This window comes from Ostrea edulis, chromosome 10 (genome assembly GCF_947568905.1).
Source record: "Ostrea edulis chromosome 10, xbOstEdul1.1, whole genome shotgun sequence".
In the NCBI taxonomy this organism is placed as follows: Eukaryota; Metazoa; Mollusca; class Bivalvia; order Ostreida; family Ostreidae; genus Ostrea; species Ostrea edulis.
Genome location: NC_079173.1, coordinates 9,794,076 through 9,906,694, shown reverse-complemented (window position 1 = coordinate 9,906,694; position 112,619 = coordinate 9,794,076). Strand labels below are relative to the sequence as shown.

Sequence of the window (112,619 nt, the reverse complement as noted above, 5' to 3'; positions counted from 1 at the left end):
CGACTAGTGTAAATCGACCTCGGCACCTCGTGCACCTCAAGACTATATAATAAATGGCATAGCCAAGAGGAAAATGAATATCAATATAAACAAAAATGATTTAACGATTTGCATTTCATTTGCTTCTGTTCATATACGCTATCGATTATTAAATTTTTTAATTGCTATATGAAATCATTTTTAAATCTAGATGCATTAGATAATGAAAGCAACACACACACACACACACACACACACACACACACACACAGAGAGAGAGAGAGAGAGAGAGAGAGAGCATTGGTAATCATTGATTATGATATATATGAATGTATGCAGATACGGAAAGTTTAAAACGTTCAGTATAATCTTGAAAGTACAATTTCTTTCTGATTAATTATCCATCCCCTTTCATTCTGATATATATATTTTTTTATTCCCCATATTGTTTACTTTACGTGTTAAATTTTTCGTCTGGTCCTGGTTAGGACTAATGAATGAGTGCCCCCCTTCTAAAACGATGTCACATGCATACATGTAGCTGTCTATCTCCCTCCCAGTCAAAAATAAAATAAATACAAGCTATACTACAGCATCATTGGATTTACTAGATAATTCTTCGATTTAACCTTCATAATACATGTATATGCATGTAAGCGGACTATCTAGGCATTTTTTTCCATCTTCGCTATTCAAGATTATTCGTCCATGAAGGCACAATTGACCCAAAACCCATTGCTAGCGGAGATGAGATGAATTTTACCCCCGTATTATGTTATAACTGACCAAAACCTAGTACGTTTGTATTACAGCTTTCATTCAGAAGACGGGCAAGTTTGTGAGTGACTGAATTTAAACGAGAAAACGTCTGCATTTTTATTTCAATCGTTGTCAACTGTATACTTTGTGATAGTTCAAGACGACATGAACTCAATTCAATTTATTGGGTCTCATCACCATTATGCAATGGTATACAGAGATATAAAGACAAAAAGCTGGTATATATACATTTAGTAAATAATACATGCGTGTAATAAAGTATTTATCAAGTTAGAAAAAAAAAACCTTGTTATTATTAATGTGAAGTATGAGCATTCTAGGTAGGGGAGCACATTTTATTTATTTCCTTAATGAAAGTACAGAGTTTTCTTTAAAAAAAAAGAGAGAGAGAGAGAGAGAGAGAGAGAGAGAGAGAGAGAGAGAGAGAGAGCGTATTTATTGTTATACATGGTTTGTTTAAAAGTAGAGGTATTTTTAATTTTTATTTGTTTAGATGATAAAAATTTCATTCTTTGTTTACATTGCATCACAGTTGAGTACATGTATATATAGCAGATCATCTTAATCACCTATTCCTAATTACAATGGAAACCTTACCTTAAAAAAACCCACTGCTTATGGTACCTATTTCTTTGAGCTGCTATTTATCGAATTGAAATGACTGGCATGTGATTGTCGTTGTTCATGACCCTTCTTTTATTTGGTGAACTTGTGCAAGTGAAACAATGTACCGACGAGTGGTGGGAATTAATAACACAAGTATTTTGCAAACAGAATATCACTATTTTTGTGAATTGATGGTGATAGCACTTGTATTTCATCAGCCGTCCAACTTTGCTCACAGGTGCTTTGGTCATAATATATGAATACACATCTAACCTTATATATATTTATATAAGTTTAGATGTGTATTTATATACTATGTCCCAAGCACCTGTGATTTTCCACTGTAAATTTGAAGACGCCATTATATTATTGTCTTAAATACTGAATCAGACGACAGTAGCAATGCACAAAATATACATGCTTTCCTGGAATGCACTGTTGAAATCTAGAAGTTATACACAAAATATACATACTGAAAAAAATAACTAAGCCCCCTGAAGCTATTGGATTTTACAGATTTTATTTATAGGGCTTGAAATATGTCTCCTATGTAGTCATTTTTTTTTTATATATTAAGGCCAATTCAACTTAATTAGTAGATTATCATCCAGAGTCACCAACAAGTATGGGTGGGTGGGAGGATTTTATTTTTTAATTTTTATTTTCTAGAAAAATATTAATGACATAGATCTACGAGTTTTAGTCACCAACAGAAGTGCATCATTTAATGCCAGATGAATATCAATCTATGCTTATTTCACAGACGAATTCCAGGTTAAGCTTTAATTTCAAACACAGAAAGATACCAAACTTCTTCAAGATATGAAAAACATTAATCCCTCCCTTTCATTTACGCTCGTAAGAACGCGAGAAATAAAGAAAACTATATATCCATTTTTCCACGTGGTTTAATTCAGTTGCTGTACCGGAAATGTAAAGAAGAAGTGTAAATACCGGAGTCGGACATGAAAATTTTCCGGAAATCGTAAGTTAATTCCGGGCGGGCCAATTTTTTGAGGGGCGGGCGGGGATGATAATCTATCAATTAAGTTGAATTGGCCTAAAGTGAAATTAATAAAATGACACAAATTTTAAGGGTTTTTGGAACAAATGTATTCCAATAAAAGTAATTCAATTAACGGTAAGTACTGTTGCAACAACTGCAATGTTTTATATACTGTACAATATTGATTAACGTGCACAATAAATGAATATGACATTCATATGATGTAGCATAAGTGAAACTGTGTTAGGGCCGTGGGACGGCATTTTAACCATCAACACCGATATTTTCGTCATCAATAACGTAGTGATTGCGTTGTTTGCTGCGCCTTCTAGACTTGTTCCGAAAAGATGGATTTTTCTTGGTGACGTGATATTCAATCAATCATTTGTCTAAAATGATGAGTGTGTATGAATTTTTGGGAGAATTAAATGAACCCGAGACAATTGGTTCAGCACGAGGGACAGTCCATCGGACGGGTAAGAATGTCGTGCTGCACTCTCGAGTTCTAGCGAGGTTTACACAATCCCGGTAAACTGTGTTCAGCTGTTGAGCTAGGTACAGAAACATTTACGTATCTAAAACTTCATATCTATAAGATTATATTTCAAAGTTTAAAAAATACATTCTGTTATCATGCAATATATCGTTTGTAATACTTGGAAACCGTTTTTCCAAGTTCAGAAAAAGTCATCTGAATAACAAACATTCAGACTGAAATGCAGTAAAGTCACATATGGTGTGGTAAATTAAATATCTTTTGAAGCGTTTGAAGAAGTTTTTACATTGTTATGTACATGTAGGTGTACCTTCAGAAATGTCCATAAGACGTTTATAGTCAGTTTTTCCTCCTCTGAGACAGCGGCCACCACGCGGCATCCAATATACATGCATTATGTGAATAAAAACATTCAAAACTGAAATACAGCAAAGTCACATCTGGTGTGGTAATTTGAATTTCGTCTGAAGCGTTTGAAGGAAATTTTACTTTGGTATGTGATTGTGTCTTCAGAAATTTCCATTAAACGTTTATACTTGTAGTCCGTTTTTCCTCCTCTGAAACAGCGGCCACCACGCGACATCGAGTAGATCCACATTTAAGACAATCATGAGTTATGGTCCGTGTTTGTTTGCCCTTCTCATCAATTTGTATTCTTTGTGGAATTAATATGATTGGTAACTGTTTGTTATTTTCACTTGTTTACGCACACAGATTTACAGAATGTTGTAAATCTTGCATCTCTTGTGTGTATTTTGTGGCAATGTGTCTGTTGCTTTTTTTCCTTCAAATTAGACTGCAACAATGGTAGATATATCTGCCCGAGAACACCGTCTGTAATAATATTTTCTATTTCCATAGCTCCATAACTCGTATGTTATTTTTAAAAACACTGAGACCATCTTTCAGATATATAATGCCTCTTCCTTGTATATAATACAGACCACGTCACAACGTCCTCCTTTGGCCCGGTCACAAGACTGTTGACAAACATTTATACTGAATGGGTTCACCTGGTTAGACAAACGCCGCTGTTATATCAAAGAAAACATGGAGTTAATTTGTAATATTGAATGGCCAATCATTTATTCAGTAGCATTATAATTAAGCGTTGCTCTGAACGTCTAATAATAATTAAAATGGTTTGAAAATTTGAATTCTGAATGTTTGATGATGATATTAACTTCTGTCATTAAGCGGCGTTGTATCATTAGCGGGATGGAATTGAAGACCTTTTTTAAAGCGTGAATCTTTCGCTGTTCCCTTAACACAAAAAGCGGATTATTAACCAAAAGTATTTTACCAAATTAATGCTTTTTCTGCATTTGAGTCTGATTTTTTGCGTTTGCCAACCATTAAAATTCTTTTAAAGCAACTTGATGTGTTTGAAATCTATCCTGATGAATGTTTATTTACTAGCTAGAAACCTCATAATGGACATTGAACAAGTAAATATGTCGCCTTAGTTAGCCATACAGGCTTCTGTATCAGAAAAGTGTTGTTTGTTTTGTTTTGTTTTTTAGGACTGATGTAGATATAAATTTTTCATGAAGAAATTGATGATTGATTGATTGATTATATCTTGTTTAACGTCATTCGAAAATTTTTCACTCATATCGAGACGTCACCAAAACCGGTGAAGGACTTCAAATTTAGGCCTTTGCTCGGCGCTTACGCCGTTACAGCTATTGAGTAGTGATGGTTCCCTACTGTGACACGGGTCATCCGTTTTAAAGGTCATCTCCGAGGACACGTGACATTCACACCTGATGCCGAGCGTTTGGCGATGGAACTGTCACTACCTGTTTTAACGGCTTAGGTCTCTCGCGGCCGGGATTCGAACCCCTGCCTTCCGCATGCGGAGCGTACGCTCTACCTATAGACCACCGCAGCGGTTCTGATATTGAATAACAGTCTATGACTGCATGGAGTGATAAATAGGATCACAAAATACATGCAGGGGCGGATCCAGGAATTACGGGGGGCGCCACTTTATGAGGATGGGGACCGCCTTGAAGCTCCCGCCCCCCGGAAGCCCCTGGATTTTACAGATTTTATAGGGCTTGAAATATGTCTCCTATTTAAGTCATTTATACTATTTTCTATCACTTTTGATAAGACGAAATTAGTAAAATGACGCAAATTTTAAGGGTTTTTGGAAAAAATTAAGTTCTCCCAATAAAGTAATTCAAGAAATCAAAAGATTTGTCATTTATTTCTCCGAGAGTGGAAGAAATTATTGCTTCTTTTATTGTTTAGTACATTTTTCTAAATAAGATACCACGATTTACCTTAAATTTGAACATTTTAGGGGGGGGGGGGGCTTAAATCCGCCACTGACATGTGTCCATCCCCGATTAACTCTTTATTTGATATCAAATTGAGGTCAAGTGTACTTAAATTAATTATTTCCCCTATGTCTTCAACCTTTCTGTATGAAAAGATATGGACGTTACAATGTACCCAAACCTGTCTATGAAAAAGATACCAGACACAGAGAGCAAGCAGCGTTAATAAACATGATTGAATAAAGTTTACAAAATAAACATTTATTCCTAAATTAGATTGTAGCATGTGTACTTGCAAATTCTATTAGTTTTACGTTGGAATATAGTACGTTCCGGGGGTTATGTCCCCTGGGACCTACCAGGACCAACTATTGAACTAAAAGTGACCCATAGACCCATTGTCTCTCAGTATATCCACGTCCCTTATTTGTATGTTAAAGGCATTTTAGCTTTAATCTGTTGTAAAAATATGCTATTATGATACATGTAGTTTTGTATGTAACTTTAATCATTGTTATTTTCTTTTTTTATCTTTTATTTAATTCAATATCAACAAATATATAAATCATTCATCAAAATTATTTCAATGTTCTACATATTCAAATATATGTTATAGATCAATGAATTTGTAGTGCAATATATAATACAATTTTATGCAATAAAGTTTACAATAGTTAGATTGAATTGTCAGATCATACTATTCATAAATACACAAAAAACAAAACATGAAAGACTACCTTCGTTTACCTGTAAGACACACTATCACATACACCATGAGTCCAATTGCCTCTAGGTAAACAAAACATGAAGGAGCCGTCTCATATACAAAATTCAAATCAAGAAGTATCAAAAGTTGTACAAACTTTCTTAAATATATTTTTAATACATACATTTGAATACGATTTTTCTGCAATTGTATTGATATGTATTTAAAGCCCGTTTCACTGAGATATATAAAGTTTTACTGTTACAAGAGGTTTCAGTTAGTCTACATTTCATTTTATATTTATAAATCGTCAGTGCAATGAAAGAAATAAAAATATTAAGAGCCTCTGATAGATTTGTTTCATTATAAAAGCCTATGACGATATGTTTCCAATATATATCAAGAATTAGTACATTATTAATCCTTTTCCATATTCTTTTAGACGTTCTACAGGCATATATAAGGTGTTCTATGTTTTCAATTTCACCGCAGTTTTCACAATATTTTTGTACATTTGGATTCCATTTGCTAACATTCAGATCATTATTCAAAAGTTTATGTAACAATTTATAGTTAAACTCTGATATTTGTCTATCTGAAATTTTTGCGACTTTTAAGAGATAAATTGTCTTCCATAAGGATTTCGGAATGTCAAACTTTTCCGTCCAAAAGTTTTCTGTGATTGGCTTAATGAACTTGTTATCAACTAATATGTTATGGAAGAAAGATGATTTGATATTCAATATATTAACAAAGTTATTTGTTATTAATATCCGGTAAATTAAAATTTCACCAAAATAAAGATATTTATAGCATTTTATAAATATCGTTTTTTGTAGAGGAAAACAATAATGTTATTCTGCTTCCTTCATAGGTAACTGGATAGGTTTTCTAACGAAATTATCAATAGTATGAATTTCTAAACCTTATTTTTTTCTGTCATTGAAATGGTAAATCACAATTCTACAACAAATATTTCCACCACCAAAATATTTAATACCAAATTGTTGATGGTTGATAAATAAGCTGAATAAAATACAACAATAATCAACAAAAACGTCATTAAAGCAGGATTTAATAAGGTACATTCCCATCTGTCAAACCTCTCCCAGATAACGTGTTACGTTTGTTTATGAATATACCAGAATATTCCAGTCGACTAAGTCGTATTTTGTAATAACGACAAAAAACAATTTACCTGGCAAGCCTATAAATATCAAAATTCGTCTTCTTGCATTCAGAGTTCAGAATGTATACAAGAGGCATCGTTTTGTTTGTTGCTGTCTCCGCTATTCTTCTTATGAATAGTCAATTTAGCGAGGGGCTTTACATAGGTAAGTGACAGTGTGCACGTGAACAGGTTTAGGGACAAACTGACTATTGTACTATTTATAATCATTTTGTATTGATATTCACACCATTTCTTCTTTTTCGGAAATTAAGGTAGATCAAATCTCGTGTGATGTCATAGGTTTTTGCAAAAATCTTTATTAGATTAACATTGCGGACGATAGAAATATATCTTTCAAACGAATTTTATTTACTGGATAAAAAAATCCAAAAAAAAAACAAAAAACAAAAAAAACAAACAAACAAACAAACAAACAAAAACCAAAAAAAAAAAAAAAAAAAAAAAAACAACAACAAAACTGAAAAAAAGAAAAACTGTATATTTATCAATATGTATACTACTGTAATATGTGTTTCCTCTACTGTATGTCCATTACTAGTATACGTTTTCCCTAATATCCATAATCATTTTATACATATTAATAAATATACAGTTTTTCTAAACTGTTCACATTGAAATTTCTCATTTCAACAAGTTTTTATCTATTTTTGTTATTCTGTTTTACTATAATGCGTGATTTTCTTATGTTGACCTACACCTCTATTCGTGTATGCCTGACATCTAAGAAAGGTGGCAACTTGAACATATATATGTACACACATTTTCTTTGGTTATTAATTAAACAAGACTATATTGAATAGAAATTGATACAGTTTTCTACTTTCAATCATTGATATAGAAAAGTCACAAAAGGGTAGAACTACCTTAATTAGACATTCGTAATTTTACTGAGAAGCAACACATACAAATTGCATGTATTAATTAGTACCCTACCGACGACGTCGAGGGGACTTTAGGTTTGCGCTCCGTCCGTCCGTCTGTCTCCGCACTTTTTTCTCTGTTCTTGCAGATATTTATTTTTTATTTGATATGTCGCTTTGCCATAACAAGTTACAGATCAAGTTTGAATTTCGTCTCGGTTCGTTGATTTTTCACCTACGTGTAGTTGTACTTAGAAAAATTGCATGAATTATCAGTTTTCCAGACTTTTTTTTTTTGTGCTTGCAGATATTCATTTGATATTTGATACATTGCTTTGCCATAACAAGTTACAGATCAAGTTTGAACTCTTCATCTCGGTCCGTTGATTTTTCACTTAGTGATGGCCATTGGACTTAGAAAAATAGCATGAATTATCAGTGTTCTGGACTTTTTTTGGTTGTGCTTGCAGATATTCATTTGATATTTGGTACATTGCTTTGCCATAACAAGTTACAGATCAAGTTTGAATTTCATCTCGGTCCGTTGATTTTTCACTAAGTTATGGCCCTTAGACTTAGAAAAATAGCATGAATTATCAGTTTTCCAGACTTTTTTTGGTTGTGCTTGCAGATATTCATTTGATATATGGTACATTGTTTTGCCATAACAAGTTACAGATCAAGTTTGAATTTCATCTCGGTCCGTTGATTTTTCACTAAGTTATGGCCCTTAGACTTAGAAAAATAGCATGAATTATCAGTTTTCCAGACTTTTTTTGGTTGTGCTTGCAGATATTCATTTGATATATGGTACATTGTTTTGCCATAACAAGTTACAGATCAAGTTTGAATTTCATCTCGGTCCGTTGATTTTTCACTAAGTTATGGCCCTTAGACTTAGAAAAATAGCATGAATTATCAGTTTTCCAGACTTTTTTTGGTTGTGCTTGCAGATATTCATTTGATATATGGTACATTGTTTTGCCATAACAAGTTACAGATCAAGTTCGAATTTTATCTCGGTCCGTTGATTTTCCATTACGTTAGGGCCCTTGGACGTAGAAAAATAGCATGAATTGTTAGTTTACATCCAAGTTTCTTATCTCTGTAGATAAGACTTAAGAATACTAAACTCATTAAAACTTCTAGCATAGTAATACAACAATGTAGCTAAATTATTCATGACCATCTATATGTCACAGTTTATTGACTTGGTTAAAGACCTAAACCTAATTATAAATTTGTCTTTTTTCTTGGTCTAGTCTCTACTTGAATAGTAGTTGATTTCCAACCATTCCTATCCTGGTTCCCCAATTTTCCCTTTTACCATAACCTACATAATGGAACTTTGAATATTGTTGTGTTACAGTGATTTTTGCAACCGGTAGGGGACTATGTATTGCCATACAATACTCTCAGAATGCTTGTTTTTGAGTAGTTATTGACCGAGTTGACATTTTTATGACCGGTAACTTGCATTATATGTTAGTGGCGGCAACATCATTTTAATTTTGCTATAAAATAAATTCTAAATCAATACAAAATAACAAGTTTTACGCTTATTTCATGCATCGATATGCATAAACACAGAAAATATGTAATCCAAGCGGGGACAGTGTCAAGGAGTTCGGACCGGAAGTGCTTTATCAAACGGGCGTGTGATAAAGCTAAATGAATGCTTTATCTCACTTTCAATATACACCACACGTATGAGATAAATATATTTATCTATATGATCGATAACTATTTTTTTTCCAGGTAATTCTAACTGCATTTGCTGTTGCCAACCATGTCCATGTGATAATCCCCCTCCCAGAAATATCTTCTTCCAGCAAGCGAACGCTCGGTTAAGTAGTGTTTAGCTTAAAGACCAAGTCGTGGCACAGGCTGTATATATATATATATATATATATATATATATATATATATGGTTGGAGAAACATGGACGTTTTTGACTGTTGTGGTTTTTAAAAACAAACTATATTAATAAGTGAGTTTTGTGTGCGGTGTTTATACGTGCACATACATGTATGAGTTATTGCGCAATATTGTGATATTCTATAACTGAATTAAAATCATGTGATATTTCATTTGCTGTTGTCGTTGATTGTTTCAACTGAATTCTGGAATCTTGCTACATGTATTTCTAATCCTGTGATGAAATGCATTAGAGCGTTTAGTTTATAAATGCAATCAAAGTACTGATAATACTGACAGCCGATGGCGTGGGTTGAGAAAAGCTTAGCTAAGGTGATCTTAAAACAATAACTGTCTGAATGAGCAATCATTAATGGTGATTCATTTTGTAATAATAATTCAGTAATGGTAAAACAAGATAAACGAGTTAATAGAGGGTTTATTAGATACAAAAGAACAAAAATGTACATCACACACAATTCTCTATTTAAAATTTTAAAAAAGCAGTTCCCAGAATTGAATTAAGATCAAGCCTTGTAAATGAGCAATTTGTTTTCTCATGAGAGAATAAAAGGAACATGAAACTCGTATCTACGTACTCTTGAGAACGATCACCTTGTAAATTGCAACCTATCAATGGGTCAAAGGTTGCCTGACATATTTCGTACCAATTGTTAAACCGTTTTTCACACGCTGATTTTTGACTCTGGATTACTTCGTTTACCTGATTAAGGTAAAAATATGGCAGGTGTGACCGATCGACAGGGAATGCTTGTTCCTCCTGGGCATCTGGTCCCACATCTGGTATCCAGGGGTCCGTTTGTCCAACTCATAATTTGCATATTTCATAGGAGTTATGAGATTAATCAATGTTTAGTATCTTCACATTTTCATTAAAGTCTGTAGCCTAGCAGTTTGAAATAGCCCTATAATTCTAACATGCTGTGTCATTAAAATAAAGAATAAATATTAAATTTAGAAAAGACTTTCCATGGCTGTTCCATTAATCGCTACTTATCCAAAGAATTAAGCGGGAGATTTAAGATACAAATGAAAAATGCAAACATTAGAACGGGTTGCAAAAATAATAATGCATTACTTAAATAAGTCCATGTACATATATGTACTTATCGAAATATCGCTACAAGATCTTTATAAACAATGTAAATATCATAGGCGTGAATATCATATTGATTTCTGTAAGAAACAATTGTTTTAAAAAATTATAATATTCATTTTTAATAAGGTGTTGATTTATAATTACAATATTATACTTGTATGTCACGTGACCAATCAGGAGACCCCTCTGCAATAATACTCCGCCTAAGTTACTGGGGAGTCTTGAGTTCGAATCTTGATCACGACATCGCGTCAAACATAGATCACTCAACATTGACAGACACTATTCCTTCGCCACGCGTCCGGCGTATGAAGTGAAAGTCACGGGTATGACGGTGAAAAAAACCCGGAAGTGCAGTGTGATAGTGGGCGCTGGCACGATGATTAAAGAACCATCACTGCTACGACAATGCAAAAACGTCCTGCATAGCTCAAGATTTGTGGCACTTCGCCTAAAGCTGGTGTATTCTCTATTGGGACATAAAATAGTTGATTGCTTGATTATACATTGTTTAACGTCTCTCTCGAGAATCTTGCACTCATAGGGAGAGGTCACTATGGCTGCAAAATTTAAACCTATGGCTTATGATCATTAAGCATGGAGGGATCTTTATCGCGCCACACCTGCTGTGACACGGGAAATACGAGGTTTTTTTTGCGGTCTCATTTGAAGGACCGCCCCATTTAATCGCCTCTTACGACAAGTAAGGGGGGCTGAGGACCTATTCTAACCCGGATCCCCACGGGAGTAAGAGGGTATCGAGGACCTATTCTAACACTGATCCATACGGGAGTAAAGGGGTACTGAGGATTTTAGGGCGGAGAAACCGGATACGCCCCCTTAAATCCGCCACTGATACCTATGGCCTATTCTAACCCGGATCCCCACGGTGTAGGGAATAAAACAACGACACATTTACTAGTTAATTGGATCTTAATGTAGATCCACGAGCCTATGTTTATAACCCAATATAATCCAACAAACCATTTAAGATATAGTCAGTATTTTTTCTAGCTAGATAATTGTAATACTTACTAGTCATACACATGTCATACCGCAGTATTATTTGGTTCATGAAATATACGTAGCATTAGTGTGATATAGATTCTACCTCTCGATTTTCTAAAACACTAGTAGCTATCTATTATCAAATCCATACTAACAGAAAAACTATTACCATTGATCATCAAGATACGATGAAACCAACGGTAATGGAAGATTTATATCAATAAGCTACATTTTGGCAATCATTCCACGTTTTGTCTCTCTACCCATGCATTCCATCCTAAGATTAATTCGATAATCATCTTGTCTCTCTACCCATGCATTCCATTCTAAGATTAACTCGATAATCATCTTGTCTCTCTATCCATGCATTCCATCCTAAGATTAATTCGATAATCATCTTGTCTCTCTACCCATGCATTCCAACCTAAGATTAATTCGATAATCATCTTGTCTCTCTACCCATGCATTCCATTCTAAGATTAATTCGATAATCATCTTGTCTCTCTATCCATGCATTCCATCCTAAGATTAATTCGATAATCATCTTGTCTCTCTACCCATGCATTCCATCCTAAGATTAATTCGATAATCATCTTGTCTCTCTACCCATGCATTCCATTCTAAGAGTAATTCGATAATCATCTTGTCTCTCTATCCATGTATTCCATTCTAAGATTAATTCGATAAACATTTTGTCTCTCTATCCATGCATTCCAATCTAAGATTAACTCGATAACATTTTGTCTCTCTATCCATGCAATCCATTCTATAATATTATAATGACATTCGATAACAGAGACAGTACAAAAGAATTTTCTTTTATAATCATTTACTTTGAATTCGAACAATTAGTCACCGGGCTTGATTCAGGAGGTAAACAATGTTAATGGCACCACTCGGTGGTCAAAACTGCCTAGCACTTCTCTGCATAAGCATCATGGGCAGCAGCATGTCCATCATGCCTTCACCTCCCTCAGTCATCGCCAGCAGGGGCATCAGTTGCATTAGTTGTTGCATGGGGAACATTTCTAGTAAACATTCATTACAGATATTGCATAATCGTATTGGAAAGTAAAGCAAGTCAAACTAAACAACTTGTTGTATATATCTGTGAGATACAAGAAAAGGTTTGGAATCTATTACATGTATTTCAGTTAACCAAACTCAAAAAGAAATTCTGTAGATTCCTTATTTCACTCGAGGACTTAATGAGGCGAATTGACTTGTATACGTCAGAGCGCGTGAATTCGCGTGTCGTCTGTTAATCAAAAGTTCTTACATGTATTTTAACAACAGACAATTAAAAGTGAGTAATTTTATTGCAGTGATTTTTCTTGCGTACCCACGCGATACTAAATTCCTCGCGCATATTTAGAAATATACAGCAGGTATGCAGAGCAGGATAAGACATTTAACGTTTCTCGGGATCAGTGCACTCACCTTCGTTTCGACGCCGATTCACTATGTTGGGTCTAATCACAATAGGTTGCAATACTCTTCTTCGAGGATATTGGTTTGATGGATTTCCCCCAAACAGCTGCCATTGTTTAGCCAAATTGTCTACAAATCAATGAATAGAGAACATGCGATCTTAAGGAGGAATAATACGCCAGAGAAATCTCATATAGATGGAAAGTGGAGGTTACGTACAATAATATTTTGAAATTAACAAGTTTCAAATGAACCTTACGTAGTTAGAAAAAAAATGAATGCAGTTAGTAGAAAGTAATCTGGACCCCCCCCCCCCCCCCAACTTAAAACGCCCTTATAGGCTGTAACGTACGAAATACAGATTGAACAGCAGTCGACACGTAAAGCTACCCAGCTAGGCAATTAGATTTTTTTTTAAAATATACATATTTATGTAGCAATATTCCATTATCACCTGCATATGGTGTTTATATATCTCAACTGATTCGATATGCAAGAACTTGTTCTGTGCATAGTCAGTTTTTAAATCAAGGTAAGCTACTGACAAACAAGTTGATGGTACAGGGGTTTCAACAGTCTCGATTAAAGTAAGCATTTCGCAAATTCTATGGTCGTTATAACGATCTAGTTCGTCAATACAACGTCGCATTGGGTCAAATGCTGTCTGACGTGTTTCAAACCGATTGTTAAGCCGTTCTTGGCACACTGATTTTGACTGCGGATAACTCCGTTTGCCTGATCAGGATATAGGGCTCACGGCGGGTGTGACCAGTCGACAGGGGATGCTTACTCCTCCTAGGCACCTGATCCCACCTCTGGTGTGTCCAGGGGTCCGTGTTTGCCCAACTATCTATTTTGTATTGTTTGTAGGAGTTATGAGATTGATCACTGTTCGTTATCTTCGCCTTTCATATATGTATTCTTGATATTTATAGTTTTATTCAACTTTTAAAAAGGCAGTCAACCATGATTAGGATGTGTTTAGCATCCTTAAACTTGTCTGCATTCATTACACTTCCACTAAGTAGCAAGTTCCGAAATGTACAGTGTACATGTTTTACACAAAAGTTCAATCATTTCACTGAATGTACTTTGAGACGAATTCAGGGAGAATAGTTGCGGTCGAATGAAAATGTGCAATCGGTATTGTCCTCATAGCCACTGTAAATGGGTATTGTTAGAAAGTAAAAGCACGTTCTTCCGATATCAGATGACGAACAATGTTGGAAATGACGTTACAATTTTATACCAGCGGCAAAGAGCACGTGAGCAGGCGATAAATCAGCGTCAAGAGTGAAGAAGTCTTGTTAGTTTTATAGCGATATCTCACCACGTGTCTCTCACAACAAATCGGTGATTTATTTGTTATACAGAAAACAAATCTAAAGAGGGCACTATGGAGGTTCCTTATGAAAAGTTAATACAATGAACAGTAATCAATAATGTAACTCCCATGAACAATTAAACAGAATAAGAGTAGGGCAAACACGGACCCCTAGACATACCAGAGGTGGAATCAGGTGCCTATGAGGAGTAAACAGCCCCTGTCGATAGGCCACATCCGCCATGGACCCTATATCTTGTTGCCAAAATCAGCACGCAAAGAACGGTCCCAACCGGCACAACTACATGTAATTTCGGAATATAAACAAACTAATTCTGACTACATGTACATTTTAGTCAACATACTCATTTGTATGCCTGAGAAGAATACAGCAACGAAGGGTGAAAGAGTGGTGACATATTTATTAATTATTACATTCTCATCAACATAAATGGAAGCATATCTTCAAAAGCGTCAACATCGGCAGCTGCCATCATCCACGGTGACATGTGGCGACTTCGCGAGCGACGTGATCCTAAAAGACACAAATACCAGTGAATCTTCTATTTCAGTGCCACCAAAAAAAAAAAAAAAAAACTTTATCACCTGATACTATTTAGTTATGTCTATTTCCAAGATGAAAAGAAATATTTTACCCCTATAATGCGAGAGAAAAATGATAGGCCAATATTGTGTATACTAGTAAGTGTGCAATATTCTTAGATATCACATGCTACATTAAAATTAGTCATGCTATGATATATAGATATTATATAGATATTATTGTGTAAAGAATTATTATGGAAACATAAATCTAGTAATGTAAGCTAAAGAAGTAAGTAACTTACCTATGCCAGGGTATATTTGATTGGACATAAATCTCGAATCTGTGACGACATAGGAATACATTGGTATAAGCGCGACTTTCGTCTTTGAAATCATATAAGAATAGCTAGATCGCAACATCATATTATGCTCGCACTAAGGGATAAAAGTTTATTCTGACATGTAGTTAATAACATACAGACATTTATTGACTAAGTCTATAAATACACTTCATTCAGGAATCACGTGACTTACATAGCCAATCAACAAAAGAATTGATCGAAGGCAACAGTTTGACACACAGTTGGCCGGGGACCAGTCAATATAATAGTAGTTAAAGAATTTGAGGATTTTTTTTTACTTGACAGTTACAATGGTGTGTTTTGATCGATAGTAATGATTTGATTTTATAGGGATTAAATGAAGATGTGTAACAATTCTATTCTAATCTAAATTTTATTAGGAGAGTGTTCGATACTCGATCAAAACGTCTGGTTCTATAAGAACATTGTAATTCGATAAAACCTATCGATCAATAAGGAAAACACACATGGCAACGATTTTAAGTAAAATAACTACATTGTATGTACAATTATTCAAAGAATATTACATGCTAAACAATCCATATACACTGTGATACCTGTATGTCATATCAGCCTGAGTGGCCACATAGCTGCCCCGGGGGTTGATATGACATAGGATATGGATTTTGGCATATAATATTCCCTTCATATTACTATTCATATTAACGGCAAATTAACAATTCAACTTATGACAACCGAGATTATTTCAGCTTCTCCATCGTTAACTTCCTATATTCCATTATCACCTGCAAATGGTGTTTATTTCTCTCAACTGATTCCATACGCAATAGCTTGCTCTGTGTATGTTCAGTTTTTAAATCGAGGAAGCCTACTGACAAACAAGTTGATGGTGCAGGGGTTTCCCCAGTCTCGTTTAAAGTCAGCATTTCGCAAATTCTATGGTCGTTATAACGATCTAGTTTGCCAATACAACCTATCATTGGGTCACATGCTGCCTGACGTGTTTCATACCGATTCCTAAGTCGTTCCTGGCACACTGATTTTGACTACGGATGACTCCATTTACCTGACTAAGATATAGGGCTCACGGCGGGTGTGACCGGTCGACAGGGGACGTTTACTCCCCCTAGGCACATGATCACACCTCTAGTGTGTCCAGGGGTCTGTGTTTGCCCAACTATCTATTTTGTATTACTTATAAAGGTTATGAGATTGATCACTGTTCGTTATCTTCACCCTTCATTCATGTTATACTGCACTTTTTCACACTTAAACATTGTAAACATATGGAAGGGAGTTGTTTTATTGGATACGGGATCCGGGAGCTGATTCTATAAAGTGGTGTATTCTTTTTATCACATGCGGGTTTCTATACTATAAAGGCAGATAAAGGAAAATAAGTATACTCTGGAATCATAAGAATTCGTGGTGGCTCAATTTTCGTGGAATTCGTGGATACCCCTCACCCACGAATTTACATCCTCAACGAAGAAAGATAACTAGTATACAAGAATCTTACAAATATATAAATCCACGAAATTACGTCCCCACGAACCCTTAAGAATTCAGCAATCCACGAAAATAGGTCCCCACGAATTTAAATGATTCTACAGTATTACCTTACTATGGTAAAACCTCGATACAATGATTTACTATGGTAAAAACCTTGATACAATGATTAACTCTGTTAAAAAAAATACTATACATTGATTCACCATAGTAAAATGTTTGATACTTATTGTTACGAGGGGATACATAGAATCCGACCGGATTCATTTTTGTACTCAGATTTGATATGTGACATGTGATATGGGTTTTTAGGACAAGTAAATGATGTCTGCCATCGTGACGTCATCCGCATTGCGTAATTCAGAATCGAAATAATCATTACCAGGGAATATGATAACAAATTTCTATATATGCACGTAATATGTACAATGTACATGCATGTTATAATGAATTGAAGACATAGAAAAACTTACCGGCTCCTCCACGGGAAATAGAATTAGGACCCTGTCTGGACATTGATAACATACGGCCTGGTGGGAAAAGAAAGAGTTAATATATCATAAAACTGCATGTGAAATGTTTCGTTTTGTATTTTTAAAAGAAGATGATGACATTATTGTAATATCTAAACAATTTTTCACCATGGTATACTAGTACTTAAAATGTTTGTTCAACTTGTATACTAGTCCTGTAAATGTTTGTTCAACTTGTATACTAGTCCTGTAAATGTTTGTTCAACTTGTATACTAGTCCTGTAAATGTTTGTTCAACTTGTATACTAGTGCTGTAAATGTTTGTTCAACTTGTATACTAGTCCTGTAAATGTTTGTTCAACTTGTATACTAGTACTGTAAATGTTTGTTCAACTTGTATACTAGTGCTGTAAATGTTTGTTCAACTTGTATACTAGTACTGTAAATGTTTGTTCAACTTGTATACTAGTACTGTAAATGTTTGTTCAACTTGTATAGTAGTACTGTAAATATTTGTTCAACTTGTATACTAGTACTGTAAATGTTTGTTCAACTTGTATAGTAGTACTGTAAATGTTTGTTCAACTTGTATACTAGTACTGTAAATATTTGTTCAACTTGTATACTAGTACTGTAAATGTTTGTTCAACTTGTATACTAGTACTGTAAATGTTTGTTCAACTTGTATAGTAGTACTGTAAATGATGTATTGCATTGAATCGCAACATATGTTTCTGTATGACAAATTCTTGTACCCTGTTCTTCAGTTGACTATAAAAGTTTTTCTTCCCTTCTTGCGCAGTTATTTTGTAGTGTTCGTTATTAGAACCATTGTGTCCGGGTGATTAGTGATCATTACGTTATTAAAACCATTGTGTCCGGGTGATTAGTGGTCATTACGTTATTAGAACTATTGTATCCGGGTGATTAGTGGTCATTACTTTAGAACCATTGTGTCCGGGTGATTAGTGATCATTACGTTATTAGAACCATTGTGTCCGGGTGATTAGTGGTCATTACGTTATTAAAACCATTGTGTCCGGGTGATTAGTGGTCATTACGTTATTAGAACTATTGTGTCCGGGTGATTAGTGGTCATTACTTTAGAACCATTGTGTCCGGGTGATTAGTGGTCATTACGTTAGAAAAATTGTGTCTGGGTGATTACTGGTCATTACGTTATTAGAACTATTGTGTTCATGTGATTAGTGGTCATTACGTTATAAGAACCATTGTGTCCGGGTGATTAGTGATCATTACGCTAGAACTATTGTGTCCGGGTGATTAGTGGTCATTACTTTAGAACCATTGTGTCCGGGTGATTAGTGGTCATTACGCTAGAACCATTGTGTCCGGGTGATTAGTGGTCATTACGCTAGAACCATTGTGTCCGGGTGATTAGTGATCATTACGTTATTAGAACTATTGTGTTCAGGTGATTAGTGGTCATTACGGTATTAGAACCATCGTGTCCGGGTGATTAGTGGTCATTACGTTATTAGAACTATTGTGTCCGGGTGATTAGTGGTCATTACATTAGAACCATTATGTCCGGGTGATTAGTGGTCATTACGTTAGAAAAATTGTGTCTGGGTGATTACTGGTCATTACGTTATTAGAACTATTGTGTTCAGGTGATTAGTGGTCATTACGTTATAAGAACCATTGTGTCCGGGTGATTAGTGATCATTACGTTAGAACTATTGTGTCCGGGTGATTAGTGGTCATTACGCTAGAACCATTGTGTCCGGGTGATTAGTGGTCTTTACGCTAGAACCATTGTGTCCGGGTGATTAGTGGTCATTACGCTAGAACCATTGTGTCCGGGTGATTAGTGGTCATTACGCTAGAACCATTGTGTCCGGGTGATTAGTGGTCATTACGTTATTAGAACTATTGTGTCCGGGTGATTAGTGGTCATTACGGTATTAGAACCATCGTGTCCGGGTGATTAGTGGTCATTACATTATTAGAACTATTGTGTCCGGGTGATTAGTGGTCATTACATTAGAACCATTGTGTCCGGGTGATTAGTGGTCATTACGTTATTAGAACCATTGTGTCCGGGTGATTAGTGGTCATTACGTTATTAGAACTATTGTGTCCGGATGATTAGTGGTCATTACGCTAGAACCATTGTGTCCGGATGATTAGTGGTCATTACGCTAGAACCATTGTGTCCGGGTGATTAGTGGTCATTACGTTATTAGAACTATTGTGTCCGGGTGATTAGTGGTCATTACTTTAGAACCATTGTGTCCGGGTGATTAGTGGTCATTACGTTATTAGAACCATTGTGTCCGGGTGATTAGTGGTCATTACGTTATTAGAACTATTGTGTCCGGGTGATTAGTGGTCATTACGTTAGAACCATTGTGTCTGGGTGATTAGTGATCATTACGTTAGAACTATTGTGTCCGGGTGATTAGTGGTCATTACGCTAGAACCATTGTGTCCGGGTGATTAGTGGTCATTACGCTAGAACCATTGTGTCCGGGTGATTAGTGGTCATTACCCTAGAACCATGGTGTCCGGGTGATTAGTGGTCACTACGCTAGAACCATTGTGTCCGGGTGATTAGTGGTCATTACGTTATTAGAACTATTGTGTCCGGGTGATTAGTGGTCATTACGGTATTAGAACTATCGTGTCCGGGTGATTAGTGGTCATTACGTTATTAGAACTATTATATCAGGGTGATTAGTGATCAATACGTTATCAGAATCATTATGTCCGGGTGATTAGTGGTCATTACGTTATTAGAACCATTGTGTTCGGGTGATTAGTGGTCATTACTTTATTAGAAATATTGTGTCCGGGTGATTAGTGGTCATTATGTTATTAGAACTATTGTATCCGTGTGATTAGTGGTCATTACGTTATAAGAACTATTGTATCCGGGTGATTAGTGGTCATTACGTTAGAACAATTGTGTCCGGGTGATTAGTGGTCATTACGTTATTAGAACCATTATGCCCGGGTGATTAGTGGTCATTACCTAATTAGAACCATTGTGTCCGGGTGATTAGTGGTCATTACGTTATTAGAACCATTGCATCCGGCTGTTTAGTGGTCATTACGTTATTAGAACCATTGTGTCCAGGTGATTACTGGTCATTACGTAATAACCATTGTGTCCGGGTGATTAGTGGTCATTACGTTATAAGAACTATTGTGTCCAGCTGCTTAGTGGTCATTGCGTTAGGACCATTGTGTCCGGGTGATTAGTGGTCATTACGTTATTAGAACCATTATGTCCGGGTGATTAGTGGTCATTACATTATTAGAACCATTGCATCCGGCTGTTTAGTGGTCATTACGTTATTAGAACCATTATGTCCGGGTGATTAGTGGTCATTACTTAATTAGAACCATTGTGTCCGGGTGATTAGTGGTCATTACGTTATAAGAACTATTGTGTCCGGGTGATTAGTGGTCATTACGTGAGAACTATTGTGTCCGGCTGCTTAGTGGTCATTGCGTTAGGACCATTGTGTCCGGGTGATTAGTGGTCATTACGTTAGAACCATTGTGTCTGGGTGATTACTGGTCATTACGTTATTAGAACTATTGTGTTCAGGTGATTAGTGGTCATTACGTTATTAGAACCATTGTGTCCGGGTGATTAGTGGTCATTACTTTATTAGAAATATTGTGTCCGGGTGATTAGTGGTCATTACGTGAGAACTATTGTGTCCGGCTGCTTAGTGGTCATTGCGTTAGGACCATTGTGTCCGGGTGATTAGTGGTCATTACGTTAGAACCATTGTGTCTGGGTGATTACTGGTCATTACGTTATTAGAACTATTGTGTTCAGGTAATTAGTGGTCATTACGTTATTAGAACCATTGTGTCCGGGTGATTAGTGGTCATTACTTTATTAGAAATATTGTGTCCGGGTGATTAGTGGTCATTATGTTATTAGAACTATTGTATCCGTGTGATTAGTGGTCATTACGTTATTAGAACTATTGTATCCGGGTGATTAGTGGTCATTACGTTAGAACAATTGTGTCCGGGTGATTAGTGGTCATTACGTTATTAGAACCATTATGTCCGGGTGATTAGTGGTCATTACGTTATTAGAACCATTGTGTCCGGGTGATTAGTGGTCATTACGTTATTAGAACCATTGCATCCCGCTGTTTAGTGGTCATTACGTTATTAGAACTATTGTGTCCAGGTGATTAGTGATCATTACGTTAGAACTATTGTGTCCGGGTGATTAGTGGTCATTACGCTAGAACCATTGTGTCCGGATGATTAGTGGTCATTACGCTAGAACCATTGTGTCCGGGTGATTAGTGGTCATTACGCTAGAACCATTGTGTCCGGGTGATTAGTGGTCATTACGCTAGAACCATTGTGTCCGGGTGATTAGTGGTCACTGAGCTAGAACCATTGTGTCCGGGTGATTAGTGGTCATTACATTATTAGAACTATTGTGTCCGGGTGATTAGTGGTCATTACGGTATTAGAACTATCGTGTCCGGGTGATTAGTGGTCATTACGTTATTAGAACTATTATATCAGGGTGATTAGTGATCAATACGTTATCAGAATCATTATGTCCGGGTGATTAGTGGTCACTACGTTATTACAACCATTGTGTCCGGGTGATTAGTGGTCATTACTTTATTAGAAATATTGTGTCCGGGTGATTAGTGGTCATTATGTTATTAGAACTATTGTATCCGTGTGATTAGTGGTCATTACGTTATTAGAACTATTGTGTCCGGGTGATTAGTGGTCATTACGTTAGAACAATTGTGTCCGGGTGATTAGTGGTCATTACGTTATTAGAACCATTATGTCCGGGTGATTAGTGGTCATTACGTAATTAGAACCATTGTGTCCGGGTGATTAGTGGTCATTACGTTATTAGAACCATTGCATCCGGCTGTTTAGTGGTCATTACGTTATTAGAACTATTGTGTCCAGGTGATTATTGGTCATTACGTTAGAACCATTGTGTCCGGGTGATTAGTGGTCATTACGTGAGAACTAATGTGTCCGGCTGCTTAGTGGTCATTACGTTAGGACCATTATGTCCGGGTGATTAGTGGTCATTATGTTAGAACCATTGTGTCTGGGTGATTACTGGTCAATACGTTATTAGAACTATTGTGTTCAGGTAATTAGTGGTCATTACGTTATTAGAACCATTGTGTCCGGGTGATTAGTGGTCATTACGTTATTAGAACCATTGCATCCGGCTGTTTAGTGGTCATTACGTTATTAGAACTATTGTGTCCAGGTGATTACTGGTCATTACGTTATTAGAACTATTGTGTCCGGGTGATTAGTGGTCATTACGTTATTAGAACCATTATGTCCGAGTGATTAATGGTCATTACGTTATTAGAACTATTGTGTTCGGGTGATTACTGGTCATTACGTTATTAGAACCATTGTGTCCAGGTGATTAGTGGTCATTACGTTATTAGAACCATTATGTCCGAGTGATTAATGGTCATTACGTTATTAGAACTATTGTGTTCGGGTGATTACTGGTCATTACGTTATTAGAACTATTGTGTCCGGGTGATTAGTGGTCATTGCGTTATTAGAACCATTGTGTCCAGGTGATTAGTGGTCATTACGTTATTAGAACCATTATGTCCGAGTGATTAATGGTCATTACGTTATTAGAACTATTGTGTTCGGGTGATTAGTGGTCATTACGTAATTAGAACCATTGATTCCGGGTAATTAGTGGTCATTACGTTAGAACCATTGTGTCTGGGTGATTAGTGGTCATTACGTTAGAACCATTGTGTCTGGGTGATTAGTGGTCATTACGTTATTAGAACTATTATGTCTGAGTGATTAATGGTCATTACGTTAAAATCATTGTGTCCGGCTGATTAGTGGTGATTACGGTATTAGAGCCATTGTGTCCGGGTTATTAGTGGTCATTACGGTATTAGAACCATTGTGTCCGGGTGATTAGTGGTCATTACGTTATTAGAACTATTGTGTCCGGGTGATTAGTGGTCATTACGTTATTAAAACCATTGTGTCTGAGTGATTAATGGTCAGTACGTTAGAACTATCGTGTCCGGGTGATTAGTGGTCATTACGTTATTAGAACTATTGTGTCTGGGTGATTAGTGGTCATTACGTTAGAACCATTGTGTCCAGTGATTAGTGGTCATTAAGTCATTAGAACTATTGTGTCCGGGTGATTAGTGGTCATTACGTTATTAGAACTATTGTGTCCGGGTGATTAATGGTCATTGCGTTATTATAACCATTGTGACCGGGTGATTTGTGGTCATTACGTTATTAGAACTATTGTGTCCGGGTGATTAATGGTCATTACGCTAGAACCATTGTGTCCGAGAAATTAGTGGTCATTACGTTATTAGAACTATTGTGTCCGGGTGATTAGTGGTCATTACGTTATTATAACCATTGTGACCGGGTGTTTAGTGGTCATTACATTATTAGAACCATTGTGACCGGGTGATTAGTGGTCATTACGTTATTAGAACCATTGTAACCGAGTGACTAGTGGTCATTATGCTATTAGAACCATCGTGTCCGGGTGATTAGTGGTCATTACATTAGACCCATTGTATCCGGGTGATTAGTGGTCATTACGTTATTAGAACCATTCTGTCTGCGCGATTAGTGGTCATTACGTTATTAGAACCATTGTGTCCCGGTGATTAGTGGTCATTACGTTAGAACCATTGTGTCTGGGTGATTAGTTATCATTACGTTATTAGAACCATATTGTCCTGGTGATTAGTGGTCATTACGTTATTAGAACTATTGTGTCCGGGTGATTAGTGGTCATTACATTAGAACCATTGTATCCGGGTGATTAGTGGTCATTACGTAATTAGATCCATTGATTCCGGGTGATTAGTGATCATTACGTTATTAGAAACATTGTGTCCGGGTGATTAGTGGTCATTACATTAGAACCATCGTGTCTGGGCGATTAGTGGTCATTACGTTATTAGAACAACTGTGTCCGGGTGATTAGTGGTCATTACGTTATTAGAACCATTGTGTCCGGGTGATTAGTGATCATTACGTTATTAGAACTATTGTGTCCAGGTGATTAGTGGTCATTGCGTTATTAGAACCATTGTGTCCGGGTGATTAGTTATCATTATGTTATTAGAACTATTGTGTCCGGGTGATTAGTGGCCATTACGTTATTAGAACCATTATGTCCGGGTGATTAGTGGTCATTACGTAATTAGAACTATTGTGTCCGGGTGATTAGTGGTCATTACGTAATTAGAACCATTGATTCCGGGTAATTAGTGGTCATTACGTTAGAACCATTGTGTCTGGGTGATTAGTGGTCATTACGTTAGAACCATTGTGTCTGGGTGATTAGTGGTCATTACGTTATTAGAACTATTATGTCCGAGTGATTAATGGTCATTACGTTAGAATCATTGTGTCCGGCTGATTAGTGGTCATTACGGTATTAGAACCATTGTGTCCGGGTGATTAGTGGTCATTACGTTATTAGAACTATTGTGTCCGGGTGATTAGTGGTCATTACGTTATTCAAACCATTGTGTCTGAGTGATTAATGGTCAGTACGTTAGAACTATCGTGTCCGGGTGATTAGTGGTCATTACGTTATTAGAATTATTGTGTCCGGGTGATTAGTGGTCATTACGTTAGAACCATTGTGTCCGGTGATTAGTGGTCATTAAGTCATTAGAACTATTGTGTTCGGGTGATTAGTGGTCATTACGTTATTAGAACTATTGTGTCCGGGTGATTAATGGTCATTGCGTTATTAAAACCATTGTGACCGGGTGATTTGTGGTCATTACGTTATTAGAACTATTGTGTCCGGGTGATTAATGGTCATTACGCTAGAACCATTGTGTCCGAGAAATTAGTGGTCATTACGTTATTAGAACTATTGTGTCCGGGTGATTAGTGGTCATTACGTTATTATAACCATTGTGACCGGGTGTTTAGTGGTCATTACATTATTAGAACCATTGTGACCGGGTGATTAGTGGTCATTACGTTATTAGAACCATTGTAACCGAGTGACTAGTGGTCATTACGCTATTAGAACCATCGTGTCCGGGTGATTAGTGGTCATTACATTAGACCCATTGTATCCGGGTGATTAGTGGTCATTACGTTATTAGAACCATTCTGTCTGCGCGATTAGTGGTCATTACGTTATTAGAACCATTGTGTCCCGGTGATTAGTGGTCATTACGTTAGAACCATTGTGTCTGGGTGATTAGTTATCATTACGTTATTAGAACCATATTGTCCTGGTGATTAGTGGTCATTACGTTATTAGAACTATTGTGTCCGGGTGATTAGTGGTCATTACATTAGAACCATTGTATCCGGGTGATTAGTGGTCATTTCGTAATTAGATCCATTGATTCCGGGTGATTAGTGATCATTACGTTATTAGAAACATTGTGTCCCGGTGATTAGTGGTCATTACGTTAGAACCATTGCATCTGGGTGATTTGTGGTCATTACGTTAGAACTATTGTGTCCAGGTGATTAGTGGTCATTACGTTATTAGAACCATTGTGTCCTGGTGATTAGTGGTCATTATGTTATAAGAACTATTGTGTCTGGGTGAATAGTGGTCATTACGTTAGAACCATTGTGTCTGGGCGATTAGTGGTCATTACGTTATTAGAACTATTGTGTCCGGGTGATTAGTGGTCATTACATTAGAACCATCGTGTCTGGGCGATTAGTGGTCATTACGTTATTAGAACAACTGTGTCCGGGTGATTAGTGGTCATTACGTTATTAGAACCATTGTGTCCGGGTGATTAGTGATCATTACGTTATTAGAACTATTGTGCCAGGTGATTAGTGGTCATTGCGTTATTAGAACCATTGTGTCCGGGTGATTAGTGATCATTACGTTATTAGAACTATTGTGTCCGGGTGATTAGTGGCCATTACGTTATTAGAACCATTATGTCCGGGTGATTAGTGGTCATTACGTAATTAGAACTATTGTGTCCGGGTGATTAGTGGTCATTACGTAATTAAAACCGTTTTATCTGAACGATTAGTGATCATTACGTTATCAGAACTATTGTATCTTGGCGATTACTGGTCATTAGGTTATTAGAACCATTGTGCCTGGGTGATGTGGTCATTACGTTATTAGAACTATTATGTCCTAGTGATTAATGGTCATTACGTTAACAGTGAATAATAGAAAACGAAAGTAGTCTCCAATTTGAATGATTATTAACAAAAATGCATTGATGCACATGAATATATTATATATGGAAAATATTTTATCAAAACTTCAATATAATGAGTTATGTTTCTTGGAGACAGCAGTGCTTATTGATGTTTGCTTTTTAATTCTTGATTTGCCCTGACAAATATGTGTAAATAAGTCATAGATACCATCAGCGCCCCTTCTTTGATGTGTCGACTGTAGGTGGTAAAACAGAAGATACTTATATGTATCTATTTACACTTGAAACGCTAGTACCGAACCTTGCTGGGGATCAGGGTTTATTAATAATTTGTCTCAGAGACGTTTCGCTATTTTCCGAAATTCTATATACATGTGCGAAATGTATGATTTTTATTTATTATTATCATTGTTGTTTTGTTTTACAAATAATGGTGATTTAGGGTAGCTTCATCCTCATGTGACGTCATGGGTTTGTGTAAAATCTTTGTTTAATCAAATTTTGCTCATGATCGAAATATATCTTTTGGGGGAATTTTATTCACTGAACAAAATAATAAATGTGGTAATCCATTGATACTGAAAATTTTTATATTTTCATGAAATAATTCATTATTTGAAATTTTAAAAAAAATGTCGCCAAGGGCAATAACTCCTATGCTGGTAATTTCTCTACTGTATATATATATATATATATATATATATATATATATATATATATATGTCTATTATACAACGATTTCCCTAATATCAAGAATTAATCTATGCATAGTTATAAAGTAGTAGTTTCTTAAAACAAGTTTTTATGTATCTTAAAATTTATCTTTTTTTTTTTTTTATGAAATTGTGCGATTTTCTGATGTTGACATATATACTTATGTTTATGTACATTGTGTGTGTCTGACATCTTTAAAAAGTTAACAATATACACATTATCTTTGGTTATTGATTAAATCAAACTATATAAAGTAGAAATCAATACAGTTTTTTCCACTTTGAACCTTATATTTAAACAGTCTGTAATTGATTAACGTTACGACCGGTTTATGTAAAACAAAACTTAGCAAAATGGTAAAAATATCTCACTCATGGATGGCTCCATCCCCCCTCGAAATTGTGAATTCACACATGTCGACACAGCCAGTAGAAAAAGGGCAACAATTGGGAAATTCATTCTCTGCAGTATAAAAAAATCACATGTTGTTCTATCTTGAAATATCTCCTATAACTGAAGTAAAAATGTTAAACATGTTCACAATTAAATCTTAATCTTATATTTCTGAAAAAATTCATCAAGTTTAAAAAATCGATTGTTATGATAATAAATGTTTTGATCATTTTCCCTTTCATTAGCAATTAGCATTCCTACATGTAATTGATGGGGACATCCATAGCATGGTGGTTTTCAGTTCGTAATATCCTTATTATCTGATATTTGTCTCCTGTCTTTAGTAAGTAATTTTTATAGCTAAAACATCTCATTACGAGTATTATAATATAATTATTATTATTAAATCTAAGAAAATAAGATAAAGAATTCAAATTACGTACTACCTTTTCTTGAATGATTGGTACTGTTACTAATCCCCAGCATGAATGGAATGAGTAAGCGAATCAGTTCATCTTAAGTAATCTTGAGTAATCCAGACGGTTGTGAGTTGTTATTAACGAGTTCCTTCAAGGTATTTAAAGTGGACAGAAGTCCCTTTAAAGTGTACAGAAAGTGCCAAAATTATTGCGCACCGTTTTCACCTTTTGGCGACAACCAAGGGATAAGTCACGCTTTTTTGTTGATGATGACGATTTGCCTTTTTAAGTATTTCTTTTATCTTGTAATTGGTCATTGACACGTTTGTGATATACTGATGGGGGTCTCCAAGGCATCCTGTAGACGGTTCCTGGGGATAATGAAAGACGACGTTTGGACGCTGTATGAACTCTCGTTGTTTGAACTCTCGTTGTATGAACTCTCGAAGAACATTGACCATCACGAGCGTCATCTTCATTACAGTAATTATTTATATAAGGGGTTGCTCAAGGATGAATAGGCATATAGAAATTTTATATAGTCATCATTACCACAGTCATAATAACAACGGTGATTTATATATAATTCTGAACTTTTCTCGATTTAAGTAGACCTTCATGTTTATTTCGGCAATGGAGGGCAACCAATGGTGGTTATAGATCACGTGATCTCTTCATTTATTCAGGAGTGAACGCGGTAGCAATGGGTCACATGTAAAACCCATTAGTGTCGTTAATGTAAAAACGTGCATTCTATTTACAGGCAGATTTATTTCCAAAACAAGTTTTGCTCCTCGCAAACGACTCTTTTTATATTAAGGAAATTAACTACTGAGCTTTTTAGCACAACTGCGCAGGATGCTTCAACGAAGTATCTACTGGTTCAATACTGATTCCATTGGTGCAAACATATTACACATCGCTTATCAAACCCCATCTAGTTGAAAACTTCTGAGTCAATTCGAAATTTCAGAGGGTTTGACAGGAACTATATTTTGTGGCGGAATGATTAATTGATCAAAAAGTTAGATACGCATTATATTACAGCTTTTGTTTAATCCCATACATTGTATATCTTATATTTCTATACTCCTATACGTGTACGTCAGTTTTATAATTTATGAGACAGAGACTTGAAGCTAGTTCAAATGTTGTAATTTATTAATTTGGTAGATTTATTTTTACAAACAGAACACTTATTCTTCAAAATTCGAGTAAATTGATTCAAACGATTTTAAAATTTGTATAAAAATTCAGTATTTTCGAATTTGATCTCTAACTCCTACTTTTCAAGTTCCATTTTAAACCTTAAGACAAGACCTTGGCAATTATGTGAATTTTTAGAAATTTACAAGACTCCTAATTGTTTTTAAACTCTCAAATTTCATGATATTTTTTTCGTATACCAAGTGCAAAAAGGTAATTATTTATTTCCAGTACTAATATTATACTTTTTAAATATATCTGTATTGTTAGAAGACATGATTATATACCTATTTTATGTAATGATTGATCTGTGTTGCTTATGTTGTGCTGATACCAACATACAAATCAAGTTTAAATGAATAAATCTTGAGTCAATTTTAAGTGTACTAAGGTCATGCTTAGAATACTGTAGCTCAAAAACAAGCATTGCGACCCCAGTTTTATTTTTTTAATTTCCCGATTCTCCTTCAATGTAGAAATCAAAGATACACTTCTCAAAAATTGACATTGCTACAAATCTCAGGTGCAAAGCTGTTTAAGTAAAAATCTGCAAACTGTTTAAAGATATCGTGGTTTACGGATAGAACCAAAATGATAATGATAAATCAACAGTGACTGTTCCAAAACATACTAAGTTATTGAGGATTTTGGTTTTGCCATTAAAGTTGCGTTAATGAAAATGGATAAAAAACGTTTGATGATACAGTCGGCTTGGGGTAAAAAGCAGTGTGGGATGGAGTAGAGTAGAGTGGAGTGAGACTTGTATTTGAACAGTATGGGATGGAGTAGAGTGGAGTGAGATGTGTATTTAAGCAATGTGGGATGTAGTAGAGTGGAGTGGAGTGAGATTTGTATCTGAGGAGTGTGGGATGGAGTAGAGTGGAATGGAGTGAGATCTGTATTTGAGCAGTGTGGGATGGAATAGAATGTAATGAGTATTTGATCATCACGGTTTTGCATGAAAACATTTTTGCAATAAAGCAAAACGTAAAACCGCGAGAACATTCGTGGTACACCCATACATATAAATAACAGTGGCCCATAAATTAGTTTACAAAATGGTAGCCGATGTTGCCGTGTACTACAATAAAACTAGGATGAAGGGAGTTTTGACTGCGGATAACTCCGTTTACCTGATCAGGATATGGGGCTCACGGCGGGTGTGACCGGTCAACAGGGGATGCTTACTCCTCCCAGGCACCTGATCCCACCTCTGGTGTGTCCAGGGGTCCGTGTTTGCCCAACTATCTATTTTGTTTTGTTTGTAGGAGTTATGAGATTGATCACTGTTCGTTATCTTCACCTTGCATTCAACAGCTTCAGAGACAAAACTAAAACAAATATTTTTATCTAAAGAAAGCATTAAAAGATTTGTCCCTTCAGCATGCAGTTATGGTTTGCAATCAGAATCAAAACAATGAGAATGATGATTTACCAATGTTTAATTGAGAGTAGCATTCTTTTTTGTCTTCGTATTCTAATTTGGTACTTCACTCCATGAAATGTTCATATATATCTTGATATCCAATGATTTTTAAACAAACTGAGTGACAATACGTTTATGTGTATACATATGTTTAAAAATGAACATTTATCACTCGTCCTAGGCAGTAATTAGTTTCATAATTTCCACCTGATCAAGATAAAGGGCTCATGGCGAGTATGACCGGTCAACAGGGGATGTTTCCTCCTCCTAGGCACCTGATCCCACCTCTGGTATATCCAGGGGTCCGTGTTTACCCAACCCTCTATTGTATTGCTTATAGGAGTTACGAGATTGATTACTGTTCGTTATCTTCACCTTTCATCAGAAGACTCTTTGTAGTATGTCATTTTTTAAAACATCGGTGCATATTATTATGTTGCCAGCTTGTGACATGTTGCTTTTCCCAGTCTGATTGGTACGAGCCCCATTATCTTGGTATGACCTCAAACCTGGCTTTAATTTGGCTCCATCCCGAAGTTTGGCTTTCCCTCAAAAGTTGGCATTACTTCTTTTTTGTCAATTTTCAACCCAGCAAAACGTTTGATTTCTTATTATGTGTTTGTTTTTCAAATTTATAGAAGACAAATGATAGGTTTTAAATCTTATGTAAATACCCACATTCTTAGATGTGATCAGGTCTTCCAACAGTCTGTTGGAATTTACATGGACACGAATTGTGCTCCTTTGTTAGCTGACCTGTTTTTATATTCCTATGAAGCACAATTTATTAAAAAACTTCTACGTGAGAAGAAAAAATCTCTTGCTGTGCCCTTCAATTCGACATTTAGATATATGAAAGTCGAAAATAACGAACATTGATCAATCTCATAACTCCTATAAGCAATAAAAAATAAATAGCTGGGTAAACACCGACCCCTGGACACACCAGAGGTGGGATCAGGTGTCTAGGAGGAGTAAGCATCCCCTGTGGACCGGTCACACCCACCGTGAGCCCTATATCCTGATCAGGTAAACGGAGTTATCCGTAATCAAAATCAGTGTGCCAAGAACGGCCTAACAATCGGTATGAAACACGTCAGACAGCATTTGACCCACTGATCGGTTGCATTGACGAACTAGATCGTTATAACGACCATAGAATTTGCGAAATGCTGATTTGTTATCTTCATCTTTCATTATCCTTTCATTATCGAACCAGGTAACAGAGACTGGACCTGCATTCTAGTACCAAACCTTATGGTACCTACCGATTATGTACTGACTTCAGAAAAGGGAATTCTTTCACGAAAACAGACTCTTATCCGATTCCTAGAATTGACGACTGTATTGACAAAGTCGGAAATACCAAATTTGGCAGTAAATTTGACCTGTTGAAGGGTTACTAGCAAGTGCCATTAACTGTAAGAGCCAAAGAAATTTTCTGCATTTGTGACTTCCGATGGCCTCTTTCAATACAAAAGGATGCCGTTTGGTATGAAAAATGCACCAGCGACACATCAGAGAATGATTCATTCCCTTCTACATGACCTTCAAGAATATGAAGCCTATATTGATGATACTATCATCTACAGCGACACATGAGATGAACATCTCCAAGTCATGCGTGCATTCTTCAACATTCTGGCAAAAGCAAACTTAACAGTGAACCTAGGAAGTAGTGACTTTTGTCATGCTATTATGGAATATTTAGGTCATAAAGTAGGTCAGAGTTATGTTACACCTATCATGGCTAAAATGGATGCTATTGTAAAGTTCCCGATCCCTACCGATTCTAGTTGACAAAAAAGTTAATGAGATTTTTGGGCATGTTAGGCTCTTGTAGTAAATTTGTGTCCAAATTGTTCTTCAACAGTTGGTCCAGGTACCAACTTATTGCAAAAAAGAGCAAAATTTTTATGAACAAAGGACTGTTACGAATCATTTTGTAAAATCTAACCTGTTGTGATGTGTAGTCCAGTTTTTCAGCTCCTGATTTTTTCAGCTATTTAAGCTTACTGTAGATGTAGTGATGTAGGAATCGATGCTGCTTTGTTTCAAGAACACAGTGACAATGTAGATAGAGTTGTTTCTTATTTTTCAAAGAAACTTCCAAAATTTCAACCATTGAAAAAAGAGAGTCTTGCCTTGTTGTTAGCTTTGCAACATTTTGATGCTTATTCTATTGTTACTGTGGATCCAATTCCTGTTTTTACGGATCACAACCCTCTCACGCTTTTGCATAACATGTCAAAAAAGAATCAAAGACTCACAAGATGGGAGTTTATCAATATAAGAGTATGATATTGATATCAAACATATCAAAGGCAAAGACAATATGCTTTATCAAAAGTGTCATGAGTATGTTTTATTGTTTTGTTGTTGCCTTTATTGATGTAAATATGTATGTGTGTATGTTTTGATTGTCATTCAAAATTTTTAAGGGGGGTGTTGTGTACTACTTGCACTCAATTGACAACTCTGACCTAGATAGTTCTAGAGTTTGATGTTTGCTTCTTGTTGTGTACTACTAGCACTTAGTTGACACCTGTGAACTAGACTGTTCCAGAACTCGATGTTTGCTTCTTTAGTAAAAAATGACGTAATGGTTTCATCATTGTCTTTCAAGAGTGTTATAAGAGATTGATTCTAATTATAGATACACCGTGAATATTTGGGCATTTTTTGATTATTTTATATCTGGGAACTAGGATTTTGGGAATTAACTATTTTGTGTGTGTAGATTCAGTTCGGCACGGATTTTGTTATTTATTATTCAAATACCGTAAGTTAATATTTTGCTATTGTTACAATTTTCTTTCAATTACTGCATTGATTTAAGTAAATCTTATTGTTTGATTGCCTTTGTTAGTAAATTCTGCTGCCGTATTATCAATGGTAAATTCTGATCCCTAACATCTGTATTCATATTTTTATGCATTTTTTTTAAAAAAAACCCAAAAAACATTTCTTTTAAGTATTAAAATATAATATTGTTCACCCATTCATTAATTTAAACAGAACAGCCAACACACTCTTTGATCTTGAAACACTCCATATTTAGTAATGGTTCCATATTTGGAATGTAGTTGCCATCCATAGTAAGGAAAATAGCCCGCCAAAAATAAAACAAGTCATCACTGTTCTTTATCTTCACCTTTCATCAGATGATAATTCAAAGCATTATCCATTTTATTTGTTTTGATATACGGTAAACAAAAAACCAACAAAAGAAAAATTAGTCATTTAAAAAAAATAATTCAAACAAGTGGCTTACTTATGGGTGCATTTAGGTGCCATTTTGATGAACTTATAGGTAGAGACATAAATTCTTTACTGTATTTATTGAAATTAGGAATGAGGGTGATTCGTCTGTTTTGTTTCTTAATAATTTCAACATTTTCACAGGGCGTGTGTCTACACCCGTGGCGTACATGCGTTTATCTGTATTCATCTTGACATTTCTGAAACCTCTTGGTGATTCTGAAACCTCTTGGTGATTTGATTTTTGTGTTTCATGACTTGGGGTGACATATTCTCCGGTTTCGTCAATATGGAAACTTAAGGAATCTATAATTTCATATGATGATGAAATTCCTGTCCCCGAGAAATGAAGTGGATTGCAAGTTGGAAGTAAACGCATTGGCGAAGAACGATGGACTATACTAAGGCATCTTTAAGCAAGTTGAAAGTTTCTCCATATCGCTATTTTCTAAGAGTTCTTTAATCGATATCGTTTATTGTTTAACGTCCCACCCGAGAATTTTCACTCTATTTCACTCATATGGAGACATTATTATTGCCGAGGAAGGGCTGCAAAATGTAGGCCTTTGAACGGGGAGGGATCTTTATTGTGCCACATCTGCTGTGACACGGGGCCTCGGTGTTTTGCTATCTCATCCGAAGGAACACCCATTTAGCATGGGGGACTAAGAACATATTGGCGCCAAGATCCTCACCGGATCTAAGAGTTCTTTGTTTTAGGTTGATTTGAAGTACCATCTCTTTTACATTATTTTAGTAACCCATTCAAAAGCGATTAGATAGATGTCTTAAACTATTTGTCCTTAGCAATGTCAACATTTCTCTTAAGATATGCAAGTTTTCTCTTCGATTTTTGAATATATTAATTTTTATGATTAAACTCGCCATTTTTGCTAGGTCTAGATGCACAAAAGATATTTCTCTTTGGTTTTGTTGAGAAATGTTAAGTACAAAATTACAAAAATACAAGATATCAGTTGGTGGAAGAATTTCACATTCCAGATTCTAGTAAGTTAAAATATACGACATACTCTTCATTTTGGTCAGTCATAAATGTAATTACCGTTTGTGATCTTCAACCATTAAAAAAACGAAAATACTTCAACTTCGGAGCCGGATAGACAGTTGTGTTAAAACATACATTTAAAAGAGAAAATGAAATATCACCGTCTTCTAAAGTATGCTTGTAATATATGTTTTAAAATTATGATTCACATTGATATACACAGTATTAGCTGTTTATTAGATGTAACGAAAGGCATTATTCATATATTTTAGCCGTCTAAAAATTAAAGAATAACTCTGCATGCTGTAACCTATTTTCATAGATTAAATACCACGTGTGTTTAAGAAGAATATCCTGTATTATATTTGTGAAGCTCGATGCTTTCAGGGATCTGTATTTGCCCAACTCTGTATTTTGTATTTCTGATAGGAGTTATGAGATTGATCACTGTTCGTTATCTTCACCTTTCTATGCAGACTTCTAAATGATCGATGTCTATAATATGATTTATTATTTTTATACGCCTATCATCATTATGTTATGCGATGTCTGTGCGTCCGTCCACCCGTTTAAAAGTAGATCAAACAGTTTTCCGGGCTTTTTTCGTTATGGATACAGATGTTACCCTGAAATTTAATCACAAGATTCCTCTCAAAGGAATACAAGTTCAGTTTGCAATTCAGTTGGAGTGGTGTACCGTGACCCACATTAGGACCAAAAGAAGGTCGAACAGTTTTTTCCACATTTTCTTTTTCGTTATGGATACAGTAATTGCCCTGACATTTAGTCAATTCTCCCTCAAGAAGCGTAAGAGTGAGCTTGCATTTCAGCTTCATTGTTGCACCGTGACCTGATTTTAGGGCTAAAAGTAAATCAAATAGTTTACTGGACTTTTTCTCATGGATACAGACATTGTTATGAAATTTTGCCATTACTGTACAACGGGCATATGATGTACCGTCAACGGTACTCTTGTTATTTTGTGTACAGAATATTATAACTACAAAGTCGCCCTTTTTTCAAATTGATCAATGATTTGAACCACCATCATTCTTCTACATTGTTTTACCGGTCTCACTCTCATGAATTATTTATATTATTATGTATCAATTTAATATTTGAAAATAACTTTACTTCTCATGATGCATCACTTTCACCGTGAATGTTTACACAGTAAATATGTTTTCAGGGATAAGTATTTCTTCCGATTGGTAAAAATATAAAGACCTTTTATATTACTTTAACCTATGTTTTAAGTTTTGTTAAATGTTGAAGCATATAAACATGATCTCTCAATCTACAGGTTTAATATATTCAGGAAACAAGTTTTCTCTTTGAAAATTAATTTGCATCTGAGTGCGACTATTCATAGGAACGTTTAGAATTTTATATAGAGCGAATGCTGATGGATTATTTGTATTTCATAAAGTGTTGAACAATAGTGAAATATACGCCTGTTTGCAAAAGGAATATACTTTTAATTTCGTCTGTAATACGCACTTTTAATGATTGAGCTACATGTACATGATTTATGTTTTAATTGTGTTTACATAACGCAAAATAGCTTGCTTAACACGAGCATAATCTCCACCAAATTATGGTATAGCACAATGCCAAATTTTTATATAAAAGTCATTCCTTGAACAGCTCTTGTTGGCAAAAACTGCTTACATGATTCTTTAACTCAGAAATTTCTTTTTTAAATATTTTCTGACACGAACATTAACACCAGTTAAACCAGATTGGTGAAAGATGCCCACAATTCACTCTTCCTCTCTAAACTATGATTATACATATGTATTAACATACGGTCTGATCAAAAAGGCCTCTGTGATCACCCAAATACGACAAAAGAAAGTTGAAAATAAATATTACTTAAACATAATTTAATTCAAATGATTTCAAAATTGAATGTAATATAAATAATTGAAAAGTACAATGAACATGATTATTGTATAGTGTCCTCAAGTGTCACTGCTCACATTTTGGTTTGTTAAAAAATTCTCTGTGTTTCACATTTTCCTAATTGAATGCTCCCATTAAGAACGGCCACATCATTCCATCAGGCATGTCAACCACTTGATCCATCATATACCAGTTCATGGGGTTGCGGAAAAATCGACGGTTTTGTCTGCCTGTCCCCATCCCGCCAAACATTTGATTCCCAGGCGCAACGGGACTAGTAGCACCCATTCCTTTAGAATGTAAATTTACACAATTTACATGGTATGGTTTGTGTAATTCAAATACAATTAGTTTTGTACTGAAGGACAATAATATCGTCATAATTAATCGATGACAGTTAAGACTGAAAACAAAGGCTTCCCCTTTTATGATTTCAAAATTTCTTATATCGGAAATGTCAAAAGAGTCTCACGTTTTGTGTTGTGTTCATGTAAGGGATCTTGGTTTTATAATGTGCTCCAGTCGATGTACTGGTTTGTCTGATTTTTATTACGTTTGTTAAGTCAAATGTCTCCCTGTTTTCATAGCTTTCCCGCAAAAATACATTGGTGGTCAGATATACGTTAAGCAAATGATACATGTGGTAGATTGGTTTCGTTTGAAATGATAATAGCACTGTAAACATTCAAACCACAATGAAATTCTTTATATCATAAAATACCGGAAATAATCTTATCACATGGGATCTTTGCTGCTATCATTTGACAATTAATTAAAACATGGATTTATTGCCTTTATAATTAATTAATTAATTAATTAAAACATGGACTAATTGTCTTACCTTTTGGCGCTATGGCGTTTTGTGACATTCCTTTAAAGAAAAGAAAGAAATGCTTTATAAATAATTTACTTATGTCAAATATGAATTTATAGAGACAGTGATGTGAAAAACAAACGAGTAGTAAAAGATGCGATATGAAATAATTAAGGAAATTAAAACATGAAAAAGTAATTAAATTGTTCAACAACAAGATTGTCTAATTAGTCGTGATTATGAGACGTGCCGATGTTTTCCCAACAATTAATATTTTTGGCCTGTAAATAAATTGAGAAACATTCCGGGACGTCGATTTGCATTCGCATTCCTTTGAAATGTTTTGTAGGCAAAAGGACAAATTACATATCTGACAGACAGAAGCGGACAGTATAAGAAGAAACTTATACTGCATCGCTAGAAAGCTAGCTTTTTTTTTTTTTAGTAATGTGGTATAGTCTCTATCTTGATCATGCAAGTTAAGCAGCACTTGGCTGGGTGACCCCTTCACGTTACGATTTGATCAACGGTACAAAATGTGGTTTCACTATTATTTTCAGGACATTTTTCTTATTTCTATACGGAAATCTAATGGTCAACAATATTTCTATTGCCACACACACAAAAAAGGACTCGCTGTCCATGAATATTGGAGCAACGATATTGTGGTCTCTCTCTCTCTCTCTCTCTCTCTCTCTCTCTCTCTCTCAATAACAACACGCATTGAACAATTCAACATACTATTCTCTTACCTGGCTGGCTGGGCTGGTCAAATAATCGTTTCATTGCTGAGGAAAAAAATAAACAAATTGAAAATTCATATTAAGCATACATGTAGCTACATGTATTCTTGTATGACTAATCTCTCTCTCTCTCTCTCTCTCTCTCTCTCTCTCTCTCTCTTGAATATTTTCCCTTTATTTAGCTATGTGAAATTAAATGGAAATTTGGCTATCTGAATGTAAATGTAACACAGTCTGGCTAAAAAGAAAAACACTGATAGGTAAAATAGAAGATGGTGGTATTGGAGTAATAGATATACTTACTAAATTCCACGCATTGAAAGCTGCCTGGATACCGCGACTTATAAAAAATGACGGTCATAACTTTATACGTTCACACCTTGATAAACTATTAAGAGCTTATAATGTAAATCTAGAATATATATTGAAAATGAATTGTACTGATTTAAAGAACTTTGATATATTTACCAAACTTCCACAATTTTATAAAGAGGTGTTTATTTACTTTAATCAATGTAAAAAAATTCCTAATGTGCAAAATATGAACAATAACGAAATATTACAAGAACCAATTTGGAACAATAAGCATTTTTTGTTTAATGGCAAGACTATATATTTTAAAAATTGGATAAAAAATATTAAATATGTAAAAGATTTGTTCAATGATAGCGGTTTTAAGACCATTGATGAAATAAGCAAAGAAATTTGCAAAAAAGCAAATGTACTTTGTGAATATAAAATAGTCAAATCAGCTTTTAAATACATAAGAGAGAAAATTCATGGATACGAATCAAAATTTATAAACATAAAAGATAAAAGATATTTCAATTTTACTAATAAATATTGTACGGTTGAAAAACAAAAATGTAAATTTTTCTATGAAATACTTTTGAGTAAATTGTTTATATCACCTAAGCACCATAATTTATATCACAAAGAATATAATGTCAGTAAAGAAATGTGGAAACACATTTATCAACAAAAAATCAAGTTAGCTTTAGATAGAAATATTGCTGAATTTAATTATAAACTGATGCATAATTTGCTTTCCTGTAAAAAATACATGTTTAAATGGAAAAAAGAATCTTCTGACAAATGTTCTCTGTGTCTAGAAACAGAAGATATGAGACATCTTATATATGAGTGTAAAAATGTTTCATTGGTTTGGAATATGGTGTCTTTGGCGTGCAAAGTCAATATTCAATGGAAAAGTATTGTTATTGGTTTTTATTTTGAATGTAATCAAAGCACACGCCTGCTTAATAACTTTATTTCCTTCATTGCTTTGAAGATATACAAATATAAAATGTTTTGTAGACTAAGTAATCTTGAAGAAACTGAATATAGCATATCAAATCATGTCAAGAAGTGTACAGTTTTGTGGTGTAAAGTTATAAAGTATAGTAATTATGCATTGAAAACAAATGCTATTGAACATTTCATAAAACTGTTGTAATTTGTATCTATATTTTTTTCTGCAATGTATTGCATTGTACCTGTGCTATTGTACTACTGATGGTATTAATATGAGTAATAAACTATGAAATCATAAAAAAAAAAACAACAAAAACAAAAAACACAGTCTGGCTATGTGGGTATCTGAGTGTAAATAAAACGCTGTCTGGCTATGTGGGTATCTAAGTGTAAATGTAACACTGTCTGGCTATGTGGGTATCTGAGTGTAAATGTAACACTGTCTGGCTATGTGGGTATCTGAGTGTAAATGTAACACTGCCTCACTATGTGGGTATCTGAGTGTAAATATAACACTGCCTCACTATGTGGGTATCTGAGTGTAAATGTAACACTCTCTGGCTATGTGGGTATCTGAGTGTAAATGTAACACTTTCTGGCTATGTGGCTATCTGAGTGTAAATGTAACACTGTCTCACTATGTGGGTATCTGAGTGTAAATGTAACACTTTCTGGCTATGTGGCTATCTGAGTGTAAATGTAACACTGTCTCACTATGTCGGTATCTGAGTGTAAATGTAACACTTTCTGGCTATGTGGCTATCTGAGTGTAAATGTAACACTTTCTGGCTATGTGGCTATCTGAGTGTAAATGTAACACTGTCTGGCTATGTGGCTATCTGAGTGTAAATGTAACACTGTCTCGCTATGTGGCTATCTGAGTGTAAATGTAACACTGTCTGGCTATGTGGCTATCTGAGTTGTACATGCAAAACTGATCTATCACATCCAATGCACTCAAGATCAATGCAATGAATTGTAAAGAAAACCTCGATATCACATGCATAAACATTAATGGCAAATTTGAATCATTGCATACCCTGTACTGATTAATACAAATGAGCATTAATTTAATACATATGAATACTTGTTACATCCTTCGTTATAGAACATATTCTCTTTTTTTTTGTTGCTCAGACGTAAAGAAATGTAATTTAAGGCACGTGTATTTTACCCATAGCTCTAAAAAGTCCCTCTTGTGCTACCACCATTCCGACACAGCATAACGTCAGAAGAAGGATGCTATTCATCGTAGCGTATGTCCTGCTATTAGTATCGAAATCTGTAAAATGAGTGGGAGAGACATGTTTTATTTTGGTTCACTGACTACACACATGCACTGTGCACCGTCGTTAACACTCCATTGATAGTGGTCAAGGCGCTTGACTGGGAATTACTGTAAACATATTATATTTGGTTCTGTATTCTATTTGGCGCTTTTTGCAGAAGGCCGCTACTGTAAAATCAAACATATCGCACTTAAACAGCTGTTAAATAAATCTACGATAACTTGTTGAAAGGTCAATTTCCATCAATTATCGTACACGCTAAAAGCAATACTTTTACAGTTTTACAGTATACTTATCCATCCCTTCAATCGTCGCCTGACTCATGGATTCATATGTACTATACATTATCAAAATGCTGAGGACCCCCCCCCCCCTTCCCACGTCAAATTCTTAAGAAACAAAAAAAAAAAAAAAAAAAAAAAAAACCTAAAAAATAAAATAAAATAAATAAATCATATATAAAAAAAAATCGCGAACAAAAATTTCTACACATTGTGTATATCATATGACTGCTGGTATCAAATCATAGGTGCAGAGATTTGTTTCGTTTTTTTCTATTTTTGTTTTTTAAATATCTAATCATTTGAACGATGCAGAACTTTGGTATGCAAAGATCGATTATAATTCATCATTGTTATGGTCCTGAAAATCAGCGATATTCGGTAAAATGCACGTGTAGCCGTATTTGATGGAACCGCGATGTACATATACATGTATATGTTATTTGGCTACAAAATCCAGGTTTTTGGAAACCGATTTTTTTTCCAAAGTACATGTAATATATATTCATTGCTTTGACATTCAAACTTCGATACAATTGTGACGTCACAATTATATGGAGCGTCAGAGCAGCTTATAGGGGTGGGGGTACACTGGGGCGTGAACGAAAAATTGGGTTGCTTTTCTTAGGACAATAAATATTGAAACTTTTATTACTCTACTACTTGTGTAGATCTTTCTACACTTATTAATTCTCTGGATTATCAACAAGATGACAAATAATTTGTAAGACAACCCTCAAGACCACCAAAAATTGATCAAAAAAAAAAAACAAGCAAAAAAACAAAAAACCAACCAAAAACCGTGGTGTTACAGTATTTGAATTCGTATATATTGTCAAGATATTAAAGACAAAAGGATTGGACACAAGTTCTAAAAACTTAGAACGACCTCTCCTAATACATATGATTTTATGATATTACACTATATACATATACTTGTATTTGGTCCGTAAAGCAGTATACGTTTTCAAGAAAATATGAATATCGATTTTTAACCAATATTTGAAAGCTACACTGCCTTACAAAATATGCATTAATAACAACAATTAAAGTTGGTTCAGATTTTGAATTAAATTAATTTCAAATTTGTACAACGATTTGGAAAATGATACTGAAAATTTTCACCTGAGAAAAATTTGAATTCACATGAATTTTTTTCTTATTTCTATATGAAATAAGTTGTAACATAAAAGAATATTTCAAAACATATATTTAGTGTATATTGATATTCATATACTTTAAAGGAAAAATTAAACATTATTTGGTATGATAGACAGAAAACGTATAGGCAACCTCACCTTTCTGGAAAAGCTTCGTAATTAACTACACCTCTGATATTGAGATGAGCTTTTTATATAAAATCTTAGGTTAGCACGTTTTTTGTGTATCTCAGAGAGCATGCCAAAAGAGGCGGGGGAATTCTTTCCGCTAGGGAAGGTTACAGAGGGTTAAAGGGTTCTTAAGCATGACCAGATTAATGCGCGGCCGAGATCTTCTCCGATTATCACCTGGCAATGCATCAGTACCCGGAGGCAACGAAATGAAAGTTGAATCCACAAAATGTAATTTTTCATTATATATCTGAAGCTTTTATTTTAAGCCCCTACAGCCCAAGTGTGTACGTGTTAACTTATCATGTCCTATACAGATATTATGTTCATTCTGCCGAGGCGTAATTTGAACTATCATTGAAAACGACGTGGCTGAAACGTAACGTGATAATACAATATCATGAAAATCCACATATTTTGAATGACTCGGACATTGCATGGGTCAACATGATTTACTTACTTGTTTATTGTGAGGAAATATTTACCTGCGGTGACGTCAAAATCTCTGCACTGAAACTGCGAAGGTTCAGATTAGTAGATAACTAGAGCAAACAAAAAATATGTAAAAAAAAAAAAAAAAAAAAAAAAAATTAAAAAAAAAATTAAAAAAAATTTTTGAAACATGGGTGAAAATATAAATATCATCAACATTTGTCTATTCATTTAAAAAATCATCTCCTAGCTGAGTAGCTCAGTAGGTTAGCATGTCGACTGCTAAATTGTAGATCGCGGATTCGAGTCCGGCAGGGGTTTAAATTTTTTTTTTATAGATTGCTTTCTACTGAAACAGCATTTTTTGACTAAATAAAGTAAATTTGAAAGTTTTCAATTTCAAAATATTTGTTGTACACATCATCCACTTTTCATCCATATCACATTTCTCTGGTGTAGCATAACTCCTTAAGAGGGAACAGGGCAATTACTCTACGAAATGATTAACCTGACACGGGCAATTACTGTACAGATAATATATATGCTGAAGAAACGTCACCCCGTCGAGTGGTCACGCTACACGTATAATATGACCATTAACAGGTACTCGTCACCTAAGTACAGTGTAAAGCGGAACAGACCGAAATTCTGTTACTTACAATTTTGAATTGGGATGTCAGTTTATGCTTGACAAATCTTTTACGTTTTTCTGACTGTGATGTTATTGTAATCTTAGAACATAAGTTACCCGAATCATGTTCAAAATTCTTTGGTTGTATTAATAAGAATTATATAAGTACAGCAAAATTTGAAAAATTGGACAAAAATGATGAAATAGGCAAAGGAGGTGTAGCAATATCATACAAAAAAAAAAAAAAAAAAAAATCCTTAGCATTTTACATATCCTCAATTTACACTAACTCAAACAGAGTTGTTGGTATTTGTTTGAAAACTCCAAATCATGTTCCATTATATGTTTTTGGTGTGTATTTACCTTCTGAAAACAACGTTAATCAATATAAAGAAGTGTTGAATATACTTAACGGATTATTCACTAATTACTCAAATCATGGTCATTTGCTGGTGACATGAATGGAAGCATACTACAAAAAGATGTTGACAGGACCAATACTTATAAATCAGCTGAACTTACAAATTTTGTCATGAAAAACAACATGCATTGTGATGTTACTAGTAAAAAAACAAATCAATGTCAAGATGTTTATACATTTGTACCTTGTAAATTAATTTGTCGACAAAAACCACGCCAAACAAAGTTATATCCAGAAATACAATTTGCCGAAAGAGTAGGATATACACCTGCAAGTGTCGCTTCAGTTTTTGCTGAATACTTTTCAACAGTGAACTGAGTACGAGCCCGAAAAAAAAATGTATGGCAATCAATTTTACAGCAATACCATTTGAGAATACAATCGTATCAAAATACAAGAAACTCATAATTCTGTCAATCTTCCAGGTGGATATACTACAGCAAAGAAAGTGGTTGATTCTATAATACTATTATTTTTTTAAAAAGTCCATGGGCCCTATAAAATTAAATCAGAGCATTTGATTCATGGAAAAAACTGTATTATCAAAATATCTTTGTGCATTATTTAACAACATAATAAAACTGGGTAAGATTCCGTCTGGATGGAAACAAGGTTTTATAGTACCGATTTTCAAGGGTGGAAACAAACAAAGAACTTCTCCTGACAGCTACCGACCCATTTCATTATTGTCAACTATATTCAAAGTTTTTGAAAAAACCCATCTACACAAGGATTATGAATGTAACATTCAAAGAGAAATACCCGAGTCCTCAAAAATAAGGTTTTCATAAAGGTTTAAGCTCTATCACAGCTGCATTTGACCTTCAGGAAACAACCTTACATCACATTGAAAACGGATCACGTGTGTATGCCTGCTTTCTAGACAGCTGAAAAGCCTTTGATACAGTATGGAGAAATGGATTGCTTTGTAAAGTTAACGAAATAGGTATCAAGGGAAAGTTATGGACATTGATGGGCGACTGCCACATTGATACCAAAAGTGCTGTAATTGTAAATTACCAACAATCAGACTGGTTCCCGGTTGAACAAGGAATACGACAAGGCAGTGTCTTATCTGGGTTTCTATACACAGTTTATATTTATGACTTACTTGATGAACTTGGTCACACAAACAAAAACTTTGGAATTCATAGTATAGAGTCATCGACCCCAACTCTTGCACATGACATTGCCTGTTTATCATCAACTCCAGGCACTCTAGAATAAGTTGAATGTAGCATACAATTTTTCTTGTAGATGGAGATTCTCTTTCAATGCTAAAACAAATCAGGTATTATAGTATTCGGTAAATCTCACAATGCCGTCTCAAATCAATGGTTGATGGGCGACGAAATCATCTCGGCAAAAAGTGAATGCAATCACCTTGGGATCATTCAAAACTCTCATTTTAAATCTCTCTCCAGGAGGAGGACTGTGACAAAGGCAGATCTTATAACTCCATAAAACACTTATTTTTCAGAAAATTCCAATCCAGTTACTCTTGTAAATCTTTATAAAAAAGTAGTCATACCTTCTACTTTATATGGATGTGAAATTTGGAATTAACGTAAAAACCAGGATCTTCAGATGTTGCATCGACTTCAACAATTCATCGTTAAAGATATTCAAAGCTTAAATCTATCAACGCGGCCCGATATGTGTGAAAGCTTACTAGATTTAAGACCTATCATATCTGAAATTGATAAAAAGAAACTATTGTTTTTAGGAAAACTGTGCAATTTCTCTCACAATGTGCTGGCGAAACAAATATTTCTCTTCAGACTCTTTACATTTTTGTGTAACCCACGGGAAACCACGCATGGATTAATTAAAGATATACTTCGTTACTAGCTTGAAAATACGGATGTATATTTAATTGCTGTTATAAAATTTAGAAATTCATTTCAAAATTAAGGATTATCTCCCTCATGCATAGCTCTTATCCTTGGACGAATTTGGCTCCATTTTTTTTGGCACGCTGTTTTTGGCTACTAAAACTTCATAGTTATTTCGGATTTCAAACATTTCGATTGAGCATCACTGAAGAGACATTATTTGTCGAAATGCGCATCTGGTGCATCAAAATTGGTACCGTATAAGTTTTACATTCTACTCTTTCTTTATAAATACTACTTGACGCAATATTTTGTATCTTACTTGAAATCTGGTGTCGTCCCAAACAAATCTATCTGAAGAAAAAAACCCTGAAAAACATATCTTGACTCAGATTTTACACGATTTATACAGTTAGATGATGGAAAGGGGTTACCAAGAATTTGAAACATCATATGGTCGACACAAGAAACCAAAATTATCAAAACCTTAGTTAAACTCTTGACAATACATCCCATGAGAAACATATATACATGCCAACTTTGTAATTCTGAATGTAATGATATGTTTAAACACATTGCCTGCAGTTGTCCCAACTTTTCCTCAAACAGAAACCAATTTTGGGACGATATTACAAACCTTGATCTGTGTATCTATGCAGAATTCTGTGCTCTTGATGAAGAAGTTGTATATACATATATATGGTAGGTAAAGCCCCAATTTATCCACTGTCAGAACAGGAGTAAAAAAGTTACTACTTATATGTGGGAATTATTTTATTAAAGTATTTGCTATATGCAAAGGAAACATGAATATAAAAGTTAGTAATTCACTGCGTTCCTTGTCTATCACTTTTTCTTTCTCTCTTTTTTTTTAATTCATTTACATGTAATTATGTAATGTTTTTTCTCGTCTTCTTTGTTCCTACATTTTCATATTTGTACATATGTTATATGATTCACCATTAATGTGAGGTGTGTATTTCTAATATACTCACTGCAAAGAGGAATAAAATATTGAATGAATGGATGAATTACTCTATGCAAATGATTAACCTGACACGGGCAATTACTGTACAGATAAAATATATGCTGAGGAAACGTCACCCCGTCGAGTGGTCACGCTACACGTATAATATGACCATTAACAGGTGTTCGTCCCCTAAGTACAGTGTAAAGCGGAACAGGCGGACATTCGCACATAGTTTAAAGCCGTATTGAAAGATTATTTGACTTTGAGTAAATGTATCACTGGACTTGTGAAAAAAGGATTTATAAAGTTACAGTGGGTTACACGTGTATACCGACATTACTATTTTTTATATCCACAAATTTTCTGCAATAAGAGGAAAATAATTCTGGCTATTCGCAGCTTTGTTTTTGCTCAAATTTTCATATACTGCATATTTCATATCAATGAAGAAAAGGACTCAAATCATGAGACAATGTCATTTATTAAATCTAACAAATGACAGAAAACTAACTACAATTACATGACAATTAATTGGCTGGGCTTAAAAAACAAAATATAGCAATACTACAAATTGACTAGTTAAAGTGTAAAACATACAACCAAAAACATGTTGACTAGTCACATGACACAAATATGACTAATCGCATGACATGACAAAAGTAGCCCAGCCAATAGATATATGTTAAGAATACTACTAAATATCAAAAAGGTGGTGTACATTACTATTATTTTTTTTACTGTTTCCAATACATTTATTTTCCAATAATAATACCCCAATGGAAAAAATATTCAATAAATTCTGAAATAACACAGCCCGTTTGGACTCACCAGAACCATTGTTTGAAATACCAAGTTTAAAGAACAAGAATGGGGATTTTCCTACAACTTGGAGTGTTATGCATAGGAATGACTGTCGGCCACTTAACATTTAATTTCCATTGCCGTTTTACCGAAAATCCCCTGGTATGATTTACATATTTACCTGAGTAATCAATAATTGTGTAGTGACATGGGTTATCGCCCGTAACTTATTACGTCATCTGAGACAACTTTCCAGTGCAGCGACAGATCAAATTTACGGTATGTACATCGAAAGTTCCTGCAGTTATGGTACAATATGCTACTTTGGACCTCAATGTGAAATGAGGACAGGGGTTTTCCAAGAGACCCTAAATTTTGGAAAAATTTGGAAACTGAAAAGGGTACAGATTTGTGCAAAATGACTACACGAGGATCTCTGAGCGACACTAATTCCATCAAACCTGACTTCCCATTTCAGACATGATATAACGTGCTGATTAACAAAACACTTCCTACAATATTCAACTATTCTGATCCAAAGAAAAAGAAAATGATAGTCGTCTATGAACCATTTGATTCAGGGGGTGGATGGGTGTAAAACGTGCAACTCATTGTACATCAAAATATCTTTTTAGCTATTCTCAGTTACTGTCATGTCGCCAGGATATAGCATGGAAACCTGTACTTATATTTTAAACCTACATCCCTTAACTTCTTGTCGCACATTTTAGGGGTTACGCACTTTTAAAAACTGAAAACAAAGGACACCTGTACCCAGACTTTATACTACGAAACTATTAAACGTAAATTATCCACATCCTTGGAATAAATCCTAGTCCCCGCTTTACTTCTGGAAATAAAAGTTTTCTTTCATCCTATTTTTACACTTCATGAGGATCTGTCGATGTTACATGTATCATTGTATGAGATCCTGATTTAAATGAACTTACATAGTATTTGATTATATTAGAGTTTGCATGGTTGTAGTAAAGTTGTAAAATTCTGTATCTCTACAGTTTTATTAGAAATGATAAATTATATAATTGAAAACGGATTAACACGTGTTACCGTTAACACCTCCAGATATATGGGCTACAAAGACACATAAAATGTAAGATAATATATAACATCCGTGATTATCCCAGAACCCATCGTAAATTTTCAACCGGGACAAGATCTTACGATTGTCAGTTTAATTACTGAATGAACACGTCACCAGGATATAGCATAAAGTTGTATACTTACATCCTGAATCTGTATCAAAGCTGAACACTTTTTTAATATTCGTCACCTTCCTTTTATCTTTTGTCTGGGTTTAATTTAAGGTTCGTGTTAATGTCTTTGTTAATTGACATTTTGTCTACTGTTGAGTATACTTGAATATTTGAACGGAAGTTATTTTATTTTTATTTATTCTGCAGGAAACCCCCCCCCCCCATATAAAATACTTATAACAAGCTCTCGAAGGTAGAGAGAGAGAGAGAGAGAGAGAGAGAGAGAGAGAGAGAGAGAGTAATTACTTTTCGCAATAAAAAGTAATTTTTTTTAAAAATGTATACCTACAGCATGTGGTAATTTCCATCTTTATAACCCTTTTTAAAATATACTTTAAAATTAAAGTTGCGCTCCGCTCAATCTTCTGAGAGTCTAAAAGATTAGAATAAACACGAAGACGTTTAGTAAAAGTTTTAGCGCATTCATTTCAAATCTTCAGAAGTTTTACACTTATATATGTAAATGTAAAGCTTCTTAAGATATGAAATATATATATATGGGTCATGTGGGTTTTTTTTATGTATAGTACATGTATATGGTGCAAATACTGATACACCGCACCGTACTTTAATGAAAATATTCAATAGTTCATTGAAGAGATGAACTGTAGCAATACCATACCTTGTGCAGTGTGAAGAATTCAATTCAGTTTTAAATCAACAAAGTAATTGCTATAATTACAAATTCAATGATAATCTGAAAGTTAAAGGAAAAGTACTAGAAATTATGGAAGGAGATAGATATATAGATCCATTTAAATAGCTCTGTTAATGGCTTCGAAGGTACAATTAGAGGGAAAAAACCATTCAAACGAAGTAGGTTACACTTTGTGCATCATGTCTGAATCATTGCTACGTCTTAATGCATGTACAATTGAACCAAGTTACAACTCTGATCATTCTATGTAAAGGTTAGTTCGAAAACTGTCTTTTTGTGAGAGAAAGAACTGTTCGAGACCCGAAGAGCCTCGAATATACATCTCTCTCACAGAATGGACAGTTTGAGGACTTTATCCTGCTTACAACATTTTCTCTATTGTTAACTTAATAAGCTGTCCCAGGTGATGTTTATGTGTTTTCTATTGTTATGTAACACACTTGATTGTCTGAAAACTGAGTGACATTTCAAAACACAACTACAAAAGGGTAATGATCTCTCCCTCCCGTAGGCCTAGTTCGATCATCAACTACAGTGACAAAAGTTGAACCATAGTACAATCGAACTGCCTATGGTCAAAACCGAAAGAGGTGTTACAGCGCATGTCTGGTCTACCATGCTTACAGAATGGTTAAACTTTAGAAATCAGATATGCACACTGAAGGTCCGGAAGCAAGCTAGGCATGCGCAATTAAGTTTCGGAAGTCAACTAGATATCTACTATGGTTGATGATCGAACAGGCCTGAATTTCTGACTGCTTACCATGTGAACTTTCATGAGTGAAGGTGTCCTCATCGGATGGAGAATGTATATTTCTAACTCAATCAAAATATACATCCTGAGAAAAGCGTCAATAGAGATGGCATTTTGAGTGACATACTAAGATGTCGAAAAAGAAAGTAGCACACCACAGCCTTGATCTAAATCCGGATTCGTTCTCCGATGTTTCTAAGGATCGTGGAAGCTAGTCAATTGGTACCTTATAAGTTTTACATTATGACCCCTGGGTCGAGGCCTCTGCTGGTGGACTGTTAGTCCCCGAGGGTCTCTACAGCCCAGTAGCTTAGTACTTCGTTACTAGCTTGGAAATACGGATGTATATTTAATTGCTGTTATAAAATTTAGAAATTCATTTCAAAATTAAGGATTATCTCCCTCGTGCATAGCTCTTATCCTTGGATGAATTTGACTCCACTTTTTTGGCACGCTGTTTTTGGCTATATTTAGCTCTAAAACTTGATAGTTATTTCGGATTTCAAACATTTCGGTTGAGCATCACTGAAGAGACATTATTTGTCGAAATGCGCATCTGGTGCATCAAAATTGGTACCGTATAAGTTTTACATTCAGACGATGGCAAGTGTATGAAAAATATGAACAGTTGTGGTTCCTGTCCTAAAAAAGATTCCGTTTACAGTGCATCTAGTGAGGATATCTGTGTTGGATATATTTTCAAAAATTCATGGAATGGATCTACCATAGCCAGAATTCATGTACAAACTGTAGCAAAAAGATGAAACGTTTTGTTTGTTAAACAAAACTTCTTGATGTGCATGTTGTGAAATTATTATGATATGTGTCATTTCGAATTGGATTTATCTCATCTTCAAAATAAGATATTGTTGAAAACTTGCAAATGTTTTATATATATGCATAAATGTGCATTAAATTGAAAATTTGCTGTATCATTACTGTTGCTTTCCAGAAAATAATTGAGTTTTATCAGCTTCTCCATTGTCAACTTCCCATATTTTTGTAGCAATATAATTTCATTATCACCTGCATATGGTGTTTATACCTTTCAACTGATTCGATACGCAAGAGCTTGTTCTGCGTATGGTAAGTTTTTAAATCGAGGCAAGCTACTGACAAACAAGTTGATGGTACAGGGGTTTTAACCGTCTCATTTCGCAAATTATATGGTCATTATAACGATCTAGTTCGTCAATACAACCTATCATTAAGTCAAATGCTGTCTGACGTATTGGATATCGATTGTTAGACCGTTCTTGGCACACTGATTTTGACTACAGATAACTCAGTTTACCTGATTAAGATGTAGGGTTCACGGCGGATGTGACCGGTCGACAGGGGATGCTTACTCCTCCTAGGCACCTGATCCCACCTCTGGTGTGTCCAGGGGTCCGTGTTTGCCCAACTATCTATTTTGTATTGCTTATAGGAGTGATGAGATTGATCACTGTTCGTTATCTTCAACTTCCATTAAGTTAAGAATCCATAGTTTTGTCAACTTAAAACCATATCAGTTAAAACTGAAATAAACTGAAAGGTGCTTATGGTAGACAACATCCGTTACTTTCCATAGTCTGTAAGTATTGCCCCTAATGATGCGTAATTTACATCAAGTAATGTCTCAGTATAATTATGTCTCCCCTTCCCAGAAGGGAGACATGTTGTTTTAGTGTTGTTTTAGTGTGAATTCTTCTTCCGCTTCTCATACAAAGTTTGTCCGGGCAATAACTTTTTTTGTCTTTTGACATTAGCCTTTGATATTTGGTACACTGTCAGTGGGTATACTATGATAAGTCAAATAGTAGAATTTTGGTGGCTTTTTTGTTTTCCGGGTCATTACTTTTTTTGTCTTTTGACATAGGCCTTTGATATTTGGTTTGTTGTTAAGCTTATTTAAATTGATCATAAGTTCACAACAATGTTACTTGGTTGAAGCACATACAGATCTAGGTGATTGTTACGTACCGTGATTCTTAATTTTCCACCTTAAAGATGATCCCTTAAAATGTTTGAAACGTGTTATGAAAAATAGAAAGGGAGACATCAGTTTTAGTGTGCTAAAACAATTCTTCCTAGTTTAGTTTATATTGGTTCAGGATTATTACATGCATCCTACATGTACTTCTGGTGTATCCAGGGTTCCATGTTTGCACAACTCTCTATTCTATATTGCTTATAGGAGTTATGAAATTTAACTGTTCATTACCCTCACCTTTTCGTTTGTTTCCTAGATTAATTGGTAAAAGTACGTTATCAAATAGATTTAGCTTTATTAAACATGTAATGAAAAAACAAATAAATTATCACAATCTCATTATTCTAAATCTTAACTGGAAATTTGAAATATTTCTACATACATAATAAGTCATTGCAAAGGTTATCAAATGCACACATATCTAGACTATGCATATTTATGAATGTTCATAAAAAGAAAGGTGATGATAACGAACAGTGATCAATCTCATCACTCCTATAAGCAATACAAAATAGATAGTTGGGCAAACACGGACCCTTGAACACACCAGAGGTGGGATCAGGTGCCTAGGAGGAGTAAGCATCCCCTGTCGACCGATCACACCAGCTGTGAGTCCTATACCTTGATCAAGTAAATGGAGTTATCCGTAGTCAAAATCAGTGTGCCAAGAAGGGCAGGCATAAGTGTATGCATTTCAAGTTACATACATCATCTTCACCTTCCATCCGCCATATTTAGTAGTTTTCATTATCTATAGAACTATAAAAGTTTAGGGCTAAAATAGTCAATAATGTTTGGTTTTTTTTTTTTTTAGCAACGCTGTATGCCCTTTTCAAAATAAAACATTTTTACCTGAGAGCAATTTTCTTTCTTCAAAATGATTAATATGAAGGAGTCAAATAAATGATGTTCTTTGCAGAGGAATGCCTTATTTTAATTATAATATTTCATAAGACTTGACGTTTATACAGAAAGCACTGTTCTTTGTAGATAGATAGATGGATGGATGGATAGATAGAGATATATAGATAGATGGATGGGTGGATAGACAGATAGATAGATAGATGTTAGATAAGATAGATAGATAGATATTTCTGATGTAATTTCAACAAAACATCCTATATTATTATTTTTAAGATTTCATTTGAAAGTCAAAATACACTGTAGTCGTGAAAATAACATCCGATACTCTCGATTTAGTGCCAGTCAATAATGACATGCAATAATGATATACAGCATTAATAAAGGCGGTTAATGAAGGTTCGAACTTTTTTTGTTGTTGTTGTAAAACTGCGTCACTTCAAGAAACAACTCTATCCACATTGTAATCATGTTCATCGTGTTCTTGAGACAAAGGAGACCCGACCCCTACATCACTAGCACGACCTACTTTATGACCTAAATATTCTACAGTAGCATGACAAAAGTCGCTCTTTGCAAGGTTCACAGTTAAGTTGGAAGAAGACACGCATGTGATTCGGAGATGTTCGTCCCATGTGTCGCTGTAGGTTATGACATCATTAATGTAGGCTTCACATCCTTGGATGTTGTGAAGAAAAAAAATGAATCATCCTCTGAAAGGTCGCTGGAGCATTTTACTTCCCAAAAGGCATTACTTTGTATTGAAACAGACCATCTGGAGTCACAAATGCAGATATTTCTTTTGCCCGTACAGTTAATGGTAATTGCCAGTATCCTTTTAGCAGATCGAATTTACGATTTTGTAACTGCAATAATCGATTATTGTCTTCACTTTTCCTTAATCAGTACAAAATCGATCGCTATGTATCTTCAGGTTTCGGTACGAGAATGCAAGAGCTGCTCTGATCATCTTTGTTTGGCTCAATGTCATTACCTAGCATGCACTGCACTTCTGTTTTTAAGTACTGCAATTTCAATGGATTCAAACGGTAAGATGGGAAGAGCTTCGCCCGTTATAACATCATGGCAAGAATCATTGGTCTGTTTAGATCATCCATGGAGACCTAAGGGAAGTTAGCCATGAAATGTGGAACTTGGTCATTCTGGTGAACACTTAAATGCGCTAGCTTAGCATCAAGATTGGCAACAATTTTGGAGTTCTTTAAACGGAGAATTTGATTGAATTCTTTTTTCCCAATTCCCAATAATAATGTAATTTTCAGTACAATCTTGAAATGTCTTAAAGTTGGTTAAAGTGAAAGGTGAAGATAACGAGCAATGACAAATCTCATAACTGCTATAAAGAATACAAAATTACGAGTAGAGCAAACTAGGAAGCCCCCCCCCCCCCCCCTGGATATACTAGAGGTGCATTGGATATTTGATATTTTCAATGAAATATCTGAGTACGAGGCAGATATGGAGAACTCATGGTACAAATACTCTGAAATAAAATATGCTGGAGTTCCTCATTGACAATATCTTCAAAAATCTGTTGAAATTCCTATGGGCACGAATTGTGCTCCTTTGTTAGCTGACTTGTCCATATATTCTTATTAAGCAGCGAATATTCAAAAGCTTCTACATAAGAAGAAAACGATATATTGCTGTAGGCTTCAACTTGACATTTTAAATTGGAACTAAACGATGGAAAAGCTGAAATCATCCCGTTTATCATAAAGTTGAGTAGTTAGTTTGCCGTTAATATCTATTTTCAATTAAAAAAAAGTAACTAAGAAGCAAATGTGCATTACTCTGTGGTTTCTTTTATTTAGAGTTTACAGGGATATATCGAATCGACATATGAATGAAAATGATTATTGTTAAAAGATAAAGACGTCGATATATCTAAATGGTTTCAGATTGAATATTATGCAAATCGTGGCCTGGGGGTGTCTACGATAGGGCCTTATAAAGCATCAACATTTTACTTGAGGATATCATTTCACACAAAAAAATCTTTATTGTCAAAAGAAGCAGGGCAAGGATTAGTTTTTCCCCCTCTATTTTCCTCTAAGGAACAACAAGGCGGTCTTGATAAATCATATCAACTAACAACTCAATTTTATGATTTCAGCTTCTCCATCGTCAACTTCCCATATTTATGTAGTACTATTCCATTATCAGATGCATATGGTGTTTACAGAATTTGCAGTTCTCATAGCACACCAGCTGATTAATGAAGGACTAGTACTGTTCCAGTAAACTATCATTGAAAAAACACCGTTTCGTTAATTAAATACATACATCCTATAATGTACACATTATATAAAAAATATGTTGCCTTTGATCTTAACATTTGACCCTTTCACCTGAAAATTAATGAACGTCCTCTACTGGACATAGCCAACCTAATTTTCAGTGACTAAAGAGTAATTAAGGAATCATTGGAAAGCGATATTATTACCGGGAAATCAATGGAGGACCTAACCTTCTGGTAATCTAACAGCAAATGAAGATCTTACATATAAGCATGGTAGAAAGTACGACAAAATTTGATATTTTAACTCAAATATTAATAGCTCTGATTCGTTCGTGATCTCGACGAGGCCCGGAACCGGAGGTTAAAGCTTAGTGAATACGTACTCTGCATTCAAACTCATATCCAGTACTCATAACTATACCCAATATTTCTCTTTAATTCCTGTATGACTTTAGAGTACGAGAATAGCTTTGGAGCACGGGTTGTCAGTTTGGGTACAGAGTTTTAAAACATTTTATAACCTCCAGGCTGAGCTCTATTGACATTTTTATAATTGATTTTCAAGTTATCAATTGCACAACAATGGGGATATGCTTGAAAGCACGTGACCTTTGTAAATAAAACGGGTTGTCAATAGGTTAAAGAATTCTGAAGTTATCTAACATAGAATGCTAGAGGGGAAAAGCAATATATTCTTCCTCCAATAGTGCATCTATCCTTTTATTTTGTGTAAATCTACCACTGAGTCAATTAACAGTGAATACCATATTGGTCGGTTTTACGATGTACAGTAAAATGATATATAAAGTAGTTACAGTGAATTATTCCAAACTTTTGCAAAATGCAAATTTCGTAATTCTAAGTTCATAAGGATAAATAGAGGTTAACATTTTTTTCTATCTAGTATTCTGACCCCCAGTGTTCATTGTGTGACAACCTTGGGTCATTATTGATGGACGTAGTTCTTCACAGCTGACCACTAACTTCTACATGGGTTTATGAATTTTGACAATTAACCTCGAATACAATACGTCACGCGTCAAGACAAGACTCATTTATTAAATAGCTGCTACTAGACAGAGATAAATCGATGACGTAAACTAACGGACATTATCTATGTTGGCATATCGATTATACATGTGAATATTTGATATGTTTTTCTTAAAGCAATAGTTTCACCCTTAGGAATTCATCATATTTTATTTTCAGGCAGAGATGTATCGTGCAACAATATCGCACTTATATACATTGTAATCCGTTCGTGTCAAAATGAATTTAAAATTTCAGGGATACATGTATGTAATCAATTTTGCTGACAAAAGAGAAAAATTATCGAAATTTTATATGAAAATGAAGTTTATAAATCGCCTTCAGCTTGTGACTACATTTCTAGTTTTCACATTAATATGCATTTAGATTCCCTTGCAAACTATTCAGTATTGACATACACTAATAGTCAATGGAGCTGTGATCAGAAGGTGCATTTATTGCACATACCACAGTAAGTCAACTGACATGGGCAAATGGATATAAAGCTACAAAGAAGATGTCAGATTATAATGTTTCACCCCACATGACTCCGCCATTTTGTTAATTCATGTCATGACCTTGTCAACATTTCGTCTCGTAATGATATATCAAAATATAAGAATAAAAAAAAAACAACAACTAAAGACTGATGTGGTAAAGTTCAAATAAAATTCCTGTAATTCATCCGCAACTGGTTCACCGACCTAAATACCTGACCGTATGAATGAAAAATTAATGTTTTATTTTATATCAAATGACAGAAAGTTATTTGTCATTTCTGGTTTTCTTCACAATTTTAATATACTCTAGATAAACACCCGTGCATGCGCGGGAAAGGACACTATGTAAAACTTATACGGTACCAATTTTGATGCACCAGATGCGCATTTCGACAAATAATGTCTCTTCAGTGATGCTCAACCGAAATGTTTGAAATCCGAAAATAAATAATATTGCATCGGACTGGCTTAGATCCACCAAAGCGTGTCCATCACTTCACTCTATCTACATGTACTTTGTTATTACTGCAATTTGTATATCGAAAACAAAGGTAGATTCTTAATGAATTTCATGAGAATTATCAATCAAGTAAAATATAATTATAGCCTGCGGATTTCACCTCATACACATGCATGAAACAATATTAAATGCGCAAACAGTAACCCAATCTCTCCCCAGAGTTGTCGTTCCTTGCTAGTGAGATCAAGGAACAACAACTCTGGGTAGAGATTGACAGTAACCCCGGGACACTCCTTTAGGAGTGCCTAGATTTCCATCCTACAAATGGAAAAACAAATTCACGGATTGAACATTTCATTTTTTCAAGACTTATCAAAACTCATTTCTTTAGTATGATCAAATTCGGTAAACATAACCACTATCTAATAATTAACTTCATATCGTATTTCTAACCAAAATAGGTTTTTAATTAATTTCACGATAATTACTCATCAAGTAAAATTGAGTTACAGCATACGGACTTCTCCACATATATTAAACGACACTAAAGGCGTAAGCAGTAAATTTTGAGCAAGCGTCTCGGAGTTTACTGGCAAAATTTATCCATCTCTCTCTTTATATACAGATAGTTGATCCGACGCAATACAGATGTTGATTTTATATAATTGAATATAAATACTCTTGTCTCTATTGCATAAGATTTACATTTCTAACGTTTTTGCTTTTGATATCTATACAAATTGTAATGTAACAAGTTGATGGTGCAGGGGTTCCAACAGTCTCGATTGAAGTCAGCATTTCACAAATTCTATGATCGTTATAACGATCTAGTTCATCAATACAACCTCGCATTAGGTAAAATGCTGTCTGACGTGTTTCATACCTATTATTAAGCCGTTCTTGGCACACTGATTTTGACTGCGGATAGCCCCGTTTACCTGATCAGGATATTGGGCTCACGGCGAGTGTGACCGGTCAACAGGGGGTGCTTACTCCTCCTATGCACCTGATCCCACCTCTGGCGTGTCCAGGGGTCCGTGTTTGCCCAACTATCTATTTTGTATTGCTTATAGGAGTTATGAGATTGATCACTTTTCGTTATCTTCACCTTGCATTCATTTCCTCATAAAACTGTGATCACCTATTGTGGCCCCATCCTACCCGCGGGGAACCTGGTTTTGACAAACTTTAATCTGCACAATATCAGGAAGCTTTCATGTAAATGTAAACTTTTCTGGCTCGGTGGTTCTTTAGAAGATTTTTTAAAACATTTTCCCTATATATTACATGCTAGCTTGAAAATACGGATGTATATTTAATTGCTGTTATAAAATTTAGAAATTCATTTCAAAATTAAGGATTATCTTCCTCATGCATAGCTCTTATCCTTGGACGAATTTGGCTCCACTTGTTTGGCACGCTGTTTTTGGCTATATTTAGATCTAAAACTTGATAGTTATTTCGGATTTCAAACATTTCGGTTGAGCATCACTGAAGAGACATTATTTGTCGAAATGCGCATCTGGTGCATCAAAACTGGTACCGTATAAGTTTTACATTATGACCCCTGGGTCGAGGCCTCTGCTGGTGGATTGTTAGTCCCCGAGGGTCTCTACAGCCCAGTAGCTTAGTACTTCGTTACTAGCTTGAAAATACGGATGTATATTTAATTGCTGTTATAAAATTTAGAAATTCATTTCAAGATTAAGGATTATCTCCCTCATGCATAGCTCTTATCCTTGGACGAATTTGGCTCCACTTGTTTGGCACGCTGTTTTTGGCTATATTTAGATCTAAAACTTCATAGTTATTTCGGATTTCAAACATTTCGGTTGAGCATCACTGAAGAGACATTATTTGTCGAAATGCGCATCTGGTGCATCAAAATTGGTACCGTATAAGTTTTACATTATGACCCCTGGGTCGAGGCCTCTGCTGGTGGACTGTTAGTCCCCGAGGGTCTCTACAGCCCAGTAGCTAAGTACTTCGTTACTAGCTTGAAAATACAGATGTATATTTAATTGCTGTTATAAAATTTAGAAATTCATTTCAAAATTAAGGATTATCTCCCTCATGCATAGCTCTTATCCTTGGACGAATTTGGCTCCACTTGTTTGGCACGCTGTTTTTGGCTATATTTAGATCTAAAACTTGATAGTTATTTCGGATTTCAAACATTTCGGTTGAGCATCACTGAAGAGACATTATTTGTCGAAATGCGCATCTGGTGCATCAAAATTGGTACCGTATAAGTTTTACATGTAGTATGTAAAATTTTGATCCCTTATTGCGGCCCCACCCTACCTCCGGAGGCCATGAATCTGCACTATGTCAGGATGCTTTCATGTAAATACAAACTTTTCTGGTCCAGTTGTTCTTGAGAAGAGTTTTTATATAACCCCACCCTATTTTTGTGATTATCTCCCCTTTGACGGGAATATGGTCCTTCATTAGAACAAACTTGAATATCCTTTACCCAAGGATGATTTGTACCAAGTGTGGTTGAAATTGGCCCAGTGGTTCTGGAGAAGAAGTCGAAAGTATGAAAAACAAGAGGTACTGTGAGCAATGCTCACTAAGAATATCCCCCCCCCCCCCCGCTTACCCCAATCTCCCAAAGGGTGTCGGTAATAGGTATAAACTACCTCTTTTCTGAGTGTAAAAAATAAATGGCATGACAAACCGAACCATATTGCTACTTCGATGTCCAGTGCACGTGACCTTTGACCTTTTGACCCCAAAATCGATAGGGAATATCTTCATTCCATGGTTAGTCCACATGTATGATATGGTGACTGTAGGTGGAAAGGATAACGCTTTAGAGCCCGGAAACCATATTGCTACTTCGATGTTCAGTGTGCTTGACCTTTGACCTTTTGACCCAAAAATTGATAGGGAACATCTTCATCCCATGGGTAGTCCATATGTATGATATGGTGACTGTAGGTGGAAAGGATAACACTTTAGAGCCCAGAAACCATATTGTTACTTCGATGTCCAGTGCGCTTGACCTTTGACCTTTTGACCTCAAAATCGATAGGGAACATCTTCATCCCATGGGTAGTCCATATGTATTATATGGTGACTGTAGGTGGAAAGGATAATGCTTTAGAGCCCGGAAACCATTGCATCTACAGACGGACGGACGGACAGACAGACAGACGGACAACCCGATTCCAGTATACCCCCCACAACTTGTTGCGGGGGTTATAATTAACAGACAGACGAACAAACGACGGACAACGGTGGATAAGAAAAGCTCACTTGATCTTTCAGCTCATGTGAGCTAAAAATTGTTCATACTTCAATATACTTTCGCGTATTGAATCAGTTGAAAGATATTTTTATTGATTTATTAAACACAATATGTAGGTGATAATTGAATATTAAAAGAACCAATGTGAACAAAGTTCCATCTTAACATAAAGTGGAACCTTGCATAGAACATTAATTGTTTTTCGTAGTTTTATTACTTCACAGAGGTTTGGATATAATCATGCAATATTTAGACAAAAGTACTAATAAACATACACGGAAATACTTGATTTTGCAAGAGATGACCAAGGGGCCAGGAAGCCGCTTATAGGCCCCCAGTGTGTGCAGGCCAAAGATTTCGTAACAATTTAGTGAATGATTCTCATCAGGTAATTCTCAGTTATCAATACCCCCTTTTTAGTGGTATCATAATACTTTTTCTCATTTTCAGTTTTAACTTACATACACGTACTTAGCATATTTCATTATTCAAGTAGACAATGTAGTTCAACACATAAGACTCGCACGGACAGTACAATTTTTACGTTTCAGTATATGAAACACATGTAAAACATGGGGCGGCAAGGGAGGAGGTCTTTTTAGTTCCCCCTTAATTCCGCCAAATTTAGTAACATTTGCATTCTTAATGTCTGAACACACTATTTGAAATAGTTCAGTCGCCTTACTGACAAAACACTGGCTGCAGGTACCCATCATCATCATCATAAGTAAAGAAACATTCTGTAGAAGAGTTTGAAGTCCTTTGAATCGCATCCCGATAACTGGGAGGAGGTGTCAAAATCTGTGTTTCGTCACTTCCGCTAGGATATGGCGTCAACACGAATGTTTCACTGTCTGTCTCTTCAGATGAGTCTCTCGCATTTGGTACTTGTAGTAAGTTGGCGGTACTCAGTTTTCGTATTTCAATTTTCAGTTTCAATTCGTGGCGAGCTCTTCGATGAAAGAAACCACACTACAAGAATCAAAACAATGTCTGAAAAATCAATTTTACACATACATGTAAATTACGAAAATAATCGAACGATATATCCAACAGATACCATAGAGGACTATATACAATATGAGCCCTGTATGCTGACCAAAATCGATTTCGCATGAATCCTAATTCAACTAAATTCTTCTTATTTTGATGAAAGCTACGTAGTTCAGGAATTACGACGTCAAAAACATGACGTTTTGACGCTATTGTCTCAGTATTTTAACATAAACTAAGGTTTTCTGAGTGCATGCTTGGAGAAACTTCATTTTGTACTGTACATGTACATGTATGGTTGTAAAATTTCATATGTTCATAGATGTACAGGTACTCTACATGTTTTGAAAGAAACCCGATTTCAAAAACACAACATTTTAAGGGGAGACGTTACACTAAGTTTGTTTTAATGGTTTGTTAGAACACCCCATACGAAATATGATTTCATAATGAAAAGAGTGGTACAAGTTCTCAATCATTATATATGATAGTTTTGTTTTTCAGAAATGATAAAAATGCTGGTTTGTTTGTATATAAGAGAGTTTAGAGTCCAAATTCCACAGTGGTTTGAAGAATGATATAAATATCTAATAAAATGTCAGGAAGACTCAATTAAATTTAAAGCTAAATCGAAGGTCTTCAGAGAGCCGTTGAATACAGGTTTTGGTGTAATAAACCACCTTAACTTTGAAACTAATTTTTGAGCCAATTTGAGAAATTATGTCACTTTTGATGCTACATACCCCAAATAAATGTTAATATCGGAGGCAACTTATGTAAAATTGTATCACAGAATGAATAAAGATGTAGTCTTCGATTAAAATTTTGGAAAAGTACGGGTTTTTTCTTCAAAGTATGTTAAGTTTTCTTTATAAATTCCCTTCAAACGAAAGAATGGCTTCGATGTTTGCAAATGATTTACCGGTCAGTATTAGAATTCCACTTACTATGGTAATATTCTATCGAACATTGTATCACCTTAAGCTTAATATCATCATTGCTGACTAAATGGTAATAGAAACACAGAAAAGAAGCAGAGGCTGAACAAACAACAACGATGATTCACCTTCCAGAAAATACAAGTTATAAGCACAAGAATGGCAACTCCTACAAACACAGCGAGAGTGATAAACCAATAATGGACACGCCCATCCAGTCCATGCTGGGAAACGTCTTTAATCAGAATTGTTACACTTCTCTGCGGATAAAAAAGTAAAAATTTTATTTATTAGTATAAAACAGTGTCAATGAATAGTTTAGGATAATCTCTTTAAGATTAGATAGAATCAGTCCAGTTGCAAGGTGCATGTTGTAAATATTAACTTACACACAAAGGGTTTTCTCCAAGCACGACATATCTGCTTTTATAACACATTTCTGAGGAATATTGCTGTTCCATTATTTCCTGGAAAGAAATGACTTGATTAGATAAATGCCTACATTAAACAAGCAGCATATGACATTCTATGGATTTCTTTCTAAATAGACAGGAACATACAAAATAAATTATTAGTTTGGATATACACCATGTATTGCAATATACCACGTCATGAATACGTGCCATGCACTCGGAACCTCAGAAAATAAATCTGTGTGGGTCTTAAGGCGGTCATTTTGTTAAGCCTTTCTTTTCTACCGGTTGCGGTAGGTCAGTGGTAGAGCGTTGGCTTCGTAACTGGGAGGTCGTGAGTTTGAGCCATGGCCGCGTCAAACCTAAGACGTTAACATAGGTGGGGCTTTTATCCATTGGATATTTTTCATTTTCAGTATGATTTTTTAAAAATGTTTTTAGCTCACCTGAGCCAAAGGCTAAAGTGAGCTTTTCTGATCAAAATTTGTCCGTTGTTTGTCGTCGTCGTAAACTTTTCACATTTTCGACTTCTTCTCAAGAACCGCTGAGCCAATTTCAACACAAATTGCCACAAAGCATCCTTGGATGAAGGGCTTTCACGTTTGTTGAAATGAAGGGTCGTGTCTCTTTCAAAGGGGAGATAATCACAAAAATGCAAAAATTGGGTGGGGTCATTTAAAAATCTTCTTATCAAGAACCATTGGGTCAGAAAAACTGAAATTTACAAGACAGCTTCCTGACATAATGCAGATTCAAGTTAGTTCAAATCATGGCCCCCTGGGGTTGGATGGGGCCATAATAGGGGATCAAAGTTTTACATACAAATATATAGGAAACATCTTTAAAAATCTTCTTCTCAAGGACCACTGAGCCAGAAAAGCTAAGATTTACATGACAGCTTTCTGACATAATGCAGATTCAAGTTTGTTAAACTCATGGTCCCCGAAGGTTGGATGGGGCCACGATAGGGGATCAAAGTTTTGCATACAAATATGTAGGATAAATCTTTAAAAATCTTCTCAAGAACCACTGGCCCAGAAAAGCTGAAATTTACAGGAAAGCTTCCTGTCATAATGCAAATTCAAGTTTGTTAAAATCATGGTCCCCGGGGGTTGGATGGGGCCACAATAGGGGATCAAAGTTTTGCATACAAATTTATAGGATCAATCTTTAAAAATCTTCTTCTCAAGAACCACTGAGCCAGAAAAGCTGAAATTTACAGGAAAGCTTCCTGACATACTGCAGATTAAAGTTTGTTCAAATCATGGCCCCAGGGGCTTGGATGGGGCCACAATAGGGGATCAAATTTTACATACAAATATATAAAGAAAATCTTTAAAAATCTTCTTAAGAACCACTGAGTCAGAAAAGCTGAGATTTACATGAAAGCTTCCTGACATAGTGCGAACTCAAGCTTGTTCAAACCATGGCTCCTGGGGGGTATGATGGGGCCACAATAAGGGATCAAAGTTCTACATACAAACATATAGTAGAAATCTTCTCAAGAACCACTGAGCCAGAAAAGCTGAGATTTACATGAAAGCTTCCTGACATAATGCAGATTCAAGTTTGTTAAAATCATGGCTCCTAGGGGTAGGATGGGGTCACAAGGGGGATCAAAGTTTTGCATACAAATATATATGGAAAATCTTTAAATATGAGCCAAGGTGACTCAGGTGAGCGATGTGGCCCTTGGGCCTCTTGTTTTATTGTTAAGTTAATGATTTTAAAATACATATGCATATGTATTTTAAAATCATACATATGAAGTATATGAAACGGTGGATTCTTTGGATGACTTCCCACTCTCTCTGTAATTTATGCTTCCCTTGTTCATGGCAAACCTTTTATTTTGCAAAATGCTGACCTTCTCATAACATTATTGCATACAATATTAACCGTTTTCCGTTCCGTTCCGTCTTCCGTTCAGCGTTTTGGCAACACTCATCTAAATACGCCATTCCTACATGGAAATTTTATATAAATTTTCAGGATAATCACCACCATTGCTGTAGATATCTTTGAAGATTTTTATTACATGTATCATATTGTGTGATTCCCATTACACTACGTATATATGTATCATCTTCGCTTTTATAAGATTAAATCCATTGATAGAGACTATATCAGACACACATAGGGTGAGGTGGTTTGAGGGTCCTACCCCCCCCCTCTCCCCACCTGAGCTGGGTAGGAAACAAATCACATTTACCAATTTTAAATTACTAAATGTTAGTTCCTAGGTTCGAATAGATAGACCCCTGAACAAAATCAATACGATGGAACCCACGTGACAGGGGAAAATTTCTGGATCCATGCATCAACATGTATACGTAGCTGCGCTTGCTTTAAAGCAATACAAGTTGTAATTGACGGTAAGGAAATTGAAAAAAAAATGAAACAACAAATATTTGACTGATTTGTGATTGAATATACGTAACTTCATAGAATCAGAGTGAATCTGAAGCAATAAACCCGTCAAATCAGCAGAAAATGTCGATTCATGAATCAATGTCATCCTGTCAGTAATTCCTGCTCGTACTCTCCGATGTACATTGACCTCGGAAGTCACCAGTTCGGAAAAAGCACTGAGCACGTGTCAGATTTGTAAACAATTTAACATGCTAGTTCTATAGAAAATTCACTATCAAAATTTCATTTTAGTGGCACATTTGCGTAATCGTTACTTTTTTTTTTTTTTTTTTTTAACATTTGAAGTACTTATCATTCATGAAACGATGGAATATTTTAAAACAAACGACATATAGTTACCCACGTCAGTTTCCATCTCTGTATATGACCTTGGCCTCAGCAACCCGATTACGTTCGGCAGTCATCGTTCCCATGTCCTTGTATACGACGCGATGGCGGTTTATTAAAAACGCTCATTGTACATATAGGTATGCTCTCAAACTATATTCTCTTGTTTATTTTGCTGAATTTTTCTTCAGATCTTGAGGATTATATTAGTTATATCGATACGTGTTATTTAGTTCATAATTGGATAGTTTAAAAAGATACTGTCAGTAACAACTGCATTGCTTTAACGGCAGCATTGATCAAATTATCAATTGAAATTTTTCAAAACGGAAATACTGTTTCAAATTCCAGGGCTATCAATGTCGCCTGTAGTGTAAAGTCCTTTTCAATATCATGCATGTGACCACACCTACATGTAGTTGTTGTTGAGTGCCAGGTTAGAATTGATTTGATAAAACACTTCTGTTTGACACCGTGTAAAGGAAAGCGACACTGAGACTACACTAGAAGTGTGACGTGCGGCAAGTACATGTACGTATTGTATCATTTACTTACTGCGATGGATGACCATTTCATCGAATTAACAGAGAGGTAAAATGAAGCCGATAAAAGAAGGAAGGTAGATGATGGCTTAATTTCACACGACAGCAAATCACAATGACCATAAGTACAAGTCTGAAAGGAAAAGAAGTCTTTAGACAGCCTGTCACAAGGAATATATCTACAAGTCGAAAATAAGACGTCACAATACAACGTGGTATAGTGAACATAATATACAAATCTGGAAGAAATCTCTAGACAGCGTGTCAGAATGAACATATCTATAAGTTTAGAAGAGAAAAAAAAATCACAACACAGCGTGTCACAATGAACATATAGAACAACAAGTCTTTAAAAAAAATCCCAAGACAGCGTGTCATAATTTTGTTTGTCTTGCTTTAGGTTTCAGTTTACACTAATTTGCACGTAGAATCGTCGCCGGCTGAAGGTGAAATTTCACACCATTTGACCAATGTTTGGCGCAAAAGGTCGTAAGAGTGATAGTTACTTATCATGGCGACCATCGTGACACGATATCCCAACCGTGACAAAATATCTCAATCCCTGGGTATCCGCATTAGAATAGGACCTCCGTACCCCTTGCTTGTCGTAAGAGACGACTAAATGGGACTGTCCTTTGGATGAGACCGCCAAAAAAAACCCGCCAAAAAACCGAGGCCCCATGTCACACCTGCTGTGACATGATAAACATCCCTCACTGCTCAAAGGCCGTAAGCATACACCTAAATTTTGCAGCCCTTCCCCGGCAATGATAACGTCTCCATATGAGAGATTCTCGAGCGGGACGTCAAACAATATAAAATTAATCAATCGCTGAGAAGAAAGGGGTACTGAGGGCCTATTCTAACCCGGATCCTCAAGCAGAAGTATCCATATACGATGCCCAGAAGGGCGACAGTCGTGAAACCAGGTCGCTGAAATGAAATTTGATGTCAATGCATTCATACCACTGTAGAATATCACAGGCACCTGGACTATGGATACTACCCCCTCTTTCTGATTTTCTTGCAGCGATATTTTCTCCGAAATGTGAGGATTTCCTGTCCATCCCATCCCAATTTCGATTTATGTAATCATTTCACGCTTTTTGTACAGTGTAAGCTTTAGAGTTTACCTTTCTACAGGTATGATCAAATACACAGGCAAGAAATAAACAATTGCAAACAAATAGGGGGATCCGGCTTCGGGATACCTTTCCCAAGTAATTGCAGCTTTTCCTAAGGAATTTAGGCGAGCAGCAGGTCAGGAAGATATCATACTACAAGCCTCTTCAACTTTAAACCCATCTCATCTGTTTTATTTGTCATGGGTGTAGTAGTGTCCATACTTCAGGTGCCGTGTAGAATATTGGACGTAGGACAATCTCAAAATTTAGATTTGTTTGGAGACACCCCCTCCCCCAAATTAAGTCGAGAAGTTCTAAAATTCGTAGAATATACATTGGTATATCGTACATACACAGCTATAGGAAATCGAACGACATAGCTACGTCATCAGCTTAATATAAAGGAAATTACTCATGACAACATGTTCAAAGTTGTACGAAGGTATACTATATTACATGTAACACCTAAATTTGTTTTTCAAAGGATACCCTCAACTTTCTGATGTGAACATCCAATGTGCATGATTCGTGCTTAACGATAAATTTTCCAGCCAATATTTTTTTTAAACATATCCCAGACTCTCTTCTGTCTTAGTAAATATACAAGAAAAGAATATCGGAATTTTCATCTGAGGTATGCTTCTAGCTGCTCACCCTTAGAGATTTTGTCCAGTCCAGTTCATTTATTTCCGGGGTAAAATTTCCCCATGTACATTTCATTTCTGCCTTTCCATATTGGATATCCACCTACAAAGATATAGATAGAGAACATTCTTTGACATTCACTAGAATTATTTCTCGACATTCACTTGAATTCTTTCTCGACATTCACTTGAATTATTTCTTGACAATCACTTGAATTATTTCTCCACATTCACTTGAATTATTTCTTGACATTTCCTTGAATTATTTCTCGACGACGATTTATCTATTAACAATGATAATTTTCATTCATTTGGCGAGTCGATGTATCCCTGTGAACGTGAAATAAAAGACACCACAGAGTCGTCCACTTCTGCTTCATACTTAGATATTTTATTGAAAGTACATTTGTAGATATTAACGGCAAACTAACAACTAAACTTTATGACAAACGAAATGATTTGAGCTTCTCCATCGTCAACTTCCCATATTTATGTAGCAATATTCCATTATCAGCTGCATATGGTGTTTATATATTTCAACTAATTCAATACGAAAGACCCTGTTCTGCGTATGGTCAGTTTTTAAATCGAGGCAGAATACTGAGAAATAAGTTGATGGTGCAGGGGTTTCAACAGTCTCGTTTTAACTCAGCATTTTGCAAATTCTATGGTCGTAATAACGATCTAGTTTGCCAATACATCATATCATTGGGTCAAATGCTGTCTGACGTGTTTCCTACCGATTGTTAGGCCGTACTTGGCACACTGATTTTGACTACGGATAACTCCGTTTGCCTGATTGACATAGCAAAAACATTCTGAGGTATAATATATAGTTAGATAGATAGACATATATACATATATATATATATATATATATATATATATATATATATGCAAGGTGAAGATAACGAACAGTGATCAATCTCATAACTCCTACAAGCAATTCAAAATAGATAGTTGGGCAAACACGGACCCCTGGACACACCAGAGGTGGGATCAGGTGCCTAGAAGGAGTAAGCATCCCCTGTTGACCGGTCACACCCGCCGCGAGCCCCATATCCTGATCAGGTAAACGGAGTTATCCGCAGTCAAAATCAGTGTGCCAAGAACGGCTTAACAATCGGTATGAAACACGTCAGACAGCATTTGACCCAATGCGAGGTTGTATTGACGAACTAGATCGTTATAACGACCATAGAATTTGCGAAATGCTGACTTCAATCGAGACTGTTGAAATCCCTGTACCATCAACTATATATATATATATATATATATATATATATATATATATGTGTGTGTGTGTGTGTGTGTGTGTGTGTGTGTGTGTGTGTAAACATCGAATGAATGAAGCCAACTGAAATCGAGAACTTACCTTAGAGCTAGTCAGTGATATTTTGTCCTTCAGAAGTGGAATCAGAAAGTATATGTTCTCCACTTTACCAGGATACAGTAAGGTTAGAAAATACCCGTAACTAAATTTGCTCCACAGTTCGTTGTGAGTATTTAGAAGAAGGAAGTTTGTCGGTCTTGAATACCTAAATATCATTGAAGAAAAGATAAGAACTGAATTTAGAATATTTGATTTATAGAGTTTGACTTAGTTCCCTTCCTGTTACAGCAACATTGTTAAATTGCATTTACCTTTTGATATCGGCATACAAACGACGAGCAGTCTTCACAGTGTAATTTTCGAACACCAGTTTCTCCTCAGCTTTCAAAACGTTTGTGGTAAGACTACTTTGAATATTTATTTTAGAAATATCTGCCAAGGGCTCCTCAATCATATACTGAAGTCTGAAGATCACCGATTCATTTTCTGCAATATTTCCAACAAAGCATCTCAAGCTGTGCTGTTCATTTGCAGACCTTTGTACTATGCAGGGAAGTGTTCGGTTAGAATTCGTCTTCAATGTTCGCAGGAGATGCATTTTTGCGGGAAAATGTTGCATGAAAATGAGGTCAATAGATGGAGTATTGTCGTTTGATACTGTAATTGTTAAGGACACTATTCCTGGGTCAATGACAAGGTGGAAATTCTCCAAGTTTTCCCATTTCTGCTGCATTTTTGGAACACTGCTGCATTTGTTTCCATTCCCACAAAAATCATTGTAAAGAAACTGTAACATTAAAAGAATCCTTGATAAAACGTCCATGTCTTTAGACGAGAAGTATTATCGTACAGCGATGTCTGTATGTCTATCAGTCCGTTCCTTCGGGATTTTCTGTTACTAATTTCATTTCTCAGTCACATATCAAGCTGAAACTTGCTATGTAGCTTCTTTGTGGATTATTCTACATAATATTGCAATGTTGATCCATTTCGACCTTCCTTGCAGAAGTTTTGCCCCTTTATTTCAAAATTATTGTTATATAGAGGGTACATAATTTGCCCGTCTCACAATGAATACTCATGTGAAATATCAAATCTGTACCATTTACTGTTCAAAAGTTATTAGCAAGGTTAAAGTTTCAGACAGAATGACAGATAGGACGAAAACAATATCCCCCGATCTTCGAGCTCGGGGGCATAAAAAGGAGTTTCAATTTGAAAAATGAAGAGGACTTATGTAATGCATTGAATCAATAGAAATTAAAACAAGTTGCTGTCCTTTAAACAAAGGTCGTGATAATGATCTTATGTGTAAATACAACCTGCCGTTCGGTTGAATGCTGTCAGAGTCGATCACGGGCTTTCAACAGGATGAGATTGATCATTGTTCGTTATCTTAACCTTTTTTCATTCTCTTCACCTGTTTCCAGTATCTTCACCTTTTTGTCGTTATTTTCACCCTTTTTAGCTCACCTAAGCTGAAAGTTCAAGGGAGCTTTTCTGATCGCCCGTTTTCCGTCGTCTGTCCGCCTGTCTGTAAACTTTTCATACTTTCTATTCCTCCAGAACCACTGTGCCAATTTCAACCAAACTTGGTACAAATCATCCTTGGGTGAAGGGGATTCAAGTTTGTTCAAGTGAAGGACCATGTCCCCTTCAAAGGGATGATAATCGCAAAAATGCAAAAATAGGGTGGGGTCATTTAAAAACTGAAATCTACATGAAAGCTTCTTGACATAGTGGAGATTCACGTTGATCAAAATCATGACCCCAGGGGTAGGGTGGGGACACAGTGGGGGATCAAAGTTTTACATGCGAATATATATGGAAAATCTTTAAAAGTCTTCCTCTCAAGAACCATTAAGCCATAAGAGTGGAAATTTACCTGAATGTTTCCTGGTATAAGGGAGATTCATGTTTGATCAGATCATGGCACCCGGCGGTAGGATGAGGCCACGATAGGGAAGAAAAGTTCTACATAAAATAGATAGGGAATTTTTTTTTCAAAACTCTTCACAGGAACCGTCAAGCCAGAAAAGTCTACATTTACAGGACATCTTCCTGACATAGTGCAGATTCAAGTTTGTTAAAGCCATGGTCCCCGGGGGTCGGATGGGAGCCACTTTAGTGGATCAAAGTTTTACATACAAATATATAGGGAAAATCTTTAAAAATATTCATCCCAAGAACCATTGGGCCAGAAAAGTTTACATTTACATGAAGCTTCCTGACATAGTGCAGATTCAAGTTTGTAAAAATCATGGCCCCCGAGGGTAAGTTGGGGCCACCATGGGGATCAAAGTTTTACATGCAATTATGTGGAGAAAACCTTTAAATATGGGCCAAGGTGACTCAGGTGAGCGATGTGGCTCATGAACCTAGTGTTTCATTTTTCTTTACACTTTTTTCATTCTCCTTGTTATGGCCGTGTGTTCTTTTGAGGTTTTATTGATAATTTTACCACAATGTCGATGACTTTTGTTTACTATGGTGACATAATAGAATATATAACAAGTGTCAAAAATATCAAATTTGGCACATTAGCATTCGTCTGTGCTAATGGAAATGATGGGTGATGACAGGATGCAGTTCATTAAGTTTGAAAATCGTTGCGGATTTTTCTCCAATATCAAAATCAAACAACCTCTCTAATTTGTGCCTGAAATATACTTCTAGAAGTAGTTTGATTGCAGAGATGATATTAAGATAGGAAAGAAATATTGATATCTTAGTACCCAAGAATATCGTCTTAACATTAATTAACAGTACCTTTACAATGGTCGCACAAAGCAACCTGAATGAAACACTGGAGTTCTGACTGTATAGACCTGGCTATCAATCTGCAGACTAATAATCATGTATCAATTATTACCTTGTATTTGAAACTTGATGGCACGATTGGCTTATCCCAGCTCCCCTGGAATTTGTTTAAAACAATAGGTGTTGATGTGTTTTGCAGCACACGTGTGACCACTATTTGTATCTCAGGAGTGTCCTTTAAAACAAAATCACCATAAAAATGCAACATATAAATTTCTGCAGAATATGGACACAAATTAGTATATTATGTATTTTAACTATTATCAATATATATTTCTTGCTGTATCTTTTTTCAGATAGAGGAATTTAGAGATTGTCAGGTTAAAAAAATATATCGCAAGTTGGCTTTCTACACAAACTAAAGTCATAAGATATTTGGAAAGAAAACAACTTCTTTGCTATTGTAGTAGGGTGTAGTTTTATTCATATTCATTTTGCAATGGTATGATAGGTGCATTTAATACAAATTAATCCCCATTCCTACTTAGTGGTGAGAGAATGAAATAAATCTTTTCAATGTATTTGAAAGTGTTTTGAAACTAAATTACCTCACTTGATCATTATGTACATATTCATTAGTATCATTTATATCATCAACAATATACATTTTTCAGTACTACATACATGCAACACCCTTTTACTCCCTGGTTCTTTATTATTTGTAACCAAATTTCTCTTTGAGCCTTGGGGCATCTATATCTGTGTGGTCACTTACAGACATGTGATTAAGGTCAGGTGATCAGTATCAAGGGGAATAACTTGTATTTCCCAATATCTATAATGTTTCATGACAAAGTTTTCAACAGAAACAGATATCAATCTGAGTTAATCATATCTATCACAAATATTGCAAGTATTCTTAAGGTCAAATGTGTCATTTTAAAGTTAAATTTGTAACTATGCAAAACTGAGATGCTTTTAGTAGTTCACTGGTTTGTTTGTAAAGAATTTTTCTCTCGAGTCTTTGTTTACATAATACATAGTTAAGACTAAAATATTGCTCTTGTCCTTGCATTCAGAAAGTCTACATTTTTGGCTATCAACATTGAATGAGTTTTAGGTGAAATGTCTAACATCAAAAATGAAAACAAATTTAAAATCAAAACCAAGTAACCATCTACCATGATTAATCCTGTCGCAAAACAACACTTACTTTGAGTATGATATAAAACTGTTTCGAACACGTGACGTGACTGTCTTTCAGAATAATGGACTCCTCTAATGATGTCTGTTGACTGTTCGTCTGCATGTTCTCGTCTAAGAATGCACTATGCCGCATATTGTGTTTGCTAATGGTTGCAGTGAAATTCAAGAACACTAGAAGGGGAAAAAAAGCAGTTAAAGGAATGGAATCGCTTGATGGTTTCCACACATGCATCCCATCATTCAGTTTCGATTAAAGAAAGTAAAAATGAATACAATGGGACGTAATTAATAGATTTTAAAAAGATTAATGTTTAATCTATTCTAGACTTGCTCAAATATCTATGTTGTTTTTTACTACTTTATCATTTCGTCCAAAACTCTGCTCTCTACCATACTTAAATGTGTATGTCATTATTGAAATGTATTAAAGAGAGCACTGATTATTAAACATAGAGACTTGAGCAATTCGAAATATACCCATGCATCGCTCTATGTGTATATAGGATTTTCGTCCATCTAAAGTTTTCAATACATATCTTAAATACATTTTATTTCACTTTATTGTCAATTTGTCGCACGTCAACCTCAACGCAGACTTTTCCTTACTACTCGTTCACTGCCAATAAAAGTTTGTCGCCTTATCTGACAGCTGAAAAAATTGGGGAAGGGGCGTTATACGATCATTCAGAAGTAATACATGTAACGTATAATATATAAATATTGCATGTGGTTGAGGGTAACATTGAAAATTTTCACCCCTGGAAAACCATTGTCAACCGAGGAGTAAACAGCAAAGCAGAAAAACTTTCGTCTGTTGACATTTAATCAATCACTGTCATGCGATATTTCGTATATCGATGCGGATATTCGCATTTATGACAAACGCTCAAACGACATTGTATAACAATCCACGGCGAATCGTAAGCGCATAAATTTGACGCACGTGATAAGTTTTATAATATCACCCGTTGTCAAGTACTGCTACCCGTTGCTAGATAATATCACCTTGGAGCGCGTGCTTTCTGTTCTCAGAGGGTAACAATGTGGGTTTTTTTCAAATGCTTCTCGACCAATCAGGTTCGAGTATTTTACTTGACAGTATATTAATATTGATTAACTTTTGTTAGGCACTGGGGGATCTTTGGGACATTGTATTGTGTTATTAACAGAAAAGGTGCGGACAAATTGAATGAAATGAATCAGCTTTAAAGTTTTAAGAGATACATGGTAGAAAGATGAAACATTCATTAAATACAGTGTAATATATGGTTAAGTTAGTTTAAAGAGGCGGGATAGCATACATACACGTACATTTTGAAATTACTTTGTAACCAAGCATTAACCCGCGCATTTCTGGGTGCATGTTAGATAACCATAGGGTTGATTGATTGATTGTATAACGTCTCTCTTGAGAATCTTTCACTCATGTCACTGTCGATGAAGGGTTGCAAAATTTAGGCCTATGCTCGGCACTTACGGCATTTAAGCAGGGTCACCTGCTGTGATATGGGGCTTCGGTTTTTGCGGTTTCATTCGAAGGACCGCCCCATTTAGTCGCCTCTTACGACAAGCAAGGGGTACTGAGGACCTATTCTAACCCGAATCCCAACGGGGTGGATAATTAAAGGGAATAACAAAGTGAAAATCAAACATTAAAGTTTGAAGCCTTTTAAATTGAATAAAAACAAAAAGTATAAGCATTATTATACGCCCGTTAAAGACGGGACGTATTTCAATATAGCGTCATCCGTCTGTCTGTCTGTCCAGACTCTGTAGGCAAAATGCAATATGATACTGAACCGTAAGCTCCAGGATCTACAACTTGGTACATTTGTTTACCGTGATAAGAGGAAGAATACATCAAATGTCTACATTAACTGCAGGTCAATGCAAAATACACTTCATCCATTGGTAAAAAATAGCATATATATTTTACTATGTCGGGTTTGATATTGGCAACAATTTTACATGCAATAGTAAGCTTTGATATACATGTAGTTTAAAAATTGTCATAAAATTCAAAAAAAACAAACCAAAAAACAACTAAAACAAAAACCCCTGCAAATTGTTGCATTTTCTGATATTTGAAGACTTGCTTTATGTGGCGTCAAACACTAAACAATTCCCCGTATTTTCTCAATCATTTCAAAGTCGATCTTAAAAGGGTTGCGGACTATGCTTGACATACGTAGATTACACATATATACTGTTATTATCACCCATTAGATAATTTGGCCTGAATATACATGCAATTATTATAATCGCTGATATTACTTGTATAAGCTCTGTAAGCAAAACAATGTTATTTTATGCTACTTGTGATATAAATACGTGGAACTTATGTACTATATATGTAGCCAGCAGAATAAAAATCAGATAGCCAACTATAAATTCTTGTGTTTAACACATTTTCATTATTCGTATAAAAAAGTTTTAATCATCAGGGATATAAATGTAATATAGAATTGGAGAATAACTGTTTAATATATGTTCCCAGAATGCCGCAAAATGGAACACAAAGCACGCGCGTTAGCTGCAATAAACACAAGGGTATCTACGTTATCATCCGAGGGCGCTCGCTAAAATAAACAATTACTTACCAGGTGAAAAGTCACCTTGTCGTGTTGGTAGTGTGAGGTTGAAACAGACTTTGAAAGGCGCACAATGGTCACAGACATTTGATTTTATCTTTGAAACTTCAACATTAGTTTCGATGTGGAGGACGTCCCTGTTCTGTAGAACAACAGTATTGCTAGACCGATGGCAACCGATTGCGAGAACTTCAAAGAAAAATTATCAATGCAAACTTTGTTAATCTAGCTGACATTAAAGTTGTTACGGTAAAGGTCTCGAGCCACGAACACCCTGCAATGGCCTACACTTGGGGTGAAATCTAGTGTCTTTTACCAATTTTTTTCTGTCTTTGATGTTCATCTATACTACTTACTCAAATCACATGTCACTTTGGGGGGGGGGGGGGGGGACCGGATATAGATTATTTGAAATCAAAAGTCAAACCCATATATGTACTTAATTTTTCCGGAATTTCATCCCATCCTTTTAACATTGAGACAATATTTTATCTATTGCGTATGCCTCGCTTGAAGATTTTTTTCAATTAAATGGAAATTGGTATCAAAAGACTTTTTTCCAATGACCCCCCACCCCCAACTTTCAGCTAGCTTTACGCTACTGTTGAAAACTAATGGGTTTTTTTTAAAATATCGCGTAAGAGGAATTACCGTCTGTACAGCTGATATCAATATTATGTGTATGAAGGGAAATACCCGATTACCGGTGCCAATAGTGTTGTAAAATACTGGAATTGCAGAATCGGGGCCATGATTGTCAACAGCGATCGGCATTCCTCCGAAAACTACGTTAATAGGCGATATATATTAAGAGACTAAACTGTCCCGATAAAATGTTTGGGTGTAGAACCAATTTTGAAGATTTACTTGCGATAAAAATGTTATACTTATGATCAACTCTATCGTTTATTGGGCCTTGTATTTCATATATCGCATGAATCCATGTGTTTATACATTAAATTCGTTGCCGTCAATCTCCTAAGGATCATTTTTGGTAAAACTCATAAAAATCTAAGATTAGGCCATTTTTGGTGGTTCGTGACGGCATTAAAATCTGATCACATTGCATATAATCAAATTTATCCCTTTAAGATAAATACAGTTATTGAGAATGACGATTTTGACATGCTTGAATATTCTGAAGTGCGATTCAATTTTTCCGGAATTTTGCGGTCCTTTCTTGACACCAGACTTAGTCCATAAATAGTCTTAACGCGAGCATGCGCTCTCGGCCTTTTCATTTTCCTCGGGCAAGTGCAGACGTATTGTCTTTCTACAAAGACCCAATATAACACACACATAAATCTCATACTGTGGAATCATCATTGTTCGTGGGTGATTGACGTTCGTGGGCCACTCTTACCCACAGATTTAAGTGTCCTCGAACATTTTTTTTTAAAACCAAGTAGAGTTACCTCTCCTAGTGACGTCGTATCGCTTACCCACGAAACGACGTTCTCGCGAACCAGCAATGCTTACTCACGAACATTGGTCCCCACGAATTAAAATGACTCCACAGTAATATATATATATATCAGGGCCGTAAATTACATGGAGGCGGAGGAGGCAGCTGCCTCCTCCAACTTTTGAGCCAAAAAAAATTAAAATTTAAAGTTCATTAGAATTTATGTTGTTTCCAATAACTAAGAACATGATACCTCCCTTAAAAAGCATTCCAATTCTTTCTTTTAGAATGAGTTAGTCAAGTAACATCTTAGAAGGCCCTAGAATCAAGGATTTTGCACGAAACGTGTTCAGTGTGCACAAAATGTGCTCAGCGTCTGCGGGCCTGGGCGGCCCCCAGACCCCCGCCTAATTTCCTGCCTCCTCCAAATTGAAGGTTAATTTACGGCCCTGATATATATATATATATATATATATATATATATATATATATATGATTTGCTCCTTTCATTTGTGTGATTTGCTCCTTATTTCATTTAGAAATTAGCGAAATTATGATTGTCAGTCTGCAGAAAAAAACATATGCAACAGTGATTGGATCTACAATTGAAATAGAAGTGTTACCAGACGCTATGCTTAACGAAAACGGTAATTGGAATAAAATATTTTAAAGGTAAACTACATATAAATGAATTAATTACCAGATTTTTTCTTTCCGTAAAGATGCAAGTCCATGGGCCGTGAAAATGAGATCCCAAAGCCTTTTAGGCTTTCATGAAGATGAAGTGCTTTGATATGTTGAGAAAATGTCGGCCATATTCCCGATTTATGACCATTAAAAACGTACACTCCACCCCTTCCGTTTTCTTCATAAGGGGCACCAACGACAATATCTGCATGATTTACAAAAAACAACAACAGAAATTAAAAGATTTTATTTGTTTTCCTCAGTTCGTGGTTTGGGAAATTTGGGTACGGTTTAGGCCGACTTCTGCTTGGCTGTGAAATTTCAGAAATCATTGCACATCTTTTACTTTTTAAAATATGGTATCTGGATTTCATACATTGCAAAGATTTCTTAAAATATCAGCTCCCTATTTGTCACGTTTGATTAACCTCATGTCATCGTACAATTAAGTCCACCATATTTACACACAAGTTTGCTCTGTTTCATTGAGAGTTTGGGATACGTTATTTGAAGAAGTCAAAGTTAGTCCATACTTGGATTATTCAACAGCAAAAGTTAGTCTGAACTTTATGATTATGGGTATTGCCCATCACAAGCTCTATAAACCACTGCGGGTTATGGATGATATTCAGGGGGCAGATCCAGGAATTGTGGTTAGGGGAGGGCGCAACTTCATGAGGTCCTCAGTTTGTCCAGGGCGAAGCCCTGGTGGGGGGCCAGGGGGCAAAGCCCGCGGAAGCTCCTGGATTAAAGAGATGTTATAGGGCTTGAAATACGTCTCCTATGTAGCCGTTTTTACTATTTTCTGTCATTTTTGTGATATGGGGAAATTAATAAAATAACGCAAATAAGGTTTTTTGGAACAGATGTAAGTTCCCCAAATAAAAATAATTCAATAAATCAAAAGATTTTTTCTTTTATTCCTCTGAGAGTGGAAGAAATCATTGCTTCTTTTATTGTTTACGTTTTTCAAAATAAAGAGACCGCAATTTGCCTTAAATTTGAATATATTAGGAGGCGCGTCGGTTGCGCCCCATCTTACCCCCCCCCCCCCCCAACTGATGTTTCTTCCGAATCGTGCCGCCAGTATCTTTAACTCAAATTTACTAACAAAGGAATGTATGTCGTCAACATAGGCAACATTCTTCGTCATAAAAAGGTCAGACTTGTATTCCAACATATTTCAAGTTAAAGAGTTAAAGTCTACACTGTATTTCCTACAAATATACTTCTACTATTGCATCCAAACTTTTTCATAATTTACTATGTAGTGCCTAGATATAGTCCAGCTTATACTTAACACACAATATGTTTGAATACAATCAGTAGCGTAGACAACGTTTGAAGATTTACAGGTCAAATTGTCAAAGGTTATGGCACAGAGACTACGTCCGATGAGATTACTAGTAAAGAAATGTCTAGTGATCAATATATCACAAGTTTTACAATTTTTTACAGACCTTTTTGAGATGGAGTACATGAAATCTGAAAACAAAAACAATCATTGAAATATCTCTCATTACTGTACCGAGGCTGACTAGTTGACGATTGTACATATGACCAATGTTTGATATCTCGAGGGCATTGGTTACCGCAAATTACGTCTCAATGGCGATTTTGTAAGTACTGATATTGCAACTGATATTTTAATCCTTCTTGCATTCCATTGTCCTCCGGGGGAAAAACTAGAATGACTTGACTGTCCATTTTCTTAAAACTTTTAATCCAAATGAAAAGTGCCCCGGGCGATGAGAGAAGAGGTCTTTGATTTTATTGCTTTATGTACGCAAAAACCATGAAAAACACCATAAATAGCTTCATAAAACTTACTACCTTGTATATTTGATTGTGTACTACGCATACGCTTAATAATAAGTATGAATTACTCGTTTAAAAACCCATCTGCAATGTAAAATAATTTCCACATAAAAGCCGGGCAGAATTCGGCCAAAACCTCTTACGGTGCTGTCATATGTTATCACTATTAAGATACTGCAGTAAATAACAAACAAACAAAATATACACAAGACAATCAAAAATACTTACCGTCAAACCCATCGTTATTTAGGTCGCCAAGGAGACCGATGGAGGTTCCAAATTGTGCATGTGCTGAAGATCTGCCTTTAAGAGTTGTGAGAAGTCCAAAGCCTAACTTATTGAAGTGTGATAAAAATATTTTTATTAGGTACGTGTAAAGAGATTGAATAAGTGAGACCATACCACTTTGTGTGTGTGTGTGTGTGTGTGAGAGAGAGAGAGAGAGAGAGAGAGAGAGAGAGAGAGAGATTTACAATTCCTCTTGATTTGTAGACATAGACTCTTCCTGCGTTAACGTCACTGTTTGATGTGTAATACGGTGCTCCGATTATAACGTCATCAAGTTGTTCACCGCGGATTCTGTAGGTCAACAATGCTGTTCCAAAACCACTTCCAAACTGCTATTTCATAAAATTAAAATATATTAATATGCAATCGGCAATACTCATTACCTGAGTGTGTTATACGTATGATGCTCTTTATAAAAAATAATAATTTTGTTTGATCAGTAAAAATACCGTATCACACTTGATTAAATGTTCTATTAAGAAATGAAATTCATTTTTGTACAAATGTATACGTAGTAACTAGAGTTAGTATAATCATATATTACATGTATCATTATTAACTTCCTGGTATTGTGCGAGTGCGATGCATGCGAGCGTTTTGTACCCTGGACATGGACGTAATGGGCAATAGACTGGTCCTAACTGACGTCACATTCCCGCCACTACCTTATGACTCGGATACCCTCGGCTATCTAGAGCCGTGCTTAGAACAGGTCGTTTATTGCATACAGCAAAATGCATGCATGTGATATATATTTAGACGTTATGTCTATGTATCATTGTATGGTAATTGTGTGAAATTATTAATTTTCAGGGGTTGGAGGGTTGGGTTCCTATGACAAAACCCTATGATACCCAAATGTTGTGTTGAATCTTTGTACCCGGCTTCAAATATTCTCAAAAGTGACATTTATTTTTAACTTTATACATCTAATACACGAATTATGTAACAAACTTAGCGCCTACAAATGAAATGAAATCGAATTGCCGCCAAGACCGTGTCACGTGGTGCCATTACCTGTTCGTTTGCTATGGTGTATGTTGGTTTTCCTTTCCGGTCCATCCACTCGTAAATCAGAACCTGTCCAAAAAACGAGGGAAGTCATAAATTAACCGACTTTTTAATCAATCTATCAAGATTGTCAATTAATTTATTCTATTCAGTCGAAATTAACAAACATGTCGTGAACTGTTGAATGAAAACATTACAAACGTAGAAAAATTGGAATAAAACTGTGAATGCAGGACTGTAACTGGATTCCTCAGAAATCAGAGGAAAACTGGTCAAAAAGGGACGAAAACACCTCACCCTGCCTGGGAAAATATCATTTTCTGTCACTTTACATCAAACCCAGTGTTTCATTTCTTTCTTTTTTTATTGGAAAATTGAGTCAATTAGAGGATCTCCTCGGAAAAGAGGAAAAAATCACACTCATGCGTCATATCAACATCCAGAAGTGATTAGGTATCAGAAGTATCGTTATAAAATCAAGACAAAAAGGATGAAATTGATTTCAATCAAATAAAGCATATGCATATCAAATATCGGCGTTTATCAAATCTTTCCCATGGATGTTTTTCAACACATTCTACAAAATATACTTTTATAACATGAAGTTTCAATCGATATTTTGATGTGTTAATTGAACCTACCTTTCCCGACCTTGGTGCACCTAAAGCAATGCTTTTTGTACTTCTGAATAAATAATTTCCAACAGCCAAAGACGTTCCTTGGGAATAAAATACGACTGGTAAGATTGTATAAAGATTTAAATGTGATTCATAGATGGAATGTACAATGTTTAAGATGAAGAAATGTGTGATTTATAAAGTTTGGAGCAATGTGTATCCAGACTTGATAGCTAGTCCCCCCTCTAGATCCGCCACTGTACAACTATATATTCAGACTTGATAGCTTGTCTCCCTCTAGATCCACCACTGTACAACTGTATATCCAGACTTGATAGTTACCCCCACCCCCTCTAGATCCGCCTCTGTACAACTATATATCCAGACTTGATAGCTTGTATCCCTCTAGATCCGCCACTGTACAACTGTATATCCAGACTTGATAGTTACCCCCACCCCCTCTAGATCCGCCACTGTGTAACTATATATCCAGACTTGATAGCTAGTACCCCTCTAAACCCGCCACTATACAACTATATATCCAGACTTGATAGCTAGTCTCCCTCTAGATCCGCCCCTGTACAACTATATATCCAGACTTGATAGCTAGTCTCCATCTAGATCCGCCACTGTACAACTGTATATCCAGACTTGATAGGTAGACCCTCTGTGATCCCCTTTAGATCCCCTGAATTCGAAAAGCATGAAAATATTTGTCGAACCAACGGTGTTATGCTTCCATTGATTCTTCTCAACGAAATGGGTTTCTTGAATTCAAGCTATAGAAACATGTGTGTCTCGTAACCTTGTTGACTTATTTCACCATATCTTATGAGCATTGTTTTTTACTGTAAATTGCAAATTATAAGGCACTAAATACTTTGTAATCAAGAAACTAATAAACGCACCTGTAAGACTGTTATTACTTGATATAGAATATTAGAGAAATGTAACTTTCTTATTTTCACCTATTTGAAAGTCCTGGTACACGGTCCTTGGTGGTTCTATATAATGCAGTGTATCTTTGTTTACTCCCTCTTTTTCGAGCACAGCTCCTCCTGAAATGGTAATTATCAATGATTTGGTTTTAGTCTTCTCATAAAGATCAAACAACATTCTATTTATATGTATTTTCATTGCCTGACGTTCTATTTATTGTAATTTGATCTTGGTAACGTTCTATTTATTGTATTCAGACAGACAGACTACTCTAGACAGACTACTAACAAACACGTTGATGCTACAGTTGTTTCAACAGTCTCGTTTAAAGTCAACATTTCACAAATTGTATGGTCGTTATAATGATCTAGTTTGCCCATATAACCTACCAATGGGTCAAATGCTGTCTGACGTGTTTCATACCGATTCTTAGGCCGTTCTTGGCACACTGATTTTGACTGCGGATTACTCCGTTTACCTGATAAAAACAAAAGGCACACGGCGGGTGTTACCAGTCGACGGGGGATGCTTACTCCTCCTAGGCACCTGATCCCACCTCTAGTATGTCCAAGGGTCCGTGTTTGCCCAACTCTCTTTTTTGCATTTGGCAGTTATCAGATTGATCACTGTTCATTATCTTAGCCTTTCACCTTGGACCGTTTAATTTATTCTATTCAAAAAGTGTAACGTCGTATTTATAGCATTCAGACATTGTGACGTTCTATTTATTGTATTAAGATATTGTAACGTTCTATTTATTCTATTCACACATTGTAATGCTCTACTGTATTCAGACACTGTGATGTTCTATTTATTGTATTCAGACATTGTAACGTTCTATTTATTGTATTCACACATTGTAACGTTCTATTGTATTCAGACATTGTAACGTTCTATTTATTGTATTCAGACATTGTGATATTCTATGTATTGTATTCAGACATTGTAACGTTCTATTTATTGTATTCAGACATTCTAAAGGTCTATTTATTGTATTCAGACATTGTGATGTTCTATTTATTGTATTCAGACATTGTAACGTTCTATGTATTGTACTCAGACACTGTAACGTTCTATTTATTGTATTCAGACATTGTGACGTTCTATTTATTCTATTCAGACATTGTAACGTTTTATTTATTGTAGTCAGACATTGTAACGTTCTATTTATTGTACTCAGACACTGTGATGTTCTATTTATTGTATTCAGACATTGTAACGTTCTATTTATTGTATTCACACATTGTAACGTTCTATTGTATTCAGACATTGTAACGTTCTATGTATTGTATTCAGACATTGTAACATTCTATGTATTGTATTCAGACATTGTGATGTTCTATTTATTGTATTCAGACATTGTGATGTTCTATTGTATTCAGACATTGTAACGTTCTATTTATTGTATTCAGACATTGTAACGTTCTATTTATTGCATTCAGACATTGTAACGTTCTATTTATTGTATTCAGTCACTGTGACGTTCTATTTATTGTATTCAGACATTATAACGTTCTATTGTATTCAGACATTGTGATGTTTTATTTATTGCATTCAGACATTGTAACGTTCTATTTATTGTACTCAGACATTGTAATGTTCTCTTTATTGTATTCAGTCACTGTGACGTTCTATTTATTGTATTCTGACATTGTGACGTTCTATTTATTGTATTCAGACATTGTGACGTTCTATTTATTGTATTCTGACATTGTGACGTTCTATTTATTGTATTCAGACATTGTGACGTTCTATTTATTGTATTCTGACATTGTGACGTTCTATTTATTGTATTCAGACATTGTGACGTTCTATTTATTGTATTCTGACATTGTGACGTTCTATCTATTGTATTCAGACATTGTGATGTTCTATTTATTGTATTCAGACATTGTAACGTTCTATTGTAATCAGACATTGTAACGTTCTATTTATTGTATTCAGACATTGTGACGTTCTATCTATTGTATTCAGACATTGTGATATTCTATTTATTGTAACGTTCTATTTATTGTACTCAGACATTGTAATGTTCTCTTTATTGTATTCAGTCACTGTGACGTTCTATTTATTGTATTCAGACATTGTGATATTCTATGTATTGTATTCAGACATTGTAACGTTCTATTTATTGTATTCAGACATTCTAAAGGTCTATTTATTGTATTCAGACATTGTAACGTTCTATTTATTGCATTCAGACATTGTAACGTTCTATTTATTGTATTCAGTCATTGTGACGTTCTATTTATTGTATTCAGACATTATAACCTTCTATTGTATTCAGACATTGTGATGTTTTATTTATTGTATTCAGACATTGTAACGTTCTATTTATTGTATTCTGACATTGTGACGTTCTATTTATTGTATTCAGACATTGTGACGTTCTATTTATTGTATTCAGACATTGTGGTGTTCTATTTATTATATTCAGACATTGTAACGTTCTATGTATTGTACTCAGACATTGTAACGTTCTATTTATTGTATTCAGTCACTGTAACTTTCTATTTATTGTATTCAGACATTGTGATATTCTATTTATTGTAACGTTCTATTTATTGTATTCAGACATTGCGATGTTCTATTTATTGTATTCAGACATTGTAATGTTCTCTTTATTGTATTCAGTAACTGTGATGTTCTATTTATTGTATTCAGACATTATAACGTTCTATTGTATTCAGACACTGTGGTGTTCTATTTATTGTATTCAGACATTGTAACGTTCTATGTATTGTACTCAGACATTTAATGTTCTATTTATTGTATTCAGACATTATAACGTTCTATTGTAATCAGACATTGTAACGTTCTATTTATTGTATTCAGACATTGTGATGTTCTATTTATTGTATTCAGACATAGTGATGTTCTATCTATTGTATTCAGACATTGTGATATTCTATTTATTGTATTCAGTCACTGTAACGTTCTATTTATTGTATTCAGACATCGTAACGTTCTATTTATTGTATTCAGACATTGTGATGTTCTATTTATTGTATTCAGACATTGTATTGTTCTATTTATTGTATTCAGACATTGTAACGTTCTTTTTATTGTCCTCAGACATTGTGATGTTCTATTTATTGTATTCAGACATTGTGACGTTTCTATATTCTTTTAAAAGTGGATAAAGATGATCGGATCCGAGGGACCATAACATTCCATTCTTTTTAAAGGTTTCCGCCTCAGGAAACCTCAATATAAGACCGGGTATTTATCCCATTAGCTTGCCCTTCACTTGTCAGTTATAGTCTACGGAGGAACAGGAAAAGGTAATAATACAATGGAGAAAACCAAGATTCCAACCCTGTCCTCCTAACTACCTAGTCACGTGCTATAACGACAGACTACTATCAATGCATACATAATAAAGTATGTTACTCGTAAAGTCATACATACCTGACCAATCATTTAGTCCGGGTGCACCCAAAAGTAAGTAACCTGACATCTGAAAATACAAATTGAATTAATCTAAAAAGATAATATGTTAAAGGGACTGATTCTCCCCAAATTTTGTTTTTCACTTTTGATGATCAAAATCTACTGTCTAATATATTTAAAAGGTTTCAGAAAAAAACCTTAAAATTATACATGTACAGTGTACATTAACACAAAAGCTCATTTTAGAGTGCTTGTTATTTGATTGTTTATTTAGAAATTTTCAAAAGAAATGGATATCTAAGTTTATTATATCTATCACATTTAAATTATTCTTTAGGTAAAATGTGTCATCTAAAGTTAAATTTGTGACTGTGCAAAATTACGATGCTTTCAATCAAACAATTCAAATTTCACTGGTTTGTTTGTAAACATCAAAATATTCGAGTTGTTTACATAACGCAGACTTACGAAAGGTGAAGATAGGAACAATGATCAATCTCAGAACTTCTATAAGCAATACAAAATAGAGAGTTGGGTAAACAGGGACCCTGGATATACCAGAGATGGGATCAGGTGCCTAGGAAGAGCAAGCATCTTCTGTCAACCCGTCACACTTACCGTGAGCACTACATCTTGATCAGGTAAACGGAGTTATCCATAGTCAAAATTAGTTGTGCTAAGAACGGCATAACAATCGGTATGAAACACGTTAAACAGCATTTAACCTAATGATAGGTTGTATTGTTTTAACGACTATAGAATCTGCAAACTGATTTTAGACGAGACTGTTCAAACCCAGCATCAACTTGCTCGTCAGTAGCCTGCGTTGATGTAAAAACTGATCATAGGTACAACAAGCTCTTGCGTATCGAATCAGTTGAGAGATATAAACACCATATGCAGGTGATAATGGAATATTGCTACATTAATATTGGAAGTTGACGATGGAGAAGCTGAAATCATCCCATTTATCATAAAGTTGAGTTGTTAGTTTGCCGTTAATATCTGTTTTCTACAACATATCTAAGTATGAAGCAGAAGTGGACGACTCTGTGGTGTCTTTTACTTCGAGTTCACAGAGATACCTATATATCGAATCCATATATGAATGAAAAATCTTATTGTTAATAAATAAATCGTCGTCAATACATCTAAATGTCATATTGAAAGCCACAGCAATTTTTTTCTTCGCACGTAGAAGTTTTTGAATAAAATTTTCTTCAGACGGATATAAAAGCAGGTCATCTAGCAAAGGAGCACAATTCGTGTCTAAAGGAATTCCAACAGACTGTTGGAAGACCTGATCACCAAAGACTATGGAGATATTGTCAATGTGGAACTCCAGCATACTTTTAATTTCAACTTCAGACCACTTGTGCATGGAATCCAAATGGTGTTTTAAAAAGTAATTTTTTGGTGGACTGATCACTAAATAGGAATATTTGCGTTTTCCATTTTTGTTGAAGAAGCAACTGTCTACGATTTGAAAAAGCATAGTCTTCAATCTTCCGGATGCGGGACGAACGATCTATCCCTAGACCACCACGGCGGTCTAAGTACGTTTGAAGTTTCTCCTTCACATCTGTTAATATTTTCGTGAGGAGCAAAGATGGGGCTTGGTAGAACATTTACTTGATCCAGCAATGTGTCTTTGTAAGGATTTTAATGAAGTTTAGGAATCCAGTATAGGTACGATAACTCATATATTCATCCAACCCATTGACTGGAATATGAAATGTGTTTAAAACTGAAACATGATTTTAAAGAATTTCATCTTTTGAGTTTTGAAAGAGCAGTTGGAGTATAAGTACGATTACCAAAAGTGGAATTAATGAAAAGTTCGTTTAAAATGCAGGTGCAATGATGAGTCTTACAAAGACAATGTTGTTACAAGCTTTGATTGCTGAAATCACTTGTACATGTATATATCAATATACAAGACCCTCTTCTGCATATCTCCAGTTTTTAAATCGAGACAAACTACTGACAAATAAGTTGATGTTACACGGGATTCAACAATCTCGTTTAAAGTAAGCATTTCTTAAATTTTATAATCATTATAACGTTAATATTTACCAATACAACTTGTCATTGGGTAAAAGGCTGTCTGACATGTTCTTTACATACTGATTTTTACTAAGGATCACACCGTTTATCGAGGTATCGGAGTCACAGCGGGTGTGACCGATCGACATGGGGTTCTAATTCCTCCCAGACACCTGCTTCCAGCTCTGGTATGTCTGGAGGTCCGTATTTGCCTTACTCTGAATTTTGTATTCTTTATAGAAGTCATCAGCTTGATCACTGTTTGTTATCTTCGGATTTTTTATAGGAGTTATGAAAGTAACAAGTGTCTTTACCTAAGTTATGTTTATGCATTTATAAAATAAAGAACATTTCTGTCTTGATCAAAATATAAATTACTTAATAATCTAGATACCCCAGAAAATATCGCTGACATGCCCAGTCCTCCCATGGAAAATTCTGCGTAACGTTGACGATTAACTAGTCTTTCGCGGACTGTCAATGCTGGGATTTTTCGGGCTTTTTGGGAGAGATTGGCATGGAGTTGATAACACATGCCATTCATGTGAGCAATCCCATTCAGGTGCAAATTCAGATAGTTGTCTTTCCATCGATGAGCACAAATCTGAAGTAAAAATGTCCATAGATGGGAGAAAAAGACATGTTGGGCAATATGCAATTTAAAGAAATTTCCTTCCATCAATGGCTACACGTGTGACAGACAAAACGGAGAATGAAATGAAAATATCACAAATGATAAAGGTTTAAGCAAGTATGTATATGTAAAAGTAATTTCCAGAAGTCATTGTAACCCCATCTGATCTTATTACGTAGTAGTAACTAGTTCAGCACTCCAAGGGTTATTCAGACCCGATTCTTGAACATGATGAAGTGCTCAGCAGAAATTAAAGTGATCGTCATTGCTCAAAATCAGTTTGACCCTTGATCTTTAACCATGCGACCTCAAAAACAATAGGGGTCATCTACTTCTGAAGATGTACCAGTGTTCCAAGTTTGATGTCCGTCAAGCAAAGGATTCTCGAGATATTGAGTGGATAGTATATTCCTATGTCCATTTTGACCCTTGACCTTTAACTATGTGACCTTAGAATCATTAGGGGTCATCTACTCCATAGGATGCACCAGTGTACCAAGTTTGATGTCTGTCAAGCAAAGGGTCCTCAAGATATTGAACGGACAGTATATTCCTATGTCCAGAGTGGACTGTCTCTTCGCCTTTTGACCTAAAAATCAATAGGGGTCCTCTTCTACTCATAACCAACCAACATTTGAAATATCATATGACATAACGATCAAGTGAATGGTTCCCAAGATATTGAGCGAACATGTGGTCTGCCGACCGACAAGTGCAAAGCAATCCACACCCACCCCCTTATAAGTAATTTTTTACATAATCTCATATACAGTCACATGAATTTAGAAATATGGCTGAAATGGGTTTCCGTACTTCGAAGAAACTATTGCAATGAAATTAATGGGCTTCTATAATTCTAGAAAAAATTACAATCGGAATAATGCATTATGCTTATTAATTTACACCCATATTTAACCAAATATAATACGCACTTTTTATTTTTTTATGAGAAGGGACACATACTACATACCACTAAAGGTCTTTGACTCATTTTGTTTTAGTCAATGCAATGTGCACTTAATTTCTCGCCGCGTTGTTTACCTATATAAAAGCGTAAAATTGTTTTTTTTTTAAATTATCTTACATCCTGTAACTAATTATTATATAACAGCCAATTAAAATTTATCATCGTGCAATTTTTAAAACTGCCATGATATTATGATACCGTGACTAGCACATGCTTTGTGTACACGTCCTTTGTCACTTGATTTTGTCAGATTTCTGCATGTTGCCCGTTTTTCATGGGTCTGGGAATATGCGATTACTTTTGAGCTTTAACTTTCCTTTTGCAGTAAACGACTTACCCATCTAAATGCGGCGAAATTTAAGAGGGTTACGTTTGAATTCTTCATTTAGTACCAATTAAATTACTGGCTTTGATTATTGATATGTTTATAACTACCGAGGGGGGTCGTTATACCGCACCTTGGTACGTCATTTTTCGAAGCATGGGTGATGTTTTGATTACAAAACATTGAACGTTCGCATCGGCTATTTAATTGATATGAACTTTAAACAAAGAAAATATCGAGTCTGTTAAAACATAATTGCTACAAACTCTCGAGCTTAGCTGAAATTATCATTATTTCCCCTAAAATACAGCTACGTAGTGTGTATACGGACAAGATTGCCGTTTTCTTAAAAACAAATTTGCTGCACTGTATCCAAATTCTAGTGCATGCTTTTTTGAGAACCTGTATTATTTCCATAAAGATTTCTCGTGAAGTTAAATGCGATCGTACACACGAACAATGGTATTTCCATTATTTACAGACCCCAAAAGGGGATGCGTATCAAATGTATTCGACAAAATACGGTAAATGTGATTATTTATATCTGACTGTAAACTAGTCTGAAAGCGGAAACATAACAAACTGAACGTGCGTTCCTCGTCTCACTCCGGTAGATTTCCGCAGAAATAGTCATACGGTTTAGGCTTCAAATGACACACTTTCGAAGAGGCCTCGAGGGGGAGTATGATCGGTCGTAATAGACAAATACCATTTTCAAATATTTGCTATGCTTTCCCAACTTAAGAAAGCGAGATATTACTTTCTTTACTATAAAATATTTACTTACAAGTTATTTGTTTCATGTTTACAAATCTATTTTTTGCAGTTGATATATTTATACACACGTACATCGCATGTTTAATGTACAATCGCCTGTGACACTTATTGAGTTACTTTGCTCACATCATGTATTCATGCGCGCTATGTTTAGTTTCTTTAAACGTATTGAGGGGACTCATTTAAGTTACATTGTTATAAGAATGTCAACATACATGTATGATATGTCTTCAAAACATAATGAAGCTGTTCAAAAAAGCAATTTTTTAAAGATCTTTGTGCGCGGGATTTATTTGCTGTCGGTGTAAGAATAAACAGAAAGTTTGTGAGCCGCAATAAACACGCACGCCGTTGACAGCAAGGAGCATCTCGCTTCGCGAGCCGACTAAAAAAAGTATACAGTTTTTCAGCGAGATGACTCTTCATTATTTTTAACAGGAGCAATATTAGTAGTGAAGGTTTTCTTTTATCAAAGTTCATGGAGACCGATACTTTCTCCCCGTTAGGAATATGATGATACAAACTGTGTAGTCCGTATATGAGTTTACGGCATTTAATATATAGGTGATTTGATTATGGAAATTTTACTGGCTGACTCCCTAAGCTTTATTCAAAAGATAAACTTGTCAATATTACACTGGTTTTTGCCTATTCCGCAATATCCTTAAGGAATTAATCAAGCTTAGTTCCGTATAACAGAACGGTTTCAATATTACCGAATGAAAATTACTGTTTCTCACTTTGAAGTGCCTAGCTTAGGATTGACATTGAGTTTATGAAATGCGAAGATAACGAACAGTGATCAATCAATAATTGTTATTTCCTTACCGAAAATGTATTATTTAGTTGTGCGAAAATAATGAATAATGCACGAACTTTTTCTCCTGTTGTTCCTGCTCATTAACATTGCTGACAGAAATCAGGATGTAAGCTTAGCGCTTTTCATTACTTTGATTTCAACTGTTTTTGTACTAAAGGATGAGATCTCACTTTCACATTATTGCATGAACTAATTCACTATATTTTGGGATATTTTGGTTTTTATTGTTTGTAGCACGCAAGCGGAGTCGGGCACACACACGCACGCACGCACGCACGCACGCACACACACACACACACACACACACACACACACACACATATGTTTGCGTAATATAATATTTTAACAACCAAAAGCGTGTTCTCGAGGACGAAGAATCCACTTTGCCAAAGAAACGCTAAAGGCTGTTGCTGTGTGGTTCCTGCGTTACACTGGTCGCGGTAGCTCAGTGGTAGAGCGTTCGCTTCGTAACCGAGAGGTCGTGAGTTCGAGCCACGCTCGTGCCATGGTCGCGTCAAACATCAGACATTAAAATAAGTAGTGATTGCTCCTTCGCCAAACGCTCGGCATTTAGAAGTGAGAATCCCGGGTCTTTCGGTTATGACCTTACAAACGCAGATCCTGTGTCACAGGACTCGTTGGCACGAAAAAAAAAAACTCACTGCCACGACCCTGAGTGCTAAACAGAGGTCTAGATTATTGGCACTCCACCTATATATACACATGTATGTACAGCTGGTGACGTCTCAATATGAGTGACAAATTTTCGACGGGTCGTAAAATCAGTCAATCAACAAACACTGATGAGGTACTTTTGTAGTTAGGGGTTTGGAATGTATTATTTTTAACACATCTCATTCTGTTTGTACATTATATATGCATGTCGTACCTTCACTAGCAACCGACAATTTCTCTGTATTTCAGCAAAGGAAAACACTTCGGATCTTCACGCGTCTTCGTCGCATGTTCAAGATATAAGCACCATTCGATTCGTTGTATCAAAATTTTCAGTGTATTTGTGAAAAAACGTTGTTTCCATGTTGCCAAGACACTGTATCTGCCCTTCTTCTACATGCAATACTAGTGTTATTATTAAAAGTTAAATTCATTTTTAATACGTGCTGCTACTTGTTTTTTGTCTCTAGTCATCGTTACGAAAACGGTACACCCGCAAAAACACAGAAGTGGATTACTCCCACTATTCTGATTGAACAAAATAATTTATTGTGTATAAAAAATATTTCCAATCAAAATGCACCTCTCTCTCTCTCTCTCTCTCTCTCTCTCTCTCTCTCTCTCTTTATATCCATTATCGAAAAAGAAGTAGGTTCAGCGTTTCGACTGTTCCATATGCAATGACACATGCAGTTTGCATATGCAGAGAGGCACATCACAAGTTGCCACTCTTGTGTTTCAATTAAGTGCAACATGATGATGAGAAGGAAGACTCAGCGGCACCCGTGCGAGTTGTACTCCTTTTCTGTCATCAAGAAGGAAATCGGTACTTTTACGAAAGATAAACGCAGGGAAATTGAGAATTTCCGGAAGAGCAGAGGACAATTCGTCAAGCCATTTATGAAGGAGGAAGAACCGAACGTATTCAACCATGGGGGAGAACAACAACGGGTCGTTTTAATAGAACCTCCTAACAACACTTCAGGACCCGTCACAAAGAAATCTAAGGCTAATCTGAAAGTCATTGTTGGGGAACCGGTTGCTATCCAAACTTCTGTCACAACCCCTCCTGAGACTACAGCAACGAAAGTCATCTTAAAAGCAACCATTCTAGTGGACGCTGCTGACTCCAATAAGGAAAAGAGCTCTGGAAAGCGGGATTTTATTATTCTTCGATTTCCTACTCTTTAAATTCCTTTTTATTGCCATACCCGGGTTATAATAGGTCCTCAGTATACCTTGCTTGTCGTAAAAGGCGACTAAATGGGGCGGTCCTTCGGATGAGACAGCAAAAACCGAAGACCCGTGTCACAGTACGTGTGGCACGCCAAAGAACCGTCACTGCTCAATGGCCGTAAGCGCCAAGCATAGGCCTAAATTTGAAGCCCTTCACTGGTCTTGGTGACGTCACCACATGAGTGAAATATTCACGAGAGGGACGTTAAACAAGATACAATCAATCATCCATTATCCACTGTTTGCCAAGAATCGCTCGTACAACTATGAAACGGGACATCCCATTTTAAGGTCATCTCTGAAGACCCGTGACATTCACACCTGATGCTGAGCGTTTGGCGATGGAACTGTCACTACCTGTTTCAACAACTTATGAGGGCTGTTCGATGTGTATTGTACAATAATTCGACTAAAATAGTGAAATGAACTTTACATCCTTTCAAGGTATTCTCCGCGGTTTGAAATAGATATTTTTTCAATCTCTGAATCCATTTCTGAAATGCGTCACGGTACGCTGATTTAGGTAGACATCTGAGGCACTGACTGATGGCTGAGCCAAGGGTTTGTTGGGACTTGTAACGACGACCAGATAAGAATTTTTAAGTTTTGAAAAGAAGGAAAAAGTTGCATGGGGCTAGATCTGGAGAGTATGGTGGGTGTGGCAAGACGGAAACTTTCTCCGACTTCAAAAATTGCTTCACAAGCTCAGATGTATTTGATGGAGCGTTATAATGAAGTAGGCGAACATTCCTAAATCCTGACACAGGGCGTCGTTTATGATAATATACCTGTTCAGGATATAGGGCTCACGGCGGGTTTGACAGGTCGACAGGGGATGCTTACTCCTTCTAGGCACCTGATCCCACCTCTGATGTGTCCAGGGGTCCGTGTTTGCCCAACTATCTATTTTGTAGGAGTTATGAGATTGATCACTGTTCGTTATTTTCACCTTTCTTGAGCTCTTTGGTACAACATTTCGGCAATACCGACCTGTACCACTTTTGCCCCTCGGCACCGCAATTTGTACGGCTATACCATGACATGAGAAGAATATGCAATAAAGAACCTTTGTGCTAATAATTATGGTTCTTTTGGCAACTACAGGCCTTCTACCGTGTTTAGTTTGCCATATTTTGTTTCCAATATTTCTCACTGGTTCGAAATAGTAAACCCATGTTTCGTCACCAGTAACAATTTTTGCAAATTGTCTTTGATTTGGGAAACATTTTGAGCAATTGCTTAATGGTTTTTAGCCGTACCCGTTTTGATCATCTGTCAATATATGCGGTATCCATCAGGCAGAAATCTTTCGTACTTTCAAAATACGCTTCAAAATGAAATGCACCCGCGATAGCGATATACCAAACAGCCTTGCCAATATCACGAATCGTGTATCTGCCATCACTTTCAATTATTTCCCTGACTTTTGAGACATTTGTCTTGCCTGTTACAGTCACAGGTCGACCATATTTTGCTGCATTTTTAACGGACTCTGTGCCAGTCAGAAATTTCTTTCTCCATCTACGAACTCTCTCATAAGATACCTTATCAGACCCATAAACTTCCCCCATTTCAGGAAAAATCTGCATTACCGAATGACCGAGTTTTGTGCAAACTTTTATATACGCTCTAATTTCTTCAATATTCTCAACCCGTTTCCCAACCATGTTTACAACAGCGGTCAACCACTGGCTCTATTGAAATGACTATAAGTTTAAAACCATGTGGAGCTGAAGACTTGCGTGTATACCGTTGGAAAGGTATTGAATAGAGCTATTCAAGAGTATCATCATCCACGAAATCGTACAAAGCGTTATCGCGCTGTGTTACAATACACATTACATATCGAACAGCCCTCGTAGATCTGTCGCGGCCAGGATTCGTACCCCGACCTTCCGCATGCGGGCGAACGCGTTCTACCTCTAGACCACGATAATAGACAGTTGAATACAGGTACATTGTATATTGTAAACAAAGGTACAGACTGATTTGCATTAAGTACTAAATGAAACATCAATAATGAAATTACATAAGATGAAAATCACTTACCAAGACGCTTGACTGATTTTCAGGTTCAACGTCTAACGACACTCCAAGCCATTGATCTGTTTTATCGTGATGTAATCGCATCTTTCTGCGATGAAATATTATAGTTTCCTCGGAATTCCCTAATAAAATAGAATCACAAATATAGCAGAAATACTGCTCTGAAAATAAAATAGTAATCAAGGACTTTCAGTGTGTATGTCGAAACAATACACAGAATTCACAATTGAAAATTAAGGGTTAGGAATTTTAAAATTTTGCCTCAAGTAGCCAACAAGAGTACCGCAAATGGTACATAATACGCCCATGAAAATGCTTTCATAGGGTGTTTTTCTTTAATTTTGCGTCAGTTAGTATCAGCTATCATCAGGCTGTGAAAGAGATGTCGAAATGGATCAAAATTGTAACATGTTCTAGAGTGCTCCACAAAGAAGCTATATACCAAGTTTCAGCTTGATGTGTGACAGAGAAATGAAAATAGAAGCAGAAAATCCCCAACGGACGGACATACAGATCATTGCTGTACCATAATATGTCCCGTCGAAAGACGGACATTCAAAAGTTGCAATTTCGGTGCAAAATAATAGTTAGAATATAAGAATACTCCTTGTTGGGCTCGTACGCAGGAGCAAAGGATTTCCAGATCTACCAACGTCTTCATCCACTTAAGGGGCGAGATCAAAAGTTCAATGTCTGACAAAAAGCTACATTCACATAGTTTTCACCAAAAACCCCTCACCAGCTTTAAAACTACGTATGATGAATGTTGAAACTAATCAATTAAGAAGTAAATGCATCCGATTATAAATAACACTCTGTATACCTTCCCTACTGCTTTATTCACAAATGAAAGTGTACATCAAAATTATTAAATGTTCATTAAAATGTATTAATATGTGGTTTTTAACAGTCGCTTGTCTTTTTTTCTTCTACTGTAGTGTAATCTATGTCAGATGACAGAAACTTACGGGAGATTTTATCCCCCCCCCCTAACTATTTGAATTAAGATTTTTATCCGACATCGATCTTTTGATCTCGCCCCTAACTAACCATGCAGTCAAGTGATAATTTTTTATGACAAAAATACCCTTTTGATTTTATTTTTCCATCAATGTTTTACTTCCATTTGCAAAAAATTGAGATGAAGTATTTCATCTTTAATCGAAAATAAATATTGGAGCGCTTCATCTTCAATTTAGTTACACTGTAGAAAGCGATAGAAAGAATTAGTATTTTGCAAGCTCGTGTTTCAAATGAGATTTCCCGTTTTATGTTAGATTAAAATCATTTTTGAATCCACCGATTTGCCAGTGTAGTTAAAATTCAATAGCAAAATACTGTTCTTTATACGGTGTTGATTGATCAATATCAAGAAATATTCCCGATTGAGGTCTTTGCATGGATAATGCGGACCCAGTTTGCGAGGAGCGCCTCCGTGTAAAAATCAAGGGCAGACATATTGCACGATATTCAGTCATTAACCTTCTTATTACATTTTATTCAAATTCTATCTATATCTAATTCTAGATTTATCCCGTGGGGATCCGGGTTAGAATAGGTCCTCAGTACCCCTTGCTTGTCGTAAGAGGCGACTAAATGGGGCGGTCCTTCGGATGAGACCGCAAAAAACCGAGGCCCCGTGTCACAGCAGGTGTGGCATTATAAAGATCCCTCCCTGCTCGATGGCCATAAGCGCGGAGCATAGGCCTAAATTTTGCAGCCCTTCACCGGCAGTGGTGACGTCTCCATATGAGTGAAATATTCTCGAGAGTTAAACAATATTTAATCAATCAATCAACTAATTCTAGATTTACATTTTTGATAGCCGATGAGGTTGTTGCATGCATATTCATTCCTATTTGTTTAGAATTAGAACTTCACAATTGAACTAAAATAATCCGGAATTTTACACCGCAAGCTTTTAGGTCGCTGGAAACATTTATGTACTCTATACAATTTATAGAAAATATATCAAATATGTAATAATGGGCAATAGCATAGCTTAGCGAAGATTGCTCTTATTAATTGCAAAATGTTTAACCATCTCGTCAGTGATATATTCTATATTTGTGGCCTGCAAAGCAAATATATTTTCATTTAAATAGATCTGAAAATGTATTTTCATAATAAATTGAAACACCAGCTGCAATCGATGGACAGTAATGAAACTAGCACGTGCAGCTGCTCTATTTCCTTATTATATGTAGTATTTCCATGGTACATATATGTACGCGTATTTGTGGAACGAAATTATGTTTTAAGGTCGTACTCTACATCGTCATAATGGCTGACTTCCTTTAAAAACATGGATGACAAAATCGATATCAGCAATGTTTGACTTTTCCTTTTCCATTTAAATACCTAGCCGAGTAGCTCAGTAGGTTAGAATACCGACTGCTGAACTGTAGGTCGCAGATTCGAGTCCAGCAGGGGTTTTAATTTTTTTTCAGATTACCTTCTACTAAAACTGTATTTTTTGACAAAATAAAGTAAATTTGAAAATTTTCAAATTCAAAATATTTTTGTACATATCCTACACTTTTCATCTACATCAAATTTCTCTGGTGTAGCATACATCCTTAAATAATAGTTCTTACCCGAACTGTCCACATTCACTTGCTCACAGTTGGATTTGTTTCTAGGGGGGTAAAGGCATTTGTACAGCGCACCAGGTTTCCTCACCCAGGGCTGGAAAATGTCGTCAGCTCGTGGAGCTCCCACTAAGGCCCTTTGAATGCAAAAACAATTTTTCATCTCTGTATTGATTGTTTAACGACCCTCTCGAGTTGTTTCCCTGATGTTCGAAAAAGAGTAAGCTCAATGGGGGTTTCAGGGAAACTCAAACACTCACAACCAAACATAATTCAATTGGTTAACCGTCGTAAAATGGCTGAAACATTGCCAAAACGACGTAACAAATCAATCAATCCTACAGAGACGTCACCATTAGATCAGACAACAGCCTGTCGGAATTCCCATGGGCACGAATTGTGCTCATTTGTTAGCTGACCTGTTTTTATATTTATATGATGCATAATTTATTCAGAAACTTCTACGTGAGAAGAAAAAAATATCGTGCCGTGGCCTTCAATTCGACATTTAGATTTTTCGACGTTTTATCTATTAACAATAATAACTTTCTTTCATATGTTGATTTGATAATATCCCTGCGAGCTCGAAATAAAAGACATCACAGAGTCGTCCACTTCTGCTTCATACTTAGATATTTTATTGAAAGTAGATATTAACGATAAAATAACAACTCAACTTTATGACAGACGGGATGATTTCAGCTTCTCCGTCGTCAACTTCCCATATCTATGTAGCAATATTCCATTATCACCTGCATATGGTGTTTTATATTTTTCAATTAATTCGATACGCAATGGCTGGTTCTGCGTATGGTCAGTTTTTAAATCGAGGCAAGTTACTGACAAACAACTTGATGGTACAGGGGTTTTAACAGTCTCGTTTAAAGCCATCATTTCGCAAATTCTGTGGTCGTTAGAACGATCTAGTTTGCCAATACAACCTATCACTGGGTCAAATGCTGTGTGACGTTTTTCATACTAATTGTAAGACCGTTCGTGTCGCACTGATTTTGACTGCGGATAACTCCGTTTACCTGATAAAGATATTGGGTTCACGGCGGGTGTGACGGGTCGACAGGGGATGCTTGCTCATCCTAGACACCTGATCCCACCTCTGGTGTGTCCAGGGGTCCGTGTTGCCCAAAACTATCTATTTGTATTGCTTATGGGATTTATGAGATTGATCACTGTTCGTTATCTTCACCTTTCATCTAAATGTCGCATAGATGGGCACGGTTTTTCATTCTCTCCCCTCTTTTGTACTTTCTGTCTGTCCGTTCCCATGCCTGCCACAAATTAAATCTTGTGAACACTACTCCTCCTATACCGCTTATGGGATCCTTACTCCTCCTGGGCACCTGATCCCACCTCTGGTGTGTCCAGGGGTCCGTGTTTGCCCGACTGTCTATTTTGTATTGCTTGTAGGAGTTGTGAGATTGATCACTGTTCGTTATCTTCACCTTACTTGAAACTTTGCACATTGCCATTTGTAAATATGCATATTGTCAGGACGAGAGGATCTTCTGATTTTCGTAAAAGTTATAGCGGATCTTAGATGGGTGGAGGATGTAAAATAGTTTCTGAACATTTTTCCTATATGGCTAATCGGATACAACCTATCATTGGGTCAAATGCTGTCTGACTTGTTTCATACCGATTGTTAGGCCGTTCTTGCACACTATTTTGACTACAGATAACTCTGTTTACTTGATCGAGATATAGGTGACCGGTCGACAGGGGATGGCTATTTCTCCTAGGCACCTGATCCCACGTTTGGTATATACAGAAGTCCCTGTTTGCCCAACTTTCTATGTATCCTCTCTTTCAGGGGGAGACATTGTTTTTGTACTTTCCGTCCGTCTGTCTGTCACTAAATAGTGTGAACACTTCTTCTATATGGCTTATGGGATAGACGAGAAACTTTATACAATACTTTATTGCCATTTGTAGATGTGCATGTTGTCTGAACAGGAGGATCGAAGTATTTTCCTAAAAGTTATAGTGGATCTAAGAGGGGAGGAGGATGTAAAATAGCTTGTGAAACACTTCTCCTCCTATATAGCGTGTCGGATAGATTTGAAACTTTGTACAATGCTTCATTGCCATTTGTAGATGTGCATATTGTAGGGACAGGAGGATCCAATTATTTTTCTTGAAAGCAATAGTGGATCTAAGAGGAGTGGAGGATATTAAAATATCTTGTGAACGCATCCCCTCCTATATGGCTTATTCGATAAACTTATTGTTATCCTTAAAGTTATATTGAATCTGAGGGGTGGAGGTTGTAAATAGTTTGTGAACATTTCTCCTATGTGGCTTATCGGAATTCATATTGTTTATGTTCCTATTCATGCTTTCTCCTCCATACGATGCAGTACATTAAAGGAAGGTTTCATTTGGAGTACTTCCAATTTGGGGAGACATTTGTTTTTCATAAAAACAATCTCTAGTTTATATTGCTTATGGGAGTTAAGAGATTGTTTGTTGTCTTCACCTTTCACTTAATACTATGTAAAATGCTTCATTGTCATTTGTAGGTGAGCAGATTGTGAGGAGAAGAGGATCCTATTATTTTCCTAAAAGTTAAAGTGGATCTAAAAGGGGTGGATGATGTAAAATTGCTTGTAAACAGTACTCCTCCTATATGACTTATCGGATATACTTGAAACTTTGTACAATGCTTCATTGCTATTTGCATATTGCCGGGAGAGGAGGATCCAGATATTTTTCTAAAAGTTATAGTTGATTTAAGAGGGACAGAGGATGTCAAAATACCTTTCTTGTAAACACTTTTCCTCATATATGGCTTATCAGATAGATTTGAAACTTTGTACAATGCTTCATTGCCATCAATAGAGGTGCATATTGTCGGTACGGAAGGATCCAATTATCCTCCTAAATGTTTATAGTGGATCTAAAATGGGGTGTAAAATAGCTTTTTAACACTTCTCCTATCTCGATTGAAGTCAGCATTTCGCAAATTCTATGGTCGTTATAACGATAAAGTTCATACAATACAACCAATCATTGGGTCAAATGCTGTTTGGCGTGTTTCAAACCGATTGTTAAGCCGTTCTTGGCACATTGCTTTTGACTACGGATAACTCCGTTTACCTGATCAGGATATAGGGCTCGCGGCAGGTGTGATAGGTCGACAGGGGATGCTTACTCCTGCTAGGCACTTGATCCCACCTCTGGTGTGTCCAGGGGTCCGTGTTTGTCCAACTATCTATTTTATATTGCTTATAGGAGTTATGAGATTGATCACTGTTCGCTATCTTCACCTTTCATATGGCTTATGGGATAGACTTGAAACTTAGTACACTGCCTCATCGCTATTTGTAGATGTGCATATTGTTGGTACAGGAGGATCAAATTATTTTCCTAGAATTTGTAGTGGATCTAAGAGGAGTGGGGGTGTTAGAATACCATTCTTGTGAACACTTCTCCTGTATGGCTTATACGATATAATTGAGAATGTGTGCAATGCTTCGATGCCATTTGTAGATGTGCATATTGTAGGGACAGGAGGATCAAATTGTTATCGTTAGAGTTATAGTGGATCTGAGGGATAGAGGGTTGAGAATCAGAACCCTGTGGTAGCAAATTTCACAATTTTGGTACATTCCTTTTTCCAGAATATTCATTTAATTTTTAGATAACCTGAGTAAACTCAGGTGACCTATTGCAATTGGTCTGCGTCCGTCGTTGTACATCGTGAGTTAACAATTGAACTCCTCCTTAACTATCATTCCACTTCTTTTAAAATTTGGTATCAAGCATCTTTGGGACAAGGAGGGGGACTCCTGTACCTCTAGTATGTAAAGATATTTTCTATTTTTAAAACGACCGGGTTCAACTCCCTCACGAATACATTTTTTTTTTTCATATTACGTTTTCCATCTAGATTGTTTTTCTTAATTGAAACACGCTTCTAGTTTTCATAAATGTTTGATGTCAAATCTCTGTTTATTACCATGTGCCGAGTTTGAAATAAGCTTCCAACTTGGACACTGTTTAGTTTGTGAATAGGACTTGCAACAAACACGCCGAATACAGCATGCAATACCTGTGTTTTGATAGTCAAGGCTGCTAACTAGAACTTGTATCTTTTTCCGAATGAAAGTTGTTGACAAAGGCATGGTACCTTCTACGAAAAACCGTTGTGAACTTTGCAAAGCTTAGGAAGAAGCTTTTTAAGGCCAAACAAGGTAAATAACCGTTAAACAGTTTGAGTTTATATGTATTCCAGTAGCAAATTGCTATGTTGAATCAATTTTACAGGTGCATGTACTTCGAATAATGTTGAACTTTATTAATGCGTATTAAACTTCCCATATTTTGTTTTGTGATCAGAGTTATGTATAGTTGCCAATTGCTGGTTGTAGAAAATAATACATAACAGGCAACGAATTACCAAGTTTCGAAAGTCTTTTTGTCTATAACTGTATATATTTAAGAAAAACTAAATACATAGTGATATAGAGCAGGAAAGCCTCTACCAAAATTATAAATTTCATGATCCCTGGCGGTAGTGGTTCTGATTCGAGGGCGGGGTCAAACTTGGTATATTTAGTGAATATGTGGAAAACATAAATAATATATACATTAATGATATTGATACTTAATTGAAACTGAATGCACATTTAGAAAGAGTAGGTCGTGCTTTACCAAAATTGTAAATTTCATAATCCTAGGGGTGTAAAGGTTTGGTTTCTGGGTGGAGTCAAAATTATCATCGTGATTATTGTATTTTATCATTTGAAGGACTTCTTTAAGTTTGCTGATAAGTATAAAAACTAAATACATGTTTACAAGGAATGCTTACTCCTCCTAGGCACCTGATCCCACCTCTGGTGTGTCCAGGGGTCCGTGTTTGTCCAACTATCTATTTTGTATTGCTTATAGGAGTTATGAGATTGATCACTGTTCGTTATCTTTACCTTGCATGTTAATGAAACGCAGAAAATTATGTGCAAAAAGAAATGTTGAATTTTGAAATTCCAGGGTTTTGACTCTAGTATCGGTCCAAATTAGTAATATTGTTTAATGTTATATACATATATTTTATTATGTAAAGCTTTTCATTAGTATATGCACTTTTGAGGGCATTTAAGAACACATCTTGTTTTATATTGTTGCTGAATATTAGAATTTAGTTTAGATATTCAGAACAACAATTTTTTTTAGGTCACCTGAGTAAACTCAGGTGACCTATTGCAATTGGTTTTCGTCCGTCGTTGTCCGTCGTGCGTTAACAATTGAACATCTTAAACTTCTTCTTAATAACTACCAGTCCAATTCTTTACAAATTTGGTATGAAGCATCATTGGGACAGGGGGACATCAATTGTAACTTTCAGGACTCCAGCACCCCTGGGGCCCTAGGGGTGGGGCCAAACTTGTTATATAGTGTTTATGTGTAAAACACTTAAATTACATCTTCTTTAATGCTATTGATACTAAATTGAAAGTAAATAGATATTTAGAAAGAACAGATAGTCCTATACCCAAATTCGAAATTTGATTATTCCAGGGGTAGGGCTTTTGGTATCGGGGTGGAGCCAACATGGTCAGTTATTAAGTGTGTGAACAATAGACATTTTTAACTTCTTGATAACAGTCATTCCAATTATTTTCAAATTTGGTATGAAACATATTTGGATCAAGGGGAACATAAATTGTAAATTTCAGGATTCCTGCACCCTTGGGGTCTTAGGGACAGGACAAAAACTGCCCAAAATGACAAATTTTCAAAAATCTTCTTCTCAAGAACCACACACATGTAGGAAAAATTAAATGCATAGTAAAGTAGAGGAGGAAAGCCTATACCAAAATTGTAAATTTCATGATACCCGGGGCAGGGGTTCTGAACCCAGGGCGGGGCCAAGCTTGTTATATAGTGTTTATATGTAAAACATTTAAATAACATTTTCTTTAGTGTTTTTGATACTAAATTGAAACTAAATGGATAGAGCAGGTAGTCTTTTACCAAAATTGTAAATTTGATTTTCCCCAGAGTAAGGGTTTTGACCCCAGGGTGGGGCCAAACTTAGTGTATAGTATTTATGTGTAAGTTTGCTGATACTGTATAAAATCTAAATACTTAGGAATAGCAGAAAATGATGTACAAAAAGGGTGAATGTCAATCAAAACCCAGGGTTATGACTTTAGGATGAGTCCAAATTAGTCATATCTTTTGAAGTTTTAATGTTGATACACCTATTATTTAAAGCCTTTCATCAGTGTATGCACTTTAAGAACACATTTTGTTTGATACTGTTGCTGAACATTAGAATTTAGGTTAGATATTCAGAACAGGAATTTTTTTTCTAGATTCCATAGCCCATGGAAGTAGTGATATTTTTTCACTAGTATTCAGGTGACCGCTAAAGCCTGTGGGGTTCTTCTTATACAACATCCAATCAGATCACGCGCTCGTCCTTTTCCGTAACCGGTTACGGAAATAGCCGAGTAGTTACGATTGACACAACATCATCAACATTATAGAAGTCTTTCACCTGATAACGACAATAAAACTCACTATGATAATTTTACCCTGGAACCAAAACCCCAACCTTTGGGATCATAAATACAATGTATACAGTGTATATATTTAGTTTCAATTACATATCCGTCCGTAATGAGGATGCTGTTTAAAGGGACATGGACACATTTTTTGTTTGATTGGGGGAGTTGTTGTTATAGAAACATTGAACGAAGTGGAATAAAAATATTTTTTACACAGGATTTACAGAAAACACTAACTTGCGTTTTTGAACACGGTGTTAGGGTAGCTCCATCCTCATGTAACTTATCAATATTAATGGTTAAAAGTGGAAAAACTTTATTAATTTCCACTCAATAAAGTTTAATTTAATCAATAACCAAAGCAAATGTATATGTTACCACCTTTTTAACGATGTCAAACATACAAAAACAGAAGTATACATCAACATCAGAAAATCACACATTTTCGTTAAACAGAATAATAAAAATAGATAAGAACTTGTTGAAATGACAAAATTTAGTTATCAACAGTTTTAAAAAAACCCTGCTAATTCATAAATATGTATAGATTAACTGTGGATATTAGGGAAACCAATGTATAATAGACATCCAGTAGAGGAAATTCCAGCATAGGAGTCATTGCCCTTGACAACATTTTTTTAGTCATAAATAATTGATTATCTATGGAAAATATAAATTTTTTCAGAATTAATAGTTTACCAGATTTTTTATTATATCCAGTGATTGAAATTCCTTAGAAAGATATATTTCTATCATGCACAAAGTTTGAGTTATTAAGATTTTTGCAAAAACCTATGACATCACATGAGGATCGACCGACCTTAAATTAATCTATATCTATAGACTTTTAGTGAGACGAATGCACGCAAATTTCATAGCACTGTAAACAAACGTTTGTAAACCACATGCGGAGGTGATAACACCAAGGTGTCAAATATCATATATATGCCAATAGCATTTAGCACCTCGACATAAAATTCGTCAACTCGGGCAGCATATTGATACCAGCGTTACGTAACATGTGAACATACACAGGGCTCGTGCCAATGAAATGTACAACTTTGGCAGAGGTCTCCCTGCCGTACATAATTATGCATTTACTTTTTTTTTCTGATGTGCTGTTGTTGAGAATTTTTACAATAAGTCAATTTTTGGCAGAATTTGCCCTGTCCCTGAGGCGCAGGAGTTCTAAAATTTACAATTTATCTACAGTGGCGGATTTAAGGGGGAGGGTCGCAGAGGAAATTTTCAAATTTAAGGTAAATCGTGGAATCTTGTTTAGAAAAATGTACTAAACGATAAAAAAAAAAGCAATAATTTCTTCCACTCCCGGAGAAATAAATGACAAAATCTTTTGATTTCTTGAATTACTTTATTGGGAGAACTAAATTGTTTTCCAAAAACCCTTACAATTTCCGTTATTTTATTAATTTCACCTTATAAAAAATGATAGAAAATAGTACAAATGACTAAATAGGAGACACATTTCAAGCCCTATAAAATCTGTAAAACCCAGACCCCCTGCCTCATAGAGTGGCGCCCACCGTAACCGCAATTCATGGATCTGCCCCTGATCTGCATGTACCCTACATACCAAATTTCAAAAGAATTGGAACGGTAGTTATCATTAAGTTAAAAATGTTAAACTGTTAACATGCGACGGATCGCAATTATAGTTCGTGAGGCTGTTGTGGTTGACCTTGAGAACACATTTGTTTCACGACACGCAGTCGTGGAGAAAGTGGATATCATTTTAGATAACAACCATATAAACTAGGTATTCTGCACGCTTCTACATTGATTTACCAATCATAAAGGATCATGTATTGCTCTCACATAAACATCGTACGATTTTCAAACTCAATATACCTGCCATACATGCACACATATTTCCCCATGAGACCCGTACAACGTGTGACACCGTTTCACGCGTTTGTTTTGGGTTTTTTTTCTTTTACGTCCTTTGAGAATGTTTTACTTATTCAGCAGTGCTGAAGTGCCACAAATTTAGACATGTATTGAGAGTCCCTAAACATGGCAAAGCCAGCTGCGACAAAAGACCTCAATTTTTATGCCATCCGGAAGATCCACGACTCGCTTTTCAGTTCCGAGAGTTTACGATTAAAATAGTGATAGTCCTCAGTTCCCCTTGCTTGTCGTAGGAGGCAACTAAATGGGACGGTCCATCGGATGAGACCGTAAAAACTGAGGCCCCGTGTCACAGCAGGTGTGGCACGATAAAGATCCCCCTGCTCTAAAGCCGTGAACCTCGAGCATAGTCTTAAAATTAGCATACCGTCATCGGCAATGGTGACGTCTCCAATTTTGGGTGAAAAATTATCAAGCGAGACGTTAAATAATACACAATCAACCAACCTATGTAGAGTTTAGCGGAGCCGTCTCTGCCTATTTTAACGTTAACGACTAGACGCGGCCGATCCGTACCCACAACCTCCCGATCACGTGGGTTTTTTTTTAATGTGACTGTCTGAGCAACTACATGCATAATATACAGCTTTTCCAACTAAATTTAGAACCAGAATTCAAAATTGTAGTCGGTGTTATGAAGCACAAGCTCGAAATGTCTATATTGAATTATTCTTCCATTCTTGAGCTTTTTAACGTTATTTAGAGGAATAAAAAGCAAAACCTGCGGAAACGTAATTCTAAATATTGAATATCTCTCCCATTCCCAGAAGGGGGACATAATGTTGTAGTGTGAATTTTTCTTCCGCTTCTTATACAAAGTTTGTCCGGGCAATAACTTTTTTGTCTTTTGACATAGGCCTTTGATATTTGGTAAGTGGGTATGTCATGCTAAGACAATGTGTCGCATATAATTTTAATGATCTTTGACCTTTTATGTAAAAATCAATTAATAGAATTTTTGGTCGAACCACAAGTTGTTTTTTTTTTTTTTTGTCTTTTGACATAGGCATTTGATACTAATATTTGGTATGTGGTTATACCATGATAAAATGTGTCGCACGCCATTTTTGATTACCTTTGTGTAAAGGTCAAATAAAAGCATTTTTGGGCTTTTTTGGGTTCGGATCATACCTTTTTCTTTGGGGGGTTGGGGGTTGGGTTGGGTTCTTTTGACATAGCCCTTTGATATTTGGTATGTTGGAAAGTTTAATTTACTAACATATGTTCACAACACTGTTCCTTGGTTGAAGCACATATAGATAAAGATGCAAATTGCTATATACCATAACTCTTCATTTTCCGCTTTAAAGATGATTCGTAAAAATGTTATTAAAAAACTATGGAAAATGGACGGGGAGGCATCAGTTTTGTGTGCTAAAACAATTCTTCCTAGTTACAACTGATTCACAATGTACATATACAAATGCAATAGTTTCTCCTAAATTAAATGTACGTGAGTGCATGATTTAAAACGTCTGGTCGGCTGTGCCCATTTTCTATTACACGGAATACAGCACTGTATAAACTTATCGCTAGGAAAATGTAAATATTATTTTATACATGCTTGCATTTTGTAAACTAACTGACCAGTGCAAATTGATCGAATATTTGAAGGTTATATGGTTTCATTCACTTAGTTAATTGTATCTTGTACTTGGTTTCAATGTCTTATTATTATAATTGTTTCTGAAAATCGTGTAAAGTCAATGCGGGATTTATCATTCGCATTAAGAGTCAATGCGGAGTTTATAATTTTCTTATGCTCATCTTCTTTGATGATTTGAGAGGGAGGCCATGGAGTCAGATTGCATAATATTTGTTAGGTTACTCGTGTTTTAAATTATTCACCTGATGCATTAGAAATGAATCTCCACCTGCTGACTATAGTATATGTATTGCATGTTTATCTTTGAATCTGTTCAAATTGCATGCAAACTGAAATAGACACCTTGGGGGACATAATATATAGAAGAAATATAAAATAGGAAAAACTTACCAAAAGCCGTCGGGATTTTTTAGCAACCCTACGCTGTATCCAAAATAGCTATCTCCCGGCCCATTATAGATTGTAAAATTCCTTGCATCAAGAACAAAAGAATGGCCGGTGTAAAACAGTGTGTAAAGAAAATAAAAGGCTCCCCTTTCTCTAAGATCCATGCTTGTTTCCTCTCCCTTTAAACTTCGGCATTTTGGGTAATCGGCGGAGGAAATGTCAATCGAACATTACGGTATTCCCAAATTATTATTAATTGGTTAAAAATTACGCATGTACGAGTGTCGCTGCTTTTAATGGGGGTTCTCTTCGCGGCTTGTGGTACGGGCATCAACCGCTTATAAAATCACCCCACGTTTGAATAGAGCTCAGATTTCCATAAAAATGCTCTTGTGTGCAAATGACTCATTTCATAACTACTGGACAACGGTTTCACGAATTCATGGGGAAATATGAAAGCCTGTTGTTACCAGAGCAATTTACTTGAATTATCCAAACCCCTTTTCATTGCTATTTATAAACCACGGAGATGTAGATATACGGTAGCATTTTGTTTTATTACGATAAAACAGACTGAATACGGAGTGATGTAGATAGAGGTTAAAACCCGAGACGAGTGGCTAAAACTAAAACGGAATAAAGGACCAACGTGTACAGGGCGAGAGAGAATGGAGAATATACTTAAAGTAACGTGGTGTGTTTTCTTTCGATTTGGTTACATCACCCATGCCCTTTCAGACTACCAAAAAAATATATATAGTTCTTAAGTGTGCAACGGCAATCAAGTACATGTAACAGGGATAGAACTATAGGTCCGGTCAAGTTGCTGTAAAAATGGAAATACCTTATATTTGAAGACGTGATATTATATGTGTTAAAATGTGGAAAATAATTTTAGAATACATGACAAGTTTAGCAAAGTACTTAAGGAATAAAATTATATGCAACATGTAGGTGTCATTATGATTCCTACATGTGGCATATAGATGGATGCAAATACGAAACCAAGACACGTTGTCATTTGCTGAAGAAATTCAGATGAAAACTTTCATGGTCCAGGAAAAAGCCTGTGGCAGAGAGGGGGGTTAGATGACCCCAGATGAAAGGTAGATTTCTAGGAAGGGTAGATAGAGTTCCTGAATGTGCATAATTTCTAAAAACCCTTGCATGGTATTCTGATGGGGTTTGGGTGGTGTGAATTTATCCCAAATAGGAGAAAATCAAAGCGAGATAGGGGCACCTTCTCAGAATATGTTTTGTCCACCAGCATCAATGTTTATATGTGACATGTAATTTAGGGTCATAATTTATCAACTACACTAATATCAGATACAAGTATTGACATAAATGGGAAATATGATTTTTCATTAATCTGACGTAATCTGACTTTAATGCATACATCCTACCCACATCTTTAAGAACAAAAAAAACTGTCCCCTGCCACCTTATATTGCGAGTACAGTGGCATTATGCATGTGTGCAAGTAAATAAGACCCCTTGTGTTTAAATTTGAACTCTCTCTATTAAAAAAATCCCAAGATTTAAACAAATCTGTGTGTACATTATACCACCTTCATCAGCCGGAAGTAGTGATTTCGGTTCATACACTATCGCCATTTCAGGTATCTTCACATCCAATACAACTCCAAAAGGATAAGTTAAAATCCAATAATTATTCAAATACAACATATGAGGGATTGCAATAAAAACCAAAGTACTGACAGTACTGAAAGACGGTGGCGTGGGTTGCGAAAAGCTTAACTCAGGTGAACTTAACAACAATACAGAGATAGTACGTGCATGAATGAGGAATCATTAATGGTAATTCATTTATTAGTAATAATTCAATAATGGTAAAGCAGGGTGTAAAAGTCCATAGGTAGTTTATTAAACCCAAAAGAAGCATGTACATATGGTTTAAAATTGCAGATGCCAAAATTGAATTAAGATCATGGCTTTTAAATGAGCAAATTTCTTTTCTCAAGAGAATAGAGGAACATGAAACTCGTACTTTCCTTTTGAGCTTATAGGGAATATTTCAGAACTTTGAGAATGATCACCTTGTAAAATAGAGAATGGCATTAGAGTCTGTGGCCTTTCCATTTCGAAATATCCATATTTTTCTAGCATGCTGTGGCACTCAAAACTTAGATATTAAACTCAGAAGAAACATGTTATATTTGTTTTATTACAGATCAAGGTAATAAACCTTTTTGTTTCATGATCTAATTACCTGATAAGTAGGATTTTATTATGCACTGGTATTTATGGAATGGACAAACGAATATCATATCTATATACTATTTTTCAAAAGATATTTCAAATGAGTCGTTTACCATGTGTTCAAAATATTCTTACATGGATTTTTAATCTTCAGATTGTTCTCGCGCTCTGTCATGTTATTCTAAAATGAACCATAATAATTATATTCCTGAAGTTCTCAAATATACCTCATATAGTTGAAATCATTCTCAAATATTGATTAACGTCATGCAATAAAAAATTCTCTCATATTCTAATTGCCGAAATATTAGAACTCTCAATCATAAAATCTTACACCTTGGAAAAATCATTCATGGAATTTTCAAGTTTTCAGACGATATCTTGATTCAAATATAGAGTGTCTTAATCGTGTTTGTTCCTGCATATATTTTTTCAACTTGTCTCAAATATACATATAATGTCAACTTCTCAATCATATGACATTCCAGTCATGTAATCTCAATAAAGCTTTATCAAACTTTAAAAAGTTCCCATATGTTTAAATAATTTCCTTCTAATTTAATCATTAAAATATTTCTCGTGTTGAGAGCCGTTAAATGACAAGAACTTGAACGCTTACCGTCATGTAAGCTGCAAACACAGTTCTTCAACAGGTTTATTGTTTATTGACCGAAAGGAGCCCAGTGGCTCATAGGTACACTGTGTACAATACAGGCAAATGACAGAGGATTCAGAATTATTACAATATGTAAATATAAATTATCAGACAAATAAGTTTAGAAACAAATAAATCTAAGCAACGAAAAAAAAAAAAAAAAACACATCATTAATGACAGTTAACAAATAGTGCTTCTCTTTGTTTTGTAGCTTTCACTAAATACTGACAAAGCTTATCAATAGTTTTATAGTTTTCACTAAATACTGACAAAGCTTATCAATAGTTTTATAGTTTTCACTAAATACTGACAAAGCTTATCAATAGTTTTATAGTTTTCACTAAATACTGACAAAGCTTATCAATAGTTTTATAGTTTTCACTAAATACTGACAAAGCTTATCAATAGTTTTATAGTTTTCACTAAATATTGACAAAGCTTATCAATAGTTTTATAGTTTTCACTAAATACTGACAAAGCTTATCAATAGTTTTATAGCTTTCACTAAATACTGACAAAGCTTATCAATAGTTTTGTAGCTTTCACTAAATACTGACAAAGCTTATCAATAGTTTTATAGCTTTCACTAAATACTGACAAAGCTTATCAATAGTTTTGTAGCTTTCACTAAATACTGACGAAGCTTATCAATAGTTTTGTAGCTTTCACTAAATACTGACAAAGCTTATCAATAGTTTTATAGCTTTCACTAAATACTGACGAAGCTTATCAATAGTTTTGTAGCTTTCACTAAATACTGACGAATCTTATCAATAGTTTTATAGCTTTCACTAAATA

General features: G+C 35.6%; 3 protein-coding genes and 1 long non-coding RNA gene across 5 annotated transcripts; 1 reads left to right on the top strand and 3 right to left on the bottom strand.

Annotated features, from left to right (window-relative positions):
• The first annotated feature begins 6,659 nt into the window (after positions 1–6,659).
• LOC125666780 (uncharacterized) lies at positions 6,660–10,003 on the top strand. Its single transcript, XR_007366854.2, has 2 exons — positions 6,660–7,195; positions 9,672–10,003. It is a non-coding gene; the product is annotated as an uncharacterized LOC125666780 (long non-coding RNA).
• Positions 10,004–12,773: 2,770 nt separating this feature from the next.
• Positions 12,774–28,732, bottom strand: LOC125666775 (uncharacterized). Its single transcript, XM_048900060.2, has 5 exons — positions 28,303–28,732; positions 27,835–27,925; positions 17,565–17,621; positions 13,399–13,518; positions 12,774–12,986 (listed from the first exon to the last, which is right to left on the bottom strand). Exons 2-5 carry the CDS (start codon positions 27,920–27,922, stop codon positions 12,862–12,864), a joined length of 390 nt encoding a protein of 129 aa, XP_048756017.2. The 5' UTR covers positions 27,923–27,925; positions 28,303–28,732; the 3' UTR covers positions 12,774–12,861.
• Positions 28,733–37,043: 8,311 nt separating this feature from the next.
• LOC125666776 (uncharacterized) lies at positions 37,044–42,812 on the bottom strand. Its single transcript, XM_048900061.2, has 5 exons — positions 42,759–42,812; positions 41,065–41,172; positions 38,646–38,681; positions 37,921–37,950; positions 37,044–37,369 (listed from the first exon to the last, which is right to left on the bottom strand). Exons 2-5 carry the CDS (start codon positions 41,138–41,140, stop codon positions 37,197–37,199), a joined length of 315 nt encoding a protein of 104 aa, XP_048756018.2. The 5' UTR covers positions 41,141–41,172; positions 42,759–42,812; the 3' UTR covers positions 37,044–37,196.
• An 18,180-nt stretch (positions 42,813–60,992) lies between these two features.
• On the bottom strand, positions 60,993–109,360 carry LOC125666751 (integrin alpha-4-like). 2 transcript variants are annotated; one of them, XM_048900003.2, is made up of 21 exons: positions 108,946–109,360; positions 98,497–98,627; positions 95,903–96,021; positions 88,814–89,023; positions 86,392–86,440; positions 83,010–83,099; positions 82,066–82,142; positions 81,431–81,493; positions 80,599–80,745; positions 80,354–80,459; positions 78,321–78,512; positions 76,225–76,404; positions 73,632–73,795; positions 72,531–72,653; positions 69,970–70,445; positions 69,701–69,863; positions 68,336–68,428; positions 66,571–66,690; positions 63,232–63,309; positions 62,971–63,102; positions 60,993–61,883 (listed from the first exon to the last, which is right to left on the bottom strand). In XM_048900003.2, exons 1-21 carry the CDS (start codon positions 109,104–109,106, stop codon positions 61,593–61,595), a joined length of 3,165 nt encoding a protein of 1,054 aa, XP_048755960.2. In that variant the 5' UTR covers positions 109,107–109,360; the 3' UTR covers positions 60,993–61,592. The 2 variants fall into 2 exon arrangements, with proteins under 2 accessions (XP_048755960.2, XP_056007835.1); XM_056151860.1 differs by having other exon boundaries at positions 80,599–80,742; positions 108,946–109,255.
• Positions 109,361–112,619: the final 3,259 nt, after the last annotated feature.

Excerpts from the sequence above, each read along its gene's own strand:
- LOC125666776 (XM_048900061.2), bottom strand. The coding sequence starts at position 41,140 with ATGAATAGCATCCTTCTTCTGACGTTATGCTGTGTCGGAATGGTGGTA. Across the intron at positions 37,951-38,645 it reads TGACCAGCCCAGCCAGCCAG|GAATGTCACAAAACGCCATA; the intron begins GTAAGAGAATAG and ends TTTTCTTTAAAG. Across the intron at positions 37,370-37,920 it reads AAACGCCATAGCGCCAAAAG|GAATGGGTGCTACTAGTCCC; the intron begins GTAAGACAATTA and ends TACATTCTAAAG.
- LOC125666751 (XM_048900003.2), bottom strand. The coding sequence starts at position 109,106 with ATGGATCTTAGAGAAAGGGGAGCCTTTTATTTTCTTTACACACTGTTT. Across the intron at positions 80,460-80,598 it reads TCTACAAATCAAGAGGAATT|TTAGGCTTTGGACTTCTCAC; the intron begins GTAAATCTCTCT and ends CACTTCAATAAG. Across the intron at positions 69,864-69,969 it reads TTGTATGCCGATATCAAAAG|GTATTCAAGACCGACAAACT; the intron begins GTAAATGCAATT and ends AATGATATTTAG.
- LOC125666775 (XM_048900060.2), bottom strand. The coding sequence starts at position 27,922 with ATGAATTTCCCAATTGTTGCCCTTTTTCTACTGGCTGTGTCGACATGT. Across the intron at positions 17,622-27,834 it reads GGGGATGGAGCCATCCATGA|GCCGTATGTTATCAATGTCC; the intron begins GTGAGATATTTT and ends TTTTCCCACCAG. Across the intron at positions 12,987-13,398 it reads GAATCGGCGTCGAAACGAAG|AAATGTTCCCCATGCAACAA; the intron begins GTGAGTGCACTG and ends AATGTTTACTAG.